Source organism: Nyctibius grandis, chromosome 4, assembly GCF_013368605.1.
Source record: "Nyctibius grandis isolate bNycGra1 chromosome 4, bNycGra1.pri, whole genome shotgun sequence".
Classification (NCBI taxonomy): domain Eukaryota; kingdom Metazoa; phylum Chordata; class Aves; order Nyctibiiformes; family Nyctibiidae; genus Nyctibius; species Nyctibius grandis.
In genome coordinates, this window is record NC_090661.1 from 91,802,308 (window position 1) to 91,946,486 (window position 144,179).

Consider the following 144,179-nt stretch of genomic DNA (forward strand, 5'->3'; position numbering starts at 1 on the left):
GAAGCTCATTGGCACATAAAGCCTTCACACAGCCAGGCAGTGGCTTGCCTAAGGTCAAGCGATGGCTGGAGAGCACCCTCTGCATGGGGACTTTAACAGCTGGCTGAAATCCTCTTGCATACACATCATAAAAACCAAGGGGTGAGTATGCCTCGAGAGGCTTGCCCCAGAACTGCCACTGGAAAAGACTTTTCTCCGTTGCCACATTTGTGCAGTGACAGCCATGCCACAGGCTGGAGAGGAAATGGGATGGAGCTCTGAAAGTGGTCCCTCAGGTGAGACCTGACTCGTCAGACATGCTCAGCCCCTTGGCATTGGAGCAAAGGCAAAGTTCCAGCTCCTCACCAGCACAAATGCAGCCCTCTAAGCCGAAAAACTGGTGCTGAGCTCTGCAAACCAGCACTTGCTGTGCCTGCATCTCTGCAGTAACTGTCTCCGCACCACCTGCGCTATCCGGGTCCCTGCACAAGTGGCCTTGAAGCAAAATAATCTGCACAGACTATTGCAAGACCATACAAAAATAGCCATCACACTGTTTGCTGACTGTAGTCAACCCTGAAGATGACTATTGCCTGCAGTGCACACTAGTACAAGCAGATTTGCTTAGTGGTATTTTATGTGGCATGGGGGCACAGCTTGGATCTACCTTCAGCTTCTGCCTTGAACACCTCCTCGTCACCTGGGAGCACCACAGAGCTCATCTGTTGTTTGTGTGGGCCAACTTGGGACAGCCGCTGCCCTGTAGCAGTGTGTGCTCTCCTCCTTCCCACCAGCCACCCTGCCGTAGGGGATTTCCCTGCATGAGCAGCAAAGTCCTTCGTAGAGAAGATGATGCTCAAAGCCGTAACAATGTCCTGTCCCTTCCAGCTAAAACATGCTCAATTTCTGATGTCCCCAAGCCTTCCTCACACCCTCTTCCACAGCAGCTTCAGACCCTTTTGCCTCCTGCTCAGTCTGGCCTAGGAAAAGAGAGAGATTTAAACGGCAGCTTGCAACTTGCCTCTGTAGGCTGCTCAGGTGCTCTGAGCCCAGATAACCCTCCATCTTCTTTGAAGACAAGGGAGATATTTCCCTTTCATTAATGGTCCCTTTCTTTCCTCAAGAGTTCCTCATACAGTTATATTTTTTCCACCTTTTTATTCCCTTAAATTTTGAATCATGGGAAGCAAAACACGCTCTGGCTGGTGTTCAGCAATAAACCAGATAGGAGTGAGCTGAAGCTTTGATCCTTAAATTAGAAAAACCCAAGTCAAGCCACTGAATGCAGTTCACTAATGCACTGGAATACGCCAAGACATCATTTACGACACACTCGATTGCTTCCTGCGATTTGGCTGACACAAAAGGCAGTCAATAGGTGGCTGCTGCATTATGTTTTGCTTTGGTAGGCTGCAAGAAAAGAGGCAATTCGAAGAGATGATAGAAACTACAGCTGGTTGCGAGCTTTTTTCATTGAAAGCTGACAAGTTTTTGAAACCAGAACTTCCATGGGAACAAATACGACTTTTGAGACACTTTTTGGGAAGGTCCTTGACGTCTGAAAAGGACTCCGCTGCTTGTTTTGACTGGAGAGATTAATAGCCCAAAACAGCCACTAACCTGTATTTTGGACTTCCTTACTGGGAAGATGTGAATCTGAAGCCAAGGGGTTTCAGGCCTAGCCCAGGCGTACTCCCTCAAGGCTGAGCTTCTGGGAGCTCCACAATTCCTCCCCTTGCTGCAACAGAAAACAAATTGCCTTTTGGTCTTTGAGTGTATAATCTGAAAATGCTTCTGCTGCATTTATGAAGACCTAATCAAGACAAAAATTTGCTGAAAGCCCTTTGTAACGCACTATGTCAACGGTTGGACTCGATGATCCCTGAGGTCTCTTCCAACCTGGTTGATTCTGTGATATGTCCTTCTCCAATTTGCAAATACCGTTGCCACCTCTGCAGGTATTCAGAAGTATGCCTGGCTGCAGCAGAAAGAAATGACGTTTACTCTTACTGGGGACTACAAGCTCTGAATTGTAAGAAACACGCACAATGAAAGAGAAATCGGAATTGCAAAGATGCATGTCAGTATTATTGTTCCTCCCAAAAATTTGGAAAGATGCACTTTATTTAGTCAATCCCATACCATGGTGCTGTTTTTCCACCATCTCCCCATCAACGTTTACAGAGCAATCGAAAGGCCTTTGCTGGCTCTGAACAGATGGTGAGGACGGTTTTCCTTCCAGCTGCTACATGTAAAGCCTCAGAAATAGACACGTGCTGGATGGATGTTCACAGAAAAAGACAAAGGTATCTTTAGAGAGAGCAATAACCTGGTGAAGATATCAGACTGGTCTCTGTCATTAGTTGCTGGGAATTTGTTGTTCAAATTTTGTCTCTTTTGCACTGAAAAGAATGAGGAAATTCTCAGGTTTTAATTTTATATGCACATATTTAAAAAACAGAGCACACATCTATGACCTTATAGTCTGATCACTTACTTGGGATGACAGAAATTTCTGTTGAAGCCTGTCCTCCAAATTCAGGAGGGAGTTAACAGTAATCTAAGCTTTGGTCTCCTTCCTGGCCCCTGAGGTTGCTGCCCTCATCACTTGGCTGCTTTCAGGTCAATGCTCTGCTCTCCAGGTTTGACCTGGGCTTTCACAGGACTTGAGGAATTGATTTTGGCAGGACTCCACTCAAACCTGTCTTGTTCTTGAGACCATTTTTACTGAAGAAGTATTTTCTGGGGTGGGCAGGGGAGAAGTCCCATTTTGGTGAAGAATTTCAGATCAGAAGCCAGTGAGGTTTCCTCCCAGGTCAGCACCGCATTCGTTGGGGCCTGCGGGTTATGCAGCACCCCAGTGTGATGGACACTGCCAGCTAAGCCAGCTCCTAGGAGACATCATGCCAAAGCACTGCATCTCACAACATGAGTTTCCGTGTTCACCTGAGTCAGCAAGGTGGGGTTGTGGCATCAGGTGGGGCTGGCGAGGCGCTGGACCCTTGGGGGGACTGGAAGGCCCTTATAGTCGAGGTGAACGCTCAGACCCCACATGCTGAAACACACCCCAGGGTGACTAAGGATTTATTGCACCAGTCTACCCTTACCACCCCACTGCGTACGCATTAGCACATGTGACCCTGCCCAGCTTTCACCTGGCACAGGCAGCAAGACCCCAGACACTCAGATGAGGACCCTCAGCTGCTTTCTACCCTCCAGGACAAAGACCCCACCACTACAGTGAGAACATGTCCCCAGACCCATAGAGAGCCATGAAGACCCCCCACTTCCCACTCCACCATTAGCTCTGGCAGTGCCCAGCACAGTCCACCCAGAGGTCATGCAGCACGGGGCAGCCAGGATAGGCTTCTGCTCTCCCATCTCTTGAGCACACAGTCAGCTGCAGCACACACAGCCCAGACAGGAAAATTAGGAGCCACAAAAACGCAATACAGAGCCTGGGAGGCACCAACTTGTGCTGTTCTTTCATCCCCTGTGAATGAAGCTTGCGTGCAGGACGTTGGTGTGATGAGCTACGGACTGCGACAGAACAGTGCCAGCCACAGCAGCTATAGCTCATGCTCTGACTTGTCTTTTTGAGCATTAAATTAGTGCTACAGACAAAGCACCAAATTCCAGTTGCCAACACAATCGCAGTTGGTTCAGCACAGACTGGTGGGATCGGACTCTGTCTTTCGCTCTCCACCAAAGCCACCAGTGGAAACGACTAAATGTACCAATGCATGAGGTGCAGAGGCCTGGACGTTGAGTGGTACCACAACCATGTTTAAAACCAGAACAAGCCAGCTGGCCTGCTCAGGACTACAAAAGACAGGTACAGCAGAGCAACTGCCTTCCAAAACATGCCTGGAAGCCCCACCCCAGGTTAGCTGCTTGGCCACATGGCAGCAGCTGGACAAGGCCACTTGCCTGATAACTATTGTTTTGCTGTTTGATTGAGAACGCATTAGCCTTTTGTAACATCCATGGACATCCTGTCCTGAGCCTGCTGCAGTGCCAACAGGGTCAGTCGCACAGCCCGAGTCGGACATCCTGCCCAACAGATCTGCTGTGGACTTTCGGAAGCAATATTTTCCTCCTGGGGTCAGCAGATCAGGTATTTCCAAGGAAATGCTGATGCTCATCCTGTGTACAGGATCCCTCCCTTCCCACAGACAGGCAGATTCGGGGTGGATAAGCACGTGAGTGGCACTGACATTGCTCTGGAGGCAGACACTACCGTGCAGCCCCAGATCCAAGCGAGGAGTGATTTTGCCAGCATCTCTCCAAGCAGAGGAGTGCTTGACTTGCCCTGGGAAGGACAGGGAGTCTCTCTCATGTCTTCCAGTCATTCACTACCTTTGCTATTAGGAAGTTTTTTCTCATGCCTCATTAACTCTCCCTTGCTGCAGTTTGAACCCCTAACTTTCCAGTGACCACTGTGGGTAAAAGTAGGACAGTTTGTTTCTTTTATTCTTGCAGTAGTACTCAAGATGTTCAGAGGTCCTCCCCTCCTGCCTCAGCTTTTGCTGCACATAGATGCATTTGCAAGATGTTGCCATAAAATCCCACGGCCCCCCCTTCCCCCAAAGCCTAGACAGTACAAAGATTTTCCTGGCTCAAAAGGAGTTATTTGCCTTCTAGGGCTCTTTTCCAAAACCCAAAGAGATCTGGCACCTGTTAGATTTTCAGTTTCATCAGCAGGTGGGGAATTTATCTGGATATTTCTATGTCACTAGTTCTCAGTGCATACAGGTATCATGCCACTGACCAGAACATGATTCTGGCCCCTTCTTCCTGCCCCAGAAGCCATCAGCCACCATCAAGGACAGCTATAATAACTGCTAAATAAACGCAGAACCACGTTATGCCCCCAAAGCACTCACTGTTTACTCACTGTAGGGCTGGACCCAAGAGGGGGTGCCCATGGAGACCAAGAGACAAAGCTAACAGTGTGAGGAGCATGTTACTCAGCATCCTGCCCACTGCCTGAAGGTGTTTTTTTGCTTTTTGACTGTGTGAGCCAGATCAGCTCTTGTCAGCAAGCAGCACGTGGGCATTCTGTGCAGCACCTCCGGTTCCCCCTGCTATGGCCAACAAGGGGTTTTACAAATTGGAACATAGTGCTGGCTGCGAGGGAGGCAGGAGGGGAAAAGTATGAAGTGTGCATGTGGCTCCCACCCACGTACTGAGCTGTTGTGGTAGGATCCTGGCCAGGAACAGCTTGGCTTTTTAAGCCAAATAATTTTTGTATGTTACCTGTGAGGAAAACGACTGGAGTAGACCAAACTTCTGTTTGGTGGTTTTTTTTTTTTTAGGAGGAGAAAAGACATACGTTAAAAAACAAAAAAACAAAAAAACCCCAGAAGTTTGGCTTACCAACCTTGACAGTTTGCTCCCCCTCAAACCCAATGTGATGAGAGCCTGGGCAATGGCTGATCGTTCCCTTGCACAATCTTTCGTCAGCACAGATGGACACAACCCCCCTGCTGCTTTACCAAAAGCCTGGTAGTGTCAGCTGCAATGTATGGAGCAACGTCACCGCACAGATGCTCTCTGGCCTCCACCTGATGCTCACACTGGGACCCACTCTGGCTGTCACCCCCTCAGCCACACGACCTCCCCTTGCATGTGCAGGCAGCCATGGCTCATTGATCCGATCTGGCAGTCACCTCAGGGCAAGGTGGCAAGAATACAAAAAGGGTTCAATTGCCAAGGTGTTTGTTTAAATCTACCATCATTTTCCCTACTTAATTCTCAACAAGGTGGAGAAAAATCACACCAGTGTTGTTAAATCAGGCAGTGGTTACTCTGACTCCTCATCCTAAGGTAAGCGTATGCCCTACATTGCTACACATTCAACTTAACTGTATATTGTACATCCATTGAAATTAATGCTTTGGTATTAAAAGGGTTGGTGGAAAAGTTATTAGAAAGTTGATTTCCCAGCAGGGATACACCACTCCAGCACATCTGAGAAGAGCACATATGGATATTGGCACAGGTCAGACATGACTCACAGAATGATTATATTTTTCATGTGAAACTATGAGTCCCGTTTCAGTCATGTAACAATGAGCACTTATATATTACAGACAGTAGAAAGCACCGTAATTGCTAGTCACTTCCACACTGAGATGCTGAACAAAATCACAATAAAGAGAAATTGTCATTGCAGGCTGGGAATTTGGTTGATCTGAGATCTTCTACTCCACAGTCTTGACTCAGTGACAAAGTCACACTTGAAGGTCAGGAGACGCGTGCAACCCAAGTATCTGCTTAAACAGGACTCAAAAACACTGAGTGGGACTGGAGGTTTGTGTGATATTGGACTATTGTTTTGCTAATTAGTTACAGCTGTTTGTATTCAAACTGGGGAGGAACAGTATTTAAAAGCTTGCTATTGTAGCCAAAATGTCACCACAGCAATGAAAAGCAATGCTTTATTCCATTGCCTGAAATCCCAGCTTTTTTATAAGACACAATATAGTTCTTCAAATAGAGTAAAAAACAAACAGACTGTGAAAGACCCTGCAGGGATGGGTAGAGGGTGTGGAAGGAGGAGAGAGCAAGAAAGAGCACTTTTACTGCAATGCCCCGTTTCCTTGACTCTCACTAGGATGACTCCCTGAACTAAGCAGAGGCACTCTGCATTGCATGCCAGTGTCTGCAGGAAGAATCAGGCTCTAGGAAAGAACAGGAGAATCACTACAAATGCTTTGGGAAGTGGTAAGCTCAGCCTTGGCTCGCTAGTCATAAACCTAAAAACTGCCAAGAGACAGGCATGCACACAAATATGTTGGCTGCAGACTACTGCTGGCTAACCCTGCTTTTCAAAATGAGTTTGAATAAATAAAAATTGGAAGAAAAAAGCAAAGCCATACAAGAAAACAAACTGCCCCACTTCCGTACAATATTTCCATGAAGCTCATCCTTTCAGCACCCATGGCCACCAACTCAGAGCCATTTTCATGCAAGGGAATGACTCAGAGACCAGCCTATTGCCACATGTACCCATATTTAATAATTTTCATGTGCTCTTTGCTCAGTCCCCTCTGCTTACCAACAAAAGAAAACATCTTTAAGCTCTTTCTTTCCCTGAAGAATTTGTAAACTGAATGCTGGGAAGAAAAACTCCGAAAAGACTCAATGGGATAAGAGTGATGTAACACGCACTGCTGTTAGCAAAAGTACCAAACACACGTTAAAGCTGTGAAGCCACGTGTTTCTTTCATTTGGGATCTGTAGGGTGAACACATACACGTTCTTTCTTTATAACATAAGCACAACAAAGGAAGGTTTTGTTTGAAAGCCAAGGGACAGCCTCTCTACACACTTAAAGGCTAAGTTACGTCATGGGAACTGTGAGTCATAGCTGTGGGGCCCCTGCTCATAGGTACAAAAATCCCCTCTGCTGCAGCAGGCAAGGACCTTAGCTTAGCAAGGAGTAAAGTCAGCTTCCAGGTCCGCATGGGAGACTGAAAGTGGCCAGGACTAGCAGCAAACACAAGGCTGAGCTGAGAGCACGTGTTGTGAATGACTTACGACACAAACACGTCCCTTTCAGTTGACATTTCTTCCTGTAACTCCTTCAGAGCTTGAGATCATAACCCTGCACTCGTTCCAAGATCACTAAGCAGCTATGGCTCAACAGGGAGGTGGGATGGATGTCAGCCAAGCACCTTCAGGCCATCTTTTGACTTTGGCTGCAGAAGAGCCTGGCCATGATACGTAGTCTGAGCATAGCTAGCTTGCTAGGTAGGACCGCAGTAGAGCTCTACATCCTTAAGTTACCTAGTGTGCCAGATAATTTATGTCACTGTGTGTTAACAGTAGGGGAGGGTCAGCTGGTGGATTCTAGCTACCCAAAATACAGACATCCATCTCATTCTGGCCTCTACTAGCCTGGGAGAAAAAGATAAGGGTCTTCTTCAATTATCATGAATGGGCTGCAATCTGCAGTGCAGAAGTGGCTGTGCTGCAGAAAATCCAAGTGTTTTCTCTCACATTTCCAACAGCCCCAAGGTATTTGGTTGCTAAATCTCCAGAGGCCTTTAGAAATCAAACTCTCATCTGAAAGCAGTGGCAGTCAGGTACCTGAACATCCAGGAGAAAACAGCTTAGGATCTAAGCATTTTGGGTGCATATACACACACAAGCACAAGGCTCTCTGGGAAGCACTATACTGTGCTGATGTGAACATCAAGTGTCACAGTTCAAGCTTGAGAACATCTTCTTAGCTCCATCTCTGATATGTATTAACATTTTACAAGAGCTTAAAAAATAGGGAAAAAAGAGGTCTGAAAAGCAATACTGTCTCCCCTCTCTGCCTATACGCATGGCCTACACGGCGCCTGCATGGTTTCTGGCAAGTCTTTGTCTACTTTGTTCTGAAAAGCTTCCAGCAAATCTCCATCTCTGCCTCCCAAGGCAGTCTAGACTACTGCTTAACTGTCTCTACCTGTAGGAAAGTCTCCTTATCATTGCATGTCCTTTCTCCAAAACAAGCTGTAAGCCCTGCTGGGATTCTGGCCCATGCAGGCAGTATCCTGTCTTAGGGAGCTACTTCCCTCCCTGCGGGCAGCGTGGGAACCGTTTGCTCCCATTCCTCATTAGGTGCTCCCTGAGCATCACCAAATCCTCTGCAACTTGGAAGAAGTGAAAGCAAGGCACTCTGAAGCTGATTTTCATTGTTCTCATTTGGGTTTGGCTGCAAATTATATCTTTTCAAATGATGGTGCCGACCATCCCTTGAGGCAACCCAAAGAAAGATGCAGTTGGTTATGCAGGTGGCTCAGCTGATGCCTTATAGCTAATGTCACTTTTCTGCCAAGGTGTAAGAACCTTCTCTACGTGCTCTTCCATCTGGTTTTGAAAGCGAAGGAACAGTACGTTTTCCTTTGCCAGGCAACTGAAATAACCATATGAATCAGAGACTGTGCCTAACAGGGTTAAATTCTGCAACAGTTGGCGTCAATGGTCCTCATCCTTGCCAACGCCATGCTTGGTTTTTCCAAGCCACATGCATGGCAGTGGGGTGCATCAAATGTTTTCCCTATAAATGCTGAAAAAGCATCTCTGCCTTGAGGCAAATATCACTGATATAAATAATGTGCTAGATCAGCCGGAAAAACCTGCCTCTGGAAGAGGGATAATAATGAAAGACGGTGGGGGGAAAGGAAAAGAGAAAGCGCTTCATTTACACACAGGAGGATGGCAATGGGCCAGCTCTCACAGCTTTGATCAGGGCTGGCTGGAGGAGCGTGCCAGGGAATGCTGTGAGCTGAGCTTTGCTAGAGCAGAGCAGCCGTTTGAACTGATTGGGCTGGGAAGAAAGGGACAGACACCACCCAACACAGACACAGATCCAGAATAAATAAGAAAAAGATCACATGGAGTACATGAAGTAACAGGTACTCAGAGCTGTAGCAGGACATTGTGGCAGCCAGGACTGCTGCTCTGGCAGCTCCCTCTGCCATCAGCTCCAGTTCTTCCCTTCCCACCACTGGTACCCGCAGCGCCTCCTGTCACACGCTCGCAGAGCGGCACTGCCAGACATCTCAGTTTCACCTGGCAGTTCTGCTTTCAGCGGGTTTTTCTGGGGTTTTTATACGAACATGAAAACTCTACACATTGCTGGCTTGTAAAAGCCTGTACTTCCCTTCAGTCCAGCTGCCCCTGCTGTCACCCCTGATCATCAGGAGGTTGTCCAGGCACTTCCAGGCCTTTGTTCTCCCTCTAACACGTGGAAGAGGGGGCAACTAGTGCTTTCCCAATCTGGGTAAGGTACCTCTGGCAAGTTCTCCTGCACAGCAGCAAATGCAGCAGTAGCTGCTGTCAGCAAAGCCTGGACCTGTATGTTCCCTTCTACCATCACTCTCTGACTAGATCCCAACTGTACCAAGCAGTCAGATAAAAGCAACTTTATGCTGAATGCCAAAAGAGAGAGGCTTTTAACACTGACCTTCTAAACTGAAGCCATTTCCAAATTAAACCTTCACAATATTGCTACTTCTGCTTTGCAAGTGCCGTCTGACCCTCGCTGCTGGGAACGTTTACTAAAATACGAGCCACACCACTTTCCTTCCGGCATTTCTGCTGCAAGGCTCAAAATCTCCTCGTGAGAGCCCATCAAAAAGCTTTTTTAAATCACATCAAATCTGGAAGGGAGAATGACTCCCGGAGCACTTACCTGCTACACGACTTTGCAGGTGTTCATTAAACTTCACATTACTACTATCACCGTGATGCAGAGAAGACTATACTCAGCCACCCACTGCTGAAGCACAGCCAGGAAGTCTGAAAAACACAGAGAACGAATGAGGAAGTTCAGGCAGAAGACGGGTACATAATGCAGTTATCTAAATTAGGGATCAATTAAAAGAGAGATTAACTCACCCCCTTACCTAATAAAATGATCATAAAAGCTCAAGAGACCAGAAATAATCAGCTTTGAAGTGATCGGGGAAGAGTAAAAACGCTGCTTCTCCCATGGGAAAACGTGGAAATCATACCACGGGTCTGTCAGCGTTGCAGACATATCGACAAGTAAGGATGTCCCTCCTCTGACTTCATCCTCACCCACCAGCCCTCTTCTTTTAAAATGGTTTAGGATCAAATTAGCAGCTGCGTAAGTGCAAGGTCTGGGACAGTTTTGTCTGGGGTTAGTTTGTCTCAGAAAAGGCATCTAGCTGCAGTAAGCAGCCTGCGAGGCAGAAATACTTGCTTGGGGAGCTGGGTTTAGTGAGCTAATGTGAGAAACAGAAAACGCAGGAGAAGAGGCAGGAAATAAGTCTAAGAGCATACAGGAAGATGTGAAACACAGAACTGCAAAAGATAAACTACCACATTTTAGCAGAGAGAAGTTAAGAAATTTTAGGTGAAACAGGAAACAACGCAAAGTCCTCCGAGCAGATGCAGGAGTGGATGGGCCCGACTAGCCGGTTGCAGGCAGATAAAGGAGACATTACCCAGCTGCGCACAAGCGGGCTGGGGAACAGGAATCCACCGCCCTCGTTACCAGCCGCGATCACCACTTCAAACCCTCTGTCTTGATCCAAAAGACGATGAAATCATGAATAGCCCTTCCGTGGGCTGAGCTGGGCTTTGGATCTGTGTCCTTTAAGGGCTCGGTATTAGGTTGACGCGTCCTTGCTCTCCTGAACCCCTTTGGTTTGGCAGCCGTTGGGGAGGGGATGGCTCAACCCTCCCTCCTCCCACATACCTGCTCTGACCAGATCATGTGTACAGTTTCACTTCTCCATTTTCATGTTCACCTGCAAGGCCACATTGGGCAAAGGGGCTGCTTGTGCCTGCTCAACCAGCGCCATGATGCTACCAGCAGCAGCACAGACTGCCGAGCAACAGGAGCAAGACACCTCAATCCCAAAAGAGCTGGCTCCATGCTGTAATATCCCAGTGGATGTTTGCTAGCCCTCACGGCCTGCGATGCCCGGTCTCATGGTGGCTCAGGGCCAGTCAGGTACAGCAGGCGCTTCGGCTTGGAGGAAAGGAGCTAAGAAGTGCTGTGCAGGAACTGCTGCTACAGGATTTACATGCTCTCACTTGTTAAAATAATTTTTATATCTCAAAAGAGAGAGTTTAAGCCAAGGTCTCTCTTTACTATATGTGTACAGATGTTGGAGAGACCTTGACTGAACCTTAGGGAATGGTCTAAGGTCAGTACAAGAAGGTCCCTCTCAGAAGTGGGTGCGCCTGCACTGCACCCTCACACGCTGGCACAAGCCTCCTCTCGTTCCCTCGGAGGCAGTCCGAGCAACACAGCACAGTGTTTGTTGTGGGTCAGCCCTATACAAGAACCTCCTCTCAACGCCAGAAGTCAAACCCACCCCTGCTCCCGTGAATCTCAGCAGCTACTCTGGCCTTCAGGTCATGGCAGCAAAACCTGTTTGTTTTGCTGAACCACTGGCCAGAAGAGCACAGCTCCGAGGTGGGCTTGTGTGCAGCAGAGTCAAGGTTGGGTCTGCCAGCTTTGCATGGCCCACGTGCATGTATAAATCAAAATAAGTTAAAAAAAAGAGCCCTGTTGCATCTGCACCCGTGGGACAGCTCTCTGTGCCTTGAGCTGCTTGAAGCTTGGCTACGCCTCCCTTCCTATTGCCCACACTGAGGGGTGAATGGGCAGAAGGTTTTGCTTACACAGCTGAGCCCACATACCTGCAAAACCTGGAATTAATGGTCAGGCACATGGCAATGCCACCCAGTGCACACCCTGGCCACACTTCCTCTCTCCCTCCAGCCTGAAAACCAGAGTCTTTACCTCTCTCCACCACCCAGCAATTACATGTGCTGACGGAAAGTATGTCACCTGGCAGCAATCCTGCTTTTTCCCCAGTAAAAATGGATTATAATAACACTTGGGAGAGAAAGAGCTGGCCCACCCAACAGCCCATTTTAAAGGGGATCCGAGGGAACAAGCCAGGAGCTTTTTTCAGCTCCCTTCTCCATTGCACCATTGCTATGGATTGCAATTGCCATCTGCAGAGCAGAGCGTGCAGGACAGGACAGCAGAGGACAGCAGGGAGACTCATGCAGATTCTTCATGGAGTTCATATACTTTATCAGTGCTCCCCAGAACAACAGCTTCTTAATGTTCACCTTGTTGACAGAGGCTGAATTTAGGCTAAGTTTTGCAAGGACAGTTGTTTTAGAGGGGATGCAGATGTGGCAGGAGAAAGTAATACAACTAGAAAAATAACTCACTCCTTTTGCTGTATAGCAGTTACACTCAGGGAACTGATTTAAGCTGGGGGGGGCGGGGAGTACGCCACAATACAATCCACTCAGTGTGTTTCCTTGTATCACACTATCTGCATTAATTTATTTGGAGGCAAGCTCCAAGATACTGAAACAACAGTCAGCAGGTAGACAGTCGCAAAGCCAGCCTAAAATTGTCCTTATGAAAACCATACAGTTTCTGCTTAAAAAACAAACACAGAAATTAGTTTGTTCAGCTCATGGAACACCAGTGTTAGGTTACTGTGGGTCAGATTCCCTCCCCTTGTTACTCACTGTCACTTAAGGAGGATCACAAGCACTGGCATCCCTCTGGGACTGCCGTGCAGCAGAGGCACACAGGAGCCCTTCTTGCCATGGAGAGAACCAACAAAAACCAAAAGGGGAGCAGGACATGCAGCTTTGGTGGCCCTAGTCAGATGGCCCGAAACAATCACTCATGAAACCTAAAGTCCTCCAGTCCCCAACCAGGGCTATTTAGTTTGGCTTGTAGAGGAGGGGGGAAGAAAAAGAAAAAAAAAAAGTCTTTTCTTAGTATATTGTAATGCTGCAAGCAACAAAAAGAGGAGGACAGTTAGGTGGGGAGGGGCCACCGCCCGAGCTCTTGATAAACAGGTACAACACCTTTGGCGTGCACAGGTCTCTTCTCCCTTGCAGATGCTGCTGGTGCAAACACAGACCACTGCGTTCTGCACGCCCCCGTCATGCAAAAAAAAAGTGTCACCTACCAGCTGGGAGCCAAGCAACGCTCAGGGCTGATCCCGGTACTGACATAGGCTCTCTGACCCTTGGCAAATCAATTCATCTTTCTCCATGTCTGTGGCAATCAGACTTAATATGTGTATTTCCCAGGCGGGAGCAGTGTGATGCAGTCTATTGTGCTGAAAACAAGAGAAGACTTCAAGATTCCATTCCTAATTTCCATCCTCTGCTTTTCCTCAAGGACTGAAGGAACCACTTTCATGTATATTATGGAAAACTGGGACCAGCAGGTTTTAAAAGCGAATGTCTATGAAGGTAGACAGAATGACTTTAGGCAGAGCTGAAGAAGAGCATTATCATCATCACCAAAGCAAACTCAAAAACCTCACAAAACAAACCACACTACGCTACAGCTGCTCTCCTGTCCAAGTGCTGCTCGCTTGGCAGCTCAGGTCCTTGCTTGGCAGCTCACACCAAGCACTCATGCCTGAAGGAGATGTGCTGAGTATGGTTTAGGCCTATGGCACTCATTAAATACATGTTAATAGTAACGTTTGCTTAGAGACACTGCTGGAGCTCATCTTGCCTGACCACATAACAGACATCAATAGCATCATGTCCTATTTTCCTGAAGGATTTTAATATGGCAGTTCCCAAGAGAACTGCTTCAGTGGGAGATTGCCAAGTTGAAGATGCAAAGGCCACTAAGGCTCTGGTTCTGCGTGCCAGTTTTACAGCCCATGACTTCCAGCATCCCAGCCCTGACTCACTCTGATCCGAGCTACAAATACCTACTGGCCATCTTCAGAAAGATGCCCAGGCACATGAACAGCAGCTCTACCAAAAACACCGCTCCTTCTCTCTATACTCATTAGAGAGACATCTTGTACCTCAGAAGAATGGCAAAAAAGTTTTGTAACCAGCTAAGCCCAAGCCACGTAATACTGAACACGCAGCAAAGCTCAGTGATGCATTTTGAGTGGACTGTAACGCCTGAGCCCACCACCGACGTACGGACCCCCCCCCGTGCTGCCGGCACCAGCAGAAAGAGGTGCCTGCGGGCTCTCCGCTCAGCATGACCCGATCCCGCCGAGGTTCCCCATGCGCTCCCATGAAGGGGGCTGCAGCCGGTCCTCCTGCAGCTCACGGGGCCCCTGCAAGCAGGCGGCCTTCTGCTCCCTGCGCTTGGCTCCCGGGAGAGGAAAGACAAAAGATCTGTAGGAACTTCGGTGGGCGCAGTAATCTGCCTCGGGGGCCTGATCCGGCCCGGTGCCCGAATACCCACTGCAACGAGCAACTTAGGCATGGAGAGAGCACAAAACGCAAAAGTTACTTCGCAAAGAGAAACCGGGGAAAGTCACAGCGACGAGACCTGTTGCAGGCAGACACCGGCACCGCCGCACCCAGTCCCGCCGCTCTACGCTCCAGCACCGCCGCGGCCACCCCGGGCCGAGTCCTTCCCACGGTGGCAGCGCGGGGGAGCGGGACCAATCCCCCTCCCCCGAGTGCTCAGGGTCTCCGCAGTCCCGGACGAGACTTACCGGGCCTGGCCGGGCTCCGCCGGGGCCGTCGCTCCGCTGGGACGTGGGCGCAGACCCGCGGCTGTGGCGGCGGCGGGGCGTCCCACGGCGCGGCGGCTCCGCTCGGCGGGGACAGGCGAGTCCGCCCCGCCTGCCCGGAGCCGCTTTCCTTTTCTCTTTGTTTTTTAGTTTCTCTCCTCCCTCAAACCTCCCCCGCCAGCCCTAGAAGCCGAGGCATCCTCCGGCGGGCTGCAGTTTGCTCTCTGAGCTCCCTCCCGTCTCCCCCATTAGCTTCCCAGATGGTTGTTGTGCTGGGGGCACGGGGGACGGAGAGGAAATGCGCTCATTCTGCTTCTCGGATGTATCTGACCTCCTGGTGGTCGTGCCTGAGAGCCAGGAAAGCAACAGAGCCACGTAACCTCGCTTGTAGTTTTATCGAAGCAACGTAGCAGATCCCAAGGACGCTGAACCGTTTTCCTGCTCAGAGCTGGCACAAGTAGAAAGACACTTGTGAATCTGCCCAACATCCTTTCGAGGTGGAGAAGTGGTACCCGTTTCCTTGCAACAATGGGGGACCTGAAGCACAGCAGAGTTAACTTAACCAATGATAAAGGCCAGTGTAAGGGATTTAAAAAGTATTTTCCAACACTGCCCTTATTCTAGTTAAAGGGCATCTTCTTCCAGATCTAGCAGAGAAGTAAGTTTGCTCAACAACTATCACTTCCACGAAGAAGCTTAAGGGCACCAGGTTTGAGCAACAGCATAGTAACATCTGATTTAGGGCAACTATAAATCCCTTTATTGCACGCTTCCTGTTTGCACAGCATTGCAACTACTGTCTTATATTAAGACTGTTATGGCATGTTGCACCGTTCTCCAGCACTGGCTAGCTTTGATTTTTTTTTTAAGCTCAGATGGTGGAATGTGCTGCAGTGGGAGGCAATCTGCGTGTTATACTGCACTAAAATTTTGCGATACCAAGAGGGCACCAGGCAAACGTGGTGGCGCAGCCTTGCATTGAAGCTGTCTGGCTGTGAGTAATAACTGGGACAGTTAAGTCAGACCATTCTTTGAATTTCCTGAAGTGCTTATGGAATTAAGTAACAGTTTTAATGTTATTTAAAGGGTTTGTGTTTGTAAATGTGTGTGTATGAGCATTGTTTCCTTAGTGTCTGAATCAAGTTTATTCAGTTTTATTGGCAACATGGGTGTTTTTAGTACATTCCTTTCTCATTATGCCATAATCTATGAAGATCTTCCTTAGCAAGAGCAGTACTGGAATCTCCCTGCTTCTGCACTGCAGGACTCAGCCTGTCTTGGTGTGTTATTTATTTCTGCTGGGAACTTCACAGCAGCAGCAGGAGAGAAAAGAAATCCTTCTCCAAGATCACAGATATTCATCACCTAAGTCAAAGGAAAATGTCTATTAACTATCACCTGCATAAAGCCTGACAAGGTAGTAATTACTGATTCTGACTGTGTGTGTGTGTATATATATGTGTACACATTGGACAATACAAATAGCTATAGGTTACAGTGACTGTGATTTACATTCACCTGCAAAATCTCTTTGGGATACAGCTAGATGAACAAGGAAAAGGCCTGAACATTTTTCAAAGGAAGGCTCCCATCCCAACAGATTATATTACATATCCACCATCCCATTCAGGATCCACTTTCTGTGCCATGTAAGATGGTATAAAATTATGATAACAATACGATACATGTAAATGGAAAAGTCAAACCAAGACACATTCATTTGATTTGTATTAGGTTTTTTGACGCAATTCAGCAGTTTGAAAGAGGGGGGAAAGCGAGAAGCACATACCCTGACAACTCCGGCACGATTCATTGTTTGAGTACTGCTGCACTGCAGAAGGCTTAAGATCATTATCTATCTTGCCAAAGGTAACAATTTGTTTGATAATGAGCCGAGGTCCACTAACCTTACTCAGATGTTGGGCAGGACCTGAAGCTGTGAGCAGTGCAGTAACAGTACCACAGTTCCTCGCACACTGGGACATAGTCTGTGGCTCTGTGACATGGCTGCTACTGCAGCAGAATTAGATATAATAATATTATTTCTAAAATGGACTCTAAGTTCCCATCAGCAGGAGCAGGACAAGAGCAAGATTTGGCCTGAGAGTTAAATTCTAGATATATTTCTCAGCTGCTTTCAGACATCTTGGAGGACTGAGGAATTATTTTATTCTTTCCACTAGTATTTCTAATACATTACAAAACTAGCAATATTTCCTTAAACTATTACAAGCAGCAAATAAAAAGAAAATAATCTTGCAAGATCTACAAAAAGAGAATAGGGATACAAAAGAGAGGCCATGGGTAGGCAGCAGTGAAACAGGTTTTAGCACAGCTTCTAGCTGTCACCTTCACGGGGAACTCAGCTGATGGCTGCCAACCTGGAGCACACAGAGGGATCACATTAACACAGAGAAAGCAGGAGTGACAGTCTTGCTGGGGCCCTACCTTTTATACTGCAAGTGGCTGTGTAAGCCTAAGGGAGACTGCAGCAGGACAGCATTTTAACAGGCACAGCTCAGCATGACCCAGCAGAGCAGGAGCATGAGCAGACCAAGGGGAGAAGGGAGTGGGGGACTCCCTTCCACCCATGGATATTTCACACCTCCTAGCTACCATACAGGGAAATGTGCAGGGAGACGAGGTCACCTCCTCACAGCTCACCATATGCTGTCCTCATCTACCCCCTTCACCTGACCTTATAAACATCTTAAATCTCTGTGATTTCTACAACCTTCCCTGTGTATTAAGAGAGGAGGGATTTTTTTTTAATAGCCTCTTCCTCTCAGAGGACTCAAGTGTCAAGTAGTGAAAGATGCTAGAGATGTTTTCAGTTAGAGGGAGATTTGGTGGTTGAGAATTAAAAGGCTGAAGAATAAAATATGAATGAGGGGAACAGGATTCAGAGATTAGGGCGTGGATTCTGCTGCTGGAACAGAAAGGCTGTTGGAAAGCATAGAGGGAAGTTGTTTCTGCTAATGAACACTTGATGACTCTAGACATATTTGAAACTCATTTTTCAATACACCCAAATGTTCATGATGGGGAAGACAGCGATGGATCAGAACTGGTAAGCAGGTAATGGACAGTATTGATTGGAGAAACCTGAGTGCTGTGCAAGGCCAAGTGTGTTTATGCTACCTTGTAGGCTTTCCTTCACAGCCTCTCTAGGGATTAATGATGCTGAGCAGCCAGGATGGGAGGGGGTCACTTCTACCAAACTGTTCCTCCAAATACATAGGAGGAAGAGTGCCTCCCATGTCACTCTCCAAAGCTGTAAGTCAGATTGGTAGCATAAACCGTAATACTGGTGGTGGTAAGGGCCTGCAGTGGGCAATGATGGTGACGGGGATCAGCAAAGCATTGCTTTCCTCCAGCAGTCTTGGAGAATCTCTGGGTTTGTCTCAGAGAAGGATGGGAGAGAGGAATTTTCTAAAAGCATGGCAGGCCATCGTAATCCTAGTTGCAGAACTGGGAGGAAAAAACTAGGACAGGAGACTCTTCTGCAGTTTCAAACCATGCTAGGGAATGGCAAGTTCAATTTAGTTCCAGGATTATTGACTTAATTTGAGTTGCTTTCCATAATTGTCATCTATTTTATTTTTTATGTAGAGCATGTAATTGTACATTATACACAGACTGCTTGTCAGCTTTAGCTTCTGTCTCAGAACTAACTGAGCTCTTTATTTGGGTGTTTCTATTAATCAAACATTTCCATGATTTAACTTCTTATGAAAATGGTAATGAGATATGGTATATTTCTTCCTTTTGAGATCATTGGCTCAACTCTAGTGCCAAACATCATCAAAGGTTGCTGTTATTTGAGGTCTGTTGCGTGATCTTTATGAACAAAGTAGATAGCCTCAATCCAATTTAAACTGAACAACTGTTCCCATTATAAAACTATCATTTAGTTTGAAAATAACAGGAGGAGAGGACATTCAAAAAGAATAGAGTAAAAATATCGGTTAGATAATTAAGTAATCGAGGACCGCATAACATTTCCTTGTCACTGGAGAAAAAGAAGTATTTTTAGTAAGCTCTTGTTCCTTTTAATACTGAAAAACTGATGTAACCCTGAGAAGGCAAACTGGCTTCCAGGGTACAACCCAGGATGTCAGCCCACTGGCAGCATCTGTAGCGTCACTGGTGTTTGAGGCCATACGGTTGTGATGGATTTCCATATCGCTGGGGAAATTACAAGACTTACAGTCAGGTAAGTAATATTTATGTAACATATTTGTAATACATATAAAGCAATATTTTAATATTAGCGAATTGTTAGGCAAATTTTGCTTTCCTTAGTGGTAATCTCCCATTGATGATGTTACCTGAGTAAATTGAGAAAATCGTGTGCAAATACAGGACCTCATCCATGAACATATGTTCACCCAACCATTATGTCTCCATGTATTAATTAATATTTGTAACACGTTTCTAAACCAGAAATCTTGTCAGGGCTGAAAAAAGCTATTATTTAGGGGAGGGCAGTTTATCAAACCAGTGTGGTGGTGGAGTGCCACCTAGTGTTGGTCTTCCTTACAGCAGTGTGGGGTGAAAGGAAACCCATTTCACACACCCCCCCTCCCCCCCCCAAGGCTTTCCTTTATCAATTCTTCTTATCGGTACCTTCCAGTGTCTAGAAGGTTCATTTTACTCTTCCCAGAAGACATATACTGTCATGGCCCCTGCCCCAAATTGCTTACATTCTCCTGGGTGATGTTATGATGAGATTTTACTCTATTTATTTATATCTCTGCAGTAGCCCATAAATCCTTCCAGTCAAGAAGAAATGGCTTATCATTTTCATGCTGCTACAGTTTAAAACGTACATTAGATTAACTGCCTGAGGGTTGTGACCTCAAATAAATCAGTGAGCAAATATTTCTTCTCTAGTAACCCTTTCTGCATGCACACAAACACACCCCAGTGATGCAGACCTCTCTTTTATGTGGCTGGTGAAACAGGTGATCCTGCTTATTTACCATAAAGTACGGGTGTCTCTTGAACAAAGTCAGATATTCAGGGAAATAAATAATCTTTTCAATGAACTGGAACTTTCTGGGTCTGTCTTGTCCCTTCTGTTAATGGAGGTTTATTTATTTATTTATTCTTCTGTGGCTGAAAGGTTTTCCCAGAATGGAGAACATAGGCTCAGCTTAAAAGGGGGCATTAAAAAGTGATCCCACTTCGAGAGCTCCACCTTGTCTAGAGGTTCACTCTATGACATGAGCACATCATTTATGGCCATGACAGTCACAACACTACTGCAGGATAGCAGATGTGGTTATTTCCACTTTACTGATGAATATAAAGCACAGGGAATTTTAAGTGGCTGGTCCCAAGCTACAGGAAATTCTTGCTAAGGTCAGAAACCCAGATGTCCTCTTGAGTGTCAGTCCAGCTCCTCAGTCATAAACGTGTTGAGGCATTCTGAAGGTTTGTTGCAGGATTAATTCAAAGTAAATGTTTGAGTCTTGTCACAGGTTTGTGTCCTGTTTGTTTGCACTTATAACTATGTGTTATGAGTTGTGGCGTTCTAAAGCATGGTCACTGGCTTATCAAAAATGGACAGTAGCATGAGTTATCATGGACTCCTAACAGAAGTAGAGGTAGAGGTGCAGCTACCATGACTGTGAACTCATTGAATTTGAATGAATTTAGCTCAAATAGCACTTATCTTGAAGACCAGCCTGTACAGTCAACCTTAGAGGGTCTCACAGGACACAAAGCACCAGGAGTTTGAAAAACAGAAGCTCATGGGAATGCCTCAATAAAGGGGTATAATTTTTGGACACATTTATGCTGTTACCTACAAGTGCAAACATGAACTTTGCACTCCTGTTTTGTTGTTAAAGCCATAAGAAAGAGTATAATAAATACCAATGTTATACATTTAAGATGTAAATTTGAAGATTTTTTTGTTGTATCATATATATTTTTTAATTCTGAGCATATCCCCTTCCTCCAGCAGTATTTTGCTAACAAAACTAAAATAATGTCTTTTGATATTTCTTTACACGTGCAGCTGTTGTGTTTTAAAGGTCTAAAAGTTTGGTCCTCTTGAGAATCTGAAATCCTAGAATCAAGGAATTTATCATGATCATCTTCCTGGTAATTTTATTACATAAGAAACTTCAGTACAAAAGAAAATGAGGAAAAAGAAGAGTGCAAAGCTTAGAAAAGGAACTGTGTTGATTTTTTATTAGAAGTGTGCTTTGAAATGATTGAAACTATGTTTCAGCATGTAGGATATTTTGTAAATTGTCATACATACAGAGAACACATTATAAAATGTGTAGTATTCTCCAGTTCTAATGTAAAATCAGACCATTTGAAAGCATCCATTTGAAATTGCCTATTTTGCCATGTAATCAGTAAAATAAAGCACTACAATTCAGGCTTCATTAAATCAGGAAGAGAAAAAGTTTTCCACCATTATTAGTTTCAAGTGGTACTTTAAGGTCATAACCAACAGCCATTCTGCTAGGGAGTGTACACATGGTACAATACATTCCCTGCCCTCAAAAGCTATCAGATGAAACAATTTGTGACCCCATAGAGATGATGAAACTACTATTTCAGGGGTTAGCTGGGAGTGGAGCAAGCAGCAGGCGCTGGTACTTCAGCAGAGCTCTCCAAGCGCAGAGCCACTGCCCTGCGTTCCCTTGCTCTGCGCCCCTGTTTGTGCAGTACCATTGACACGCACAGACAAGCTAGTGTGAACAGTCAGGTGCGATGAAATGCAGAAGCCAGGCTCCACACGTCATTTGTGCCCCAAACCCGCACAAATCCCATTTTATCACCTTCCACAGGACCCTGCCTCCCTCCCTGCCTTGAGGGGACATTTGACTCTCCCTGCTGAGCTGCTGCACCTCGCCGACCCCGCTGCTCTCCTCACGCTCCTGCCCTTTCATTTCGGAGGGGAAATATTCCGCCGTGTCGTTGGTTAAAATCCCTGACGGCTGAATTTCAGCAGCCAGACGGACAGCTGTGGAAGGGAACGCCGAGGCCGAAGGGACGGGCGGGTGACCAGGGTCTTGTGCAGGGCCGCGACGGGCCTCTCCGAACAGCCTCTGGGCCGCGGGCCCACACAGCCGTGCGGAGCACACGGAGCCCGCAGGGCCCCGCCGCCAAACCCGCCCTCCACGCCCCATGGGCCGCCACCGCGGCCCCAACGGCCCGCCCCGCCCCGCCGCCCGCCGCTGTTGCTACGATACGGCGGGGCGGCCTCTGCAGGGCCGCGGCCTAGGGCCGCCACAGCACCGGCACCGGCACCGGCACCGGCACCGACCCGCGACCCGGCCCCTGCCGCCCCCAGCCCGCCGGCAGCATGGCTGAGGTGAGCCCCCCCCCGCTCCATTCCCTGCCTGGTTTTTGGACAGGATGAATGCTATACCTCAGAAATAAGCCCAACGAGATCATCTATACATAATCTCTATCTATATACCGTATTTATGTGACGAGTTACTTTTGTGAGCAGAGCTCAATTAGATCCTGTGTTGAGAGCAGGAGCAATTAAGCTACTTGTACATAGGCAATAATAACACTTAAATTGTAGGAACACCTGCTACTTGTAAGATTGTGGATGTGATTCCCCCACCCCCGGCCTGTATGCTGTTACTGCTCTTCTTTTAACTCTATTTATGATTGCAAAAGTAAACGAGATCAAAACTGAGGGGTTGATGTTGGAGAGGAGGATGAAATAAGAAACCCCAAGTCATTGCTGTGAGTGCCAGGGCAGGTTTGAAGGGGTTACACACCAAACTTCGGCCATGCTGTGCATGAGCGTGGGTTTTAATACTCATGTTATCTTTGCTGTTTTCCCATTGAAGTTTCTGACACAGAAAAAAAACACTCAAATCAGAACCTTGCCAAGGAGGGAGGATTTGGAGCCGGTACCTCTGCCTCGGTGCGTCGTGTGGCCTGAGCTTTCTTTCAGGTCGTAAGGGTCTGTTTTTACCCTTTCAGCTTCAGGTTTTCCAGGTAGCATGAACTCATGTACTCCCCCCCCCCCAAAAAAAAAACCCAATGAAACAAATGAAATGTGTCGGTTTGTTCTCAGAATTATTTTATTTTAGAATTTTGAAAATTCTTGCCTTTAAACTGTTTATGTTCAAACGGTGAGTAGGGGCCTGAACCATTTTTGAAATAACAATCCATTGGTTTGGGGGGGCGAGATATGAGGGCAGATTTTTTAGGTTGTGGGAGCTGTGCAGCACATCTTTGCCTCTCCTCTGTGAGGGGGGTTTGCCATACATCCATGGCCAGCGCTAACAGGAGAGCTGTTTTTCTATCCATGTGAGTCCACCTCTGAGATGCGATTATAAGGACATACCTAGACTTCAGATTGCAGTGTAGAGACGTTGCAGTAAGTTTTGAGCAAGCTTGAGTAATGGCAACGATATATCTGTGACAGCACGAAGCATCCTGTGGGCTGATTTATCTTGCTGCTTAGCAGGTCAAGCTAACTTCTGAGAAGTGGCCATGTTGCCTCCACTTGGTATGATTGCGTTCTGCTGAAGGCTGTAAAGGAGGCTTATTTGAAGCTGTTTTGAAAAATATTGGTGGAATTTGGTGTCCAGCAACTGAGCTGGCAAAATCTGGCATCAGAACTGAGCTACAGCAGAAATATCCCCTGTGAAAATAGCATTTCCTACAGAGGAAGGATTGGCTTGCATTGGCATTACTGGAACTTTCAGAGATGCTTCTCTGCAAGTGATTTGCTGGCACTATCTGCATAGAAAGCATAACCTAATCAGACTTCAGAGTGTAGAGAACTGGGAAGAATTGAGGCTAAAATACTGGGCTTCCTGAATAGTTGATGTGTTATTTAAACACTACCACAATGATGATATTTTATAGACCTATCTTTAAAGTAGTTGTGGTACTCAATTACAGGAACTCTGACTGTTAAAGCACAAATTATTTCAGTAAAATTGGGGGAGATCTGTTTGAAAAATAGCCTGCAATGTGCACATCATATGCTAGGAAGAGAATTGTTATTTCAGAAAATTTTGTCATTATTTCTTAGTAGCTGTTACACACTCAGTATATTGCTTTTTTATATTCTGGGGTAATAAGCGAGATGTTGAATTCCTCCTGTTTGTTGATTATCTATCTCATTTCATTCAGGAAAAGTCTGGCAAACCATATCTGGAAGAAAGTGCATTTGAAGCACTGGAAAAAGACTTCCAAGAAGTGATCAATCTACTTAAGGAAGATAAAACTCTGGAAAAATTCCGAATCGAATATGAGAAGCTCCATGATGTTATGAAGAAGTCTCATGAAAATGAAAGGCATCTTATGGAGAAGTGCAGGGAGCTGAATGCTGAGCTTGTGGTGAATTCATCTAAAGTAGCTGTACTCACAAAGCTCTCTAAAGATGATCAGGAAACTATATCATCAATGAAGACGGTAAAATTTTGTTTAGAATTAAGTATGATCTGCAAATTATTAATGAAAACCACGGTAATAAGAAAAGCACCTACAAGAACACTTTATTTTATGTAGAGAACTAGCTGGAGGACTAACTATTGAGCTGGCATCTCCAGTTCTTTAACCTCTGCTTTGCTACCAATCAGTTTGTTTCTTTAGCCTGATATTTTTACTAGTCCCAGTCAAATTCGGTGTTTATTTGCACTAAATGAACTCCATCAGCTTTCAAGTACTCACTAATAGTTTTTGTTTAAGCTTTCCCTCTGTAAAATGGCACATTTCCAACAATATACAGTTTTTGAGACTGGATTCATTAATATTTTTTAAGTGCTGCTTGAATGTTAACTATTGCCAGAACTTCAAAAATCTACTTACTTGCTGAAATATGTATTGTACACCAGGGAAGTGGCATCAACTAATAAGAATAAATGTTTCACAGTGTTTTTGAAAAGGAATCCTATATAGCCTTTCAATGTGATTTGACCAATTTACTCTGATGTGTTCTTTGTTATTATTGATTTGAACTCTGTCAAATCAAAGTGCTTGACTCGCTAAAAACAGTCAATTTTTTAGACTTACAGAGAGGTTTGACTACCAGAAACCTAAAGCTGCCAAATGATCAGAAGTCTGTATTTTGAACTTTTTTCCTTCTGATGGTTTAAAAACTTATGCTGTGATACCTAGACAGGCTTTCATTTAGCGTTTAGTTGAGAAGCCTCCATGCCTTACAATAAAGTGTTTTGTTCCAGTAAAATAAATTCAGTGTAACAACCCAGAGTGATCTATGAGCACTACAGCAATAGAAGTCCTTTGAAACGGAGTTTCTTGCCCTTAGAATTATGAAGAAAATACACTCAGAGTAAATATAAATAGCAGTGCTGTCATCCTATGGCTGCAGCTTGCAAGCCCATGGTACTGCTCAAAGCATCCTCAAGGAGGAGGAAAACTGCGTAGAAAATCTTGTTGGTTTTCACTGCTGATGATCAAAACCTGGTAGGCAGGTCTCAGGAACAGCCATGATCCTTAGCGTTACATGGCAATACTCTGAGTGTGAACAGTAGTAGAGGCAATCCCTCAAGATGTTCCCAAGCTGAGGAGACATTGTCTTAGTAATGTTATAAAACTGAGGAGTGGGAGAGTAGGAAAAATAAGCGCCTTTCCAATTTCAGCAGCTAATTTGAAGCTCAGGCAAGGTATGGCTTAACAATACTACATACTATTGAACCAGCTAAGAGATTTTGTAGTGAAAAAGCTGCTTGACAACACGATCCTATTAGAACTGACGTGCAATGCCCAACACGTGACATTTCAATTCTAGTGGTGTGCTGTGGGCCAAGTGAATAGCACCGATACTTTTTCAGTTTGATTATGAGAACTAGTCTTTCCCTTAAATGTTCAGGAATTATTTGGGTGTTGTTTGAAATGTTCATGTCACGTTTTGGGGTTTTGTTTGGTGTACCGTTCATATTTCATGTTTTCTCCTTTCTGAAGGTAAGTTCCATTACAGCTGTATTATTTCACTACAAGTTTACTAACATTCAAAAAATGTTTTTCAAGTGCCTAAGGCAAGTGTTGAGGAAAGTTCAAGCGCTGAAATAGCAATGATATTCTTCAGCGCTAAATTAAAGAAACAATCTGTTCCACTGTTTCATTATTTATAAAAAACAGGAGAATCCTGGTGGGGCTGTTCCTTTAAAAATGGTGTAGTTGCTTCAAATTAAGGCCCTAAATCTTGGTGACTTGATGGGTCATCAGGGTAACAGGTGTACAGCCTTCCTTTTCTAGGTCATTGTTTCATATACAAATAAAAGTGCAGAAGCAATTTTTTTCTTCATGTGAAGTCTGGTTGTAATCAGTAGGATTTGTTTAGGGGCAGGGGTTAACTACACAGATCAGTGGCTGGTAGGACCCAGGTCAATAATAATCAATAGCTATTAACTGTCTGATGGTTGTTCAGTGCTCTGTTTTGTAGTTTTAATAAACTGGACGTAATAGTCCGCTGTTTACAGTCATATCAAAGGAGCAAAGGGCCAAGCTGAACACCAAGGGATTACAATTCTCTTTTTCATTGATAGAGATACTGATCCACAAGGCTGCACTGGAAGAATGCTAGAAGGGGAATTTATAGGAGCTTGTACTGCCCTGCTTGGAATTACCAAGTTTTCAATTTCCAGGGGTATCAATCCAATATACAAAGAAAGCATTTCAGTAATTCTCAGTTTCTGGGCAGTGAAACTGATGTGTTCTTTTGGGTTATTTAATGAAAATAAAGTAAGGCAGTTACACTTTATGAATTCTGCTTCACAACTTCCAGAGTTCCAGTACTTCTCCAAAAATTTTTGAATTATTCTAACTGCAAACATCCAGTGTGCTTCCATCTTTAATTATACAACAGACTGCAATGCATGTTACCTACCTAACCATGTACTGCAATTACCCAGTGATGCTGACACAGTGTATTCTTTCAGTTCCCCTCTCCACTGAGTAATAATGTGAATATTTTTTAAATGAGGGCTTCCACTATCACAAATTTCTTCCTCTTTACTTCTGAAGTTAAAGGAAGCAGTCTGTTGATCTTCTATTCAGAGTAAAAGACACAACCAAGAAACACTGCAATGAAGCCCAGTTTTGCTGATGCTGAAGTCTGTAGCAAATTCTTATTTAGATTTTGCTTACTAATGGGGCCATCATCTGTGCCTGCTAACTTTATTGGTAAAAATTGGTTTTATCAATACAAATTCAATGCGCTTGTTTTTATACATCAAAAGCAAGATAAAGTTCAAAAAGCACAGCTTAGGGTGACCTGAAATCACTGCTTATCTGAATGGCCTCATTGTCTTCAAGGGATCACTTTTGCCAGTGCTCACCAGAACAAAATACTCACTGAAGTCAGTAAGACCTCTCAGAGAGAGTATTGATTTTATTCACCAGTTCTGTCCCCCAAAAACTCCAATCATAATGATTTAATTCACCAATTTTATTCACAGTCTAATCAGCCATCAGGAAGCTTTGATTTAAGTAATCAGCTTTAACCTTAATTTCCATTTGCATTTTTCTAGAGAAAGGTTGGTTGCCTCTTATGGGTTGACAAATCTGAAACATGTTTATTTACAGCTATATTTTATGCTTTTCTGCCAGTCAAGATGATACACTATGTCTTCATACCTTTTTTTCAGTCTAGTGTGCATTTATTTAAATTTTATAATTCAACATTTTTATGTAAGATAATAACGAATGAAAAAATTATCATTTACTAGATGATACTTAATACTTTATCTGTGATCATTGCTGCATTTGAATGGAAATAGGAACTCAAAATGTATAAAAGGTGAAAACTGACTTTAATATTTAAAACTGTTTAAGTATGCTTGATACGGATGTGAAAAGCATATTTTTCAGACTAAATTTTGAATTAAGTAATTTATTAAGTAATGAAAATACTGTTTGTAAGTAGTGAATTTAATTGACTATAATCTCCTTCAGAATTTCTGAACAAGTAAAGCCCACTGTTTAACTCTTTGGTAATAGATTGGGAAAAAGAATAGAAGAGCACACATTCCTGATCTTTAAGTTCCAGATGGTTTCTCAAATTTGGATATGCTGAACTAGTTGAATAAATAAAATGAAAATGTATTCCCTCTCCAGTTTGAAGAAGTTACAGATGTGATATTTTGAGTTCTCTTTTCAGCAAATTCTGGTAGCCTGTTACTTCTGCTAGTTCAATAGCTTGAATTTTTAATTTAGGCAGTAAACAGCTAAATACTACATTTATTTAATTTAAAAGAGTTCAATAAATATATTAACAATGTACCATAATATAGGTGTCATCATTTTGAGTTTATTATTAAGTAGGTATTTTTAGAACCAGAGATGTTAGTTTCAATAAAGAACCACTGTAAACACTTTGATATAAATTAAATTATTTGATATCTTTCATTGTGGAGATGTTTTAAAATTTTTTCCCTGCCCTATTTTCCTATAATGCAAGTAGAAGTTGAAAGGAATATTTTGGCTTGATGTAATGATGCTTCTATCTGGCTTTCCTTGAGGAGACCCTAGAGCTAATGTAGAGCTGCACGCCACACTTGGAGTCTAAATCTGTACAAGTCCATCAAGTCCAGAACTCCACCAGGAGCCAGCTGAGAAAAGAGCATGAGAGAGAGGACATCATGCTGTGATTTGCAGCTCAGGGACTTCTAGTGTCAAAAGTAGTGTCTTCATTATTTACTGAGTCTTCGGGAACTTTTCTTCCAGTCCAGTCACTTTCTGAATGTATGCATTTTCTTAGCACAGGATTCCAGAACTGGTAGGAGCTTGTTTGAACCTGCTAAGGAATAAGCCTGCTATGTGATTCTTGAGGATCTGATTCAAGGGAGAGAGATGCAGAGGAAGTAAAAAAAGTCCAGTGAACCCTCCTCCCCTGTCCTGTTTGTGGATATCAAACCCTGGGCTTGTGAGAGGCACACGAGTCTGTCATTCAAGTAATTCCATGTGCTGAAATTTGGCATGAGAATTGTGGCTTTTCTAAATATATTGTTAAAAACAAAATATACTAGGTCCTCACAGATGAAAATGAAAAAAGAGAGAGAAAAGCCCAGAGTAACATCTTTTTCTCATCCAAATCAAATCGGGTGTTCATTGTCATAACAGCTAATACGACATAAGTGAGCTATTTAAGTAGATGGTACCTTTGTGGGCACTGAATTTTTGGTAAATTTTTAGATATTAGTAGGACTCACACGACCAAAACCTCATAGTGAGATTTGATAATGTTCAGATCTATGTGTTAAAGAAAATGTACTAGAGCTTTTGTAGTGTAAATTGACATAGCCTGAATGGCTCAAAATGTTTGCTATGCCCTCGTCCAAAAGAAAAGACAACTGGTATAGAAAACTGTTGTGAATCTAAGCATGAAAAGGTATTAAAATCTATTTTCTTAATTAACCAAAATGCAAGGCAATTAATTTTTAATATGTTGTTCATTTTCAACCCAATTTAATTTATGTGATTGTTTTCCATTTTGTTCCTAGGAGATTGAAAAGGCCTGGAAAATGATGGATACAGCCTATGAAAAGGAACAGAAAGCAAAGGAAACTATTAATTCACTGCAAGAGGAAATTGCACACCTAACTAATTTAGTGGAGCAAGGAGCTGTACTATCTCTGGGAAAGGAGTACAAGTAGGTTTTTCCCAGAGATGGGGAAAGCCTGATCTGATTTTCTATCATTCTACACCTTGTTTAGCCATTTAGACACTACAAAGACACTGGAAAACAGAAAGAGATCTTTTCTGCCTTTTACTTTTCTCATGAGTGCACATTTATTGGTCTATGTGTTTGTGCAGTAAGTAAGTACAGAATCAGGGTCTGAGTGAGTTGAATTAAGCTGAGAGATCAAATAAAAATCAATATTGTGCACTTTCTCAGTATCTGTCATATTGTTTTATCTGACTACCATTTCAACATACTCTGTCTTTGAGAATAGGATCCTGTCAACATTCTTACATGGGATGGCAGAAGGGTCAAGTAGATAAGTCAAGGAAGCAGGAGACTTGATTTCTTTGCTGTTCCCAGCTTTGTTAGAAGGCATTATCACTGTGTGTATTCCTGTTTGTATTTTATATTCATACGTTTTCAAGACTATGGGGTTTTTTTACTGAACACTTAATGCATAGAGGGACCTAGTGTCAGATGGAGCCTCTAGCTGCTACAGTCTGCAAATAATAATGATCCTCAGGACCTGCTCAAAAGCCCTCCAAAAGCTAGTGTTTGTAGTATCAGGTCCTCATATTGTGCTTATGCTGTAAGATTAAGTGTAAACTCAAAGATGAGATTAAGTATATTGACCCTATGACCTGTGCCCTTTCTATTGAGATTGCTGATGGTTGGCCCAGCTGGTTCTGGCTTGAAATTTTCACACTGTGTAAGGTATTTATTTATACCATGCATTCAGGATATGTTTGGGGCATGCTCTTCTCCCCATGCACTGTGTATCCAGGCTGCATAAGCAAGACTTGTGTCTGTGAGCAAGGCCTTTAATGTCCTCAAACGTTTCCCCTCCTACGAATGTGCCAGCACATAAACCACCTGGATGCATGAGAAATCCACTCCTTCACCTTTTGTCCTGAAATGTTCTGGACCTGTGTAACAGGTTTCCTTGAATCTCAAATCTTGGTCATTAAGCCTTCCCCTAGTATAACTCTTCCTAAAGACAGATGTCTGTGGCTGCTTTTTTTTCGCATTTTCCTGCAAGAGCCAGGAGATGTTACTTTGCCCAGACCTCACTCCTGCAGTTTCCAGCTGCTGCCCAGGCTGCTGAGACCTGCATACTTTCAATTTCTTCTTAAAGTTCCTTCTGTGTTGCTGTCCAGTTCCATGCTTAAATACTTCGTCTAGTAACAAGGCCATATGACTAGACAACTCCTTTGCAGGGCTGAAAACTCTATAGTCTTTTAGAACTATAAGGCTGGTTTTTAAGGTTGAGCTTGGGCCCACACTGCTTGGACTTTCTTTCAGATTGTAAATGTGTCCAAACAGGGAGTCTGTTTTATTCTTACTTTAGGTGACTGTAACATATAACCCAGCTAGGTGCCCAGTCAGGTAAGCTGCAGAGAGACTGCTTACAACAATGTAAACGTTTTTGGTCCTTGAGTAATTTTGCAATGGGCAGAGAAGAAGGAATTTTGTTTCCTGTTACCATTTTTGGAAACTGAAGGTTTCTTCAGACCCATGAGAACGTGATATAACAAGAAAGAGTGATTTATTGGACTAGGTTAGCTTTTAAGGCTGCCTATGTTGACGGTGACCATGATCACAGTAGATAGAGCACATAATTCAATTGACCAGCAGAGCCTTAATCCAAGAGGAGTTTAAAATGAAGCAAATTACTTTAAACTCCTGTTTTTCACAAAATATCTTGCTCTGGCATAGGAGGAAGAACAGAAAGGGCCTGTGACACTGCTTAACTATTATTTCCTTGCTTCCAGTATCCAGGATTTGCTAAAACTTAAAGAAGAGGTAACAAAGGAGCGAGACCAACTGTTGTCAGAGGTCGTGGAGTTACGTCAAAGTCTAACTCAAGCCACAGAGAAGCAGCAGGATGCAGAGAAGGCAAAAAACGAGGCAGATCAATCCATTATGCAGGTCTGTACAGATCACCGGGTGGTGATTTCAGGCTTTGTCCTGAACCATTCTCCACTCTTGCAATTGATCTCCATTGACTAGTATGTTACTACTTGTTCTTTCACATCTCAAACATTTTCATGAGTGCTCAGAAAGGAGTCTGTTGTGAATGTTTTTTGTATTTTTCTCTACTTCTAGGCTATGTCCTTTGCAAAATGTATTGTCACATACCAGCTGCTTCCATAGCTTCCCAATACCCTGAATGAGGCCAAGATTCCTCTGCCTGAATCATCTTTCATACTGGAGATGTGGGGTTTTTCTGTGTTGTAAATCCTTATGCCTCCAAAGAACCATTTAGAACATACACTTGGGATGGAGATCATAGGTCCCTGGCTGTTGACAGTGGTTGTCATATGATGCCATACCATCATTTTTAAGAATGTATCAAGTTCTGACTTAAAAGATAATGAGGCTATTTTCTCCCCTACTGCTTATGGGAAGCTTTTCCAGAACCTCACTTTTCTAATGGTTAGAGACCTCTTACTTCCTTCTTCACACTGATTCCTGCCTACTGTTTTTCAGCTTAAATAATTTTTCATCTTGCGAGTGTCTGTAGAGAGCAGTCATATTCCATCTCAGCTTTGCTTTTTTGCCTCCTCTTTAAGTTAGATTCCCTGTTTTTCTGACCATCTGAGTAGACAGTTCTTCTTTACTGCTCAATATGTGTAGCTTCCTTTAAATGTTTATTGCACTAAGAGATACAGAAGACTGAGGATCAATAGGATACCCACTGAATGGAGAGAAAGTAGAAAAAGATGGAAGATGATAGGATATAGAACTCTGATATATCAAAATATAAAAACATAGTTATGAGAAATAAAATAATTTAAAGCAGAATATAAATAGTGGCTGGAGCAAAACAACAGGACAGAAGAAAATCAGAAAAGAACACATAAAGAACAGAGAAGAGATGGAAGCAGCATTTAGCTTACTTTTTTTTTATTAATCACAAATAGGAAAGTAATGATCAGCCTAAGTTTCACACACAGAACTCGTTTCTGTTTCTAAAGCAGGTGGTTGGGAATGTATTACAAAAGAATATAAAACTTTGCTTTTCTGACAGCATTGTGGACATGGGAGAAAAGAGAGAGGATTGAAACTCCCGTCAAAACTTGTTGAATCTTGCCAGGCTTAATCTTCTCATACTCACTCCATCAGCCCTTAAATTTATGGGATTGTTAGAGTGTTTCTAACCACCTCCCATTCTCCCAGTATGAAATTATTCTTATCTTCTGACTGCTTAAATGACAATGTCTTTTTGAAGATCCTGTTGAAGACCCTGTCAGTTCTGGCAACTTTTCATCTGTGGGCTCAGAGGGAGAAGAATCTTTAAGAGAAGAACATCTTTCAATTGCTGGTCCCTGGCTGAACTGAATATTTCCATGTGGATCAACCCCCTGTGTCTCCTCTCTGCTGACTCTGCTCCATCACATTTTTGGGGAGGGAGAGAGCAGAAGTCATGAGGCAATCTATTAAATATGAGAGAAAGCTCCTCTTTCAAAGTTCCTGCAGAGGAACTTTGAGAGCAGAAAGATTGAGAGCAGTTGTGAAAATGAACACCAGTCTGACATTTCTCTCTTTCCTTTACCATCAATGTAATAAGTGTTTCTGCTGGTGAGATAGAAAAGCAAAACAAATATCCTTGCAATACAACATCATGCCCAAATTAGTTTTAATGCCGCATTCAGAAAGTACTACTTTACAAATAACTTACAACTGAAAATACATTTGTACCACTGCATATCCAGAGGAATGCTTTTGTGTCGGAACCGTGTCAGACCCTTCTGTGTGGGTGAACTGACTGGTGCTTAACAAATTCTTGTCATCAATAAATAGATTCCCTCATACAGGATTTTTTGTTCAGCGACTAGAGAACACATTTACTTCTGAGAAGATCTGACATATTCCATGTGGTAGTGAGTACAGTAGTATAGAAGCTCTTGTTTTCAAAATCAAGCATAGTAGAAGGAGAGGTGAGAGGCCTTGTTTTCCTGATCAAAAGGCAGCAGAACTTAAACTTTTGTCTTCTCTATTGTTATAGCTTCAGCAAGAAATCCAGCTGCATCAGAACGAGACATCACGAGAGACTCGAAAGAAGGAAAAAATTGAGAAGGAGCTGAAAAATCTTCTAGCTGAAATGGATAACAAGCAAGCTGAGATCAAGAATTTACAGCAACATATACAGAGAAACAAAGAGGAACAACTGAAAATGGAACAGCATCTAAAAGAGCAGAAGGTAGGGTACATGGCACACTGTATTCATCAGCTCTAAGATTAGGGTCAGATGTCAAAATAAGAAAATGGATTTTCCTGAAGGGAGAGGTTAGGGGGATTATTTTAAGTCAATAAACTTTAATAAATATTTCTTTTAATATAAATATTACTTTACAAGTGAATGTTTAAAGCTTGCTAACAGATTTCAGATAGAATTCCTCACATAAATCAGTGGTGGATCACAATGATATTGTTAGAGGTCATCTTGAAAAGATCCCAGCTAATGAGATAAAGTCAGTGAAGAGCATGGATGATCTAATGACAGCAACAGGAGACTGCCACGTTGAACTTCTGATGTTTATTGCCAGTTTTGCCACTGATTGACTATAGCGACATTGGTAAAGTCATTTTACCTCCAACTCCTTTCTTCTCTGTGACAATAATTTTTATCTACCTCTTAAGCTTGTGAAATAGTTTCTGTCAAAGGGCAGAGAACTGCCTTCGTAAACCTTTTTGATTGATTTTCCCCATTCTGTTTCCAAAAACTTTATCTGGAAATATCCTAACATAATGTTCTGCAAGTGTTTGAATTTTCAGGTTTTCAGTCCATTTCCCCTGAATTTGAGAAACTCTGAGAGAAGCAATTTCAGTAAATGGCAGGGGAGATCTCCTCACTGTAAAGCAGTCCTACCTCAAGGGAAACTTCCTTGAGAGTTGTGCGTATCTTGTAAATTTATGACTTCTCTGGCTTTTTCTTCCCTTCAGGTCCCTGAATTCATGAAGGTAGAGGTTTGTAACAATTTTGTGCCAACATAGAGTCTTTGTAAAATGCTTCACATAAAGGGATACAGGGAAGACTGGACTTTTTCTCTGAATGTCACTGATTTGATGCAGTTTTTGAGGGCAGCTCCATGATCTGCCAAGACAATCACATTGTTTTTAAATAGGATATCTACAATTCCTGGTTCTGTTCCACTCTTCCTCCTCCTTTCTATAGTCCCTTTCAGGCTTTCTAAGTGCAGATTTTAGGGGCATTCAATTGTCCAAACTATCCTGGAAACCAGTAGATCACATAAAGTGCAGTGCCTAGGCTAATTAACCAGGCTACTGCACTGTCTTTGTTGCCTATGCTGGCTTGAAGGTGTCTGTGGAGGTCCTGCATTGTCTTTTGCAAAAAGTTTGTCCAAAACACAGGCTGTCCAACTGTGCAAGATTCAGGGTAGAGATCTGCAGGAGAAGGTGACTGACCTGTTGCAATAAAGAATCGCCTGAAACACAGTGTTGTCCTCACGTTTGCAACACAAGAAACAGTATTCCTCGTTTTTATGTTGTCTTTGCTTCTGCATGCATTCAGAAGAGGGAGATTCGACTTCTTTTTATGTTTGTTAAGGGCATAGTACATATTGACTTTATCAGTTTATCACACATTAATGCTTGAAGTGAAAAATATGATGATTGTTCTTTCCTCACTTATGGAGTAATATCTGTGAGGGGAAGTCCCATCAAGCAGAAGAAACGACTGGCAGCTCCAGTATTGAACTGTATGTTTTCCATAGAAACCATGAAACTGCTGTTCTGGGCTTTTGACTGAAGACAAATTAGAGAGGAAAATGGTTGTGTCCTGGTCTCAGCAAACCATGTACCCAGAGAAATATTATCAGCATTTTAATGTAGGATTTGCTTGCTAAGGAACAGAGCTTCCCTGCCCTCTGCTGATTGAAGTAATTTGAATCTCATATTCATTTTCAGTAATTATATGTAGCAAGTTGCTGTGTTACATGATGCTTGCCAAATGCCTAACAAGTAGTAAAATATTTATCTACCACCTGCAAAAGAGACCTGCAAGAGAGACGTGCTAAGCTCCCAGAAAAAAATGTAACTGGCTATATGTTATTCATTAGAAATTATAATTTCCCCTAATCAATCTGAGCATGTATCATATTTCACATTAGTAATTTCATTAGCAATGAAGAGTAGTTTTTAAGCAGACAACAATCTGTAGCAGCTTTTATCTCCTGGGGAAATGGAAGGTTCTGTCTTCATATATATGTAGATATTGTAATGAGATTAAAAAGAATTAATAGGATTGTTCTTTAATCTAACAGATCTTGAATGAGAGAGCTAGTACGGAACTTGAGCAACTTCAGATGAGAAATAATAAGCTCATGCAGGACAGTGAGAAGCACAGTGTGATGTTTGAAGAGGTGATGCAGGACATCCAGCAGAAGACAGCAGAACTGAAAGTAAGTACAAGAAGGTGCATGCATCCTATCAGCCATATCACTCTGACTGCTGTCTTACCACTTGGGACAGGGGTTACATCAGTTCTTGTACTGATAACTCCCTATGGGTAGTTTTGGGGGAAATCTGAGGAGTTTTTAGGAATAGAACTGGCTGTCATTCGATGCAATTCTTTCTGCAGCAGTACCATGATGCAATCTCCAACCCTATCACCTGACAGTTTAGCACGTGTCCTGCTGGAGGAGCTGTGTTTCATAAAACACATAAACCAAAATGCTCAACACGCTGTGTTCATCAAGATTGCATGGTACTTTTGAAAAGCATAAGGTCTTTTTTCGATTGTGAGACCTTCAGATAAGAGCAACAACTTACTTTCTTACAGTGATTAACATCATCTGAATGTTGCCAAAACCCATTAAAATGGTAATAAATTATAATGACAGTGTCCTGGATAGCTTCAACTGAAAGGAGTTGCTTCCAACACTGAAATTTTCCCCCCACAGCATCAGCTGAGGAAGTTAAATATAAATAACGAAGATGGTGTTTACTTTCTGATATAAATGGTTTTCTTGCCTGACTTTACATTGTTTAACAGTTGTTTTGTACTACTCAGAAGAAGGTGAGTTTCAGCTGCGGAAGGATTAAATGTTTCCTGCATATACTCTTTAGGGTACTTTGAGAGCATTTGTGATAAAGGGTGATGTATAAATGTTAGATGTTATTACTCTGTCTACCATATCTTGCATTTTGTCTCATCATTGGGGTTAAAACACTAAACATTAGACAATCCAGGTAGAAAATCATTATCTTATCAAGGTTTAGTCAAGCATAACCAATTTACCTAAATAAAAAGGTTGTTTGCCCATAGAGAGCTTTTATTTTTTTTCAAATGGGACCTGTTAGTCAGAATGCTAAAAACTAACCACTGACAGGTTAAAAGCTCAGCTCATAACTAATAGGACACAGATGATTCTGATTTGAATCCTTAATGGGCTGTATGGTAGGAGCTTGTTTTCTGTTGTATTTTGTTAGGCAGACTGGAGGACATTTTTCTTACCTAACTGAGAAACAAACTACTGTCTCTTCCGGGTTATCTGGTTTTATCAATACCATAATTGTTTAAAACTTTATAAACAATGTGTTCAAATGTGACTTACATTTGGGGCTTTAGAATGTCAAAAGGAGATTTTTGATTCTATGATCTTATCCTAACTTCAAGAAAGTTGATGGAACTTGTAGAGTCATGCACACAGACTTCTGTGAACAAAAAAAGAGAAGATACTGCCCAGTTAGTAGTTAAGCCAATTGCTAAAGCTTCTCAGAGCTCCAGTCATGATCTGAGATGCCCTTTTTTGTAGGCTCTGTGCTTGCAGTTTAATCCTACAGTGTGCTGAGTGCCTCCACTATGGTCTTGAGCAACCCGAACTGTGAAAGTATTCGTAAATCTCTTGAAGATTATTGTCAGCAAGAATTGAGGAGATTCACATCCTCCCAGAGGGTACTCACATAGCAGTATTCACCATCTTACAGAATCAGTATCTGAGGCACTGTAGTCTGCGATGGCTGGAAAAACTATCAAACAGTGGCACTGAATTATACGAGGGAGTTATATTTACCTCTTAAAAGGAAAGACAAATTTCATTTGTTTTCAGTTGTGTTTCCTGGTATCTAGTTCCTTAATTTTTATGCAGTGTTTTGATTGATTATTTTCTCCTCTTTCTTTGTTGCTGTTCTGTAGTCCAGAGATGATGAAATGACTCAGATGCGTCTTGAAATTTCAAAGCTGAACAAAATAAGAGATGTTCTCCAGAACAAGCTGCGTGTTGCAGAGGAACAAAAAGTTGATGCAGAACATGAGAGAAACACCCTAAAAAATCAAATATCTGGACTGGAGAAAGGTAGGTGCCCAACAGATGGGTGTATCTGTCTTCTGATTCGTAATTTATTCATTCAGGGTACATCTTCCTGTTAGGATCATTCTCCTTTAGTGTGTAATATGAGACTGTATAAATGACAGCTGGAATCTACAGCAGCATTTTAAAAACCTTGTAGGCTTACCGAATTTTCAGAACGTAGCATGTGTGGGGTGAAAATACAACAGACATAACTGAGCTTTGTGGTGTGCCGATTTGTTCCGTGTCTCATAGAGAGTTGTCCCAGTGCACCTTCATTGCTCCTGCACTGGCCTGTGAGAGAGAAGCAATCTCAGAGCTTACTGAAATCAGACATGGTTAGGATATGCTTTTTTTCCTGCTTTGATTCTGCTGAATAGTTACAGCCTGGAAATGAACATGTGCAAGCGAGCTGATAATCTTAGTCCTGTTATGTTTAGGACTTCAGCTGGTCAGCATGGATACTAGAGCTGTCCAAGTAGTCACTTTGACTTGCTAGCAGATCTGGAAAACTTTAAGAAGGAGCTTTCAACATTTTTGCCAAATGGAAAACTTGGAAGAAAATGCCTTGGGTCCAACAAAATATTTTGTTTAACTTTAAAAAAACAACTTTTTGGGTATTTTTTAGCATTCAAAACCACTTTCTTTTTTTTTAACTTTAAAATGCAAATAAATTTCCAAATCAAATATGCTTTGAAATAAAAACACACTTTTAAAGCGATTTTCAGAAAAAAACAGTTTCATGATTTTTTTTTCCTGAAATAATATTATGAAATTGTCAAAATATTTGGTTGATGAGACTTTACTTTTTTGGGCAGAAAAAACCCCTTTGCTATAAACTTCATCTATTTCAAGTTTATATATACTGGCATAAGTGCCTCTCCCTGCTCTTGCTTGTTTCTAGCTCGTGTCCTGAAGAGACTGCGTGTACGAGATATGAATCGTTCCATATAACTTTATTTATGGAAAGTCGTGTCTGTTTTTCATGCATCTCTGTGAGGGTGGAAGAGCTTTCCCACAAGCATTTTGCTAGTACTGCTTAAGGTCATGCTCTGTACTTGATAGAAGAGAGGAACATAGTAAGTTCAAATCTGTACTGGAATGCCTGAGAATGGCTACTAATAACATGTCTTTTTGCAATATTTGACACATCTTAGCACTCCCATGTACTGCATTTCCTGAGTTGTAATGTTAGTGTAGCAGGTTTTAATTAATTTTAAAATATAGTGAAAAAGCGTCTCCAATTTTTAACATCTTTTTAATAGTAAAATTCCAGTGTTAATCTTGAGTAGTTTTAATTCCAGTGAAGCAAGTAGAATCTCACTGCTTCAAAGCAGAACTGGATTTCACGTAGAGAGATTAGAATAATTCTGAAAGTCCTTGTTTTTGAAAGTGCCTCAATTTTTGGGTGCTCACATTGAAGCTTCTTAAAAGGCTCTGATCTTCAGTGTCCTCCATGATCTCTGAAAATACAGCTTCTTTGTGGTATCTTGTTTTGAACACCCAAATATAATAAGTCCTTATACCATTAACTCCTGTGCCTCAGTTCTTCTAAGTGCCCAAATAAGTATTAATGTCATTAGCTGATACCTGAGGTTGCAAAACCTGGTCACAGCTAATTGAACTGTTCATGTAATGTTAAGGGTTTTTAAAAAGTCCACTAAGTTGTTTCTGCATTTTTAACAGCTGTACAGTTTGAATCCAGGATTTATTCTCTTTCCTCCTTTTCTCTAGAGTTGGAGGCTGCCAAAAAGCAGGCGGAGATTGACAAGAAAGCTATACATGAGCTTGTGAGGGAGAAGGATATGCTAAGCAAGGTGAGCTTGCATTGGTAATACTGATAAACAAATCTCACTGCTTGAGAATCAAATATCTATGGTTTAAACACTCACAGCGACACAGAAATGTTATAGAATAAACAGCGTTAAGTAAAGCATTCAGGTTTCCTTAAGCAGATGCTCACACTTCTTTTATGTGCATTGAAATAGCATTAGTACCTGTAAACACACAAAAGATTTCTAAGTTTTAACATATAAACTGGCAGGGAGTTAAAAAATCCTACATGTTCACCTTTATTGCAAACCCATTGTTTGATACCCAAAGAGTTCATTACATCTGTGCTTTTACACTCTGTAGCATATGAAGTTTAATACTAATCTAGGCACACCAAGTCTTTACTAGTAAAAGAAGAAACCAAAGTGTTGAAGCACCATGTAGCAGCTTGGCAGGCTGGGTTAGTACTAATCCTTGCTTTTAGGTCCATTTCTCATACTGATTGTTTTCCATCAGCCCAAGGTTCTTGTACTGCAGGATATCATCTCATGTTTATGGGCATTGCTGAGGTGTAATCTAGTAAATTCAATGCTAAAAGATGATTTCTGAGGTGCTTTACCTGGTATAGATTTACTGTCCTATGTCTTGACTTTATCAAAGGCTCAGATTTGGTGGGTAACAAATACCTGTTTTGTATAAGGAAAGAAATTTCGAAGTGGGACCAGAAGGCTGATTTTGTAAAGATGATATCTTGGTGTTTTCTCTTTAATCCTTATGCGTAATGTTAAACCAAGATTGGTTAATTTCCGGTTTGAACTTGCTATTTAGGACATGAGAAGGAAGGGTGTTTGGCTTTATTATTTTACTGGCTATTGGCATGCTTTACAATCTAAATGCCTTAAAGCTGGTAAGGTTTTTCCAGTCATTAGTAATATCCACTTGTAAACAATCCTATCCATTTTTTTTTTGTAATGCAGACACTAGTGTTTTAACTTCAAATCAGAAAAAGCACTATTTACCAGCTCTGTTAGAGATTTTTTTAAATCAGATTTGAGGCTCAAGTATTTCAACTGAACAAATTAGATAAGGGGTAATAACACTGGGAAATCCATAATCCATTTAGACAATGGCATGTTTTTGTCATAGTGGTGGCAGTGTTGCCTTTTCAGCTCAAGAGTCATTATTTTGTGTTCCCTGTAGAACTTGGTCAGGGCTACCAGTGCCACTCAGAAGCAGATAAATTTGGTGAAGCTCCATGAACAGTCGAAGAAGAACTTGGAAGGAGAAATACAGAATTATAAGAATGAAGCTCAGAAACAAAGGAAGATTATTTTCCAATTGGAGAAGGAGAGAGATTGTTTCATCAATGAAACCAGTGAGCTCAAACAGAAGGTAGGAACAACTTTTTGTGCAAGTGGTTCTTTCCTGTCTTACTCTCAAAACTGTCAAGATGATATATTCATTTCCTAACATGCCAGTGGGAGGAAGCTTAGATCAGTGGTCTTTACACAGTTTATAAAGATTTCTTCTTGTCCGTGCATATTACCTGCTACTGTTTCAGGTCTCACTGGGGGAACTTCATCAAGGGGTGTGTATTCTATGAGAGACTTGGAGTACAGCCATGTATTTCTCTCATTCAACAATCATTTGGGAAGTGAAACTAGGGCTGGAGTTCCAACCAAGGCCTCTGACTTCTTATACCTGAGTCCCACAATTGAAACTCTCGTATGCAGTTGGAAATTATTCTTTGATTGTTCTGTCTTATCTGCAAAGGACCTTATCTTACATACTACTGGTGTCCTCAAATTGAGGCAAGTGAGAGCTGATGGTGCTTGACATCTTTGTAAGAGACTTAGCATTTTGAAGGATTACTCCCAATATGTGAAAAAATCTGAACATGTTCAAGCTCGTCTGCAAACTAGATGCTTTCCAGGAACAGCTGCAGAGAAACAGTGCATAAAATTTGTGTTGCCTGCTGCCCATTATTAGGTAAAACTTTATTTCTGAAGGTATACTCAGGAACATGGTTGCAACATGTTCCATTAATTGCTCAAGATCACATTGAAGGGCCCTCCAAGAAGCTCATTGATTTACTGGGATTAACTTTCAAGCTGTTTCAGCTCACAAGTTATTTGTTATCTTTTCACTTTAAAATTATCCTTTCCAACTTCATGTGTCCAGAGGCTTTTAAATAATGTTTTGAATATATACTCCTTTATCTGGAACACCTCCTTGGAATAATATTCCATGAAAGTGAGATTTTTCTTTGTTGCAAAGCCATATTTTGCATCTTTCCCTCATAGTGCATTTCTAACAGTATAGATATGAGTCAAAAACATTGTAAACTAGGGCCAGAGAGAAATTCATAGTGCTCAGAACTACACGGCTCTTGCTTTCAATTCTGATTAGGGTTGCTCACAATATTTTGAGGGTGAAAATGACAGATGTTTTCTTGTTTACTTTTTCTTTTTTTCCCTTGCCACTTTGTGTGCAAATTTTCTGTCACTTCTTATAAGGCAGAGCCTCAGTAAATCGGTTTTAACACTTGAGCTGTTTGCATAATGATGCCTGCATTGTGATTGCAAGTTTCCAAAGGACTTGCATGCTTCTGTGGTTCACTAATGGGGCAATTCCTGACTCAGCTTGCAGGTGAAGCAGCAGGAGCAGTTCTGAGCACAGGAGTATGTGAGACAATAGTCTTGTCCCTGCAGAGGTTCCCTACATGAGATTACTCATTGTTTGGAAGGATAAGACAGGGCAAAACACAGGGTAGAAGGAGGACATAGGTTTGGGATTATTATACCACTAGGTAATACTTAGGTTCACTGTTTGACCTGTGCAGGTGGGTAACTTGAGAAACTGTGGCAAAACTACAGGAGCCATTTCACAACTGTCAGGGAGCGAGCTGCTGATGGGCAGTAATCATATGGCCAGTCAATGCTCTTCTGTCACCTTTCACCATCAAGCCAGCTCTGAAGGAGCTCACTGCACACCTTCTGAATTGCGTAAGAGCTGGTAAAAGCCAAAACACATCTAAGTCCAAAGACTTCTTGGAGCTCCTGCAAGGCAGACGGAGCCATGCTGGCTCTGAAAGCTGTCTGGTTATTTACAGCAGGACAAAATCTATAGAGCTGCAGAATTCCTCTTTCAAAATCGCAATTTACTACTGAGTAACTGATAAACAGAGTCAGCAAAGTTATACCCACAACAGTAAAAGATTTTAGTGGTGAGAATTCATGCTAGACTTGCTCTTCTGATTATTGGCCTGGACGACTGCTCATTTCTACCATTTTTAAGCCAGTGTCACTTGTTGAATAGTCTTACTTCTATATTAGCCAGCACAAATGAGAAAAAAATCTGTCTCTTTGCTCTTTGTTGTGTAGCCTGTATTACTGAGATAGAAACGTTAGTAGAATATTTCTTGTTTGAATTGAAATTCTTATATTATGAAATCTTAGTTTCCCTGTGGAAGGTGTAGGCTGCTGAAAAGGAGGCAGTGAACTATACCCTTCAGTTTCACCTGAAGTGTTCCCTGACTGCCCCTTATGAGAGGTCACAAAACCAGTCTCTAATATGTCATGGTATTTTTTTTTCCAAAAGAAGCCATGTGCAATGTTAAGTTTACAGTTCAACAACATATCCAGGAAAACAAAAAAATGTATTTCCTTTTTAAAGTTAGGATAATCTTTTGGAAAACCTAATGCTAAACAGGCATATCATTAAGTATCTGGCAGCACTTCTTGGAGTGGTTAAACAAAGGTAAGCAAATAAGGACAGCACCATTACTGAGATCTTGAGTAGGTTCACTGAACTAAACAGGTAACCAATAGTAGTTGATAGTTAAGCGTACAGATAAAAAAACCTGTGAGGGTGCAGAGGAAAACTATATCTAATACTTTCTGCTTAGCTTTGGCCTTTCATTGCCCAATCAGAGAGATGTAGTGTGCTGTCAACTAAATCAGAATTGAGGATGCTCAGCCTCCCACAGGACTCTGTTGGGAAACATTGCATGTATCTTTTCAGTGTTTATAAGGAAGAATTATTTGGGTTTAATCACTCCTGAAAAAGCAGAGTCAGCATCCAGTCTATGAGCACAACTCAGAAAACTTAGTCCGCAAGCTTATTGCACTTATATTGTATCAAAACCAAGTAAAAGACTTACAAATGCAGTGACCTACTTTCAAATCTTGCTCCAGACTATGATCACCATAGTGCAGATTGAAAACATGCTTTATTGATTTCTTGTCCCTACTATTACTATTGGCAGGGTGTTTTAACAGAAAAGGAAAAGGCACGAGTAGGTTACAAACTGGGACTGTGTTTTTGTATTGCACTGTAAGCAGTTCCTGGGATCGTCTGCAGTCAGCTACAAATGTGCTGGAATTGTATTCCTGCTGCTGTAATAAAATTTTCTATATTTAGCTATCCACTGTCTTCAAAGTTTGTTGGAGGTACCTGATAGAATTATCAATTAATTAAGTTCCTGCCCTGTAGTTAGACCTCACAGGGCTTTACTGCTAAGCAAGGGACAACTTTTTGTCGACTGCAAACTTTGCAGTTATTGACTATTTGATATAAACATTTTTTTTTATTCGTCTCCTTTGACATATGAACATAAATCTTAGCTCAAACTGCTACCTTCAGAAACAGAGTCAGGAGAACTGAGTGTGAAATGCAGTTGTATATGGACTTGTCTCTTGGATTTTGTCCATGAGATTCCTCTGCTTTTTCTGCAATGCTTTATCTTTTACCCAGCTTTAAGGGTGGCATTGTTTTCTCCTTTGGGCAGTGAACCTGAAAAATTATGCTCCTGATGCTTGCACTTCTTTCTTTGTAATGCTGAGTTCCATTTGAACAGTGCTTGTTTGTGCTCCTTAGTTTTCAACTTTGTACAGCAGGAGGAAGGTTTATACATTTTAAAAAAATAATTAGAAAGCCCATCATAATGATTAACAACTATTTATAGTTTTGCTCCTTTAACATAATAATTCTTTTGTATTGTTATGCTGGTAACTGTTTAATAAGGCTGTCTATAAAATTTTCTATTTTCGTTTATTGATACTGCATGTGACCAACCTCTCTCTACAGTCTAGAGTACTCCATTCTCTTCAGGTAATCTTCACATCATTATTTCTAATCCTTCATAGAAGCAACTAATGGTGATTACCTGCTTATTTAGATCAAGTGTAAGTTACATTAACTGACTTACTTAGTATTGTAATTATATATCAACAGTTTGTGATCATGCATTCATTAGAAAAAAGTTGGGTTAGAATTTAAGAGTACATGCAGGGCTTCTTGGAAAATCATATGTGTTTTTATTCATCTTATCATACAGCTGACATCCAAAACAACATACAAATTCTAGCTTTGCTCTATAAATAACCTAAGGCTACTCTTGATGAAAGCTGTTTTTATTGAACCTGCTCAGTGCCAATATTTTCAGTAGCTTGTTTTTAAATTAAATGTGTGCACATCTATAAGTTTTAGCCTTGAACAAAACCTGGGTATCAGATTAAAATAAGATGTTCTCCCACATAAACAATCCAGAAAGGTTAAACTTGTACTTGGACGGAAGTGATTTTTAGCTGTAGCTAAAATTTCTTATCATAAGGATTTGAACTTGTCACCTTAGAAGAAAATCACAAACTCAGCCCCATCCTTATAACCTTGTGATGATGGTTTAATCATGTTCACTTCCTTCTTTGTCCTCCAGGTCCTACAGCACCTGAAAGATATTGAAATACGGGAAATGCAGATCTGTGACTATGAGAAGAAAATAGAAGAGTCTGCGATTAAATTAAAACAGCAACAAAACCACTGTGAAGCTGTGAGAACAGAGAGGAACCTGTGCAGTAAAAATTTGATTGAAGCTAAGGTAGAAGGATACATTTTTCCTTGTACTTCTCTCTCTGCTCTTGTTTATTTCTGATCTAATTTTAATTTGTTAAAAGGAAAGCTCAATGGGTAAATAGCAGAAGTAGTTTCTGCATTCCTGTGTGCTTTGAGGAAATTAATGTTTTAGGTCCCTGACAGTTTATCTGGATAGTTTGTATGTGGACTGGAAATAGGAGCTCACAGTCATCATGTGGCAATATCCTGACTTCAAACCACACATAAAATAATGGTATACTGGAGCTATGGAATCATAAAACCGTATCAGAGAAGAAACTTTTTCTTTTCCATCCTGGCTCCACTCTGTTTTATCCCTTTGGGAGTTGTCTGCATGTATGGGAAATAGGGTATAATGGGAATAAGATTGCCTCCTTAGCCCTGAATGCATATGCACGTTACTGTGAATCATGATTTAGAAAGCAGAGGGAACACTTTCCCAGCTGAAGTGGAATTTTCTGACAGAACTCAGTGCTTCCACCTCACTTGTTCCTTTCAAGGAGTGCCATTTCCCTCAGATAATGATTCTCTCCATTCATATCTCTTCCTTGGGGATCTCACTAACAATACTAGAGGAAGAGAACAGATCACTTAAGGATACATTCTGTTATTCTGATGTAAAGATCTAAAATACTACACAAATCCTATCGCAATTGGCAGAGATTGGGACCTTGGATAGCTGTGATTTACAGCGTTTTTATGTGAGAAGATGGCTGACCCCAAAAGATCTTTTGGTAATATTATGTGTAGTAGTTAAAAAATAGCCATTCATACTTCAGAAACAGGTCAGCCAGCCATGAAAAAAAAAATAAAAGAGGCTTGTGTTAAAAATCATGGTAAATTCTTTTTCCTTTTGGGAAGTAAAGCAAATTTGCACAAGCTTGTTTAGATAAAGCTAGACGTAAGTATTTTTGGATGGTTTAATGTGGAAAGGTCCCCTGTTGCCCACCTTGCTAGTGGTCTCCAGAGTATGATAATCTTCAGCTCAGTAAAATCTCTTGGAAAAGACATGCTGGCAGGCTGTTAATATGAGATAAATATCTGATGCTTTCATCCTTGGGGCTTCTTTTGGTGTTAGGAGCTCATTTGTTTAAGCAAGTTGTTCAGGAAACCTGTTTGCAAAAATTGTGTGTTCGTACTGTTCTTCATTAAATACAGAATTAGGACTGTATTTGAGTATATGTCTGGGCACCAGATTTTAAATTTCTCTCATCTTTTACAATATTGAAGATATTTATAGGCTATTTAGCAAAGACAGCTTTTCATATGACTTTTGAATTCACAGGAGTGACTGAATATGCAAACAGATAGGCTTAGTGGCATATTGCTGCATTTATTTCTAGTTCATTGAATTTGCTGTATATGGGCAAAATAACTGTGGAATCCATGAATTTTGTCTTTGAGGGCTGTCAGACCACTAATCAGTGCTTTCTCAGTACTGTTTGTGAAGACTAACATGACTCAAGATCTTGCTTAACTATGTTAAGCATTTCATGCAAGAAATGTCAAGTAAATCCACACCTATGGTGGACAGTACTGAACGAGCTCTAAGCTGCCCTGGTTGTGTACTGAAACAGAATGTACTCACATGAAAGGTTATGATGTCTTCTCTATGAGGTGACAGCCTCTGGCAGAGGAGTAATAGCTTCTAAAGCTACTTACATTAGATCCAGAAGAGTATGTCTGTCTAAGCATTGAATTTATTAGCTTCCATTTCGTGTCACAACATGTGCCGTCACTGTAATGAGTTGAAACAGTATCTTAATTTTGTACAGGCAGTCACCTCTGTGCTGTGAGTAGAAATAGTCCGAGTGACCTGACTTCTCTGCAGTGCTACCAGGCTTTTTGCTCTGTATTTTGAGCTTAAAATATATGCTAAATGTTCTTGTACCAGAGACCTCTCAATCTCTGAGCACACTCTTTTCCCCCTTGCACCTATGTGCAAGCTAGCACAGAAGCAAAATGGAGATAACTACTTCCTGTAGTCCCTTGCAGGCATATAGGTATCTTACCCATGGGTATGTTCATTTGCACAAAAACAGCTTCTTTCCAAATATTTGTGCCTAACTGCATACAACCTTATTAAAAAATACATTGCTAGAAGCATGAAAGCAGATGGATAGGATTAGAATCTGATTAATTTGGATTGACTGCTAGTTCTTATTGTGTGTCCAGCACTTTAAATTAAATGGCTTATTATAATTGATGATCATTTAAAGGCTTTTTGCTGCAATGTCATGCTAGCATAAACAAAAAATTGTCATTTAATGGGACTGGTTTGTTCTGTTGGATTAAAAAGTAATGTCTTGTGGTAGCACAACAGATCTCCTCTCAAGCACTGTGGTTACATTCTCCAACATCAGAATAGCCTGAACTCCCAAGCACAAACTTACTCTTTTTTGATCCCTCTCTGTGATCACACTTCCTATCTTATTAGGATGAGATAGCAGAAATGAAGAAGAAACTGAAAACAGTGACACATCAGGTGGATCAGCTGAGAGATGAGATCACAGACAAAGAAGCAGCCCTTGTGAAAGAACATCTAGAACATCAGCGAACAGAGAAGGAGAAGGAATCACTTAAAGTAAGAGCTTTTACACAAACACCTTCTTACAAAGGATGGTTTCCATGATTTCACAGATTGCATCATGTTCCTCATCTGTGGTAGTTGTTTTGCTGCATTTTAATAAACTGTTTTGTAATTGAAGCACAAGATCTCAGTACCCTTTAGAGGTATTAGTTACACAAATCATTCATGTATCTGACAAATTTAATCTCTGCCTATAATTATAATCAGAAAGGTCCTGGATTGTCTGTTGAAAGCTTTAAATCTCTTGATAACTGAACTTTTTTACTAAAAAGTTCCATTTTGCTTCCAGAAATGTGGATTTTGGGGATAGCCTGACTCTAGCAAACTTTTTAATATAGAGCCTTATAATTATTTTTAAAAACTTTTTTCTCTCTGGGGTTTTTAAGTGCAAAGTCCATTATATTATGCTTCACAATCTTGTATTTCTGTGTGACTAGCAAGCATTAGTCTTCTGTGAGTTAGACAGTGCCTTTTAGTAGGTCCCCCTGCACAGAAAGTTATTTTAATATTGTGGTATAAAGCAGCAAGAATCTGTTTTAAATCAAAGGAAATCTGAGCTTGAAGGTCTGGTTCTTCTTCTCTGGACTGGCTGCAGCCTATTCTTAAATAAGCTATTAGATTTACGGTGATGTATCAACCCAATTTGCTGCACTCTCAAAAGATTTAAGGAGTTAGTGTCCACAGCAGCTTATTTTTTCTCTTCACTAAGCACTGGAAAAACCCCAAACCAGGAAACAAACAACAGCCCCCAAAAAACAAAAGTCCCCCACCACTTTCCACAATGTTTTTTTTTGTCAGTCTATTGTTACGCTGCAATGACTCCTTGAGTTTTCAGCCCCTCTCAGCACAATACAGTTATGACAAGACATCAATAGAGCTTTGTAAAAAAGAGATGAATTTGTGTTCTTGTACCTGATCTGTCTCAGAGTTGTTCTACCAGTGATGGAGAAGTCAAACAGCATCTCATTTCCTGTGTGCAGCTTTCTGCCTTAACTAGTCCCCAGTTCTGTCTCATCACCTCAGAACTGTCTGCCATCCATTTGACAAACATATGATTGCTACGTGGTTTACCCACTCAATTATTCACTAGCAAGTATGTCCATATACTGACATCACATTACTGCCTAGCTTCAGGGCATTGTGGCCTTCTACCTGAGCGTCTCTGCTGAATACTAAAGCAGAGGAGAATTCAAAGAGGGGGCTGATTGACACAGGCACAAAAGAACCCAATTATTTGTGTAGCAAGCTGGCTTCAATTTGTCCTGTTTGTGCTGATGTGAAGGAAGCAAGCTGTTCCTGGGAAATCAATTTAAGGAATGCGCTAAAGCATGGAGGACTGAGATTCGTAGGAATGAGATTATACAGACATTGGATTCATGCTTGCCTCATCTGGCATAAAGGTCTTAAAAATGTGTAATCATGGTAAATGAAACAGAGGACACCAGATCCAAGCTCCATTAAAGCCAGTACAAAGCCATCTTTTGGTTTCAGTTGGCCTTCATGCAGGCTTGTGGATCAGACTGGTTTGAGAAAGCATCCAAATGTTGAAAAATATATATCTGGAAGCTGTAAGAACTATGGCCCTCCAGTTTTGAGCTGCTGTCAAGTGCTTTTGTATATTTTTGAAGATGTTCATGCATGTCTTTTTTTTTTTTTTAGCTTTTTCTAGAAATCTGGGTGTAAAACCTCTGACTTCTTGTTATTTCAGCATTCTATCTCCAGCCCCAGTTATAACTTTCATAAAATTCATATTTTCTTCCCACCTCTAGAACAAATAAAAAAACCTCTTCACTTACCCTAATATTTCCGAATCTAAACAAGAATTTGATTTGAATTTCGTTTGAGATGTTGGCATAGGTCCCATATAAATTCTTCTTTCTTGCTGACTGTTATTCAGTTCTTACCAACTCTCTGAACTAATTTCAAATGAGCTATGCTGATTTACAGCAGTTTCAGATCTGACCATTTATCTGCTTGCACAGTGACTGTGTTTATTCATTTCCCTTTCTCTTGCCTAATGTACACAGACTCTCATACTGTAGTTTTTAGCATATTTAATCTCACTGAAAGTCCTGTTATCTTGTGTGGGACCTTTGTGTGGCTTAAAGTATTTATGTTCTTTACTGTACAAGTCAGTTCAGATTTATTTTGACTTAGTGCATTTCAGTGAGGAGATTTGTTTATATGAATGTTTGCTGCCAACATCTAATACCACTTCTTGTTTACAACTCATATTTTTTCTGACATAAGGAGAACATAGAATTTTGATATATTAAAAAAATATTATCCAGCAATGCCAAACGCATGAGCAGTTTTACATTTGTAGACAGCTTTTGCACAGTGTTGATTGCATTTCAATATGAAGCGGCTTGCATTTTTATTTGGCTGATGGATTCTGATGAACATCCAACACTGAGTAAGAGAGATATGAGTGTTGCACATATGGGAAAATGAGAATTTTATTAAAGAAAATAAGAATGGAACAAGCTAATTTATTATGATGATGGAACTCTTTCTGTCTTAAATCAATGTTTTTGCAGGTGCAGCCTTCATCACAGCCTCATTCTTTCAGCATTGGATGATGCTCTTTCTGAAAAGGCGGCTTGAACATCATCCTTTATAAGGATCAGAGTTGTGGCAAAGTTTTTGAGTCAAAAGGCTTCAAAGTTTTCATATCTATGAAAATGGACTGTAGTCAGCTAGTTCTGTCTTGGCTCTAACTAATTGCCTAGCAATGATAGAAATTTCTAATAATCCAAGAAGACCCTATTAGTTTTTATCTACATGCATGCCTTGAGTTAGAGTTCTTGACAACAGGACAGAATTATTGGGCAGATTCCACTGTAGTTTATATTAGTGGTGTGCTATCACTGTAACAATGCATTACTTCCCCTGCACTTAGGGACAGCCCCTCTTTTCCCAGTCTTCCTCATCTACACATCCCCTAAAAACGTGCCAAAGCTCTTTAATTTCACAGAATCACAGAATCACAGGATGTTAGGGATTGGAAGGGACCTCGAAAGATCATCTAGTCCAATCCTCCTGCCGGAGCAGGATTGTCTAGACCATATCACACACGAACGCGTCCAGGCGCGTTTTGAATGTCTCCAGAGAAGGAGACTCCACAACCTCTCTGGGCAGCCTGTTCCAGTGTTCGGTCACCCTCACCGTAAAGAAGTTTTTCCTCATATTTATGCGGAACCTCCTGTGTTCCAGCTTGCACCCATTGCCCCTTGTCCTGTCAAGGGATGTCACTGAGAAGAGCCTGGCTCCATCCTCATGACACTTGCCCTTTACATATTTAAAACCATTAATGAGGTCACCCTCAATTTTGCTCTTCCATGCCTGGTTGCCATCTTTTCCGCAAATTCTGGCTGTTCTGAGTTGATGCTTATTTGTATTACGTAGCATAGATTGTTGCCCTTTCCAGCAAGGTGAGCTATGCTTTCTCATATCCAAGCCTGGCTTTGAACTTATGTCTGCTAGATTTTCATAACATAACAACTCCACTGAAAAGCTTTCCAAATATGACCTATTTATTTTTTTTTCAAATTTTTATTAAATGAGGTGCCTCTGAATTACAATTTGAACCATTGTCATAGATAAAAATCCATCCAAATTTCTGTTGTGCATCACACAACAATATCAAAATACTCTTTAAAACAGTTCTTTGTGGTTTTCATGCTTTCTTGTCTTAGTGATTTGTTCTCAAAAACTAACAAAATATGTACCTCTCAAGAAACTAAAAGAATGTTTGAGATTTTATTAAAATCCTAACTCTTAGTCCCAGGTTTATGAAATGGGAAGTTGTTACTAAGCACAATTTACCTGTATTCTTTGACTCTATCAGGCTGAACGGCTTAAGATGAAAAAACAGGCTCTGGAGACGAAACACTTTATAGAAAATCAGGAGGCAGAAGAGAGAAAACTCCTAGAAATCATTGCTGAAGCTGATGCTGACAGGCTGAAGCAGAAGCAGCAATTTGACCAGGTAGGAATCTCTAATTTGGCTTTTCAAGCACACTGCATTCTGTTACCTTATTTGTCCAGTGTGTTTTTAAGATCAAGATCCTCAGCTACTGTAAATGTGGTACTACTAAAGCTTCATAGTGCCGTTGAAACAAAAATGTTAAGATCCTGAAGTGAACAGAGTACATAGTTTATACTATTAAGGTGACTGAACCCTTACAGGGGAAAGTATTAAGCCCTTGCCATATTTCTTTCACTAATAACAGTGAAACCTCTTAATGCACATAATTTTGACTGCTGCAAATGTAGTCACAGTACTTTGGGATTGTATTGAGGAACTGTAACAGATTATTACTTTGCCCTGCATCCTTAGGTTATCAAAGAGAGAGATACCCTAGGGTCCCAGCTTGTTCGACGCAATGATGAAGTGGCTCTGCTCTATGAAAAGATAAAAATCCAACAGTCTATTTTAAACAAGGGTGAAACCCAATACCGACAGAGAATGGAAGACATCCGGCTTCTCAAGCTGGAGATCAAAAAGCTTCGACGTGAGAAGGGGATACTTGGCAAGAGTGTGGCTAATGCGGAGGAGCTCAGGTAGAAAAACTGAATACATTTTCGTAGTGACTGCATCCATGATTCTGTGTTTGAGACAGAAAATATGTTTTAGGCATGGTATAGATTTGTATCAACAAACATCACACCTTGGAGAAGGGGATTGTTTGGTTTGACCTCAAACACAGACTGGATTAAATTCACAAAACAACTTATCAGCAATTAAGAAAATTATAAGGAGGAAAGGAGGAAAAAAGACATCTTGGATAAAGTTGAAATAGTTTCCATATTTCCCCTTGTACCATGAATTACTGCCTACAGAATAAACTTGACAGACATCAGCAGAAAAGGTGTTCATAGTTAGTAACCTACTTAGTGGTACCCAAGGCCCAAATTAGTGGAACTGCTTTTTATTATGCAATCCACAGAGGATCGGGAACGCTTGACATATTTATGACAGATCCCTGCACATTTTCAGAGCTCTCTCCTTCCAGATTTATATGTAGACTTGCTCTCTGAGAAAGATTTAGTTAAATTTTCATTGAAGGTTGTGTTTCTTGAAAACAGAAGTTTAATAGCCCCAGCCTGATTTATCTCCTCCTTCTCTGGCTTAATGCTTCCCCTCATTTTTTAATCCTCCTGTATTTGAGGTGTATTCGTTGCTGGTGGGAAACTATTGTCATTTCCTATAGAATCAGTCTTGGTTTGTAAGGAAAGGCAGCTATGTTTTAGCATATAACCATCATACTAATTCTATGTAGCTACCACAGTTTTGGGTGAGATCTTTAGCTTAACTGTATCAGTATAATTCCATGACTTTCATGGCAGCAAATTAACTTCAATCCATGGTCAGTCCCATTGACTCCAGTGGAATTATGCCAGTTTGTTTTGGGGTAACAGAAAAGAGAACTGGGCACAAAACATTAGCAATTGCAGTTTTCATCGACTGACTGCAGACAGGAATAGGATTTGAACTTGCTGCCTAAATGGACTTAGCTGAAAGTCTGTTACTGTATTGAAACTCGGTGACGGTTTTGAAGTATAGTGCGATGCATGCCATGATGGGTGGATCAATTCTTGCTAACTGCAGCAGCAATCACATACTTTAATGAAGTCCAAAACCATCATGAAAACTGTCTGTTAAAAGACTCCATTTATCACTTGTGCTGCTAATTAGCTTTCTTGATTTCCCAATTGGAGATGTGGGGTTTTTTCCTCTTCTATAACCTTGTCTAACCTCACAGTTAGAAAAAGGCCTTTTCCTCTCTAGTGAGCTAAATGCAACTCTGAGCTTAGCAGGAAATGATTCAGTAGGGGAGTAAGCACATGGTGATCTTTCACCCCCTCTCCCCTTGGAAAACTTACAGGATCAAGCCACCAAAGTGATAAGGGTTGGACCATTGCAGAAGGTGCCTTTTTTTTCCTGCCCCTCAACCCCCTCATCCCCACCATAGGAGTGTAGTGGGCCCCTCAGTTCAAGAAGGACAGGGAACTGCTAGAGAGAGTCCAGCGCAGAGCCGCGAAGATGATTAAGGGAGTGGAACATCTCCCTTATGAGGAGAGGCTGAGGGAGCTGGGTCTCTTTAGCTTGGAGAAGAGGAGACTGAGGGGTGACCTCATTAATGTTTATAAATATGTAAAGGGCAAGTGTCATGAGGATGGAGCCAGGCTCTTCTCAGTGACATCCCTTGACAGGACAAGGGGCAATGGGTGCAAGCTGGAACACAGGAGGTTCCACTTAAATATGAAGAAAAACTTCTTTACGGTGAGGGTGACCGAACACTGGAACAGGCTGCCCAGAGAGGTTGTGGAGTCTCCTTCTCTGGAGACATTCAAAACGTGCCTGGACGCGTTCCTGTGTGATATGGTCTAGGCAATCCTGCTCCGGCAGGAGGATTGGACTAGATGATCTTTCGAGGTCCCTTCCAATCCCTAACATTCTGTGATTCTGTGATTCTGTGATTCTGTAGTTGTCGAAGCATCTTGGGAGTTCTCAATTAATTTTAAATTCAGCAACAAATCATCCCTGAAATTCCTTGAGGAGAGGTATTAGAAGTAAAATAAATCAAACTTGGGTTCTCTAAAGAACAATGTCCATCATACTTAGGTCCTAGAATATGTTTTACTTACTGGATTATGTGAGCCATATAGATTTAAAACCTTCTTTCAAACACAAGCTGTCAGATTCAATACAGGGGTAACTGCGTATTACTCCATAACTGATTTGTATATTACTCTAGATGAATTATCTGTCCTTCTGGCCTTAATGTGCATGGGAAGATGTGGACAGTAAGATCCAGTAGGCTGTGAAGTAATTCCCCAGGAACTGATGAAAAATCCCCTTTTCGAGCCATTCTTACTAAAGTGAGTGGTCTAAGTGTGTTATCTTATGGTTCCATCTGTGTAGTGGTGTTGACGTCGGCTATTAATCACAAGAGTCACTTTGCCAGTAGTGTACTGCATGGGAGAATGGTACGTTAATGTGTATTAGTGCCTTGGTCACATTGATGTGGTTTAGATGTGTTTTTTTCTTTTTGTTTTATGCTGCTCTTAAGACAGGAGGTTCATTACATGCGGAAGGAACTATTAAGGGAACAGACTCGGTGCAAAGTTTTGGAAGAAGAACTGGAGAATCCCTTGAATGTTCACAGATGGAGAAAATTAGAGGTGATGTCTCAGCATTTCAAGTTCCCAAAGCCCATATTACCAAATCAGTGACACAGCACAAAGCCTATTTAGTTTACTGTTATGCAAATTATGTGGAGGTGCAGGCAGTCCAAAATTTCCATAGTACGAGTGGAATGGTTAACTGCTGAATGATTTCCTTGCACAATGCAATCAGTGTTATTTTTGTGTCACTTTCCCAATAAAAGATTTCAGAGGGATTTATAAAGAGCCAGTCAAATACTAAAGGGAATAAGAATGCATAAGGTGAATGTAGAAGGAGGTGATTCCTTAACATGGATTATGAGAAAGAGGATGACAGGGGAAAGATACAATCCTACATTCACCAATTAGGGAGATGTATATAGGAAGAAAGCCAGAATTAGAAAGGGTTGTGGAACAGGTAGACTGGGGAACGGACAGACATGAAGTCAGAAGGTAAATTACATCTGTGAGAAAAGGAACAAGCGTCCACATAAACAGTGGTGGGCTCCCGAAGATAACCATTCTAGGTAATCTAAGTTCAACTGTTATGTAAACAACAAATCTAAATTTTCACACTATTTGAACCCGCCAAATGAAGGGGAAAAATAAAAAATCTGTCAAGCACAGACTAAATGTATGAACATCAATTGACATCACTGGATATTTTTGAAGTAAGTCAGAGCCAGCTGAGATTTCTCTTTTGCATGGGTCTCTGATCTGATGCCAGCCTAGGTCGCTTAGCTGCTCCAATAATGAGTGCTAACGTGCTAGTCCTTACAGAAGCAGAGCTGAATATTTTGGCTGTGCTTACTAGCATGATAGTTCATTTCTGATCTTTCCATGCTGAGCTTAAAGCTGAATGGTGTGCTTAGCTTTTCTCATGGAAGGGAGTTAAAATGCGGGATACTGAACTAGGTTAAAGACATCTAGGTACAATCCCCAGAAGCGCCTTGTAACAAAGGAAAATCACGCCAGTCAAAACATCCAGTGCTGGGAAAATGAATGTACCAATAGACTGATAATGGAAAATGACGTATTTCCGTTCTAGGTCACTGGTTTGTATTTGGAACACAGAAAGGCCAGCAGATGGCAAGATCCATATGAAATAGTCCTGATGGGGTTTTGGTTCAATTCCTAATGAACAAACACCCTCATATCACTACAGTCATCACAAATTGGCACCATGTTTGGGCAGCGCTATAAAAAAATCAAGGACTGAGAGGGTCATGGGGACTGAACTACTTTTTAGCCTGGTTTCTCAGGAAATGTGTTGTGAGAGCTGCATGAGTATCTGTGCTAGTGTCCCAGTTACACTTGAATTGATTAGTCAATTTAGATAAAATCAGACAAAAGATTAAGAGCCATGAGATACCAAGTTCCTTATAAGCTCAAGCAAATATACAGAGAGTGAGACTTTATTGGAGTCTTTACTGCAGTGTGAATTTAAACCTTATGAGACACCACATGACAGAGGAGAAACCATGTGAGAGAGAGGTATTGTGAATCCCTGAGTGGGGAAAAGCTTCAGTCAGATTTTGCTCTTTGTTAAAGGATCCAACAAGAAGATACAAAGTGGTGGTAAAGTAAGCTTTGCTGGCTGCTCCTCACAGAATTATTTGTTTGCTCCTTAGAGCTTCCTCCAGATGCAATCTGTGACAAAAGAATGAAAAGGGAAGGAGAGAGAGACATCTGCTAGCTCCTGGTCTTTACAGGCTATGTAGACAGAGGGCAGCAGTATAGTGCCTACAGTCTGTCACCTTTTTAAGCACTTAATTCCATTGAAGAATGAGATGCCACACGTATGGACACTTTAAAGCCTCATAATAATTCATCAACGTACTCCCATAATTTGTTCCTTTTACCTTCTCAACCTGTTTCAAAAGACTATATTGCAGTTACTCTTTCTTTTGTTCAAGAGAAAAATCTTCCTTTCCTTAAAACTCAGTTGGCACTGTTTGAAGTTCTTCAAACTGTGGGAAGTACTTGTGCAGCTCTTCATATGTCAGTGGGCAGCTTCAGTTTCTGCTAAAAATTATATACTAACCTTCATTTCCTCCCCTGCCATGTGGTTCTCCCAATCTTTGTTGGTTTGGGGATTAAGCTCTGAAGGACTCATATTTATATTAGTTGTTTTGAGGAGGGTTCATGAGGGTAATAGTGTTAAACATGAGCATGTTCCAGGGCAGAGATTTCAGTTTCAGGACTGCTTTTATACATGCCATTTAAAAAAACCTCAACACTCCCTCCCCCGCTCCATTTTATATTTGTAACTTTTGAACACTTACATATTATGGGTTTCATTTCCAAGCCAGAAACGCTAACTTGTTATAATGTATCATTTTTGAGACTGCTTTGCTTTTGTCTAGGCCAGTGACCCAAGTACCTATGAGCTGATTCAGAAAATACAGAGACTACAGAAGCAGCTTATCAGCAAGACAGGTGAAGTGATAGAGAAAGAATTGCTCCTTCAGGTACTGCAGCATCATTATTTTGTTGTATCTTATTAAGATATTTGACTTACCTTGCGTTCTCTGTCTACTCACATGTGCTTCCTGAATGTTATTTAGATGCACAACATTGAATTTCTTTTGCATGCCCCTTAGATAGCTTTAGATGGCAGCACTGACTCACTGAAAGAGAACAAACAGCCTCTGATTAGTTGATTTTTATATTCTGGTTGCTGATACCTGGACAACTATGGAAAATAAAATTAAAGGTTTGCTTTAGTTTATTCATGTCATAGATTAGTCTTCAAGTCAGTGTTAGACTTTTGGAAAGGTCTGTTTGTCCTTTTAAACATGCCTGTTATGACCAGGACATGAAGGAAAATCTTTGTTTGATTCCATTTGTGCTTAGCTTGTCTTTTGGCAGAAGAAATCCTACGGAGTCTGTGTGATTTAGATATGTTGCTGTCTGGGCCATGTTTGACTTCAAGGTTTTTGTGCTAAACTGCCAAAAAAGTAATTTTTGTGGTAGCTTATCTTTTTTAAACTGTATCAGATATCCCTTAACCCCAGTGATACCAACAAGATTTATGTTGCAGAATCAAAGAGAGACTATATTCCTATAGTGCAAAAATTTCTATCAAATATAACAAAACAGGACTTTGGGCTTCAACCATAAGTGTAAAACTGGGAAATTTGTCTCCTTCTCTCTGGTGACTGTAGAGATAGCTACAGTTTGCCACCTCTAGGTATGATTTTAACATCTTGGTCTTAAATACCCTAGTAGTCTTGATACCTATGTTGGCTATCTCTCAGTGGAGAATAGAATGTGACCTGAAGCTCCTCCTGTCTTGAGAAGAAGCTTGGCAGATGTTATCAAGGCAGCATTTGTCTCTCTTATTGTTTTGTAGAAAAAAAATAGAACTGCAATTTCATTTGAAGGTAATGTATGGTATATTATGCCTTTTCTTGGAAAAATGTAATCTTTGTTGCATAGCACTGAAACGCTGTCAGTGAAGTAGTTTGCTAGCTTAAACAAAATGCAGCAAAAATAGCTTCAAATTTGCTGTGCTTTACCTGTGCACAAACCCGATTCTGTTTTGACATAGTCTCTATTGTGCATCTTGCCTTACTCTTAGTGTGCTCCCATTTAGCTATTACCCTTATTTAGAAGTGAAGAACTGAGATATAGAGGTACTAAATTGCCCATCTAAGAAAATCTGTGAAATAATAGGTATTTGAGCCTATGTTACTATACTAGCCATAGGCACAATCTTTCTATCTATGCAGCAGTCCTTCTGTGGCAACAGTACATTTAAAAAATTATTTTCCTAGATTTAAGTCAGAGTTTGGCTATATGAAATTTAATCATTATATGTAGAACTGTTAATGAGATCCTTTGTGTCCTTAATTCAGGCACCAATTTCCTGTGCAACAATGCTGAAGCGAAGGTGTCCCTCAGTGAGATTGATGGTAAAGGCCAACACTCCACATTCTGTTCAGGTCTTCACCATCAACATTTCTGAGCTCTTTTCTGGTTGGCCACAGTGTTTTTGAGTCCTCCACAATGACTGAAATAGGACTCTTTCATAGCAGGGAGTGGGTAAGGAGAGGTAACCAGAGATGGATGACATCCCCCAGCTCATTTCCTCAAAGGGCCGTATGTCCTACTGGATAGGTCATTGGGGTAGGGCTCTCAAGCTAAGTGTACTAGCTGAGCTTCATCTGCTGAGTATCTGGATAACCTTGTACAAGTAATTTTACTGTTCTTTGGACTGGGTTTCCTACATACATGTCGCATGGTATGATGATATCTGTTTTGTGAAGTGCTCTGATATTCACTAAAGCAAAATTCTTGCGAAATAACTTACGAAACTGATGCTATCATGTTCCAAACTCCTCTGGTGAAAGAGCAAGCCTGAGGAACACCTCCAGCAGAAGAAAATGAACAGAGAACAGAGGGAGATGAGCTGAGCTGTATGCACCAGGAGGGTTGCTTCACCAGGCCCCCTTATGGGCAGTGTATCTTTATTCAACAGAGAGTGTAGGGTTTGATCCTGACTGAAGTTTAACATTACGAGAAACAGCAGCAATTCAGCTCCCATTTCTGGAATTTTTAACTTTTGTCCCCTCAATATAATTTGTCTTGCTCAGTGAGTTTGCTGTCTGGTCAATATAACAGCCAGTGTATAAGGCACTGCTCCCCCATAACATCTGATCATTCCTTTTTTCTTTTTTCATGGGTCTCTCCTGGAAGTCAGGTCAGTTTAGTTCAGTTAGTCTCTGCTCATTTGGAGGATTGGGGGAATTGCAGACGACTTGGCCTGTGCCTAGTTGGTGTAACATCCCCTGTATTCAGAGTCAGAGACTGCAGGATCTGAGGGATAAAAACTTATTAGTTTTCCCCATGTTGTGTTGGGGCCAGACTCTTCTCAGTGGTGCCCAGAAACAGGACAAAGGGCAATGGGCACAAACTGAAACACAGGAAGTTCCAACTGAATATGAGGAAAAACTGCTTTACCTTGAGAGTGACAAAGCACTGGAACAGGCTGCCCAGAGAGGTTGTGGAGTCTCCTTCTCTGGAGACATTCAAAACGTGCCTGGGCGCGTTCCTGTGTGACATGATCTGGGTAATCCTGCTCCGGCAGGGGGATTGGACTAGATGATCTTTCGAGGCCCCTTCCAATCCCTAACATTCTGTGATTCTGGGATTGCAGCCGTTCCCTGCACAGAACATCCTTGAAGTGCCACTCCGAGCCTCATCCAGCTCTAGGGAATCCTTAGGAAACAGGAGGACCAGAGTGGCAGGGGCAGGACCTGCCATGGGCAGGGATGCAGGCTGCAAACCACCTCACCCTCTGTGGGGCAGGGATGCAGGGATGCAGGGATGCAGAAATGCAGGCTGCAAACCTCGTTGCCCTCTGTCAAGCAAGGATGCAAGATTGCAAGGATGCAGGGAGGCAGGGCACAGGCTGCAAATCACCTCGCCTTCTGTGGGGCAGGGCTGCAGGGGTGCAAGGATGCAGGGATGCAAACCACCTTGCCCTCTGCAGACCAATAATTGCAGGGATGCAGGGAAACAAGGATGCAGGGATGCAAGGATGCAGGGTTGCAGGCCGCAAACCACCTCACCCTCTGTGGGGCAGGGATGCAGGGGTGAAAGGATGCAGGGATGCAGAAATGCAGGCTGCAAAGCACCTTGCCTTCCGCAGAGCAGGGGCTGAGGCCCGGCCAGGGTCCCTGTTTCGGGAGGCGATGGGGTTTGCTCGGGGCTTTGGGAAGGGGCCAGACCTCCACCCCCCGCCCGCCCCGGCGCCGCTCACCGTGATTCTGTGTTTGCTTGCATAAGTCACACCTCCTCACTCCCAGTCATCCTCATCCACATCTTGCCCTACGACAAGGGCATAGCCATTGTGTGTATCTGCTTTAAAACAATCTTAATCTCTTGCTTGCCATACATACTGTTTTTATGTGTGTGGCCATCATGCTGGCAAATAGGATATTTGTTGAATGTGAAGCTTGCAAGTGTCTGTGTCTATGATTTCTGTGTGCGCGTATTATGTAACTTAAATTCCCTCACATAAAAGTGTAGTAATAAAATGGAGTGCAAAAAACTATGTGGATTGAATATTGAGTGTTAAAAACACCTTTGGAATTTAGAAATAACCCATGTCTGGATATGGTTGAGCCCAGTGTCAGCAACCTGCAGTTTGATTTGTAAGGTATTCACCTTGCTGTATCTTCTTGCAGAGCTGTAATGTTTGTATAAGGAAAAAATAATTCCATTTGTATTGTATACACTGAAGTTCTGTCTTCTGATTGTTAACTTTTTTTTTTGCAAATGGTCTTTTAAATAAAAGCTGGTGTTTATGCAGGGAACAATGTTTCAGGATGAGCTGGATATGTAAATGGAAATTTTTGCTAAGTAAGGATCACAGTATATGATTCATGTAGAAAAGCGTCTGCTTACTGTATCTACTCCTGATATATATTTGATCATATCCTTTTTATTAGCTTTTTCACTGTTTCTCACCTGTTAGTTCTTTAAAAAGGATGCAGCTGTAAAAGCATGCTACAATCCATACTATGTGATTAAAAGAATGATTCTCTAAGTTTCAGTGACAAAATTTTGATTGCTGACAGCCCAGGAAGAACCCAGCTTGACTCTAAAATCCCATACAAAAATATCTTTCTTAACCTGTCAGCAGGGCACATTTTTTGTATCAGCCATTTACTGAGAGGTATTGAGTATGCAACATGATGAATGTTGGTTTTTTTAGAATGACTTTTCAGAGTTGAACACTTTAATGAAGGTGTAGAAAGATGTCCCATGTTATAGAAATTATTAAACTATTCTATTGTTTCTGATTTATCTGTGCCCTGTAGCCACAGCATCTTGGGTTATAACCTATTAGTTCTCACACACCAAGTAACAGTGGACATCCTGAGACTTTGAAGAGTAGCTGCAAAGCAGGTGGTCATACTTTAACTCAGGCATTCTCACAGTTGTGAGCTTCTGTGCTGATGAAAAAGGCTGTCTTAAAAATCAGATCCAAAACCAAGGTCTTGAATACTTATGGTCAATAAAAATCCAATGGCGTTTTTGCCAAACAGGAAATGTTACTTCAGGCTTAGCCAGCTTCCATGTTTGAGGCATTACCTTCCTTCTAAATTTGTGCAGTTGAAAGATAAAGCATTTTTTGGTTCTTTTCTAAACCATTGAGTAATACTGCAGGGCTTTGTGGAGAAACACACTGTGTGTTAACCAAGGGATTTCAATGATGGGTGAAGGTCTTTGTGAACACATGTGGTACGAGAAAAATGTGTTGTATAGCCGTAAGGTATAATTATTAATAAACTGAAGTGCTCTGCTGAACAAATCCTGACTGCAAAAAAAATACTTGCTTACTTTGTATGTGGTGCAAATCCCTCACGTGACTGAAGCTCTACTGCTCTACTGCATACTGAACAGTGATGTGATAAACGCACAATGTAATGTATTACCTTGTCAGGATTATGATTAGTGTGGTTTTAGGAATGTATCCCATTAAAAGTGAATTATGCACGGCTTTATTTGTTTCAAATTTAGTTCTTTCTCTTCAGAGTGAACTCCTCTAATTTGATTTTATGTCTGACTGAGCGGAATTTTATTCAGCTGCACGTCTTGGGATGGATAACAGTGGGAAGATTCGTATTATATGTCAGTTACCTCCGTTGTCAGTCATCTCAGAAGATTGTTCATAAATGTAAAAGAGAGATGTGCAACCAAGATTATTTGTGGAGGGAAGCAGAGGCAAACGTGTCTCATTTAAGCCTTGCATATAGTAGTGAAAGTATTGTTCTTCTGTACATATATATTTTTAATCACTATTGTTTTAAGTTGTCAACAGTCTAAGACCAGGACTGGGCAGTCACAATGTGATGCTTTCAGGCTGTTAGCATCTTGAGCTCATAGCTTCAAAGAGTGCAAGGGCAAAAGGCGTGATTAGCTCATGGATCTGACTCAGAGATTAGAGTCAGATAACACCCACATGTCCTTGTATTGAGCCAAGTTTTGAGCTAAGTTTCAATCCCCCCAAACAACTGATGGTCCCACTGACAGAGAGTAGGAGGGGCAGAGGGGATGCTGCTGTTCCCAGTATAAATCAGCAGAGTTTCTTTGTAAGATACAGGGAGGAGAAAGCGAAAGGGGCTTTCTCTGTGACCTTGGGCAAGTTACTTATCTTTTGCATGCCTCACATCAAGTAAAAAGGGAATAAAATAATTTTCACTCTTATAGTGGAGTGTGGCAGAATATATTAGGGACATGACTCAATTCAGTAGTAACGATAGCTAGCTAAACACTCAGAATAGGCAGATGTTTTATTTAATTTGTGCTAACTTGGTAGTAGAGCTGTTCTATCCAGTTTGAGGTTCTTGTTGCTATAGTGCCTGAACATATACATAACCATCTTTATTTCTCAGAGATGGTACTATAGTTTCATAAAGAAATCTGCTTTAGAACAGTGTGTTACCATGTGGGTTTATGCAGGCTGGCAGCTACTGAAATCAAAGTTTTCTCCAGGCTAATGGAGGAGCTTTGGGATTTGCTTCTATGTATTTGTTATACTAAAAATTTCTGCCCATTTATTATCTAAAATACTGTTCTTTTCAATCTTGTATCATTTTTTTCAGCCCTGTTCATGAGAGCCTAGTCTTCTTGAAAATAATTTCTTTCCCTATCTTGGTAGTTTCATGAAGCATGTGTCTGCTACGTTCTTCATTGCTTTCACAGTGCTCAGGTAGCTTCCATCATATAGCACATAATGCAGAAGTGCGCTCAAATGACGAGTAAGAGATTTTCTCATCGGACAGCCTGCTGGGGAAAATAGGAGAATACACTCCTTTCACCTGCCTTTATTTTGGTATTCTTAAGGCCCAGATCACTTTTATTTAGGTATTATCTATACGTCTTCAAAATGGCTGAGATATACTTTACCTTCTCAAATTCGGCATTTATATATTTTCAGTGCCGAGTATAGATTCTGCTTGGATTTGAGAGTATAACCTACTTAGATGTTACATGTAGGGTAGATAGTCTGAGTTGGGGATTTTTTTGGCTGAATTGTCTATTTCATAAAAATAACTGAAATTCACTTCAGGAAACTAATGACTTTAGAATCACTAAGAGTCTCTTTTGACCTGCCCGTTATTGTTTCTCTGTCATCTTGCTTTTAGAGAGATTTTAGCAGAGGTAGTTTGGGAGAATTCTTTGTGTGCACTGAAACTTGCAGGTGAACTGCAAAATCCACTGCCAAAATACAATCCTTTCTTTACTGCTCCTTTATCATGTATATATAAAGTCAGCCTTTTGAAGGGATTTTTCCATCTGAAAATGAAAAAGGAACATTTCTTTTTGGCTTTTTATACTTTACTAGGACTCTTTTCTATCTCTGTTTCCCGGAGGATTTGACTTCCTCTGGAAGCACTGGATTAATGCTCTATCTTGTGGCTAAAGCTAGCAGTTCTCTCAGCTCTCAATTAAAGGGGTGAGTATATTGAGCTTTAGGCCTTTTCTATGCTTAAAAGTACCATTCCTACTGGCAAAAAAGTCACTTTTCTGATTTAGCTTATACCAGCTCTTGAATGGCAGAAAATTTTCTTGCCAGTATAATTGTATCTAATTGCATAGCCAGTAGCTGACATAGCCACGTCAGCACAGAGAAATTGCACCACTAACTGAGAAAGCTAAGCTGGCAAAACATCTAACCATTGATCAACTGGATCCTGACATGGAAAAAAAAAGCAGCAAAATGCTTTTTCAGTCCTTATAAAAACCAAAGTGTTGTTATGTATCTTAAGGAAGAGTAGAGAGAGAAAACAGTACCTGGTGAAGTGTGGTCTTTGAGTTTATGACTCCAGTTCTAAGTTGGTGGCCAGAAGTTAAAGGGATTTATATTGGAATACAGAAATGAGAAATACAGTAAGTACTCGGGCCCAATATTTACTTTTTGGCTTTCAGATGGGTATGAATCATAAAAAAAAAGTTTACTTCCCCAGTGCCATGCAAAATTAGGCACTGGTGTGTCAAAGGCACACTGTAAGAATTGCCTTGATTTAGAATTGGACTCCGAAGAGAATCTCTGTTCTCTTTTCAAATGAAAAAAGAATGTATTCCCGTGAGCTCTGGCTGTAACCCAGTTCTAACTAGTGATGAATGAAAAATATCTAATTATCAGCAAAATATTTTGATGCACAACAGTCTACTGAATTAGTGCCATCAACTTAATTTCGGTCCAGTGCCTTGAGTCTGATTTGAACTAAAGTCTCCAATGCAGTATGAAGTGACATATGGAGGTACTTAATGCGTTGAGTCACCCTTCAGGACTGCTTTTTCAAGTTCTTTCCTTCTTGCGCCGTCCTTTTATTTTCATTTTCTTGTGCTTGAAATGTTCACTGCTGAACTAGGGCTTTGATTGGGGATTTTAACTTTGACTGTAAGTGGAAATGTTTTGTATTTTAGTATTGGTGTTAAGTTGAAGGATTAGTGTCTTTTAGTGATTCTATGCCTGGCATCATGAATTCTCCATACAATTAGAATTTCTCTAGTGCCTTTTGTTCTGACACTGATATTATTTTTTTCAATTAATTTAATTATTTATTTTTTTTTAAACTGATTGTGTATCCAGTAGGGTTCTGTGAGTAGGGTAGAACCACTCACACTGAGTAGCTTGTAGGATCATTGTGTTAATTCTTGGTGTAACTTACCTGGGCTTGTATGCAATCCTTTGATGATGTAATAAGTAATCACATCTCACAAACAGGAAAGAGTCACCTGTGTGAAGGCCTATTGAGGGTCTACATATCTACCTGTAACTTTTGTGTAAGCCTTAAGAATTCAACAGAGATTTGAGGGATGTTCAGTTCTTGTCCTAGCTCTGCTCAGAAAGGAGTTGATTTCTATTTTTGTGTATTTTGCATATGCTTCTTGGCACATTAGTCTATTTTAGCCCTTCTAATCTCAGTCCATCTAGAATTAGAAGATGTTCTATGCTATAGAAACTTACAGCATGATAAACTGCTCTTAAAAACACATTGACATTTGCATTCTTTCCCTCCTCCCACACATGTTGCAATTTAAGTGGAAGAGAATAAAGTCTTACCAGAAAAATAGCCTTTTTGTTTTTTTTTGTTTAGGGTATGTTTGTTTAAACAGGGTTTTGAAAATCCAGGTAGGAAAGGTGCTTATCACTTTAACGTCATCAGGTGAAGATAATTGGCTGCTCTTTAGACTAAGAAAATAATTTTCCAATAAAAATAGTGCAAATATTTCTGGCACTGGGAAATGGGAAGCAAAGCAGATTACTTAGCGATCAAACAAAACATTTTTGGTGAAGAATTTTCTTAGTGGAAGAGTTTAATTTTTACCGAATCTTTGTGGAACTACATTGCCCTCATAAACAAAACAGATTTCCCATGATAAATGGTTTTGGACAGAAGCAAGGTGCAAATTTATTTGAGAAATTAGAAGAAAACAGATCAAAATAACTTCTGGGGATCTGCACTATTTTTAGCTTTGTGTCCAGACCCTTTTGTAGAATAAGAAGAGGATCACTGCCCTGGCTGGAAGCAGTACTTCGCCATAAGTATGTTAAAGATTTAACAGCATTCAGACAGTGAAAGGAGGAGGCCATATAAGTACCCAAGGTACGTAACTGTTATCTGTAGTCTGCATCAGAAAAGCAGGAACAGTGATCACCAAAGTATTTTATCAAATGGCTTGCAACTGGTTTGAACCCAGAAATCCTGAGTATGGCTACCTTGTGTCATTAAACTTAAAGTATTTTGTAAAATGACCCATTCCTACAGTTCTTAGACAAAATTGTCTTTAACTTCAATGATAGTTCACTAGAATAAAGCCTGAGTAAAAAGTTCAGGAATTGTTTCTGTAAATAACAAATAACTGAAAACAAACTTGTTTACTCCTCATTCCCGTATTCAGCATGTATCTGGGAAGGAAATAAATCTGCTGCGCACCCCAGGGTAAAGTATATTAATCAACCAGTTATCTTGTTAAAGGAAAGTAGATGACTCGCTGTGCTGACTGAATACATTGCCACGCACAAACTTTGCAGTGCTATTAGCAAGCCAATACTGACTGTCAGCCATCCAGAAGCTGCTAGAGAAGTTAAAATACTGGAGGAGTGCAACAGCAGTGTAGCAATACATTCACAAGTCCATATTATATAGCGTGGCCCAGAGCCAGTTGCAAATATTTATTATTCAGGTGCACGCTTTGACAGGAGTTCTTCCATTGAGGCAAGGGTATTCTGCTCCTCCCTCAGCAAGCAAGGTATGGACAAGCTACAGCATCCCATTCAGTGATGGTCAATTATTTTCTATGACAGTTGCAACAACAACAACAACAAAAACCCAACAAAAAAGACATTCCACAGGGACAGACTAGATTTCATCTATTTCAGATCACTTATTTTTATTTATATAGGAGTGTGAATGGTGCTGCTGTTGAGAAAACACATGCAGAAAGATGCAGCAGTGCTAAGGCTGTTTTGGGGCTGTGAGGGGCAGGCAGTTAGAGTCACTGCCATGGTGGTTTTTTTTTAAAAAAAGGTAGCTTAAAATTGGACACATGAGGACACAAACAGGTGTAGAAAGAATGTCGTTCCTCATTCTTCACTCTGAGACAGCCAGACACAAGCTGCCAAGTGCATGGGAGCCATGAACCCCCGCATAGGGAGACTCTCTGCCAAGCAGGGTGTGTCAGTCAGCCATCTGGTCCACATCCTCTGGGCTCAGAGCTCACATCTTCCCGTGCCTGTCTTAGTAGATGTAGCCGTAATCTTAAACAGAGGATGGCACACGGGCACAGCAGTTGTTTTTACATGAACATTAGGATTTGCTCTCTTTCCCCTTCCTTTAGTCCTGTTTCTGGTTTTTTGAATTTTAAGAAGCATGCAGGGGGAGCTGAAACAGAACTCCTCCAATGATAGCAGAGGGTCAGCTCTAATTACAGTGAATCTAAAGGAAGCCGTATATTAAAACATTCATGATTTCAGAATTGCCAGGTGTGTTTCTTAGATGCACTGTTATTTCTTAATAGGTTCCAGACTGTAACAGGAGACTACTCTTTCTTCCCTGAAACACTTGACATATGCAGGGAAACTCTGCTATCCTGTCAGAAAGACTTATATAGGCTTTACTGCCTTGTTAGACAGGTATTTGTAGGTTTAAGTGGTGGCTTGACTTTGAGACAGCTGTTCAGAGGTTGCAATTCCAGAACACCAAAGGACTTGAAGCTAAGTGCCCCCATCTTTCAGGGAAATCTAAGGATCTCAGTCAAGCAGGTGATTAAAGAGATGTAGGTGTCTAACTTATAGATAGGTATTTCTAGAAGCATCTCTGCAGTTTCTCTGACCCTTCGAGGTCATCTGTCAGATCAGTCAGAAGTGAGAGCAGAAGCTGGGTCTTCTGGGAGTCCCCATCCCAAGCCTCCACCTGCAGAAACAGCTAATCATTAACAGCAGAGCTGTGATAATTCTCCTTTGATTCATCTGATATTTTTAAAATCTAAATGGCTATTGAATAACTAAAATACATGTTGTTACACTGACATTAAAATACAGAGATTTTAAGTCGAATAGCCTACATTTGGAGAAGATACTTTTTTGTTTTGTCTTGAAACTCTGTATATAGTAATTATTAGCCAGTAAAAGGTTCCCCATTGTTTGCTTTGCAGACTAACTCACTTAGAATATTTAGATTCCTTGTTGATAAGATTTGTATCAACCTCTGAATCTCCTCCAGAACACTTTAAGGCAAGCTGCTACTAGAATGTGAAACAAAGGTTTGTTTAGAGCTTTCTTCAGTCCAACTGTCAAGCTGCAGGCACTATGGAAATATCTGGAATATTTACATCAGTCCACGCCTTGTCAAGGGTAATTCTCACCTTCAAGGAACAGCTCACTTTCCTTTTGTGTGTATATATGTGCATGCGTGTTCCTGTTTGCACATATAGAAGAACAGGATAATTAATTGATTATCTTCTGCGATGTAAAGTATAAACACTGTGATTAAATGAGCTACTCATGAGTTTAATGATTTTATAAACTCTTGCGTAATGTCAATAGTAAAAACGGAATTGCAGCTGTTATTTCAGCAAGAGGCATCTATGCTATTTTCCTCTGATAGATTGTTATCCTTGTGTCTTGAGTTCAGAAGCTGAAAGGAGAGGAGGATATGTAACCTATTTGTTTGTGCATTGGAAAAAAACCATTGTCCCCCACACTTCCTAAGAAAGGTGCAATAGTACCAGTACCCAGCAAAAATAACAAAAATAATAATAAGTTGCAATTGCACTTTAGCTGGAAATGTTTGTACTTTGTTGATCCTGGAAGGTGATAATAATGCAGCATTCAGCACTAACTGTTACAAAAAAAGAGTCAAGGGTGAAGACCTTAGAAGATGCTCCAAGGTGTTTTTTCCTCTCTTATTAAGCTGTTTTGAAAATGCCAGTCAATTTGGTGCAGTCTGCTCTGTGCCAAAGGAAACAGATTTGCTCTTGAGAAACGTTACTATCAACTGGAGGGATAAGTCATAAGGCAGGTTTAACTCCATCTAGAGTGGTGCGAATTTCACCAAAGACAGGGAAATGATCCCAGCCTTTCCTTCAAGTTGGTGGCAGTGTTTTAACAAGAAAACCCCAAGCGTCTCATGCAGTATTAGTGTTGCCACATTGTGAAAGGACTTCGGTGCCCTGTTTCAAACTTGAATTAGTTTGCCCAATAAAAAACCTCACATTGGACAGTTAAAGGAGGGTCTAGATGATGATGAAAATACAAGCTGTTCTAGGGAACTGCATGCTTGCAAAGGTGTTTGCTGATGGATGTGGAATAGACAAGAAAGAGCAGGAGCTTTTGAAAAGTGTTTATTGAGAAAGTTTATACTGCACATTTCTCACAGTGCTGGAGGCGACTTTCTTATATTGTTATAAAATTCGTGAAGGTTACTGTATGCTAATTTTTTCTACACCTCATAAAACTTTTAATCATAGATGTCCTGAGACGACAGCTACACTAATAGGTATACGCATACACACAAATAACTGCAGATTATACAGATAAAATGGCTATGACTGGATGTGTATATCTATGTATGTATTTAATTCAGGTTTCAATGTCCTGTTTAACACTTCTGAAAAGGGATCACAGCCCCTTAAGGATGCTCTGCAGCTGCATGGCATCATAAACAAAATGGCTCTGGAGTTCAGCATATTGCTGACATTTTGGTTATAATGCCAATAAAAAAGAAAACCCCTGTGGCATGTTGACTGACTTGTTTTCCTCACCAAAGCTAGGAGGAACTGTAGTGTGCTTAGAGTTACTGTGTTGCTTTCTCCACCCTAGTAATTAAAACAAGGATTTTTAGCTAGGTTAAATGTTTTGGAGTTTGCCACCATACACTACATTGCACACTTCTGCACTACATCTTTATCTTGTTGGGTTTTTCTCTTTAGCTCAATTGCTGGAGACAGGAGCTAACATAAATGAAATTTACTCTGAGTCAAAGAGTTTGGGATTTTTTTTGTGTAGTTTTTTTTAATAATTTGTGTGATAGAAAGCTTTTGGTGCACAATAGGATTTTTGTGGATCTGGTGGAGAAGGCTGTTGGTGTGCTGCTATGCCAGGTAAATTTGTTGAATTATCTACTTGGAAAGACAAGCTGATAAAAATGAGGAAGCTGAGTCTTCATGGCCTATTTCTGCTGAGAATACATCTTAATTAAATGTACGGTCATCCATCGTGTCTGGCTCAGAGTGATACCCTGGGCTAACTAACAAGGTGAGTCATTTCAGGAGTTTCCTAGTGTCATGGTGAGGGAGAAGATGATATAAAATGAAGCTTCATTTCTTTAGAGCTAATACCAGGTGCATTGGTCTACCCCAGCATTGCTGACTGCCTCCCACTTCTTGTCAAAGCAGTGAAATGCCTTGATGTCATTTTGGGAATGTGTCTGATGGGGCTGATGGTCCCTCTGGCAGGGAACAACGAGCAAATTGAGCTGTGCTGGTCAGCAGCAGTAGCTTCTTTTGAAATAGGATTGTGCTGGCAAAAGTGATTCTTCTTGCTGTAGACTCAGCCAACTCGTGACCACCTAGTCCTGAAATTTGCCAAACATCCACCAGTCCTCTGCAGAAGAAAATTATTTTTTCTCAGTTTGCTGTAGAGCAAGCAGGCCAGGAGAAATCCAGATTCTGGCTGAGACAACAACTAGTTAAATTTAGGGGAAAGCAATAATCCCCCCAATCTGAATTAACAGGCGAGAGACTTAGGGATGCAGAAACATATTGTCATGGCCGAGCCTAAAGGCAGATCTGTGTGCTCCTCAGAGCTCCCCTGGAAAACAAATCTAAAACAGGAAGGGTTGTTCTAAAAATAATGTAGAGGTTTATTTACGTGATTTTTACAGCAGGTATTCACAGAGGCACTGAAATTCTCTTTGGAACACCTGAAATTTGACTCTAACCCTCCATCTGAGTCTCTCAGTGTGCCCTACATACAAAAAATGAATGCGCCCTCATCTCTCCACCATGGCTTGGCTTAGTTTACGCCATAAACCAATGAAGCTGGTTGACATTATGGGCTCAGTCCTACAGTCAAACACCTGCTGAATTCCATGGAATTTTGCCATGGAGAAGATCACACAAAAAGCTTTGGTACTGGGCTAGACCTGATCTGAAGACATGGACATTACATTTATGGGTGAAGGCTTAACAACATGGAGTTACAGAGAGATCTGATGGATCTTTCTTCACCTCCTCAAGAATAGTGCCTCGCAGCATGTTTGTGACTTTAAGTTCTTTTCAACTCAAGGATGCTTAACTCTGGCAAGATGTATGTTGTGATTGCAGCCTGGCACGAGGACGGAGGGGAGCGTGAGGGGAGGCAGTTTGGGACAAGCCAAAGAAACTCGTTTTGCTATAATGGATTGATTTATTCCTGCCCAACGGGTGTAGGATTTCAGGTAGCTTTTTCTCCAACATCATCTGTGAAGCCACCAACAGAAATAAATGGAGTTTACTGACTTCTGCTTTGGACAAAATAGTGTTGCCTGACTTCCAATAGGCACCAAACCGATCAGCTTACACTCTTGTTTTTAAATTACTGTTACACTGCTGATCATCATTGCTGACATGATTTTCTTGTCAGTGTCAGGATACCTTCTCTCCATCTGGCCCCATTGGGTTCTCAGACATTTTAAGGAATGCACATGCATTTTACTTGTTTCCAAAACAAAAAAGCAACATAGATCCACCTTCTGGAGGTATTAATTTATGCACTGCAACTGAAAGCTACTTTGAATACAACTCACGCATCAGACAACCCTACAGGTCTCTCTACATGTTCTATGCTGTATCTGATAGCTGGCTATTTATAAGATATCTGCATGTAGTACATATTGCACAGCTTGTCTGTCCTTTGAATATAGCTATTGTAGAAGCCAAAATTTTTCTTTTTGCGCTGTTTTTTTTTCCCCTGGGCATTCCTGATTTCTTGTGTGTGGGGATAAAAGTACCTGCTGCAAGCAATGCATTTTTGATGGCAATATCACGTGTACCTTGTGACTGACTTACTTAGATTTACTCTGGTGGTTGCTGTTTTAAAATTAATTGAAATTAATTGTTTTTTTTGGTTTTTTTGTGTCCTGGGGTAAAATGTCAGAAACTATAGAAATGCCAACCTGTGAATATAAACTTTTGCTGATGTGGAAAGAAGTATCCAGGATTTTCTTGTAACATTTTGCTGACATAAGGTTCTTCTAACCCAGTGACAAATAAATTGACTAGATGTAAAAGAGATGGACAGTGCTTAGCAAGGAAGGACAGGATATGCATTACAAGACAGCTGGTTCTGCCTCTGTTGGATTATGGAGACAATATACATCGGACAGCTAACGAGTCTCTGTTGCATAAGATAGATTCTCCTTATAACAGAATTGCATGCTTTGTCTCTAAATGGAGTTATTATACACACCATTGCACAATGTTTGAAGAGCTTGTTTGGCCCTTGTAGAGGGTTAGGAGAGAAATAAATTGGAAAACAATTGCAAGTAAGACCTTCAATCCATCAATTGCTCCATATTTATCCAAATTACTGTTACACTCTTCTAAAATACAAATCTCTGATACACTCAGGGGTGGAATGTTAATACTGACTGGCCAGATTTTGACAAGGCAGATTTTTCTTTTGCTGCTGTTTTTAACTTGCAGTAAAATCTTGCTTCCTCAGGAAGAAAACGTGGTAGTGGAAACCACTTGTAGTGACATAACAACTCTATACTGAGAATGAATTCTCAATTTAATTTTTGCCGCTATGCGAACTTCAGTCGGAGTCTCAGGAGGTTTTGTTTTTTTCCAGAGATAAACTGTGAACAATTTCATTTATAAGGAACTCTTCCTCAGTAATATTCAGAGTTTAAGGGCAATGCTTGCAAAAGTAATTTATGATTTGAAGTGCTTCCATTTTTAGGTCCCAACTTGTGACCATTAGAGTGCGTGGTTTTCAGAAAATGCTGAGGTCTAAAAACACCGGACTCCTTATGCTCTTGAAGACTGGACACCTAGAATTCTACATCTTCAAAATAACAAGCCACTTTTGAAAATCTTGGCTCAACCACTGAGCAAGGCCAAATGTAGCAATTCTAGGTGATGTGATGGCACTGTTTCCCACATTGATGGAAGAATTCTGTGGTAAGAGTTGTAGACAGAGCTTATAAAAAAGACAGCAAAAAGGGGTTTGTCAAAGCCAGTGTAAATAATCACCTATCCTACCTCCAACTTGGCATTTTTGTCTTCTTCAATTAAATCTTTTGTCTGCTAGTCCGACTTCCAGTCAAACAACCCTCCTTTTTAATTCCAGCTCCTCAGGTACCAGACAAGGATGGGATCTTGCTAAATAATGTTAAATAATAGCCATCTTAGTCTGACAGAGTAGATACTAAAAATATTGTGATGTGCAAAGCTTTGAAGGTGGCTTTGTTCAGTGCTTTGTTCCTCAGACTAAAACCAAGTACATCCTCAAAACACAGCAGAAAGCAACCTTCCAGTACAGAAAGCTGTAAGTGGGTCTGTGGTGTGGTTTCTCTTCGGGCATGGCTATACCCAGTTCCGACAAGTATACTGTTCCAACATGAAGGAAGAGGACACACGTGACAAAGAGAAATTGCTTGGTGGTAATTGTGCTAGTCATAGTTGTCGCTGCTTATACTTTCTTTCCCTTTCCCAGTGCCCCTGCAATTAAACTGAAAGGTTAAGTGTGTGTGTGTGTGTGTGTGTGTGTCTGTACACATGTGCTTTGCAGGATTTTCTTTGGACGAATAAGTTATTCTTTTGTACAGTCCTTCCCTGTCATTTCTATAGCCTGCTCACATCCTGTTGGGTGAAGCTATGATCCTTAATGTAAGGCAATGTGGCTCGTAAGAAGAAAGATCGCAATAAGCACAGTTACTAGGAATTAATTTCCCATGCCTGGATACTTTTCCAGTGACTTTTTTATGTTCTCTGTGGTAGAGCATGCTCACTGATGACAGTGTTTAAGAGTATTTCATTTGTGGTTCGAAGTAGCTGGTTGTTTCTCTTAATGAGCTCTCCCGCTGCTATCACAACAACTTTAAATACCTTATGGCTAGTGAGGAAAGACTGACACACAGGCAGATTTGTTTCTGTAAATATCTTCCTGATTGAGTTGCATTTTTCAGTGAGATTGATCTCATCACAGGTTGTGCTGCTGCTATATTAGTATTATAAGAGCTCTTCCTCTTGTCTTTTTCTTAGGAAAAGGAGAAACTCTATGTGGAATTAAGGCATGTCTTGGCCCGGCAGCCTGGGCCTGAAGCCGCAGAACAGTTGCAGCTCTACCGGCACACTCTCCAGGAGAAGACTAAACAGCTGAAAGTAAGAGATGCCCTTTATCTCTGGCTGAGGGGCTGCCAGGATTGCAGAATGACTTCACCAGGGACCCCAGGGAGCGACGCTTCAGGATGATTTTTGATGATCAGCATGCATGCCTTAGTATATTAGATCAGGAAAAGAAGATTAATACTGCATCTCCCCAAAGGAGAACCAATAGCAGTAGAAGAGCTGCTTTTTTTTTTCACTTTATGCTTGTTTATTTCCTTGAAATAGAGGAAAAGTTTTATTAGAATATGAGTGTGCAGCACAATGCTGTAAATGCTTTTTTGTGCGTGGGCATTCTGGGACACCATCAGTTTTCATCAAGCTTATTCTCCTTCCCTTTTCTGGAACTGTTAAGGTCTTTAATAAGCAAATCAAAGCCATTTCATTTTCTTTTTAATAATCTAGTGGGAATATATTGAGAATCCAGTCTTAAATTCTTGTTATTTCTCTTGCAATGCAAACACGTATATTAGAATTGCAACTTTTATACGCATGACAGGAGTAACCTGTCCTAACCCCTTGTCACTAGAAGGGAGGATTTCCTGGTTCTGAAGGAATCTTGTGGGAAACTTTGAAAGCATGATATTAAAAAGTGATTCTTTGATAGAATAAGCTGATCTTCCCTTTTTCTTGCCTGCATGAAAGATCAGTCTCCCCAGGAGTTCATCTACTTCTACAGCTCCTTTCTCTGTCGAAGTCATCATCTCCTGTTCACTGCATCATAATCATGTCTATACTAACCATGAGGAAAAATATGCAGGAGCAGATGGGCCCTTAGGAAACAAAGAGGCTCTTATGCAAATCTTAGCTTTCCACGGAGAAGAAAAACAATGCAGAAAATGTAAAATAGAAGCCAAAGTTTAGCTAAATTGAATGTGATTTGAAGTTTTCCATACAGTTCCCATTTGTCCTTAATGCAGTCAATTGCTACTGTGTATTTCAGGCACAGTATGCTGTAGTATAGTGGCTTGCATGACATTTTGTGGTGCCAGGTCAAGCTATTCTCCTTCTTAAAGGAGGAAAACACACTATGCATGCTCCTACTTTTTTTAAAGTGTACTGATTCACATGAAAGCAGCACTGTATTCATATTTACACTGCCTGGTACTTCTTTGCCTGTGTGGATTTAATTACTTCATGTAACAAAGTCCGTCCCTCCGAGTAAAAGCCATTATTATTGAATAAATCCCTGCTTTATTATTTTTTAAGACCTTCATTTTGGGTTTTCACCCAGATTTGTGTCCCAGAACATTAAGAGCTAATGTATGTATTAATACCATTCCCATAATGCTTGGGGGCATATTTTACATGTTTCATTGTGGTTAAATGGCATAGCCTTAATTTTATAAATTGTCCTTAGGTGAGCAGAGGTGATCAAATGAAACATCATGATAGAAAATGAGATGTGGTGGAAAATGATGATGGTCAAATGTGAAAGGAAAAAGTGATTGTAAAAGCACTAACTTATGTGTAAGTGAAACTAACATCTCCTGTTTCTGCTTTTTGCCTTTTGTTTGTTAGGTTTTGTCCTCAGAATTAAATATGTATGAATCACAGAGCCAAGAATACAAATATGAAATTGAAAGACTTGCCAACGAGCTTCTGAACGTGAAAAAGAAATATCTAGCTCAGAAACGCAAGGAACAACAGGCCAAGTATGGAAAAACAACAGTTCTGTCTACACAACTTTCTGCATAAACAAGATTTTTTTTTAGACCCTGCTTTAGCCTTTTGATCAGAATGTGACCAAATTTGACTGAGGTGATATAATATTGTTGCCTAATTTTCCTGAATGTTATCTTTCATATTAGTTCAGTCTGGTCTAGATTTACCATGATCTATGGCCAGGACAAGAACATCCAGCAGAGATGTTGCTGACATGTTCTGCAGTCCAGTTAAATTATTCATACCAATGAGATGGTGCCCAGAGGACAGATTAGTGTCTCGTCTCTCATGCGGAATGAGAGATCCTCAAGCATTATGAGGACCTCAATGCATTTTACAGGTTATAATTATAATGAAACAGCATCTTACATGGGGGACAACCTTTCTTCAGGTGGCAACTACATAATCCTGGTGTAAGAACAATGTTGCTGTTGTTTCCAAAATGTGGAAACAACTATCTATCCCCTACTGGCAGCAGATATCATTGACGATGATTGCAGAGAAGAGTATTCCCCACCTGCTTTTTGTTCCCTTCCTACATCCAGATGAAGGAAAGTGAGCAATGCTCAGAGTCTGGCTTTGATAGATGTCTTACCCTTTTGACGTTAAAGCCTAAGAACTTTCCTGTAGGTAGTTGTTGTCTCTCCTTAAACATTAGCAGTTTAGTGACACCTTCCTGCTACTCTCAGTCCACAACTGAGCATTCAGCTACTCCTCTTGTGAAAAGAAAATGACTAGGATCTTAGTTGCCCAATTTTGGGCCCATTACAGTGACCTAATTTGCAGAGGCTGAGATGAGACTATTCTGATAACGAATTTCCAAGCTGCGACACCAAAACTATTAGTCATTTCTGAAAACGGAGTTATTGGACTTTCCTTTTAAAGAGAATCACAGAATCACAGAATCACAGAATGTTAGGGATTGGAAGGGACCTCGAAAGATCATCTAGTCCAATCCCCCTGCCGGGGCAGGATTGCCTAGACCATATCACACAGGAACGTGTCCAGGCGGGTTTTGAATGTCTCCAGAGAAGGAGACTCCACAACCTCTCTGGGCAGCCTGTTCCAGTGTTCGGTCACCCTCACCGTAGCAGTTCCCTGTCCTTCTTGAACTGAGGGGCCCAGAACTGGACACAATACTCCAGATGCGGCCTCACCAGGGCAGAGTAGAGGGGGAGGAGAACCTCTCTCGACCTGCTGACCACACCCCTTCTAATACACCCCAGGATGCCATTGGCCTTCTTGGCCACAAGGGCACACTGCTGGCTCATGGTCATCCTGCTGTCCACTAGGACCCCCAGGTCCCTTTCCCCTACGCTGGTCTCCAACAGCTCTGTCCCCAACTTGTACTGGTACATGGGGTTGTTCTTGCCCAGATGCAGGACTCTACACTTGCCTTTGTTATATTTCATTAAATTTCTCCCCGCCCAACTCTCCAGCCTGTCCAGGTCTCTCTGAATGGCTGCGCAGCCTTCCGGCATCTCAGCCACTCCTCCCAGTTTTGTGTCATCAGCGAACTTGCTGACAGCGCACTCTAATCCCTCATCCAAGTCATTAATGAATATATTGAATAGAACTGGTCCCAGAACCGACCCTTGCGGAACTCCGCTAGACACAGACCTCCAACTGGACTCTGTCCCGCTGACCACTACTCTCTGGCTTCTTTCCTTCAGCCAGTTCACAATCCACCTCACTACCCGATCATCCAGACCACACTTCCTCAGTTTAGCTGCGAGGATGCTGTGGGAGACCGTGTCAAACGCTTTACTGAAATCGAGATAGACCACATCCACAGCTTTACCATCATCTATCCACCGGGTAACATCCTCATAAAAGGCTATCAAGTTGGTTGGGCAAGACTTCCCGTTGGTGAAGCCATGCTGAGTGCCCCTAATGATCCCCCTATCCTTGATGTGCCTAGAGACAGCACCAAGGACAAGTTGCTCCATCACCTTTCCAGGGATGGAGGTGAGGCTGACTGGTCTATAGTTACCCGGGTCCTCCTTCCTGCCCTTTTTGAAGACTGGAGTGACATTCGCTTTCCTCCAGTCCTCAGGCACCTCTCCCGTTGCCCACGACTTAGCAAAGATGATGGAGAGTGGCCTAGCAATGACTTCCGCCAGCTCCCTCAGCACCCGCGGGTGCATCCCATCAGGGCCCATGGATTTATGGACGTCCAGGTTGCTTAATTGGTCCCTGACCCAGCCCTCATCAACCAAGACAGATTCCTCCTCTATCCTGACTTCTTCTGAGGCCGCAGGGGTCCAGGGCTCCTCAGGACAGCCTCCAACAGTATAGACAGAGGCAAAGAAGGCATTCAGTAACTCCGCCTTCTTTTTATCCTCTGTCTCCAGGACCCCCACCTCATTCATCAGTGGGCCTACATTGCCTCTAGTGTTGGCTTTACCTGCAATGTATTTGAAGAAGCCCTTTCTGTTGTCCTTGACCTCTCTTGCAAGGTTTAATTCCAAGGAGGCCTTAGCTTTCCTAGTTGCCTCCCTACATCCTCTGACAACAGACTTATATTCCTCCCAAGTGGCCAGCCCCTCCTTCCACGATCTGTACACCTTCTTCTTCCACTTGAGTTTGCCCAGCAGTTCCCTGTTCAACCATGCAGGTCTCCTGGTAGCCTTCCTTGACTTCCTACCTGTTGGGATGCTCTGATCTTGAGCTCGGAAGAAGCAGTCCTTGAATGCTAACCAACTATCTTGGGCCCCCTTACCTTCTAGTACCCTGTCCCATGGGATTTCCCCTAGCAATTGCTTGAAAATGCCAAAGTTGGCCCTCCTGAAGTTCAGGGTTGTGATTCTGCTAGCTATTCTGTTCCTGCCACATGAGATCCTGAACTCTACCATCTCATGGTCGCTACAACCAAGGCTGCCCTCAACCTTCACCTCTTCAACCAGACCCTCCTTGTTAGTGAGGATCAGATCCAGCAGCGCTCCTCTCCTAGTTGGCTCTTCCACCATTCGCATCAGAAAGTTATCATCAATGCACTGGAGGAATCTCCTGGACTGAGGATGGCTGGCTGAGTAGGCCTCCCAGCAAATATCAGGGTAGTTGAAATCCCCCACAACAACCAGGCCCTGTAATTGAGAGACTGCTCTCAGCTGCCTGTAGAAGGCCTCATCACCCTCCTCATCCTGATCCAGTGGCCTGTAATAGACACCCACAACAGTATCACCCCTGCCAGCCTGCCCCTTAATTCGCACCCACAAACTCTCAACTCGCTCCTGATCTGCCTCTGGACAGAACTCAATACATTCTAGCTGCTCACTCACATAAAGAGCAACTCCACCACCTCTCCTTAGCGGCCTGTCTTTCCTGAACAGGACATAGCCATCCATGACCACATTCCAGTCATGCGAGGTGTCCCACCAAGTCTCTGTAATTGCCACTAGATCATAGCCCCCCGACCGAACACGGATTTCTAACTCCTCCTGCTTATTCCCCATGCTGCGTGCATTGGTGTACAGGCATTTCAGGGAGCGAGCTGGGCACACCGATTTCATCCCAGATTCACCCCCTGATTTCACCCCAGGGGGATGGGGGGCCTCCTGGTCTACCTCAACACTAGAGCATTGCCCCAAGTTTCTTAGATTTCTGCAGTTAGATGGCATGATCTGTTACCAAGTTTTTCTGTGTATGCCTTTTGTCTTTCCACCCCTTTCCATCCTCAGCTGGTCCCTTCCTCACACACCAAAGCCAACAATTCTCTACATTGCTGAACATAATTCAAAGCTGCCTGTATATATTTCTTCCTTAATCATATTTCAGCCAACAAACTGTTTTGATGACTAAATTAGCAAAATAGTCAGTGATAAACAGTGACTTTCGTCCATCTGCAAATTGCATAATGTTACCTTAATGTTTGGAATTAGCAACAATTGTGCAGTGCTAATGGCCTTCCTGGAGCTTTAGAATCAATATGTGAGGCTACCATAATGCCTGATAATCCATTTCCAGCAGCTAAGTATCCTCTTCACAATAGTTTTAATGTTTCCATTTTGGACCCTGGCATCACGTTTCTTTCTGTTCATCAGATGAGAAGAAAGTCACTCATGTTTTGTTGTTACATCGTACCGAGAATTAATTCCTGTCATAACTATTGAAAAAATCCAACTTGTTAGGGGCATAACTGCTTTAAAGAAAAACAAAAATATTGTGCGAGGTGATGGTAACTTAACTTGGGTTTGTTAATCATATACAGTGAATGGAATTTCGTGGTGCAGGTCAATTAGTGCCGGACTCATTACATTGTTTATAGGTTCAGGATAGATATCTGTCTTTAGTGCAGTTTGTCAGGTTGTTGTTCATATGGGCAAGCATGACTGTAGTCCGATGAGCATGGTGTCTTTGTGACATCTGTGTTTTGGAAGTACGTTCAGATGCTGTTAGTGGTGCTTCTGCAGGGCGATAGCATCTCATTGCTCCTCAGGCTCAGAAGCTACCAGCACTGTGCTGCCAGCCTTGACTTGTGCTTTTCTGGTCTTTGTGGCAGCCAAGAGATGGCCAGGTGCTGGGCTTTGCTCTCCTCTGTCCCTCATCGTTTTGTTCCTCAGTCAAACCTGTTGGACTGTGTCCTGCTTTGAAGGATATGCACACCCCAAAACATAACTGGGCATATCAGTCCCAGATAAGTGCAGCTTCTGTAACCTTTAGACTGCACTTTGCATTGCCCAGCAGCAGTGCAAAGGAAACAACCTAGTTGTGCAGCCTTCATTCTCCAAACTGCCAGTTGTGCATGACGTCTTTTGCTTTCTGCCATGGAGAGAACCTGTTGTGCAGCCAGATCCTTCCCCAGGGAGTCCTTCACCTGTGACATACAGGCATTCCACACTCAGACTGAGCTGGACAAGCACTGTCTGGTGTGTAGATGTTAGCCAAAGAGCCAGGGCCATTTGATTCATACAATCTCAGGTTGCTCTAAATCCCAGCTGACACAAAACCACTGATTTGATCCATATCATGCTGGCTACTGTTAACAGCATGTCTGAAATAAATGTGGCTGGTTTTGCTAATAAAAAGAGGATCCTGTAAGGATAATAGCATAAATAGCATTATTGACTACCCTGGTATGAAAGAGAATTAATACTCTCAGATAACCTCACACAAAGGTATCATCTAAAGCTTTTATTGATTTGCACAAGACAGTTCTAATTCGTGATTTAAAGTCTTGATACTGAACTAATGCAGCTTTCCATGGGATGCTGAAAGAATATAATGAATGACAACAGGAATTTAGCTTTGTTTTGTGATCAAGCTGAAAAACCAGTGTTTAAGATTTTGGTTGTGAATTTGAAATCCTCTTTTTCTGCTCTCAGATTCTGAATGTTGTCTTTCCCAGATGTCTTAGGCTTTCTTTTTCTCACTCTTCCCATTCTCTCCTCCTGCTTACTTGCACCTTTTCTGCTTCACTAATTTTCCTAGTTGCTTCTAGCACCAGGGTTCCAGTTTGATCTTGATAATGGTGGGTGAGAAAATATGAAGCTTAAATCCACACCAGAGACCTGTTCCTGCAGTCCTATCATGTAAATAACTGCACTGAGGGATGTCAGTAGTAACTGGGAGCTTTTGCACGTGGTTGCTTGCACATTAATTCTGCATAATACATTACAGTATTCAGCTGCACAGAATTTTCCATACTGATGAGTACATCTGTTGGATGTCTCCATGGGAGCATGAAGAAAGAATGAGCATGGACTCTGGATCATTTTCTTTCCCCAAAGTTGAAAGCCCAATAGTGAGATAGGATGAGACATCTAAATGTAGCATGTAAGCTTTTAGTGCTGTCAGCTGGCACATCCATCAGTGTTAAACTGATATACTTAAAAATATTTATAAATGGTTTTCATGATGAAGTTAATCATCTCTGCCATCTTTTGCCTATTCTCCCACCTCCATATGGGTTAAATTTGGAAAAGGAAGCATAACCAGTCATCCTACAGGGTTTCTCTGAACTTCCTCCTCTCCCAACACAGATATTCAGGGACAAAGAGAAAAGCACTAATTCCAGGAAATGTTTTCTTTTCCCTTCCTGGGGACTGAGAAAGGGTGCTAATGTGACAAGGCTAGATTTTGCAAAAGCCTGGTTGCACTCATGTTTGTGTCTCAGTCTCAGTGACTGTAAAATAAAAGTAGTGGCACTGACCTTTGTAAAGCCTTGAGACCTCTGCTGTAATGACAAACTAGTACTTCATAAAGCTCCACTTGGTTAATTTTAAATATCTCAGGACCTTTCTCTGAAACCTCCAGGTATATCACAGCGAGTTTGAAATACTGCCCGTTGTATTTGTTCTGCTGTGCTTACCTCCCCAACCTCATAAGGGTGGAATCAGTTAACCCTTGTTCCCTCCTCTTAACGCCATCAAATTCAAGCCCTCCTGGATCCTCAGATGGAGCAACTTCCTGGGGCTATCAGTGCACCCACAGCACACTGTTAATTTTCTGCAAGTGTCACAGGCAGGGTCATTATCACTATAACTTTGTTAAAACGTGAAGACAGATAACACTATTTATTCATTAAAATTCAACAAAGAAAAAATATCTCCCCATTGCGCCTTTGATGAATGTAGCTGTTTGTTTGAAAACAGGCATATACTTGCTAGCATGGGATGGTGATTAGAAATCTGAAGTCACGGAGCTTGTATACAAACTTGCTCTAATGAGGTGCTCTGACCATTTTGGGGAGTAGCACAAAGAGAGCTCATTTATTTCTATTTTTTAATAATTCCAAAAACCATCAGTAGGCTTGTAATTAGATCCAAACAGACACCTAGTCTTGGCAGTTTAGCCTAACAGGCTTTAATCAACAATTTTTTAATGATCTCTTGATACGTGGTTGCATCAAAGAAACTTTGGAGGACACAGATTTCTTTAGTTTGTAAATATCACTGGGCTGCAGAATGAAATATGTATTTTCCTTTTCTTTGTTTCTATTTAAAGGGAGAAGGAGCGATCCTTGACTGACATGGAGCCTGAGTTTCCACGCTACAGGTCTGATGTTCCTCCCTTCACCGGAGGGGCCTTTGCTCTCAGCAGACCCCTTCCCAAAGTTACAGCTTAGGAATGGACTCATCACATTCCTGTTCCCAGTTTCTTGCCAAACTCTATTTGTGCTGGGTTGAGAAACTGTAATTTTGAAAGAAATTCAGAATCAACTTCCCCCCCTGAAATCACTGTATTGCCTTCAGGAAAAGGCATTTTATAGTAGAATTAATGTAGTTTTGGTTTAAAAACTGTGGACAAAATCCGCCCATATGATGCCAGCAGAAGCTTACACTGGTGTAAATGAACAGCGGAGACCACACAGATACTTCTTCTTCAATACTGTGTCTCTATTTAGCACTGTAACACCACAAAATGCCTTAATATGTAGTTATTTCCCCTTTATCTACCTCTGTTGTAAGTACTCACTCCATTTATCTTCTGACTCAAAGCACCTGAAAGAAATGAGAAAACAGAAAAGAAGAAAAATTAATAGGCTGCTGTTTCAAGTCCTACTGAGCAATTGCAAAATTAACAAAGTCTTTACTTAGATGTACACATGTAGCAGTTCTTTCTGCAGGTAGTATATAACAGGGTTTAATGCAGTGTTCGCTACAATTGTTAGTAAGATCAAGGAAGTTTGTGGCCCCAATGTACATTATTAAGAATACGGATCTGTTTACTCTGGTAGACACAAAATGACATAATTATGTCTGTTCAGCTGGGGAGACTGTACACACTGACTGGGACATGCTGTTCTCCCACATAAATCCTTCCAAGTGATTCAAACTTGGACTCAAAACATGGCAAACTTTGCTCTTTATTTTCTAGACACTTGAGCATTTTTGTAACTTTCAGAAATTGTTTTTGTAATACAGCAGGAGTCCTCCAACCTTTTCAGCCAAAAGAGATTTAATTACCATTCATTAACAAGTGAAATAACAAAGTCACTGCATGAGGTGCTGAAGTATAGAAAACTTTCAAGCTGTAAAATAAAATGTTTTGAAACTGATTTGTACATGGAAGCTTTTTCCCAGCCTGGGGGATAAAAATACTTGTCCAAAGAGATACGCTGATAAATATTTCACATGCACAAAAAAACGCTTTGCAAAGATTTTGTTCTTTCCTTTGGTGGAATACATAATTAAATATTAAAGCTACTGTGGGAATCCTTTAATGGAAGTGTTTAATTCAAAGGAATCAAGTTAAATACGACAGGGATCTACTTTGCTTTTACATTGGGGATCAGAACACTTAGTCATCAGATTCATTGTATTTTTCTTTTGTTCCCAAAATAGCTATTATTGCTTTTTCTTTGTCAAGTGCATTATGCTACAGTTGTCATTTTAGGGCAGTCATGCTGTCTGAATCGTGTCTTTTGTGTACCTGACATCTCCTTATAGTTAGAATAACTGAGAATAAGTGACATGGGAACTTGAGTTTGATGGGATCCCAAGTAGGTTTTAGTGAAGCTTTTAAAAGCTGGTATTTGTTAAGGTCCTGAGCGTCCAGCCTGAGGCTGGACTCTACTATGCTTACTGATAGTGGGGAGTAATTTGTACTGAAATAAATAATCAGTCACATTTATTAATTCACATGAATGAGAGAGGCATAGTTAGACTCCCAGAATACCATCACACGGTAGAGAAGCCACTTATTTGTTTGTTACACTCTGAACTATACAGTGTACTCCCTAACTTATCCAGAGGTAATCCAAGTCTGTGTACCTCTTTCCCTCTGTTTGTTATCAGTTTAGGAGACAAGGTGTTACAGTGATCGGAGCAAAGGAAGGGGAGACAAGCAGATGGAATCTGTTCCCTAGTTACGTCTATTTTTATGAATACACTAATAAAACAAATTCTTTTCCATCTTTAGATGTACTTAATAGAGCCTTGCATTGCACAGATTGGAATATTTTTAGGTAAGAAGCTCCATCCCTAAGTGAGTCTTGACCTGAGTTTTCCAGTCTCAAAAATGAGCAGGGTAGTTATTTGTCTGATGACTTGCAAAGCTGAAGTCACTTATGTCTAAAAAGTGATTAGTCTTCTAGATTAAAAAATACATAGAGGAGTGCAAAAAATTGTGATTTTCTCATACAATATGTTCTTCCAGTCTGAAGGGCTGGGAAGTGACTGCAGTAAATTCCACCTACAAAGTACGGGAGCTTTTACTGTGTTCATCCACAGTTTCAAGCATCCAGATGTGAATGTGTTGGCTACTATCTCCAGTTTCATTGCATTATTTACTTACTATCAGGGAAACTAAATTCACAGGTTCATTTGGAAAAGAAGACAAAGAGCAAGAAAATGTAGTCATCAAATTATGGCCAGTAACTTTCAGCATAATCAGAAATAGAATAACTGCGGCCAGCTTAATTTATAGTGCCAGAGAGTCAAAACCATTTCTGAGTTCATATAATAAAATGGATTAAAGCACACTAAATCCCTTCCCCCCCAGTCTATAAAAGTCAGGGAGCTTGAAAAATCACTCTGGGTGCCTGTGAACATAGCTGATGCTGAGGTGCTTTTAGCGTTCAAGGATTGGGCTTGCACAGCAGGGAAAGGCAGAGCGTTAATGAGAGTATCATTTGTTCATTCGCTTCTGCGTTGTGAGCAGCAGCTCTGAAGTGCTTTTCCAGGTTTGGTTGCAGAATAATGTTAATCGAATTCCAGTCTGTGCAATATGTAAGCCTAGAACTAGCAAGCATATCTTTAACGTCTTGTTCCTGTAAAGATATGTGAAAAGATGGAGGTGAAGGGCTATGATCCATGGCACTTAAGTTGGAAAAAAATTTTCTTCACTTTAATTGGTTCGGCTTGGAGCTGTAGTAGCTTGCACAGTAAATCTATCCTGGAGTCTTTTTTAGTGTGCAAAGTATGTAATATTGTTAATTTTCAGAGCACTTGCAATATGTAGATAATATTTTAAGTAACTTCCCATCTAACTTAAGCTCTGATCTTGTGTGGCAGGTCTGTATTCAGTGTATTGTACAAGCAGGACACAAAGGCGACACTGTACTCTGAACTATAAAGTTCAAAGGCAGGAGGATGACCCTTCTGGGATCACCTGTCAGCTACCAAAGACATGGCACAAGAATCCAGTCCTTAATTTACACTTGCTTTGTGAATTCAGAGCAGCAGGAGCACATACTACACACTCAGTAACGTGTCCTGCTGCTGTAAATCTGGGAGCCCTTTGAGTCACCAGCAGTGAAAAACAGGTCACAGCTCAGGCTTTGTTGTGTTGAGAGCTACAGGCTCTCAAAAACAGGGCAGGCTGGGGAGGCAGAAGGGCAGGGTGAGCACTTGGCGCCCACAGACGAGAGCTTTTACCAGAGCCACAGAGCAGAGGCTTTGCTGTGAGGGGAGCAGCAGGTGCTGGGCCCCGGGGCACTAACGGGCCTTAACAGCCCTAATCAGCCCCCCCGGGACCCAGGGCCACCATTTAACAAGCTCAGCCCCGCAGGGGAGTTCCCTGTGGTCTGTCCTTGAGGGAGCAGCTGGCTCTGGCTGCACCCTGACAGCAGGCCAAAAGAACAGCTTTAGTATCAACTTCTAAGTACTTTCAAGGAGCTAGCTGCTACAGGACAGAGAGGAATGGATTATACAGGGAAGGGGCTCCGGGTGTTGAAAGCCCAGGTGTAGAAGAAGAAAGGTTTCCCTCACAGGTCCTGCAGGTGAGGAGCCACTATGGAGGTGCTCAGCAGCACATCCCAGAGCACTGTCTGCAGGTGGGCTGCCAGTAACTGTGGGAGGCCACAGTGTTGTTACCGAAAAAGAGACCTAAGAACAAAAGTTTGCCCCTTATATACTCTGAGGCCTGCTCTTCCTAAACTGTTGCTAACTCTGAGGCCTACTCTTGCTAAACTGTTGCTAACTTGAACCGTCTGGTATCAGTGTCAGGTCTTAGGCTGCTGTTTCATGTCCTTGTGTTAGGGTGAAACTGTTGTGCCCTAAATAAGTTGCAAGAAAAAGCAGAGAGAAATATAGATCCTTGATTTATTCTCTGCCCCCCACGTGAAGTTACCAGAGGGTAAAGTCAGCAGGAGAGTCAGAAAGAGAAGGCAGGCAGCAAACCAGCGCTTGCCCTCTCTGAAGTGTTAATGATGACTCCTGAAAGCTGGCCCATCCCAACTATCTTTACCCAAATTAGATTCTCTAAATCATGTACATTGGTATTTAGGCACTTTAGCAATTGAGTATTATTTTCCTAGCAGGTGGTTTAGCTGTTGTGCCATCTCCTCTAGCAGAGTGTATTTTTAGTGAGTTTCTAAAAGCAGGAGCTTGATTTTGATGCTCCTTCTTTTCCCTGCTTGGGCACTTTTTAAGCAGCCCCACATGGATCAGCTACTTATGCTGTTCAGCGTACAGGAAGATGTCAGGATCTCATCCCATGGGCTTGCTTGAGGAGCCTCATTTTCCAAGGGGAAGGCGAAGCTGTGCCCATGGCACATGCGAGTGTGAGGGAGCAGGGCAGGATCCATAGGATGTGCTGCAGGTGGCTGGAGTCTCTGCTCCTCTGCTCAGCCTTAACCTTCAGCTTGCCTTCTCCCTGAACTGGAGCACCTATGTAAGTTTATTGAACCCATGTACTTTTTAATCCCTCTGCTGACCTCAGTGGGTTTATATACCTCATCGCAAGTACATAGAGCCACCCAGACAAGTCAGTATGAGTAAGGCTGTGGGAATGTAGCTCTGGGGCTGGAACAGGCTCCAAACATGCTGAGATCCTCCTTTGCTGCCTCTCTGCTGGATAGTGCAAGGTGCTGAGCTTTCTCCCAGGGCCTGCTCTGTCTTCAGCAACTGGGTCTGTGCAGGCAGCTGCAGCAGCATGGCTGGTCAGGGCTTTCTCCTAACAGTGAATTTCCTGGTTGCACATCCTATGCTGGCTTTGGGGCAGTCTTGCTCCCTTTCTGTGAATCCCAGACCAGCCATTTTCTTAATTTTTACTATTCTTTGTTATTTTGCAGATATTGTCAGTATTTTCTCTCTCTTTTTTTTTGAACTCTTCAGCTTACCTAGCATCCAGAGAGAAAAAAGGGTGCAAAAGTTCTTTTGAAGGATGTTATTTTTGCAGGCTGGATCTTGGCAGATCTGAGTTTCCCTCCAAGGCTCTGGGAGCCTCCCTTTCTGATGGTGGGCACTTTAATCTGCCCAGGTGTGAAGTGAGTATAACAACTATGCTTTCAGCCAGTCTTGACTATTTAAACTTCGCAGTTCTTCACAGCAAGAACCCTTTCTCAGGGCTTTTTCTTGGCAGAAGACTAAGCAGTAATTTAAAGCCATTTTAATCTGAAATGAGAATCTCTCCATGGGGTTTGAATGCACTTCAAGTGAAGTATGTATTGCCACTTTTGTTGATCCCTCTTAATTTTCTGAGTGTCCCTGTAGAAACAAGGTATGTTTGTGTAGTGGCAAAACACACTGATAGCTCAACCTCATTGAGAGCTGTAGGGTGATAAAAGCAAAAATAGTAAGGGAGTGGTGTATTTGGGATCAGCACTGGAATGCAGGTGGTTAATCATCTCTTCAGAAAATATAAAGAAACTGGTCAACATGTGCTCCTGTCTCCTCTCCCCAGGAACACCCTGAAATTTTATTGTGAGCACAGAATATTTCTGGAGGAAAAATACATGGTTTTTTTTTTAAAAAAAAAAAAAAGAGAGGGAGAGAAAAATTTCAAGTGCTGTGCCCAGCTCCTGTGGGAAAGCACAATTTTCTAGGACTGCTTTGACATCCATGCGATCACAAGTGATCATGCCAGAAGCTACCCTGTGGCAGCTGAGCTGCAGGAATTGACCACAGGTATGTTCTTAGGTGGCCCCGACTGCAGAGTAAAATGTGTTTGCTTAAACCATCTTTGTCACTTCAAATGAAAAGGTGCCTGAAGCAGCAGTTTCAGTAAGTTTGGCCTACTTTGCAATCAGGGCAGGCTATGAGCAAACACATGCTCAGTTACTGCATCTCACCTGAAGGGTGATAACTTGCAAATTTGTGAACATCCTCAGAATTGATCGATTTTGCTCTATGAAAGCTGTGCCTCTTTGCAGCCCCCTTTGATGAAGGGTGTGCAGGGGCACGTGGCGTGGTGTGGCTGAACAGCGGGGCAAACTCTGGGGGCTGGCTGGATAATAAATGTTCTCGCTTCCAAGTCCCTTTTTGAGCTACCTCATCCCCTGCAATTTCTGTGTTATCATTCAGATGTATTCCCTCTTGGCAGGTGAGAAAACTCATCACTGGAGTTTTATGTTAACTGAGTGTACACAAGTCTTCCAGAAATTACCAAGTCCCTTGCCGATTCAGATGCTGTAGAGCAAAAAGACAGGCAGACTTGAATTATCTCAGACCAGCCTTTTTTAACAGCCCTGCATTGCTTTATTTGCTTAGTGGTGAGCTCTCTGCTAAGTCCTGATGCTTGCACCAGTCTTGAATTTGGAGCAGTTTCAATAGTCAGCTTTACTTGCCAAAGTTACCTTCAAAATTCCTTAAAGCAAACTCTGTTGTGCTTTGGTTTTGGAGTGGATCCTGTTGTCCTTGTTGCAGAAATGCGTGTTTCAGTTGGTATGAGGCACAGCAGATGAGTTAGAACTGCGCGTATGAACTGGAAGAAGCGAGCAATTAAGTGAACTTTGGTTACACAAGTCAACAGATCTCTGCTTGAGTACATTAGCTGAGGGTTTATTGTATTTCCATTTGCATCTAATCAGGCGCAATTCCTTCTTTGCTTTTAATATGATGTATGCTTACTGGATCCAAGTCTGATTTTATTTTCTTTTGTTCTCTGACTTTTACCATTGATATTGAATTTTGATGGCACCCAAACCATTCCCAGGCCAATTGCTGTCCCACGCTCAGTAATACAGGATAAGCAACCTGATGCTCTGGATGGATACATTGGAGGTTGTCCTCAAATATTAGATGCTTCTATCTTACGAGAGCGTGGGGGCTCCAGCGTTTATGGGATTTCTGGTGGGTTTAGCTGTTGGTAGACCACACGGTGGATCCTGCAGTGGGGAGGTGTTAAGGGAGGATGGATGTCCAAGACACTACTTCGTTGGTACTGGGCCAATGTTTGAACACACGTTCCATTCCACCTCTGCAGCTCCCACCCAGCTCTCGTGGTGTGGGGAGGTGTCAGAAGGATGTGAGTAATCTAATATGGGGCAGATGATTGTCCTCACAAGGCACCAGATGGCCCCTGTGTGCCCAGCTCTGGGTGGGGTGTACGAGGGCTGGGTGGAGCAGGGGACGAGCTCTGTCCTCCTTCCCCAGATGTGCAGCCTTTCTCTGTGGCACCAGCCAGCAGCAGGGCCGGCGTGGGGATGCTCGTGCCTGGGGCTGTGTGCTCTGCTCCTTCAGCACGGGAACAGATGCCTGTGGTTTCCAGAGCTGTCAGTCATGCCGCCTTCGCAAGCACTAAAATTCAAATCAGGCGATATCAAGGGGAATTACACACCAGCATCGCTTGTCTGATCAAGAGCTTCACCTTGCACTCTTGAGGGATGCATCTTGTAATTTACTTCAGGCTGAAGGATAAGTGATTTTTTTTTTTCTCTATCTGCTTTAGTGCAAGCTGGCAGCAAACTACTCAAGCCCTCTGCCACCCGGCGTGTCTCTCCTGCCTGTTCCCTTTGCTGGCAGCGTGCAGATTCCTGCTGGGCTTTGATCAGCCTTTGCAGAGGGGCCCTGGCTGTCTTCACTCTCTTTTATTCCATGTGCTGGCAGCCCTGGTTTCCCCATCGCCATCCCGTGTCCCAGGACTGTACCTGCTTTGCCCTTGGTTGCCTCCAGTCGCTAAACTGATGCATCCAAACAGCCCAGGGTCTGCCTGGGGTAAAAATGGTGGTGCTCACTGCTGTACCACGGGGCCTGGCCTCTGCTGTCACCCAGGCACGTGCACTGCCTGGGTTGAAGCCGAATTTGAGGAAAGAAGAGAAGCGGGAGGTAGTGGCCATGTGCTGCCTTTGATGCTCTGCAGGCACCATGGGCAAGACAGGTCACGAGGTTTTTTTTCTGGGGTTGAGGATAGGAGCCTGAGACTTTTAGTGCCAAATCTTGAGCTAAAATTCACCTGTGCGTGGCACAGAGGAGTATCAGGCTCTGTGTTACAGCTCTGCCTCCTGGCATTAGACAACACAGCTTTCTCCTGCTCTCGTGATGCTGTAACCCACCCCATTCCCTCCCGCCACCTCCGCCCGGAGCCCGGTGTGTGCACGGACAAATCCCCCCAGGTGAGCCAGGCCGGGCTGCTGGCCCACTTTGCAGAGTGCCCCTCTCCTCCCCTCTTTCCCCAGCTCACCAGGAGGGGCCGGGTTCGTTGAGCAGCCGCTGGGTTTTGATTAAACACGCCATGAAGTGGAGAAAGGCTTCGCCCAGGGCCATGGCAGCACAGGCTGGCAGGCCTTGGGAACTGCCTTTGGCAGCCGCCTGATGGGAGAGCCAGTAAGCGCAGATCCCAGGGGGAAAGATCAACCCTTCCATGGGTTTTATTGGACTCTCGGAAAAGCAACAAGACTGGGTTTGCTGAACAATGTTTCCATTAGGAAATGCTGTCATTTAAAGCAGTCTGTGTAGCGATATGCTGTGGGCAAAATGTTGCTCAGGGAGCAGGCGAGTGTTGGGAGCAGATATCCTCAGGGTGGATGAGAGGCTGATGTCCCTAATTTGAGTGTGTGGTACCTTCATCCCTCTCCTCTCTGAGCACCTTCAAGGCAGAGAAAGGCAAAAGTGTGATACCATGCAAGGCTTCCAGACCATGGCTTGCATCTTCCCTGATCTGGCCCTGGGCTCATGCTGAGGCTGAAGGAGAAGGGAATCAGGAATTAATTGGGTTAATTGCCTGCTTGGGGAATGGCTCTTGCCTAGGATCAAAACATGCCATTGCTACCAACTAGTTCACCTGGCCCTTGTGAAGCACTTGAGCTCTGCTGAGCTTTATGTGCCCCTTGGGGTGGACAGAGAAACCTGCCCACCCCACTGTCCTCTGGTTCAGTGGTGCTGTGGTAGATGGTGGATTTCACAGAGCATGACTGGCTCCAGGCATGGTGAGGTCTGTAACAGTGTTTCACCTTTCTCTAGCACATTCCAGATGAAGTCTACAAGGAATGGGGCCAACGCTAACCGCATCATAACAACCCTGCTCAGGAGAGATACCTGCATCACATCTCAGACAGGCAGCTGGAAGCACAGGGTGATTTCTTCCCAGTCAAGTCCATGGCAGAGTCCCTCAGAGAAGTGTTTAAGGTGGGCAGGATCTTTGCGTCAGGATCCAAGCATCTCCTGATTTTTAACCATCGCCTGGCACAGCAGCGATGGGAACAGGCCTCCCAGCCCCAGCACACAAATGGGGCAGTGGAGCAGAGCTGGGGAGGGCAGCTAGGAGATGCTTCACAGCCAGGACCTGAGCCAGGTTCCCCATACCAAGCATCCTGGCCCAGGGCCTTTTTCATCTTTGATTTGCTCGTGGAAAGAACCCAGTTCCAACACTGAGCCTCAGGCAATACCTTGCTGGATTAGGATATTACAAGTGCAGCTGCAAATCTACCAAGAATTTTTTCAAGTTGCTACTTTCCCTGTGGAGTCAGCGCAGCAAAAGCCATGTCTAGGTGAGATGCTTCATCCCTTTTTTGAATTTTTTTCATCTAATACCCTTGTCAAAGACTTGCAGGCAGCTGCAGCTCAAATCATCCTGCATTTTTCTTGTGATTGCTTTGCCTGATATCGTGGTGAGTATTTGTATCAAGTTGGTTCATGATAGATGGTTAGATTTATGCTGTATATTGTGATCTGGGGGTATAAATGTATTTAAGTGACTTATTCAGCTTAAACACCAGCACTGTCTGCTGCTCCCTTGTCAGCGTTACAGGCAGAGAGAGATAAAATAGCAGTGGTAATTGTGGTGATGGAGTGTCACTGGCAAGTAATATGAGCACAAAGACCATTTCCAAAGACAGATAGAGTATAACTCCTCTGCAATTTTTCTTGAATTATTTTTAGAGTGGGACAGACTGAAAGCCCCTTGAGGAGAAGGGCAGCATGGAAGGTGTGAAGGGCTGGGAGCCTGAGCAAACACTAGGACTTCCTAAAAGTTTGACGCTTATTAAAAAAACAAAGGCAGAAAGAGAAGAAACCTAAGTGAGAGACCGGCGATTCCAGAAGTACGAGCCATTTTCCAGGGAAGCTGTTCCCAGAACTGGAGCACAGTTTAGTGAGAGCTGTGGTGATAAACGAAGCCGACTGGATCATGGGGTTGTAACCACAGCTCAGGGCTGGGGCTCTGCATAAATCACTGTGGTGCATTTATGACCCTTTCATGCCATTTTGCTCCTTTAATCTTATATTACTGTGTAGATCAGGTGCCAAAGCCCCTTTGCCCCTACATTCCCGGGCTTCCCTGTTCTGCTTGCAGAGTTTAGGGGTGGTAGAAGCTGCCCGTCCTCCAAAAGGACTTCACCCCAGTGCTCACCTTGCCTCCAGGGTGGTATGTCTGCTGGAGGGTTTTGACAGACTTCTACTGTGCAGAAGCAACAACGGAGAACAACTGGGGAAACTGGGGAAATTAAAATAATGAATGAGAAGCACAGGTATGGTCAGTCTTTCTGGCACAGAGAGTGAGCATGAGGGAGCAAATATGTTTCCTCTGTGATATGTGGTAGCTTTTGACCACAGGATGACATTTTGGCTTGCTTGGTGAGCAGGGGATAGAGGTAGACTAATGAGGAGTAGGAATAATTTGGGATGCAAAGCCAGGGACTCCTGGGAGATCCACAAGGAACATTTGCATAACCTTATCATCTTCCTTTGGCCCAAATCCCCAAAGTCTCCTTCCTGGGAACTTCACAAACTCTTCCTCTGAATGCTGCTGTAACAACACCCTCCTCTCCCCTCCTTGTATTTTCTTGTAATAGCTCTTACGGGGCTATCATTAAAGGTTTGGTGCAAGCTGCCAGTTCCCGAGGAATAGGTTAAGAGTGTTTCCAGTGCAAAACTGGGTTCCTCTTTTATAGCGCAACGTGTGGGTGTAATAATTGTATTGTGCACAGGAAAATTAATCAGCGAACTTTGTTGGGGGAGAAGAGGAAGGAGGAAAGGGTGTGCAGCAGGTCTAGTGCAAAGAGTGGAGCATCTTTCTTTTGTGCTGGGCTGCAAAGACTTATCCCATTTGTGATGTACTGGCCGAATGTACAGACGAGAGTTAGTCTCACTCCTGACGACCTTATGGTCTCAAAGATTTAAAATGACGCTCAGGAGAGCATGGACTAAAGAGAATAAACAAAAGGTCACGGACAGTCACTGAGCCACCATGTCACGGTTTAAAGCTGGGCTGGCTATTAAACCTGCGGCAGATGCCCTCTGTTATCCCCCTCCCCCCCGCAGAGGGAAAGGGAAAGGGAAAAGGGAGAGAGACTTCTGGGTTGGAAAATTAAAACAGTTTTAATAAACTATAATAATGAAAAAGAGTATAATAACAATAATAGAAATAATCAAATATATACAAATATATATACAAAACCAAGATTGAGCTCCCCTGAAGTCAGCCACGTCACCACCGGCATTGCAGGGCAGGCTCCGGGAAGGCCCAGGCTGGGCCTAGCGACAGTCGAGAGCTGGATTCAGGAACGCACGGATCGGGATCGGGGGCAGCAGGAAAACAGACGGAGTCCTCCTTGGACACCGGCCATAGCAGAAAGAGAGCGAGACCCTTGTGATCCCCCCGCTTTATACTGAGAATGACGTGTATGGGATGGAATACCCTCGTTGGTCAATTTTGGGTCACCTGCCCTGTCTGCTCCCCCCTGCAGCTGCGACCCCCCTTCGGCTCTTCACTCGTAAGCAGTGAGGAATTCAGCAGTGACCTTGGTTTCTCTCAAGAACAAGTACAGCAAGAGCCTTTCTGCACAACATCCCTACCGGTGCCTCAGCGATAACTACAAACTTCGAGCGTTATCAGTCCTGGAAGCAGACACTGTCTGCGAAAACATGCAGTTAGTTTCAGAAAGTGCAGTTACTTAGAGGAGACTTAGCTGAAAGTAAAAATCACTGAAAGGAAAATCGGCCTGGTTTAGGCCAAACGAGGACACACCAGAACAGACTTTCCCTGCCCACAAGCAAGTCTGAAGTGTCCAGATGAGCTGCAAGGACTCTGCTTTTTGAGTTGGATAAGAAGAGGATCATTGCCCTTCTCTCTGAGATCACCGGGCTCTGGTGAGGGCTCTGACTTGCAGGATTTCTGTGGGAATTGGATACCTTCATCCTATATGGCCCTTCGTCCCTGTGTCCTGGCTCCCTTTCTGTGCCAGGAGGCCTCTGGTCCCGCAGAGGAGCTGTGTGGGTGGTTGGACTTTGGGTTCTGAAGCATCCTCCTGGATCTGCTATCCCATCTCGGGGCAGTACTACAAAAGGATTCACTGCTTTGGAGGCCTCTGCAGGTAGGAACAAGTTGGTTTTTTAACACCACTTGTCTTTATTACTGATACACAAATGCTGTGATCCTCTCCTAGAGGGTCCTCTCCATCCTTCATTCCAGAGTGTCCCTACATGTAACCAGATATTATGGGATGGGAAATAACAGAGAAGTCAATCCTTGAAGCAAACAGCATCATTCTTTATCATTAGCGAAATAGTGTTAGTGAGAGTCCTAATTTGCCTCGCATGAAAGCTGCTGTGCCAGGGCAGGCTCTTCCCTAGCCCTGGGGCGCTCATCTCACTGGTTCTTATATGTGGGTGAGTGGTGGCAACTGGAGACTTCATGGCACCCAGGAGCACCATATGCTCTCAGATGAGAAATGACTGCACTGTGTTGCCACTGGCAGGACTCCTCCTCCCCAGCTGCTTGGGCAGGGGCACAGTGCATGCTTGCTCTGAATGTCATTTTTCTTAATTTAACCAAAAGTGGTGTTATGAACGCAAGGGAAATAGCGCAGCTGTGCCAATGTGCTGCTCCTCAGCCCTGCTGCATGTTCAGGATGGGAAAGCTGCTCTGACTTACAGGGCTGAAGGTATTATTGCCCTCCCTTCTTCCTAATTTTATTTTATTTTGTTACATTTTTGCAATTATCCCCTCCGGGGCTGTAATTTTTGTTTAATATATAATTCATTTTTAAAGGCAAAGTCATTACTGTTTTGGAACTATGGGTAGGTTTTATTTTTATTATTTTTTTAATACAGCAGCCATAGGCAATTTTAAAGCACTGCTTTACTATATAAAACAATCTTCCCTTATGTGTTGGCATTGATACTGCAGCTTGATTTATTTTGAAGGACTGCAGCAAATGGCATAAATGCTTAAAAGATAATTGTGTTGGTGATGGACGTATGGGTAGCGTACGTCCCGCACACATTTAAAAGACAGGATGACAAGGCTAGTACTGTTCTGCTGCCAAGATTTCCTGGTGTATACAGGGTATAGTGGTAACTCCTTCAGCCTCCAAGGGTCATGATCTTCCAGCCCTGATTTGGGTGCTTGACCCAGGGTCAGCGTGGCACTGGGTTTAGAGCAGGTGGGCAAAGTATTTGGAACCTGTCTCAGTAATGGTTTGTGTAGGTGGCTAGAAGGGTTTAGCCCAGGCCCAGATGTGGACGATTTAGGGGAAGAGATGGGAAGGACGGAGCTGGAGGAGCATGGAGGAGCAGCAGTAGACATTCAGGGCCTGTGGCAGGATCAGGGCTGCAGGAGCAACCATAAAACATGTACGGAGGGGTCCTGGGCTTGGTCCCCTGCATCCTCCTCCGTTGCCCCTCTTCCCCTCTGCCATCACTGTGCCACCTCCTGTGCAGCAAGGCTGTCTCAGGAATGCTGTATGCATGTGAGGGGTCCCCACCTGTTCCCAGACTATGTGTAGGAGCATGGGTGTTTTGTGCCAGGCTCTCTGCGAGGTGCCCATATTGAATGTGATGTATTTCAGCACTGGGAGCTCAGCGTGTTCCTTCTCTAATACGTAACTGGAATTTGACTCAGGGAGGAGAGTCTTTACCTAGGCGTCAAAACCAATGAGGACAGCCTAACAGGTAGTAGGAAGGCTTGCTGAAGCCCACCTAAAAGTGTTCAGTAATTAAATCCTGAAGTCCAAAAGGAAGCACTAGGTCTGGCCGGACAACAGTGGTGTGATGAATTTAGCAGGGAGTTAACCTCTTCTGCCCCAGCCCTAAGCATCCCCTGAATGGAAAATCTGTGCAAGGAATCAGACATGTCTCCTGCTGCTGACATAACCCTGGGCAAAATCTGTTTTATAGCCAAAGGGCACCTTTAAAACTATTCATGTATGTATTCAGGGCTTTTCCATTAGAAATAGGGAATTTGCTTAAGGCAGTAACAGGCACCTTCCTGTCTTTGTAGAGGATTTATTTATTTTTTTTGTAATGCTTGAGACTCTTACAATATGATAAGGGGTAGGACTATTGAAACAGAAGGACGAATTCTTGGCTGCCTCCCTGGGAGGTACTTCAGGTTCAGTACAATCCTTTTAAGTAATGGGACATCTCACACAGCTGCTTCATTTTCCCAACTCCCAGTGAGGTGAGACAGCGAATACCTCACCAACCACAGAGGCTGTGGCAGTCTAATGTGACATATCTAAAGATGATTAATCCAGAGAAATAGCCTGGCTGTTCAGCTAGCTCAGGTTCCAGTTGCTGTATTGGGTCGTCTGGGGTATGCAAAATGCAGTGCAATGGGACTGTAGGCAGGGCAGGATTCTCGGTGCTGGTGTCAGCACACTCTGCTGACTTGCACCCGTGTAAGCTCCAGAGCAGAAGGATGCTGGCCAAGGAGCAGGGAACGAGGGTGTAGCAGTGCAAGGGGTGGGCAATGTGCCCAATGTCCTTTCTGAGTCAGACTAAGTCCAAGCCTAGGAGCTGGGGCAAATAGTGGGGAGCAGACTTTGTACAGCCCCGGGGGGAGCTTTTCTCCATCCTCTATCAAACAGTGCCAAGGTGTGCCAGCACATCACTGTCCAGCTCTTCCAAATGCCTGATTTAGGGACTTATTTGACCCCTACCAGACAAGTAAAGCCTGTAGCTCTCCCTTCTGTCTTTTTTTTTTTTTCCCCTTTCTCCTGACTTGGTGCAGCTGGACTGTCCTTTCTCAAGTCCTGCCCTGTATGTCTCCCTGAAAGCAGCATTCAGACAGAGGTGATGGACAGCACTTTCTAAAGAAGGCATCCTGAGCCCAGGCAGATTGTGAGCTTTATCCTGAAGCTGCTGTGTGCATGCTGGGTGAACCGCTCACTGGAGCCCTGGCACAATCCCTATTTGCCCAGCATGTCAGAAAGGCTGTGACACAGGAGATGCTCAGCTCCTTGCTGTGGCCTCTGCAGAGGTGGCCCGTCAGGAGGGTGGCTCATGGAGGGTTACTGGAGCATCCCAAACCCTGGGGCTGCAGCAGGAGTGAGCAGCAGGCAGGCACAACTTGTGTTGTCCCAAGGTGCTCCAGGTTTTTTCCCTCCAGTGACACCGTGCACAAGCAGAGGGGACTGATGCCGCGGCAGATCTGCCTGTCTCCAGGCTCAAGGCAGGTGCTGGTCCTGCTGCTCTCGCAGGATCAGAGCCCACAGTGCTGCTTTTGATGTTAAAGATGTGACAAGACTCATCACGGGAAGCCTGGGTGCTGCAAGCATGGCAGGCGAGGAACGGCTGAGGAAGGCCACGTGCTGGGAGAGAAAATAGCTGCTCTCTGTGCAGCAGCTGCTTTTCCCTTCACCGTCTGGCTCAGGAGCTGCTCCCCGTTGCCACGCAGTGCAGCGGCCATGCTCTGAGCTCCCTTGTCTGTGCTTAGCCCTAAGTGTGTGGAGGGCTGAGCCCTTCTTGGTCTGGCTTGGGAGAGAGCAAACTCTGAGAGGGCTCCCATCTTCTTCTAACTTTATTTTCTTACGTGCCTTGTAGGGGAGCTGTTGGCAGATTAAGACTGAGCTCTAAAGCAGACAGTTTAATAAATTCTACAGGACCTTGCTCTTTACTTTGATTTCCTCCAACTGAAATGTTTGTCTGAGGAAAGGCTATTCAAGCTGTTTGAACCACTCTTTTGATCTGTTGTGCCTATGCCTCTGCTGATACCTGTTGTTTCTGTGATACAAGTGCAGAGAGAAAGCAGAACCGCTCCTCTGCTTCCCTCTGCAACCGACTGAAGGAAGCAAAATGCTTCTATCTTGCTAGAGATGAGTTTATTCTGGGTACTCGTGGGGAGCTTGTAAGCTTCTGGACAGTCCCCTAAATGTCTGTGCACTTGCAGAGACCAGGGAAGCTTAAAGTGAAACAGGAGCCAGGGAAAACGGAGTGTGAACCAGAGCAACCCACAAATGTGGGTAAACTCTGGAGAGGAGGCTCTGCCACTAAGCTGTGTGCTGGGGTATGAAGAAGGACAAAGCTGCTTTCTCTGAGCAACCTGACTGTGTTGCTTCATTACTGACTTCTCTGGAAGAGCAAACACAAGGCATTTGGGTACAGACGGGAGCTAATTGTGCTGTTTTTCTCCCCACCCTAACTAATCTTCTCCATTGATGTTTCTGCAGCCTTCCCCTTCTCTTTTAAAATTAAGGCTATTGTTTTCCCTGTTGAGGAGCTGCCACTAAAGAATGCAGTCTTGGAGACATATAAACTTTTCTCCATCACTTTCTAACTTAAAACTACAGACAGTCTTTATGAATGAAAAAGAAATTTCATAGAAACATTGAATGCTATTACAGCTGGCTGGGAGTTTTATAACTAAATGCTCTTTAGCAGAATATACCGACTTGTTGAACTGAAACTCTTCAAATACATGTACTTATTTTAGCAAAACTTGCAATGACAAAGTGCTCTTGGCTCCACGACAAAATTTCTGGCTAGAAATGGAGGAGAAGGAGTCGGGGCAGCTAATAACACCCTGGTGCTGGAGTGTTTGCTTGTGATGGGGGATGCTCCGGGCAGACCAACCACTGTAAACTGGGTGCCTAGAGAAACTGGTTTGGTGGTGGGTGAGGAAAGTCCCCTTCAGCTGCTATTGAGCCTCAGTCCTGTCTCATGACTTGTCTCTTCTGCACAGCATCCGTTGTAAGGTAATGCTGAACTGGGTTACATCAGTCCCTGGAGTCCATGTGGGTCTTGTGGAGGGAGCAATCAGTGGGTCACCTGGAGCTGCTTTACAAAGGGACAGTTTCTATAAAACAAAGATGCTTTTTAAGGCCAAACTAGATTGCCTTGTGAGGGAGGGATGGAAAGGAGGCAGGGGGCAGCCGCAGAGAGAATGCCACCAGAAAGGCTATTCTTTGGTTCGGTGTCAGAAGCAGATTTCGCTGTGTTTGTGCTATAAGCCCTGCTAAATGCATCTCTAGGCAGTCTGGAGCTCTGTGACAAGCACTAATTTTGAGAGATTGTTCTTTGCTGGTGGACAATTACACACTGATCACAGCAGGAATCTGAGCATGGCTAATCTAAATGGCCTGGCATTTTGCTATTCAGGAAGTAATGTTTTTTGATTTGTTAATGTTACAGAGTGTTTACCCTGTACAATAAAAGTTCAAATGGTCTTCTTGGGTTTACTCAGTAAAGGCAGGAATGAAATACATGGGTACCAACGTTGTTTACAATTAGCAGAAAATTGCCATTTTACTGTAGCTAACCACTCCTGTGCATGCCACCTATAGCACTTGGAAGCAGACAAGCTCTTATCTGAGACTTGTTCCTGATGGGTCTTGAATCGCTGAATCCCTGTGCTGAGCTCTGCTGGGTCCCACAGACCGAGAAGACCTGCTGATGGCTGGCAGCTCGAGGGACCTGCATCTCAAACAACAAGCTCTTTGGGAACGCAGTGTCCTTGGGACTGTGCGTTTATGATTGTCAGATGGAAACTGTAGGGTAGGCAGTAGAAAGAGAAATTAACATATACTGAGGCATATTTTTTTCCTGGTAATGTACCATAGGAATGAGAGGTTTTGGGCAAAGGTCTAACTGAGCTGTCTGGTATCTGTCTGTCACAGCTGAGAGCAGTTTTGACATTTGGAGGTTGCTCTGTGTGTGGGCAGTACTGCTTCTCTCCCTGAGCAGCATTGCTTAAAGGTCAGTGCCATCCCCCACGAGTACAAGACCTCATCCAACTTATGATGTCACTTCTTGGTGCTGTGAATTCAGCTACAAAGAGATCATTGGTATTTGGGAGGTATTTGACTGGACAGCTGCCTGGAAATCGGCCCCTCTTCTCTCCCTCTCTCCAGGGAATTAGTGCTTGGATCAAATGTCCGAGAGTTTGGTTTGAGTTGCTCCTGGCCCTGCTGAAGGCAATGATAACACTCGAAGGTGTCCCAGTGCAGAATTGGCACTGGATCCTCTGGTGACAAGTGCAGGAGAAATGTTGGAGGTGTCTAAGGGTGGCTGCTGCTGCGCTGTGCAGTATGGGGCCTTGTTCCTTCTGTTGCTGCATCCCGGTACTGGATGAACTGGGATCCAGCATCACCACGCATGCTGAAGCAGGCTAGTCAATAAATCCTTGGTTAGTGTAAAACAGCTGACTTCAAGGGAGTTGCACTTCCTTGCACCAAAGAATCCAGCCATGAGCATCCAAATTCATCTGAGAGCAGCTTGTTAGTAGCACCTAGATACTACAGTAAACGGTGAGCTATAAATATCAAAGGCAGACATAATATTAAGCAGGCTGTGTCATCAATTAGCTAATGACAGAAGCATAGAAATGTTGGCTAAAAATAACCTGTAACAGCACAATCCTTTCTTCTTACCTCCCTCCTGCTCTTCCTCACCCAGAAATGAGCAGCTCTGGGACACTTCATTTTTTACTATTAATAATTTAGGAGCTGTAACATTCTGTGATGAGCAGTGTCTGATCTGCAAAACATTCACTTTTTCAGATTGCTTTACACTTCCAATCATTTGCAAGAAGCAAAACTGATAAAAACAAGAGGATTTGATGCACAGGATTCTTTCAGGTAATGAGGTGGAGCATGTGGTGCAGCTTCTAAATTTTTTAGTTCAGTGACATTACTGTGATGGCAACAGCTGCCCATCATGCCTCAGTGTGGCACAACAAAGAGGGCACACAGGCACAGGGCATGCAGGACGCACCCAGAAAAGAGACTTGGTGTTATTTCCTGGGCTTGGATTTGAAGCTGTGGATCAGACCCCACAACTGCAGCTCAGAACAGTAAAAACCTGGACTAACCCTGTCAGAGACGACGCTGCATCAGTCTGCCTTGTGCTTTCACCACACATGATGCAGCAGAGCCTGATCCACCACTCGGTGTTGTGACTGGGCAAACACTGTTATGGGTGGAAAAATCCGGCTCCCTGCAGAGCACTGACAGTAGCCCCCGTGTTTCTCCCAGCTCGTGCTCATGCCCCTAGGCAGAGGATGAGGCTCTGATCTCCACGTGACCCCTGAGCAGCCCCATGGCAGTTTCTTGGTCCATAGACATGCAGAGGGGCTGAGAGGACCAACCCACCCATCACTAAGGAACAAAGTCCCTTTCCCTCTGGAAGGGACCTCTTGTACCGAGCACAGGCTTTGTTTGACATGGATAACAGCAGTCATGACTACATGGCTCTGGTAAGGGCAGAGAGCAGATTTCCTTCATTAGTTTTGTTCAAAAGGCTTAAAAGGTTATGGAGGAGGAGGATACAAAGAAAGGGGGGTGAAGACAGACTGACCCACAGACAGTGTGAGCATGCAAACCCCATTCCTGAAGTTTATCAGCCCAAGAAAACTCCTTGGCAGGTTTCCAGAAAAAAATGGAAACAGAGAGCTCTCCTGGGTCCACGTCCCAGCCATTAACCCTCTTACCAAGATTTTTGGCAAGGAAGTGCTGTCGATGTGAGAGACTGAGCTAAGAGCTGGAGTCTGGGAACCCTTTTTCCCCCTCTGACTTCCTTTCTGTGATTTAATAATAGCTAAGGATCCTTCATATAAAACAGCAAGACAAATGAGCCCTGACTTTCTATTGGTTTTTAAGTGACTGCCAGTGGCTGACTGGCAGGTTGCTGGGTTGCTCCCTGTCTCTGAAAGCCTTGGTGCTGCTGTGTGCCCGTGCCACTGCTGAGCTTGTCCCTGAACTTCAGATGCTGCCCAGCAGCACTGGGCTCTCCCTTCCCCTGGTCTCCTGGGAAGGGAGTGCAGGCGTGCATGCTCTCGGGGGGCATGTAGAGCTGCTTTTAACGATGTTTTAACTCAGATGATGTGAAGCATTGCAATGAAAGGGGCTGTAAATCGGTTCCTGCTACTTTCTGCTCTGTCCCAGCTATTTTTGGTTTGTTTGCTTGTCAGTGCTTGTGGCAACAGTCTAAGATTTGGGCTATGTGGATTAGGCTCCGAAGAAGACTTTGTGTGATGCTGGGGACAGGGATTCACAAAGGCAAACTTTCCACTAATCTTTCCAGTTCCTTTTGTAGTCAGAGAGCAGCCATCTCCTCTGCAGGGTGATTCAGAGAGGCTAAATTAAGCTCTTTCTCTGAATCAGCCTCCTGGGCAACTCACTTTGCAGCTCCCATCTCTACAACAGCCTTGAGCGGTACAGCTGGGCCAGAGCTCAGAGTCCAGAGCTGGCCAGAGACGGGTGCAAGAAACGGGGCTCTTGGGGTGCTCAGGCTCCCTGGGAAGGTCCGGGAGAAGGTCTCTCCACTGTTGGTGTCGTGTGCTGGTGATTTGGGGAATCTGGGATTCCCCGGGTAATCGGTGATTTGGGGAACCTCCTGATAATCCTGTTTTATATCTGAGAGTAGTTATGAGTTGGGAAACCCCTGCAGAGCCAGCTGCGTGGTCTGCACTCCCCCGAGCTTAGCAATTCAAGTGCCAGACGATGGCAAGAGGGAGAAATGCTGAACCTGATCTGAGAGCAGAGGAGGGAAACTTTCATGATGTAGCCCTCATCTCTGATGAAACTTCCCGCTGTTTTTTAACAAAGTCAAAACAATTTTGTTGCTATTTAAATAACAAAATTACATTGCAAATGTTGAAATTCAAGCATTTTGACTTTTCCTATTTTTTTCAGGTTCATTTTCTACCTTTTTCTTCACTTCATTTTCTCTCTTCCAGGATGTGAAGATTAGGATAGGGTTTGATGGGGATATCCTGAAATATCTCAGCTGTTGAAAATGGAAACAAAGTGGGTTTATTTTTTTGTTTGCTTGCTTGCTTCTTTGGGAATTTCTGTTAGTCTTTAGAAGAAAAAAAAAAAAAAAGAACTTCCAGATATTCCACACTAAATGCTTGGTTTCTTCTTTTTCCCTGGCTGTAACACATGTTGTGTGCAAGAAGCAATGCCTTTGTCTAGTTGTGGAGAGCTTGTACTTGCTGATGGGCAGGCTGGAAAAGCCTTTGAAGAAAGGCTCTGGCTAACTTGTGCTGTTGGGAGTACCCAGACTTGTACCAGATTAAACCAAGATGGTGAAAACAGCTGGGCATAAGTGAGAGAGAGGAGCTGTGATGGGCACAGACAGTGAGGATGAGGGGACAGAGCTGGTCTGGAGGGAAGGCTGGGACGGGAGCGAAGGTGCGAGGAGCCCACCGGGACTCACCTCTCCAACACTGTGGGAGCTGCAGCTCATTCCCAGGCAGTGACTCCTCTCTCTGCTCCTCCTGCCCACTTCTGGCTTTTGTGAAGCTCTAGAAATTGCAAGCGGGGGTGATTTAGCATGTCACTGCTGAACGCAGGAGGCTTTGTGGTAATTAGCTTACTGCTAATTAGGAATATCTTTGAGTGTTTCTTTGAAAGAAAACACTGATCCATTTATAACAAACCACCACTTGTAAGGCAGTTACCCAAAAATGTTTTACCTTTTCTATATAAAGAATTAACTTGTTCTAGTTTTTAAATCCAAGTATGTCAAAGATGCCTGTCAAGAACAATTGGTGTTTGTAATTTAAATGTTGCAAATGTATCTCGTGCACACACACTTCCACGTAATTACTATAATACTTGTGGATCTTTGCCTCATTCTTTTTTGCTGTTGACTCCCCTGACTGGCTGTATGTACAAGTGATGGAGGGGACTCTGGTCTCTTCCTTGCTTGGTTATGAGACAGGTTTAAAAGAGGAGCTGCTCAGGTGTGATACCTGCAACCTTTGGGTGCCCAGCTTGTTGCCTGCTATGAATGTTGGGCTGTTAAACTATGGATGTTTTATATGGAGCCAAAAGATGGAAATAGAGCTAGTGTCAAAACTATTGTATGTGCAGCGAGTATAAATGACTTTAGTGAACTCTTATGGTGAAGCAGAAAGCAACAGTTGAAGAGAGGGACCAAAACAGACTTTTAAGCAACAGAGCTTCATGGAAGAGATGAAAACTGATCTGAGGTGCTGCGTGCACAGTTTCTGAGCCTGATTTATTCTCAGATATCTCAGTTATATTACAAATGTCCTAATCACAGAGGTCTCTGCCCTGCAAGTCAGTGTGATGTGAGGGCAGCCACTGTGCTGTGACCACTACCAGTCCATGCTGCCTCCTTTTTTCTGTGCATCCCTAACCCATCTGCTTGTGGCAGCAGGTTACTATTTCTCATTTTGTTCGTGGGCTGCAGAGCCAGTTGGAGCAAGGACTGAGTCTTAGGTACAACTCCCACCCTCTGCAAGCTAAGCAGAGCAAGAGAGGATGAGGTTTTCTGGGGTCAGAGAGGTGCCTCATGTGCTTCAAGCTCTGCACTGGAAATACTGCTGCCTGTGACTTGAAGGGAGGAAGCTAATGCCATCTTGTTTTCCAAACTTTTCTAACAGTGATGATGGTGAGTTTGGCTGAATAAATTAAAAGACTTGAGAGCTTAAAGGGGGATGAAGTGTTACTTGTGTTTATTTTAAAAAATACATACCAATTTTTACAATATTTTCATGGCTCACTAAGTTCTCTTTTATTTTAATTTCCTTCGTAGAAACTGTATGATGTGCTACTCATTGCTCAAACTCAAAATGGGATTTTTATCATTGGTACTATCTGTTTAAAATATGTTTGACAGATAAATTCCTCTTATTTCCCGTTTTCTACCCACCCCAGGGCTTAAATAGCTCATAAACAACAACAACATCAACAAAAATTGTTTTGTTATTCAAATGAGACTTCTTTTCCCCACTGCAAATTCCTTCCTCCCTGCCAACTGTGGTTTTTTTTAACAATAACAACTGCCTAAAGCTCTCTGATTTTCTTCATAGGCAATCACTCTGGCCAAAACCAAACAAAATAGGGAGTCTATTAAGCTAGAACCTGTTTTGCATACACCTGCAATAATTATTTAGATATGCACATCAAAGTGAATAAGCTGTTGCACAACATAATTGGTTACTTTTTATTATGCAGGAGCATCATCTTGCTGCATTGATAAAGGAAGCTCTTGCTTGTAGCCTGGACAGTCACTGCTGATGCCACGCTGTCCACCCTGCTCTGGCCCCAGGTTGTCATCAGAAGCTGGGGTATGGCATCATGTGACCTGAGGTGTCCTCAGGTGGTAGTTGCTTGTGTTGGAGGTGGGGAATGCAAGATGCTGACATGAGTCTGCACAGGGATGTTGCTATGGGGAGGCTTGGTGCCACAGTGACAGGTAGCCACTGATTTCACCAGTACAATGATTTTCCCTGTATCTTTGTCTTCAGCCTCAATGGGTGTTATGAGCTGGAACATATGGAAAGCCTTTTCCCTGGACCCAAGGGGCATGTTTTGGCCTGGAAGAATGTAATGGCATTGCTGAAAGGATGGAGAAAGGGAAATCTTGCCCTAACTTGCCATACATATTGTCTCAGATGTGAGGGACATGAGGTAGTCCTGTTAGCCTGGGCTGCTCCATGAGAAGAAAGTCATGCTCTGTGCCTCTTTAATGTACTATTTTTGCCCTGGTTGGTGGTGGCACAGAGGAGAGGCCTGGTTAATGAGAGAGGAAGGCTTTATGATGGCAACCCAGAAGGCAACTGCTGACTCATGTCATCTTTTGTGTTTTGTTTATTAAAGCCACATGCGGCACTGGGGTGGACTGTGAGGAGGGTGAACATCTGGGAAGAAACTTTCCATCAGATGTTGCACCAGCTGCTCTTGAGTATGCACTACAGAATTTGGGAAACAAGAACTGGGAAAAGGAACTGAAATTCCCCAGTGTGCATGCTGACCCCTCAGTGTAAGCATCTATACACAGTGCTTTGAGATTTCCCCATTGACCACTAGCACGGCCCTGGACCTTGTTATCACTCTTTTTGAGCTGTTCTGTGTAAAGTACCTTGATCTATGGCTAAAAAGCACTATTGAAGAGCTAGGTATTAGCATGATGTGGTATTTTTTTATGTGCCCTAATCTTCTAGTCCTGAAGTGGAAGATTTGAAGTGTGACATGAGAAGTGGTGCTACAGGAATTACGCTCGACATGTCTGGATTTGCAGAAGAGAGCATATCTGGACAGCTGAGCCATGTGGGCTTCTCCAAGGGGGACTTTTAGGCTATCTGAGGTTTTCCCACCGCTCCCTTGCTGGAAGGTGAGACTTTTAGTGCAATTTCGATCATTGTGCTTCCCTGTGAGATTTGGGGCATGGGGTAAGACTCCAAAAACCTGCAGTAAAGGAGTTTGACAGGAGTCAGGCTCTGTGCTGGGAAAGCAGAGCTGGGTCTGAGGCAGAAGGGATCACGGATGTGCGATCCTTGGGCATTGCTCCTGGGAGTTAGATGGGTTTTGCAGTCTGACAGGGAGAAATGGTTGTTTTCTCTCTGCCTCAGCTGATCCTACCACTGACACTGTTGCAGGAGTTGTCCTTATGTTTCCTTGAAGGGGCTGGCTGTTCTCTCTAATAGGCACAGGAGGGAAATGGCACAGCCCATGACTGCTGAAAGAAAAGGTCTCAGCTCAGGCAGCAGAGTTGCGTGGCCTGGGAAATGGAGCTCTTCAGCTTTATCCCTGCCAGTTGGCATCTTTTCCACTGCTCCTTTTCTTTTTAGTGCCCCAAATGCACAAAGCAAGCCAGCCTGTCCATTGTCCCATAGCCTCTACTGACTGGTGTGCATGCTCAAACTGGTACATGTAGCCTGGTGTGACTTGAGGGTGTGAAGCCACATATGCACCGAAGGGCTTTGATGGAGCTGTCAGTCCAAAATGCCAAATTCTTGTCTGCTGCTTGGCGGCTCTCTAGATTGACTGTAGCATTCAAGGAGAGGGTGGTGAGAGGAGAAATAAGCCCGGTGTTTATTCCAGAATTGTACAGAGTAGGGCTGGAAGGGGCCTTGAGGGTCATCTGACTTTTCTTGTGCAAGATCAGTTTGACCTAAAGCACCAGCTATATCTGAACTGAAACCAAATCACGTTTTCACATAAAAGAGCTTGCTGAGAGCCAGAATTTCATTGTCTGAAAGTAGGCAGAGACCCAGATCTACTTTGCTGAAAAAGGCAAACTGTATTTAAAAAGATGTTCTTGAAAATGTAGGCAATTTTCTCAATGGTGTGCGATGTCTCGGTGTAACTTCAAAAATCAATTACTTCCTTTTACACTAAACAATGATTAAGCTGTTCAAACCACTTGGCAAACAAATGGCTGCAACATCCAGAGAATTAGAACTTCTGGAAAGGACCCTAGTGATGGCTTAGATACTTGCCTTTGATTAAATTAGAAATACAGATATTTATTTTCCCCTCCTCTCCTCCAGCTCTGAGATGAGTTATGCAGGAGGCTCTGAACTTGTATTTTACATTCTTGTGCCTACCTCTGAATCCATCTTGTAATAAATATTTGAAAGTTTGACTTAAACTGTTCCAAATAGTTTCTAGATTCCCAGATGAAATGCTAAATTGCCTAAAAGAGGAACCTGAAGATGAAACAAACTCTGCAGTAGCAAAGCAGACCTGAAGATTACATATTTCAGTAATTGATAAAAGTGCCACCTTTTCAGACTCTTCACAAAAGAAATAATCTGTGTATTAAAGCCCCAGATTATCTGGGCAGACTCTGTAGCCACAGAAATCAAAGGCAAACTGTCAGTTCTCCCTCTGTTTTCCTCTCCTTTCTAGGTGGGGAACTTCCCTTCAAAAGGAAAAATTTTTCTATGGGAACCTAGAAGGAAATCCTGGAAAACAGATAGAGGTTAGTATCCTTGATTTGCAATGGAAAAAGTAGGGGCAGAAAGCAAGATATTTAACTCATGCAAGCTTGTGTAGTCTGCAGGCAGCAAGGTGATGGTTTGCCCAGACATCAGGAAAGAAACTCTTAATTCCTCACCATTTGGGAGGGGACATGTGTCTCTTTTCCTCATGCAAGAAGCTTGACTCCCTGCTTAAAGCATCTCCATCCCTCTTTGTAATGGATCGTTTTTGTGAGTGCCATGGTTGTGTTCATTTTGATTCATACTGGGCTACAAGCTTGGGTTGAAAGTTTGGGTGAAGCAGCTGCACATATAGGAGGACCAACAGCATGTAAGAGTGAAGCTGCTGAGGGGCTGGGGCAAAGCCTAGGCTGTGCAGGGGATTTATCTGGAGTAACCAAAAGGGGATGTGTAAGTTAGCATTTGTCCCAGGACTTGTAATTTTTAACGTGTGTCCTGGTTTTGCAGGGATAAAATGTATAGAATCACTTTTCTGTTACATTTTGTTTCAGTTTGTGGCCAGCTGTGGTGTGGTGATCAAGGCCATCAGCAGTGAAAGCCAGGGCAGCTGCCCCAGGCTGGCCCACAGGTATATTCTATAACATTAATGTCACGTTCACTATAAATGGGAAAGCTGCTGGGGGGGGTGATGTTCTTTGCTCTGCTCTCCTGTGTCTTCTTCTCATCAATGGTTACTATCTCTGGAGGGACTTGCCACCAATCTATAAGGTAAGTATAATTTTGTGTCTTTTGTATCAATACTGATATTGGTTTTCTTATTTTATTAAATCTGTTTAAACTTCAATTCACAAGTCTCCCTCCTTTTCTCAATTCCCTTTTTCAGCTGGGGAGGGGTCTTGGATGACAGAACAACTGGTTATTGTTTAGCCCTGGGTGTGGGCTAAACGAAGACAACATGCAATATGGCCTCACCCACAGGTTTAATTCTTGCTAAGAGGCAGGGTCTGCTTTAGTCAAGGCATTTTGAAAGCCTGGTTGCTGCATACAGTCTTCCTACAGAAGTGTTTGGGAGTGGTTTTCTGTTGTTTTTATGATCTTGCTGGTCTCTAGCTGCATGGGATGCCCTGGCTGTGTGCAGCAGGGGTTGAATGCAGTGGGTCACGTAACGCTCTGCACCCAGAGGGGCCAGCATCCCTGTGGGGCTGGCTGCTTGGGACAGCTAGATACCTATCCTTTGCACAGGACAACCCACCTGGTCTCTATGCTCAGACCATTTGTGGTTTCAGGATACCTTTCTGCCTTCTCTGCCCTGGGGTGGGCTGGAGGGCTGTCTGCCCTTCTGTGCAATTCAGAGCAACCTTGACAGCAGAGCACAGCCGTGGTAGGAAACCTGGCCACTGTAGGAGACCCAGACCCTGTACTGCAGCTCAGCAGAGGGGTGCCTGATACCTGTGAAAGGCAAACATGGTCTGCTCGTGTATCGTGTGATGGTGTATAGGCCCTGAAAGCTTATTCTTTTTGTCAGTTCTTTTTTCCTCTCTGGGTTTTAACTTTCTGTGTATAATAATAAATGGCAAAAAATATGTTCTTAGAAATTCATGCCTGAGGCTGGGGCTTTTTCTAAGTACTTTTGGCTCTTCAGAGGGAAGCTACTACTAAGCAAAAATTACCATAATTAACTATAGTAAACTGCCTGCCATTTGATGTCTGAGACTTAAAAGCTTCTGTTGGGATCCAGAAGGTTTTTGAAAACAAGGCCTCAATGGCCTAATTAAAAAAGAAAAAAGAGAGAGAGGGGGGAGCAGGAAAGACTGGTAATAAAACTAAACAAATCACAGTGAGCTGACAAGAGGAAAGGTAAATGCAGTCTTGCTTCTTCGTCCAAAAATATAGCCTGGGAAGTCAGGGTTTCGTCTTGCCCCAACATGATTTTCCTCTGAAGCGAATGGTCCCTGTTGCTCTGGATTTTGTACGAGAGTTCTTTGGTGGAAGGGAATTTTGGATCAGGGTGCAGTGTTTCTCTGAGCATGCAAAATAGTCACATCCCCTTTAAGTTTTCCAGTCTTGGGAAAATGCATCAGATTTTGAGTAAGTTCACCCAAAGGCAGCAGCAGCCTTGTGATGAATGTGGGCAACACAAATATTTGTATAGCAATTAAGTGCACAGTGCAATGATAATAACACAAATATGCTTTTAGTAAGATACTGCTCATAGCAGTTTAAATTGGAGCTGTAAATACATTGATGTCCTGGGAAGCAGGAGGATTTGCGTTAGCAGAAGTGCGTGCTCTGAGCTTGTAAGGTGTTATACTGCTGCTGCCTTGGTGGGGGGCAAGCAGGTTTCAAAGGGGCAGTGCTGATTGCACAGGAAGATCTGCAGCGCAGCAGAGGTCAGGCATATTGCACCAGGGAAGGGTCTTTCCTTGCTTTTCTGCATTCTTAGACTGCTTAGCTGCCTGATGAAATGTGAGGGGATGAGCCTGTTTTTCATCATCTTGTGCTGGAAGAAGCCTAGAAAAGCAGTTCATGTGGACAGGAACACCTAGAAGTGTGTGGTGGATTCCTGTTGCTTTCTAGATGCTTTCCAAGGGCTTGGAAATCAGTTTGTGTTCTGGTGTTGGAGAGGGTTTCTGTCCCAATGGAAACAGAGAAGCTTGCAGAGTGGTTCCGGAACTTGTCTCACAGCCCCACAAGGCAAGACCATCTGTGTCTGTTGATCCACCCTGGTATGTGGGCAACTTGCCTGCAGCTGGTGGGAGGCATCCCTCAAGGCCCTGAATTACATTTTGCACTGCCCACGAGAATGCGGCCAGCTTTCTAGCAACAGAGCCACTGGAAAAGCTTTGCTGCTGGGATATTTGGTGCTGAGGAGTTTCAGTGGTGCTGTACAGCTGGAGTATGGGTGAACGTCTGGCTGCTTTGCAGGCGAAGTGCATCACAGTGGCAGTTACCACCAAAAATAAGGGTGTTCCTTGGCTGGGGACCTCATGGTACCTGCTCATACTGCTGTGTGCAGAGGGAGCACATCTACAGACTCCAGCCTCAGGGGAAACAGCCTGTATCTAGCTCTACAGGTATACCAGCCTGAGCTGATGGTGGTGACCTTGCATGGACAAACAGAGCCATTCATCCATGTGAGGATGTCGTTCCCTCTCAACAACTGGCTACTGTTGAGAGGGAAGCACTACCCAAAGGGACAGCCAGGACATGGCTGCCCTTTTCAGCTGTTGCACCTTGTACCTGGTCACACAGCACATGCAGGGTTGTGCTGTGACTGTGTCATGTCACACTTGAGTTGCAGGCTGACACAGGTGAGCTGTGTCTCCCAGGCTGAGCTCTACCTTGAGCTCTTCTTGCAGCCTCCTTTTGTGCTGCTGCAAACAAAGATGCCAGGAGGCACATGCAGCCTCACAACTTCTGGCTGAAGCAAAATAAGGAGCAAAGAGAACTGCTTGAGGGAGTTTGCACTGCTAAAAGAATAATCAGACTTTGCTCTCCAGGAGGAAGTTCACTGGATTTCAACTGCCTGCCTGCTCTGATGATGGCTAGGTATTTCCCTAAGCCTTTTAATGAAAGTAATTTTGCTCACCTTTCTCAAAGCCCTGATGCAATGCTGGGTTTCCTGCCTGTCCCTTTTGGCATTTTGTGTGGTGGGAGAAGCAATTTCTTTTCCTTCAGACATTTACTTATCTCCAGTTGTGGCTCTGTGATGTACAAGTGAGCTTTTGATTTTGCTCCATGAATTCTACTCTTCTCCCTAAGTCCACAAATGGGGCTGTAACCATGGAAATTCTATTGCTGCTCTGACAAACCATCTATGTGGAAGATTCTCGGTCTGACATCCTTAGATGGAAAAGAAAAGCTTGCTTTGCTCTGAGAGCTCAAAGCAGAAGAGAAGGAAAGTGTCAAGAAAGGCTTCTGGCCACGGTTTGGCTGTGGCTGCAGTGTCTAGGCTAGACAAAAAGACAGCCCTGGTGGGTCAGAGCAGAGAACTGTGACAATGCTGTGCTGTCACCACCAGCAAACACCTGTCCCAGAACAGGATGAGCGAAGAGTGATCTGCTCTTCTCGCCTCTGTGCTGTGCTTGTGGTTATCTCAGAGGCTTCCAGAACCAGACATGGTGTCTCTGTGTGCAATAGCCCTACAATATGGGCTAAGTCCCATTCCAGCTACAGCCAGTTTGCAGAAGCTTGGAGAAAGGTTTCAAGCCTCCATTTACCTATATGCTAAAATCCTGGGACAGGTTACGGTTCCTTATGTCTGTGTAAATTCCGTGTGATTCTACTTACTAAAACAGGATCTCCTTGGCAGTCCTTTCCCATGCTGCTACCATTACAGATGTCATAGCGGCATCGTGTCAAACTTCCTCAGGGCAAACTCCCAAGCACAAATGAGAAAAAGCTACTTTTTTGGCCAGTAGAGCCAAGCTATCCAGCAACCAGAATAAACGAGACCAGTGAAAATATAATTTCTTATATCCTGTGGGCTACAGGACAGAAATTGCCTATTTGTCTAATACAAGGAAGTCTAAAATGAGATGCTCCATGTTTAACGGAGGGTGCAGTTCAGTAGTGCAGCTGAGCTGATCCAGTGTCTTCCTGATCCTGAACATTTTTGCTTTCCATTTGTGTGTCTTTGGTGGTACAGCTGTTGTCAGCTTTGATTTTTGTTTTGCTAGTCAGCTCCTGCTGAGATGATTAAACTCACTAAGTTGGCAGAAAAACAAACTTGGCCAAAAGTTTTTCCCCCAGGACAGAATAAAGGAAGCACTTTCTGTCAGATTAGTGAGCTGAACTGGCTCTATGAAGGGTCTGACTCAAGGACAAGAGAGAGAGTGGGACCATGTGGCTGATAATCAGGTTGGGGAAAGGGAGGAGGAGGGGTAGGAAGACTAAGACTGACTTTTCTGGTGGCAGAGAACTTTCAAATAATCTTGTGTGTGGCTGAAACATCCCATTAGCTGTGATACCTAGCATTATGAGAGCTTAATCCTGTCCACACATTTTCAGCCACAGTGACTGTGTCAGACGGTGTTAAATGCAGTGCAAAAGCCCAGTGTGAGGACAATGTCTCTGCTTTCTGGGGAATGGATGTGCTCGGAGTTATGAATGATTTTGTCTGAAATGTCTCCCAGAAAGTCTATACAATGTTGTTTACATGATTGTGCCTTCTTTCACCTAATTAATCAGCAGAAGCCCCACGTGGATCTGCAGCGTATGCTAGCAGAAGCAGAGGCACTGCTGGTAGACCTATTTTACCTCCCTAAATAGCATTAGACACAGCAAAGAAAGCAGCTGTCTATGCTACAGTTGTTACAAGCTGTTATTCCCGCCTCCTATCTACCCTTTGAGATGATAATGTTGTCTGCAAAACGCTGCAGTATATATACAGCATTTATGTTCTATAAATTGTAGCACTTACTGTGAAGTGCACTGTGGTGATGGAACTCCCTTTTCTCGTTCCCTGTCTGTCTGGGAGATGGATTGCATAGCTTGGTAGAAAGGCCCAGCAGCAGCTTACACCTGCAGCAGAAATTTCTCCCAGGCAGGCAGGCACAGCTCTAGCTTCGGTTACAAGTGACTTGGTAGCTGGAGAAAGTACTTTGGGGTGATGGTGGGAACCACTGAACCCTTGTGATGGCCCTGGATCTTGGAGATCACTTGTGTTTTTACTGGAGTGTGTCAACCCTCTGGAGCTGCCACTAGCACTGCATGAAAAATAATGTGGTCTTGTTGCATTCATGCTTCCCTGTGGTCCTGACAAGCTGGCTGGTCAAGAAGGCCCTTCCATGAATAGTAAAGTTAGTGCTTCCCATTCTGATCCCCCTTGATGGCTGCAGAAATGAAGGAATAAGGGGGCCTTGCAGTGTGATGCTATTGCCTGAGGAAGGATGAAGGGAGGGATATATGCTGGTAAAACAGCAGGCCAGGAAGTTGTACAGGCAGAAGAGGTTAAGTGTAGTTGTAGGTAACCCTGGGACGATTTGGGCATTTTTCCCTAATGAGGAAATGCTGTTGGAGGGAATTGGATATGGGAGTGAGCACAGCTTTTTCTTTCTCCTACCACCTTCTAGAGGCTGAATACATTTCTGTGGCTTTTAGTCTTGCATGCTAACAGCCTCAGGCTGACCAGCATGTGATGGGCAGTGTCATGGGCCCTGTGGGATGTCTGTGTGTGATCTTGCAGACTAGATGTTCTATGGGCCTGTCCATAAGACCCAAACAAGGCATCCAGAGGTGGAAAGGTGGTCACCACAGGCTCCATGCACAGGCAATGGTAGGAAAGGACTATACCTTAAGCACCTTGGTCATGCATTTGGACCTGAATAGCCAACATATGACTGCTCAGTATAGCAGTGTCAGGTGTTCCTGCAAATGCAGTGCTTACCCTGTGCCTTACTGTTATGTCCTGTCCACGCCTTGCATTGGAAGAGGACCTGTCTTGTTCTTCCTGCCAGCAAATGCCCAGTTACAGCACTAACACAACATAAACTGCAGGTTATTAATGTCAGCTGGCTTCAATTTCACCAAGCTTGAAACTTCAGGAGCCAGGTGCTGGGCTGCCTTCCCCATGTGTCTCTGCCAAAGCATCTGTTTCTGAGCACTATCTCTTCCCTTCCTGAGCACCTCATGCCAAAAGCTGTGCTGTCTGCAACCCCTGAGGCAGCTCCCTAAGGTGCAGACTGTGTGTGGATCTGTCCTGACACCTCCTCTTCTAGCTTTGTGCAACTACCTACCCTCATCTCCTCTCATGCTCCTGCTCCTCTTAGCAGCTGAAATAGCAGGAGTGGTTTGTGAACTCCAGCTGAACTGATGGGATCTCTTCATAACACTCCACATTTCTGCAATTAGTTGTGTTTTTTTTTTTAATTTAATTTTATTTATTTTTAACAGGCTCTGCTCCCAGATTTACTGAGCTGAATGCAATTGCTTAGCTTCATTATTCTGTTGCAATAGGTCTGCTGACAAGTTTATTAAGCAATAAGGGAAGAAAGGCAGCAAGTTTCTAGGTGGTTATAGTGTGTGTTGTGTAGTGTTGATAAGGCACAAGGTCGAAGGCTCACAGCTTTAATCACTAGAGAAAAATACCCTGGAGAAACAGGATCTTATTGGTATAATGACACGGAAGTGAGTCATAAAAAAGGAACTGCTATAAAAACTACCCATTCCTCTTTGCCTGGAGAAACTGATGTTTAGGAGAGATCATTTGTAGAACTGCTCTAATGTCACATCTATGCCTCTCTTCCCCTCCAGGATTATGGACTAGGAGTGAATTTGAAATGGAAATCCCCTGAACCAGCTCCTTTCTTTATCTGCTAGTCAGGGAGAGCTCTGGTTTTGTTGATGAAATTCATGCTGAGGGGCTTTCTACCTGTGCAGAAACCCTGGAGCTTTGTGTCTGCAGGGGACTTGTCAGATCTTGTGAAGTCTGGCAAGCTGCTGCTGGTGGCCCTGCCAGCGTGGTTGTGGCTTCACCCTGTGATGCTGCTGATTCTCACCCACCAGGATCCCATGGGTGTCCTACATGATTGTAAAGAAACAGCATCTTCCATGTGGCTGAAGCCACACCATTTGGTGCGTATGGACTCTTTTTTCCCTAAAGAAGCACGTCATGTACTGCTGTCTCTTTCTTATCCTTACTGACTGGTGTGAAATCAAACTTTAAAATCTCTGCTCATGTGTCTGTCACTGGTCATCACTGTGATGTTTAGCAAGTCAGGTCATTGCTACCAGACTCCTCGCCTTACACCCTGTAAATCTGGGCTAATAGTATATCCCAACACAATACAGTAATTTCAGGGTGAATTAGCACATTTTGAGGATTAGAGACATATCCTTAAGAAATGCGAAGTAATAATATTGTCTCCCTGTGGAGGCTATTAGAAATTGAAAGATGACATCTGAGGGAAAGATACCATTATAACAATGCAGAGAAGCCAGATGGGCAAGTGATCCACACAGCTGATGTCAAGAAAACAGGAAGCATCTGTCTCTGTGGGGAATGGAAGAAATAATGTATCCATGTACAGCCTGGGAGATTGATAGCTGTAATTTAGAAGTGGCTGTTCAGTGCATCTATCAGCAATGACAAAGTGGCCTGCAGTGTTACCTGTTTCTTAATCTATCTCTTGATTGCAGTATGGAAGGGGCTGGAGTTAGTCTCTGAAGAGAGAGATCTTATGAAGGGAAGCAGCAGTGACGTACGGCCATATGGGAGACCATATGTGAGGACAACATCTGCAGAGGGCTTCATCTTTTCTTTCTCTTTTTTTTTTCCACCCCTTCTCATCTTATTTAATTACAAAGCGTTATTGGATTGTTATGAAGATCAGCTCAACAGCCATAGCTGAAAGGCCCAGTACTGTGAATCAGATTCCTGTGGCAGGGAAACGTGAACAGCAAAGTCCTGTGATGCCAGAGAAGTAGCAGATTGCTGATTTAACGCCTCGATGTGCAAGGCCTGCCCCTGTTGTAGGGGATGGAGCCTGCAGCGGAGCTGTGCATTTCCTGGTCTCCAGGATTATGCTGAATGTTGTTGTGAGTCACCACTTCAGGTCAATGTAAACTGCTGGCATTACAGGGCACTGTAAAGTCAAAGTGCTTGTCCTCATTTTGTAGTTCTCTGTCAGCCATGTTTAGCAGCAATGCTCTGGTGGCTGGAACAGTATAAGTCTTTTGTAGGTGGAGTCATGTGACAAGGGCTAATGTGCTCATAAGCTTGTCTGTTCCTCCCACATTACATCCCAGATGATTTAATGTGAGACATTACCTCTGCCTGCTAGCGTTTCCCCATCTGTACAACACCTTGCAGCGCACCAAGCTGCCTGCAGCATGCTGCTTGCTCAGGAAGCAGAGCTCCCAGAAGTTTCCTCCTCCTGGGCTGTGGGAGGAAGCAGGATATGGCAGAGCTGGGTATCAGGAATAAGGAGTTGCAGGTCTGGTTTTGCCCTGGTTCCCTGTGGCAGAGACCTCAGGATGGGGCGGGGGGTTCTGGGGATGCAATGAAGAGAGGCAGAGCAGGAAGATGAGAGAGGGGTGGCCAGGAGGGAAGCACCCAATGACCCTGTCCCTGGACCTCAGCTGGGGATGTTTTTTCCACAGATATTCATTGGTATAAGTGCAAGGTGGTCCTGAAGGCTGATTGGTTAAGGCACAACCTAAAAGCCTTGCTGAGGAGTAGCTGTGGTACAAGTAAAGATGGAGCCCAGGCCTCTGAAATCCCATACCTGTGCTGCAGTCCTTGGGGCCAGTTTTGCATCTGGAGAAAGCACTCAAATGATTGGCTGAAGTGTCTGGGGAGAGCTGGACCCATCGATCCATGAGCCATGCTTCCTGATGCAGCAAGTGGGTTATATCTGACAGGTCTCGTCAGGTGACATCCTTTTTTTTTTTTGTGTAAGTCAGCAAACAGGAGGCCTTGCTTTTTACCTGACATGGCCCCCGGATTTGAAATCTGGTGTGGGAGATTTACTTTAAGGACAGAAAACTGTGTTTACTGTTTTATAAGTCTGATTTTATTTATAGTCCTTTCTTGCTCTGTTCAACTTACTGAAACAGATTTTCATCTGGAGTAAAAAAGGTAACTGTTCCCTTCAGTGGAACTGCGATGATTCACACCAGCTTGGGTTTGGTTCCACTAACCTTAACTCCTCAATGTAATTAACATAATTGCCCTCTCATACCCATGTTTCACATCTTTGAGAGTACTGCAACGATTTTATATAACCTGTGGTAAATTTAACCCTGATAAAACTTCTTGAAGGTCACTATGCTTCTGTTAGGGATGGAGATGCTCCTTTGATCCTCATGATTTGTCAAGTATCATTTTAATATGACTGAAATTGGCTGAGTGCATAAAGTTTTTAGTAGCACAGTGGCATGTCTTTACATTAGGAGCTCTGATGCCACCAGTGGTTCAGTGTGGTGCCTAGGCTTTAGCACTGTTACTCCAATGAGAACACACAGGGAGGACCACGGTGATGGGTTTCTTGCTGAGCTGTACTGGTGACAGCTAGATAGAAGGCGGTTTGGAAACAGCCTCAGCACCTGCATCTTTTCCTTGAGGGTAACACTTTGCTGGTGTAGTTAAACTGCGGGGATTTCTGGGGCAGGGATTACACAGAAATATGGCCATTTACCCTGCACCGATCATAGTAAGATAGCTGGAGCTAACACAGGGTAATGGGGAAACAATATTTTCTGGATGCAGCTTGAACAGCAGCTGAACTTCATCGATCAGTTCACTTTTTAGTGTCCTGAGTCACCAGACAGGAAGGGGTGTGAAAGAAAGAGGGAGTGAATTGAGATTATTGCAATAGGTACTTTATTACACCAGCATCTGGTTCTTGCATCCTCCACAAGGTCTGGTTGTTCATCACACAGCCCTTTAACCAAAAGCTTGTTCCTGTCACATCCTAGCATGATGGCTTTGTTGTACAGTGAGGATGTACAATGATGTTGCATGGCTGCTGCAGTGGCCAAGGACCCATGCCTGCCTTTTCATCCCCAGAAAACATTAGAGTGAGCCAGGGAGAGCCAATGAGCTCCAGTAAATTGAGCCTCTGACGCACTACAGAGCTCTCTCCTCTGAACATCCTCCCTTCATTGAGGAAGGCAAAGTGGTTCGGTGATGGATTTCATGGAATGGGACACCTGAGAGCAACAGCTATTTGAGTGTAGAGGTGTGCTTTATGGAGAGATTATGTCTTTGTTTAAGCTTGCTTGGATGTCGAGATGACAGCTGTGTAGAGACTGTGTGGACCCATTAAGTGAGAGCTAATGCTCAGCAAAAGGGATGCAAGCTTCCCAGGGAGTGTGGATTTGCAGTACAACACAAAATCAGATTTTAGAGATCAGCCATGCTGAAAAGATTTCAACTGAAGATGAAATGCAAGTACTTACCTGCTCATTTTCTGCAGTGCTTTATTGCTCACTTTTGTTTAGTTTTGCACTAAGTAAAGGGATCTTTGTCTTCTCTTTCAGCCAGAGCTACCCTTTGCAGGCCCACAGAGCTCATCACTCTTTCCTCTTATAGGAAAGCCTGAAATACAAAGGAGAAGGCAAAGGCTTCATTTTCTGAGTACACCAACAAACAAAAATTTTCATGATTTGGCCATATCTGCTGTGGACTGATGTGATCCCCTTCACCTATTGAGGATTTTTGGCCTCATTTCCCATTATGGGGTGAGGGAAGAAATTAGGACAAGGAAATGACATGACCAAGTGCTACCAGCTATACTGTCTCTGGCAGTGTAGGGGGATCATCTGGTCCCTCACCCACAGTTCTGACCATAGGCAGGCGCTGTAAAGGGAGCAGTGTGGGTGCAAGCTGTTCTGCACCATGGAGGTCCTAAATGTTTAAGTTGGTTTAAATGAACATCCAAAGGTCAGGAATTCTCTGGAGGGCCCCAGGATGATCTGCTGAGGAACCTTTCCTATGCCATGAGTGACCATAAGCATGTGGAGACTGAGTGTGGCTGTTAGCCATGGACCACCCAGCTGGTAAAGGCTGGACTGCTGGAGACCCAGGAACCAAGGGAGATGGATCGACAGAGGGACCGGGGAATTTGGGCTTTCAGGTTTTTAGCCCCTCATTAATACTCAGGTGGGTGAAAACCAGAAAGTTGTTGAGATCTTCCCTGTTCCTATGACAATTTCTCTGAAAATAGAGAAAAAGAACTGTCTGGTTGTGTTGAGCGGATAGATCTTGCTGCCCTATGCTGCTGGATCTCATGCATTCAGGAGCAAAAGCCACTGTGGTTTAAAGCCTTTCTGTGACCTATGTGGTCCCAGTTCAACTCCTTGTGATGAAGGTCTCCTTTCCAAACACTCTTGGGGTTGAATAGATGTGGAAATTGAAGTTGTCCCCATCGGTCAGGGTGGATGGACAGCATGGACTAAGGTTGTCCTGTACCCTTGTTTTGAGGACAGAGATTGATTTCTCGTGCTTTCAGCAGGCACTTTCCACTGCCAATAAACTCCCTTCATAAAACAGTGGGGAAACGCAGGCTGGTTGCCACTTCCTACAGACTGTGAAATCAAACGGACTGTTCTGTAAAGGAAAGCAAAGATATGGGCACAGGTGTTCAGGTGGCTGCAACATGCTCCCTGCCTCTTCTGAGGCCTCTAGGTAAAAAATGCAGCAGAGGAGGGCAGAAATCCAGAGCTGCTGAAGCAGCTACAAAGGAAATTGTGTGTCTGTGTGTGTGTGCGTTTATCTCTCTGCATGTCCGTTTCCAAGGATTTGTCCTTGTCTTTCTGTGTTCAGAGCTGGTTGACTAACTTACAAAAAAAGTGCATAAATGTGTTGCCAATCAAAAATTACAAATTATTTATCTAGAGAGTGTTATTTATCTCTTTGTGGAGCTAGCCAAATTGCTGGAAAATGGATTTCCCATGAAACTAGTGACCTGTCAATGGTCTAAATGCCTGGGGTACACTACCTGTGAGTGCCAACAGGCAAACTGTTGTGCACTGCTGGTGAAAGGAGGGTAAGAGCAAAGTAAAAAAAACAGGTGAGGGGGTGTATGATGATGTGCTTAATAATCGAGTCTCTCAGTATTGTTTCCTGATATTTTTAATGACTTCTTTGTTTATTTAGCATATAATCCTAAGGTACCAGATATATATAAATGAATACTTGGGAAAACAATATTAAGCTTCAGGGATCTGCCTACAGAAACCGGGGAGAAGTTGCATCTATAACAAAATCCAGTATGTTGGGCAGAACTCTGCCTGCTAGAAGTGTGTGGCATGCATGGCCAGAGTGTCACATAAATATGGCTGTTTCTAGTAATGTAATAGCTTGTACTGTACAAGGGACCTGTAAATCCCAATATGCCTTGGACAGTGAGATCTACTGGTAGCATTCCCACTTGGGGATGGCGAAGTGGTGGCTGAGACTAGTAGCAGCAACATCCTGCCATTGGTGGTAAAGCTGAGGAGTGGCTCTAGGTCTTTTTCCCTTTTCCCTGGACTACTTTGCTCTCCTTCCTCAGGCACCAAAAATGTGTTCATAAGGACTATATCACAGGGCACAGTCCTGCTTTGTGCAGGGAGGGAAGTCTCTATGGCTGTCTGGACCATGAGATCTCTCACATCAGGGTTGCTTCACGGTAAGAGCTATGAGGTGTTCTGGGTATCCTAGAAGACTGGTCATCCTCTACGTGCTTATCTGAGAAGTGCAAGATCCTGCCTATGTTTCTGCATTTGTTGGTTTCCTTTAAATCTCACCGGAGCTGACAGGAGGGAAGAGTCATGACTCTATTTCCCTTGAAGCTGAAGGAAGGTTCCTGCTGACCCAGGTAATCGTGGATCAGGTACTTCTTTGTTTTGTCAGTGCAATCAGGGCTTCCATCTGCTTTTCCATAAATAAAAAGCACCAACCACCTCAGAAACCCCTGTCCCCACTCTTGACAGCTGGGGTCATGCAGAACTCTTTAAAGAAAGTAAATAAAGGATGTGGGCAGGCTTGGCAGCGACAGCTTTCTTGTGGTGCCAGCAGGCCCTCTGCCAGGTAAAGCCAAATTCCCAGTGAGAGCTTCTCAGAGCGCCTTTGGGATGTGTACAGAAGAGTTCTGTGGTGAGATGAAATATTTAAAACCGCTTTGAGTTGAGGCGAGGTGGGGGAGCAGCAGCCTCTTTAATCTGTGTGCAGTTTTAAGACTGTGTGTGAATCATTGATGAGGAGGGCAGAGTGTTTCTAAAGCTCTGGCAGGTCATTAAACCTGGTGATGGACTCATTAAACAGGGAGCTGCATGGAAAGCCCTGGACAAAAGTACTGGAGTATTTCACATGCATTGCCCTGTGGAGCGCCAGCTTTTTACCTGTGACTTTCAGGTTATTGTTGCAGTATTTATTAATAAAGGAAAATGTCTTAGGCCAGTGGATCATGTTGCATAAGAGGAAATGTGTGAAAGAAGCTCTTTGATCTGTCAGGCAAAAGCATAAGAAGATAGACAGTTGGAATTCAGGACTCGGGGTGTTTCTAACCATCTGATTGTGTTGCACATGGGGGTTGGGTAAATCACCTCTACCAACTCTTTTAACTGGGGCAGGGAAGGGTGGGGAGTGTTGCCGTGTTAGTGTTCCCATGGCTTCAGTGGAAGAAAAGTAGAAAATACCACTTTGCCAAGGAGTGTCCTCAAACCCACGTGTGTTCACAGCTTCTATTGCCTCAGTGCCCACACCATAGTGCTATTTGACCTCTACTGTACCTGCTGCTCTGTGCCTTAGGCTTTTTCTGACCCACCTGCAAAGACTGTACATGCTGTTCAATGGGCTGGATAATTTTCCAGCCATTGCAATCACAAATGCGGTGTCAGATGATCCCTTCAACTGGTTTGAATTTTGTTTTCTTGTGAGAGAATTCTGCTTTTCAGTAAAACTATGCTTAAGTGCTGGCCATAGACCTGAGTAAACCTGGCCTTATTTCTTACAGTCCCCGTGCTTCATCTCTAATTGTTAATTACACAGACCTAGACACTTGGATGGTGTAAACTGGCATTACCCTCTTGCCTTCAGATGCGTTTACAGGATTTGAACAATATCCTCTGATTGTCTTACATTTACATAGCTGTGTTCCAAAGCACTGTGCAAATGTCATGCAGAGGAGATTATATCTGCCTTCCTCGGGAGGCTGGACATTGTCTCTCAGCTGGCAAGCAAGCAGCAAATGCCCTTTTCTGCAGAAAGGCCACAGCTGTCTGCCCTTGCTTCCCTGGCCCTCAGGAGAGAGTGGAAACAGCTGCAAAGGAAAAGATCCTTCATGTTTGCAATGTGGAGGAGGAGCAAGGGGTTAGCAATGTGGTGGATGCTTCTGGCTTGAGAGCTCTGAGTTTCTTTTCCCTCTGCCTCTCGGTTGGTCTGAGAACGAAAGAAGCTGGCAGCATCTTGGGGGAAAGGCTTGTCTGGCATGGCAGAGGTGTGGGAATTTCTCACTTGGATGCTGGGCTTATGGCTCAGGTAAGTCCATGCATTGCTTGAAGTCGTAGGTGGTGATGAGGTGGGAAACAGCTCTATCCCCCTTGCTGGGCATGGTAGCTGTGTCTTGATGTTTATATTTTCTACTTAAACTTTTGTTGGGACAGCTTACTTCTAAAATGCAATTGCTTCAGGCAGAGTAGAGAGCTGATTACTACTTACTGTTGCTTAGGAATCCAGAAGAGAAAGCAAAGAAAAATTAAATAGGAAATTTTCCTTCTGCTGCACACAAAAGTATCCAAGATGCTCTAGTTTTATCCTCAAGTAAACAGTAATTGAGTTGTTCCTTTTGCTTGCTTTGGTTTATTGCTTGAAACAAATAAGCTTTCCCTTGAATGATCCATTTCCAGGCGTCTTGTAAGCAGTGTGCTCAGTGGAGGTGGGAAGAGGAGTCTATGTGAGTGCTTGGGAATGCACAACTGAGAACAGGAAGTGCAGTGGGAAAGAACAAATGAATTCTGACACTGTAAGTGAAGATTAAGCTGTGAAGAGAGTGAGGCTTCAGCTGGCAGTCATTGCATTAACAGCTTGGATATTTCAATAATGAGTTAAAGTTGAGTTTATTAGGCATGCAAAGTTCAGCTCTTCAAGGTGTGTGGTTGTAGCTCAAAACCATTGAAAGTCAAGATAGATTATAGTGGTGTGGTATAAAAATGCGTTAATGAGATCTCTTCCATCTGTTCAAGGAAGAGACAGAGCTGGTGTAGTCAGGAGCAGATTTCTGTTGCTCATGATCCCAAAGTCCTGTCCAACTAGGAGCAAAGAAGGAGACAGCTGTTATTTACCCTCTGTAGAATGCTCAGTCACTACCTGAGGCTGAACTACCGCTGGACTTCCCTAGTAGCCTGTGGCTCTCCAGTCACATGAAATGTGCCTCTGTATTCTTTTTTTCCTTCAGTTGAACAAAATGGCCTGCAGTGGACAGACACAGCAGCATGAGACCGTTATCCTTCTCATCCTTGCCCAGACATGCTCTGACTTGTGCACGCCAGTCCCTCTGAAGTCAGTGGGGCTGTGGGAATGACCTGTGTGACTGTGCTCTCCTGTCCAGCCCTTCATCAGATATAAATGCGCACAAGCTTCTGGCTTCAGTGAGGCTGGAGTGATTTGTAATGTGTTTTGCAGTAATTCACAGTGTTTCTACTTAGCAAATCAGCAGGCAATTGCCTGAGAAGAACTGGCTACTGTAGGAACCTCTGCCTGGGGATATTCAGCAACTGTGCCATGCTGTGCTGTGGTGCTCCTCTGCCTGTAATTACAGGTGGCAACTCCGTTAGATGCCACACTAAGAAATTACTCTTTATATTCCATTTAAGCAAGAAAATCTTGTAAGAAGTGTTTATTCCATCTTGGGGCTCCGGGGTGTGTGATCCCTCTCATCTTCAGTTCCTCTCTGATTTCCAGCCCTGAGGTTGGAAGGGGCTCTGTCTTCATTGATTCCTCCTGTATGTAGCCAGTCTTTGGCTATGCTTTTCAGCATCTAGCAAAGGGCAGCCCAGGTCCTGACTGCCATCAGCTGTCCCACAAGCGATTACTGTAGCTGCTCTCCATTTCAGCACAAGGGGAGGCTGAGACTTGACCCAGAGACAGGAGTGGTGCTTTAAGAGCCAAACCTCTGCTGTGGGTGGATGTAGTAATGGTGTCAATAGAGAACGTGCTTTTCTGTGCTCATGCTTGTGTTTTTTCTTAGTACCAGAGGCTAGCCTGATCCTTGTGCTAGGCAGGTAAATGTGCATTCGAAGGACAGCCCTTCTCGATAGAGGAGGGAACAGCCAGCCGATCTCCCATCCCACTGCTTCGCCAGAGAAGAAAAAGGTCTGTGTTATATTTTCCCCTCTGGAAGGAATTTGGTGCAATTGATATTATTCCATAGTCTGCTGTGTCTTTTTGTTCTATTTCTTTCAGCAGATCAGTGTGCCAGCCTGAGCTTTTCAAATACAACAGGATGGCAGAACAGAGAGACAAGTGGGAGAGAAGTTTGGGGAAAAAAAACATCGCAAAAGCAGCTATCCCTTTTCTCCAAATCTAAAAGGCTGGAAGAAGATGTATTTGGAAAGAATGAAAACGCTGAATGTAGTTTACATGGCTAGAGGATAAGGAAGGATGCATGTGCACACGCAGAATGCGTGCTGGGGAATGGCCTACAAAACAGGCCACAAAAGGCTGCTGAGATCAGTAACATAAAATTAAGAAAAGGGGAAACTGTAGGCTGGAAAGAATTGAAATTGTCCTGGTGAGAGATCTTTAACGAGCTGTGGGTAATTTTCTCAAGGGAAGTGATAGACTCTCCATTGCTGGGGTTGTTTAAAAAGTAAATTGGATGAAACAGTAAGAAATATGCTCTAAGGACTAATCTTCTGTCAACTTGATGGATTAATGACCTAACTGGTCCTTTGGTTTCCTTCCATCTCTTATGCCTACTGTTCTGTGAGCGGCAGCTTCTAGCCTTTAGGAATAAGACTAGGTGAAAGGACTAGTGTTACTGGAAATACTCATTTACTTTAAGTGATTTGGTCGTCTTCTAGACCTCTTGGCCTTGAGAAACCTTTGGTGCTGTAGGAGATGGAATGGGTGTGTGGCTCAGAGGGTCCCAAACTGAAACTTTCTTTCTGCTTTCCCTATAATGCTTTGAGTTGTTTCTGTGTCTCAGCCAGGATACTCTTCTGAGACCTGTCCCAAAGCAAGCTATTCTTGCAAAGCTATGGTAATTCATCGTCACTGCTACATCCACTGGCTGGGTTGTGCCAACCTACTCTTTCTGCATGCTCCTTGAGGATTTTTCAAGGCACAAATATGCACACAGATTGTTTTCACATCAGATCCTCATGGTTTTGGGCTATCTGGTGATGCAAAACAGATGGGAAGCTTTGTGAACATCCTTCTCCCTTCCTCACATATTTTCCACCTACCAAGTTTCCTGTACTGCTTAACTTCCCAAATGTCCTACCCAGGATTTGGGCACATGATCAGGGAAAGAGGACGGGCATGATGGCTGTGTTTTGATATTCTTGGTGCCTGAAAAATACTTTCCATGCACTGGAGGAAACTTTAGGATGCTCAAGATACTCAAGAGACCAGAACCTACCCTGCACTGAGAGAACATCAGGATGGTTGGAGGTAAACACAGCAAGACACAAATATACCTGTCTCATTTCATCCCAGTAATGATGAAGGGCATCCTTTTTTATTCCCATTCTTCTTGACTGTTTACCATCCCCTTTGCCTCTTTCTGTACCATTTAGTGTATGTGGATCATTGCTACGTCTACTGTGCTGCTATACTCAGGATTTCAAGTGCTGAGAAAACTGTCTTGCTGTAGTTTCCTTGTCATCCCTTTCCCTTTGTACATCTGCTGGTAAAGCAGCCTGGCAATAGACAAGAAACTTTAAATACATGAGACATACATTTACATTTGAAGAAGGAAATAAAATATACATGATTCATCCTACTTCAGACTCGCAGACTGTTTCTAGATTACCTTTCTGCAATCAGAATTTGACTTTTTAGAACAATTTTAATTGCTCTAGGGTTTTTTTTTCAGGTTTAAATGGTGGAGTTCCCAGGGCATTCAATGAAAACTTCCTCAGTTGATAGAGGTGATTTCTGGATTTTATGATTTCTTTTCAGAGTCTGCAGATCTAGTCCCTGTGAACTTCTGAGCATCATCAGGCCCTCCAGCCTTGGGTGGGGTTACACAGGCTTGAGCCTTGGTTGGAATTGGTCCCAGCATTTTCTGTGTGCCTGAACTCAGTTCAGCCCTTTTTTTTTTTTTTTTTTTTCTTATTTTCAATGGCTTCTCTTACTTTCAGTGGCTTCTCTTCTCAAACTTCTCACAGGTGTCTGTTCCCTTGGAGCTTCTTAACAGATTGATTTACTGCTTTTAACTTGGCCAGCACAACCTTGGCAAATGCCACTTGAAGCTGCAGCTCCTATGACTCCCCTTATGTTTTAACTTTCATTATTTCAGTGCTTGTGTGTTCTGTTCATTATTACGCAGTTGTAAAATTACCAGAAGGAAATGGCAGTGGAGTAGGAACACTGATCTTCTGTCTATAGTTCAGGCTATGTGACAGACAGAGTTTGTATGCCTTAAACAACTTGTTTGACAACTCTGGCTGGAGGAGGGTATGTGTACTACAGAGACCTGCAAGTCTGGCAAGAGATAAGGGTCTTGGGAACAGAACAATACCCCTGCTGTGCCTTAATTGTTGTGATTTACAACTCTGGCTGAAGGAAGAGATAAGTCCTGCGGAGGCGGGACGGTATCTTTTCCTTGGGGCCAGCCTACATGTGCAACAACTTTGCAAGGCCTCAGCCACGCTTGTGCAGAAGCGGGGTCATACAGCAGACACCACAACTAGGGGATCACGACCACCAGACACCCCTTGGGGGACCACCGACTCATTTTGAGAACAATCTAAGACTACAAAGCGCAGGCGTCCCAATTAGCATGGGAAGCGAGCAGAGGGGGGAGACAAGAGGGACGTTACCACCCTCTCCTATCTCGCATGCAAATGACCTAAAGTATTTAGACCTTCTCACTTGGGATGCTGGTGCGCGCTCCCGCCCACCACCTGAGGACCGATCCTGCAAGCCACTTTACCAGAGGAGCAACTCTGCAAGCAACTTACCAACTCTACAGACAACGTACATCGCTGGATCCAAGGGTGGTGATCTCTCTTTCTCTCTCTCATAGTCTTTCTCTTTTCCCTTTTCCTTTTCTCTCTTTTCTCAATGCCTTTAGAAACCCAAGACACTTACAACCATGCAACTTTCCCTGTATTAATAAATTGTTCTTAATTTCATACCAGTTATTTGGTGTCGTTTCACCTTAATTTACTCCAAGGGATTTATGAACTAGTTGCGACCAGGTCGTAACAGGCTAAACTTAAGTTTATGGGCATACGGAGCACAAACCTTATGCTGAAAGGAGATTTCTCCAGACTGCATACCTAGCTTGTTCAGTGCAACAGAGGATTTATGAATATATGGGAAGGGATGTGATTGCACATGTGAAGACTAATGCAGGTCTTGCAGTCCTTTGAGAGAAGTAGTAGTGGGGTTTTTAGCCAGTGAAGACCAGTGATGGAAGGAGATGAAACTGGTGAATGAGTGATCTGTTAATATCAAATGCTAGAAGATTAGAACAATAACAATGTCTTCTGAAAAAGATGGACTAGAGTCACTTGGAGGGGAATGGTACGTAGTCCTGGCTGTAGGCAGCAATCCCAGTCTTTGTTATCTTGTTATCTCTTTGTTATTTCCAAGTAACTGGAAAGGAAATTGAGGAAAGAGGTCCTGGTGAGGAATGAAAAAATTTACTTTAATAAATCTGGGAAGGTTCTGAACACCCAGTTATTCAATGTCCATATGCAGCCCTTTCTCCAGCTGCTAAAACCAAAGAGAAAAGTAGGAAGGCTTTCAACAGATATTAATTCTCAATTAGAAGGGAAATATCCACTGTGCTGTGTCTGTTTCCCTTGGCCACTTCCATTTAATGAATGCCCTTAGAATAGCAGTTCTGCTATTGAGCCAAAGCAAATTCTGTACCATGTTGGTTAGTTATGTGTGCCCTGCGGACAGAGAACAAAAGTCCTAATGCATGATTTATGTAACAAACCAGCACAGTAACATTAACTACTAAGCTGCGCAACATGCCCGTTGAATAGAGACTGCATCTCCGTAGGCTAAAGTGCTTCTTGCTCTGACCCATCTGCTTTACTGAGGTTGTTCTAGCTGTTCCTCCCCCTGCCTTTGGAGGTGAAAGCATCCTCTGTGCTGCTGCTGTGATGCTCAAGCACAGGGAGGAAAATGCTCTGTGCTCAGCCACAGTACAACAACTAGGATGCGACGTTATTAATCGTGGGTGTCACTGAGCTGAATGTACCTGCTGAACTGGGGGATGCAGGGAGGTAACAGAAAGCATCTCTCTAGGCAGGTTCCTCAGTGAGGTGAATATATCAATTTTGGGTTTAATATTTTGTTTTAGAACCTCATAGCAGGTTTGTGGTTCTCCCTGCTGGATTCTGCTAAGGCCTGACTGAGCAGGAATGGGAAAAGGGGAAGTGTAAAGAGACTAAATCGGAACTGTAAGCCTAAGAGGAGTGGGACAATTTGATTCAGAAATTGGATCATTTTCCATGTCCTAGCTTTTGTATTTTGATGCTCTCAGCAGCAGTCAAAGGCTGATCTTTGTGTGTTGGAGGTGGACTCTGTCTACAGCTCCCGGGTCTGTGTGTATGTGCTGCCTCTTGGAAATGTTTCTGCAGCATGGCCAGATATAGGCTGTGTCTTCAAGCTGTGTAGGTTTGTGGTGCAAGGGCAATAGTACATGAGATGCAAGTAAATGGTATGAGTACCATATGGATAACGGCTATTTATTAATAATACCTATTCTCTGGCTGCCATTTGGCAAACGCAACAGCCTAACTGCCCTATAAAGAAATTCAAATGACTTCTAGGAATGGAGACATTCACTTGCTCTGTGAACTTTTTGTAGAAGGCACATTACCTGCAAGGGTATGCCATTTTCCACAGATCTTTACCTCTTACATTTTTATTTCTGTTGTTGATTCATAATGTGAAGCTTAAGAAAGCCATGTGTAACCCAGCAGGTGGTTGTCACCTTTATCTTACTGGCGAGGTGCTGCAACAGGATAAAAGTCAGGAATGAACTTCTCTATTGTTTTAACATAACCTCAGTTCAGCAGAGAGCACAGTTAAATGCAGATATACAGCTCTTCCTGGCTGTGTGGTCCTACCACCCCTTAACACGGGTGACAGTGAATAGGAAAATCAATCCCAGCTGTCAGGATGCTGCTTCTTTTGAACCTGTGCCATTGTGCTGTTAAAATGGCACTTTTAAAAGTGCGAAGGCTGTTCTTTAGTGTCTCTGGTACTGTGTTAGCTCAGTTGGAAATCCTGGCTTTGGGAGTTAGTACACCTGTAAATGGAGAGATTGCAAGAGAAGGGAACAGCTACAAAATGTCTTCCTCTTTTTGTGGTATGAGAATGTTCTCTGATGTGCTCATGCAGGGTGAGCAGAGGGTTAAGTGGTAGGCTTGTTCCCAGCTGAGCTGAAATGGGACAGCATTGCGTAGATCTTCTTGATCAAGTAGATCTTGGTATCACTCAGTGTAGGGATGTTATGTTTTGAAGCTTCTCAGTTTTATTTCCTAATGCCCTTACAGTGGCTGTCCCTGCAACAGAGCTGTGATATGTTTGAAACTGGCACGGTGCTTTTCATGATCTTAAGTGTGCCTATTAAAACAAAAAAAGGCCATATTGAAAATCAATTTTCTCCTTGCAGGTCTTGAGCAATTTTGTAAGATATAATAAGATGAGCAATCTGGTTCTGGCAGTGAAAAGAACAGATGCCAAGCTATAATTTCCCTTACCAGAAAATGCTGCAGAGTCACTTTGTGTTGCAGAAAGAAGAATCTGTGTTATTAATAGGGGACAGTTAAAACTTGGAGTCCTGAGTGCACACACGTCATCTGGTCTGTGCCAGATAGAGGATGGCAGGCAGGGACACATCCTGGTCAGCCAAGAGAGAGACGACAAGATCTTGGAGCATAAGAGGTTATCTGTACCTCAACTGAGCAGTGGAAACTGTTGGGTAACACATCCCATAACACCAAACAGGTCGTGTTTCTGACTGTTGGAACTCTTGTTTGTATTTTTTTGCAGGGCCAGCCTCCATGGGAAAGCAAAGCTGGCATTGCCCATTTGCACAAGGCTGGTAGCTGTGGGGCCTTAACCTGGGTCCTTTGCATACTTCTCAGCTGAACATATTCAAGGAATTGGCCAAAAAGAGAAAAGAAATTGTCTCTTAGAGAGTGATGAAAGTTGCCTGTGTGAATATATTCCTTTTCTTATCTCTAGAAATATCCTGGGTCTGTCACTACCACCTCCTTGTCAATGTCAGACACCAACCTGCCCACTTATTCTGTGGATACAGATGTGTATCACTTTTAAAGCAGGTGCTGTCTGATGCAGGGTCACAGGGGTAAATTCACACCTGAATTTACTGCATTTTTATATCCATGGGTAAGCAAGCCCTAACTCATCTGAACAGTCTTCAACTTGTTCCCTATTCTGGCCAGCTCTCATCTCCTTATTAGAATTAATTGTGTTAAGTATTGGGTCACAAGTAACCTTTTTTTCTGGAGGCTGTGGCAGAGATAATATTGCATTCTCAGCATCATCAGATTTGTTCTTCTCCATTAACTGATGGGCTTATGCTTTCCTTTGCTCTTGTCTTACTTTTAATGTATTTATAGAGCCATCTTTGTTGCCTTTATGTCCTTGTTAGTTGTAATTCATCTTATGCCTTAGCCTTTCTGATTTATCCCTGCATGCTTATGCTATTCATTTATACTCTTTCTTAGTTGCCTGTCCTTGTTCCCACTTTCTATACAGTTGCTTTTTTATTATTCGGTCTTTAAAGTGCTCCTAATGTAACCATATTGGTTTCAAGCTACGTTCACTATCTTTGTACTGGGATAGACTGCTGTCGTGCTTTTGTTACAGTCCCTTTCAGCACTACCAGGTTGCCTGCATTCCTCTCTACCTTAGATTACCTTCCTAAGAGAACATGCCTCACAGTTCTGAATGTGTTGAAGTCTGCTGCTTTTTTTTTTTCCTTCTTTTTTTTGAAGTCCATTGTCCTCATTCTCCTGGTCTCCTTTCCCTTCCCCTGCTGTCTTATGATCACCTCCACCTGTGTTGCCTTCCACCTTTCAGACCTTAACAGTTTCTCCTTATTGCAATCAAATCTAAATGCCCACCTACTTCCTTTGGTTTTCTTCACCTTTTAAAACAAAGACTTGTCAACATCACAAAGAACTTTGACCTACTCTACTGTTTTGAGTAGGATCGAAATCCTCCAGGAAAGGTGATATTTCTGCTACTTACCCAGAGAACTCTCATCCACTTGCTTCTCTTTGGATCATCCTCTACTCCCCACTTTCTCTAGAGTAAGAGATCTGGAATACGGCCTGGCATTTTTCCTGTTTCTGAGCTTCAAGCAAGCACTGCAGCCATGAAGTGCAGCACCTCTTCCCTTTTCCTATGTTGTTATTCCCTTGAATATGTGTATATGTAGTTTTCCCTATATTTTTTTCTGTGTGGCCTTATTTCTGATAACATCATTTTAAATATGGAAAAGCCTCAAAGTTACAGACCAAGTAAATGAAAGCAGAATAGGATCCTTTATAATCTATTCCATAAATTGCTTTTTCCTTCACAGTGAGCTTTGAGCTACTGTCAAACATCTCTACTCATTATTGGGATCCAGTACAAAAGCTGGTAATCTAATGCTGGCCTATTACAGCTTTGCTTTTAATGCTGTCTTCCCCTCTCCTTAACATGCTATATCAAAGGATGCATTTACTATGCAATTTGAGGCCTCTGATACTACTAACAAGTGATAGGATGAGAGGAAACAGTCTCAAGTTGTGCCAGGGGAGGTTTAGATTGGATATTAGGAAAAACTTCTTCACTGAAAGGGTAATCAAGCACTGGAACAGGCTACCCAGGGAAATGCTTGCGTCACCATCCCTGCAGGTATTTGAGACATGTAGACGTGGCACTTAGAGACATGGTTTAGTGGTGGACTTGGCAGTGTTAGGTTTACGGTTGGACTCGACGGTCTTAAAGGTCTTTTCTGACCTAAATGATTCTACTTGTTTCTCCAGAGCAGAGCTACCTGGTCAGATAACTCTGGGAATCAAGAGACTACATCAATTCTTGTTTGTCTCTTCCTTTCACAGTGTTTACAGTTGGGCCTCTCCTGGCTTTCTGTGAAAATAGTCAGTCTCTTTCTCAAAGAAGGTGTATTTGCAAGCTTGGCTGGTCTCAGGTGAAGACTGGTGCCACTGGTTTAGCAGCAGGAACAGATAAATGTGGATGTGAAAGGAGGCGAGCATTTTCAGTAGAACTGATGCATGGTTAAATGAAGGAAACAATATAGATGCAGAACAATAATTTCCATTGGACCTACAACCCCCTGCACTACTTGATATATCCGTAAGTGCCATCCACCAGCACAGGACCTATTAGCTAGGTATTTGTATGTATAAGACCCAAAAGTGTTCATGTAACATCTGGAATTTTTACCACTACAGCAGAAACATCTGCTGTTCCCTTCTTTGGTAGCAACAATAAGTGATTATTCTGGACCAGTAACAAAAGCTGGCATGATGCACACCTTACTAATGAGGGCAAATATATTAAAATAGGAGAGAGGAGATGATTAAAAGCTTCCTATCACCTTGTGCTTAGGGCTGAATGCTGGTGGTGTACTTCATTTCTCAGTGAGTCAAATAATTTTCCAAATGTTTCTAGTGGTAAGAAGGGATTCGCAACACAGTGCAGACTTGGGTCTGGAAAGTTTACATTCAGAGTTTCCTTTTTTCTTGTTCCCCTCCAGAGCTGCTTCAATTTGTAAGTCATTTGCCAGAAAGTTGCCGGGGGGAGGAGCTTTCCCAGTCTCTGCTCCAAATAACAGAATTTACAGATCTGCTCCTACAGTAAAAAGATTATATTTCTAGGTATTTAAAAATTTTGTATATTTCATAATCGTAACCATAATGTAAAGCCGTAAACACACATTGTTCCAGTGCTCTTTATTACAGTGCCTTTAAAACAGCATAACATTTAATTCAGTGTTTTGCTCATTTTGGACAATTTCAAAAAGAATCCTCTTTCATAGGTCATGTGCTATGGTTTCTTACTATCTAATTGTGAGTCATAAAGCACCTGGAATGGGTTGCTTATATAAGTGTTTTGGCCTTTGTTTCATTTGGCAAAAATAAAAAAAAATCAGAGCTGCACAGAGAAGCTTGAAATTAGGGATTCAAACAGGTTCAAAAGTCAGAGTAACCAGAAAGTTGGGGTGTATTACGTATTTTTGATCCCATTACTTTGAAAGCCACTTTTTTTTTTTTGGATTCTTAAGCTGTAAGTATTAACTCATTATATTAGATGTTGCTGCAGTCTTGCTGACTTAGGTTGGTTTCCGAAAGGTTGTTTGTCTCAAGTCAGAAAGAAATGCTTCCATCATAAAAAGCTTAGCAGATCATTTGCTATTCATGCAGGTTGATTGATTCAGCTAGCACAGATCACAGATGGGCAAATGGTTTGACTACCAGCTGGGATAAGAGTGGTAGGTTCAAGTTTTTTCTGCTCTAGAGTTAATCTATTACCAAAATCGGAGGTAGTGTAACTCTTAAGGGAGGTTAGAGATATAAGTGTTTCATTTGGATATCGCAGTCTCTGAAGTTCCCACTTGTTAAAGGTGAATGTAAATACCTCTTTCTAGTGTTTGGAGGCCAGACACTTTAAAGGTGCTTTAGTAATAAATCTTGGGACAGAGCTTGTCTACAGAAGACAGCTCAGGGGAGTTACAGGGTATCAACTAATAGAATAAATTAGCCTCCTAAACTCACATGGATGCCCTCATTTGGAAATAAAGTAGCCGTGGATTAGAGGAATGAGTGGCAGGGCCTGAAAAACTTCCGTAACAATGATGTCCATTTGGGAGTTTAAAGAACCTGAATTTATGTGTGCTGCCTCCACACCACTTGCTGATTCACCTCATCTTTTCTGAGCATTCCCATGACGAAATGGGCCACAGTTAAGTCTCATACTCAACTATCTGAGCATAATCCTAAGACTTAGGTTTCCTTTGCAAACACTGATGGCAACAAATTCAAAACCTGTTCTCCACAACTGTAACTGTTGTCAATATTTCCCCTCTCTGGCAGCATTCCTGCCTGATGTCTCATTCCCTCCAGCTATGCTATTCAAGCATCTGTGCCAAGTTAAGAATAATTCTTTGCATCTCACTACATCCATAGGTCTCTGCCACATTGATGCATTTCGAGCCTCACACCCTGTCTCACAGGGACATCCCAGTGGTGCTGAGAACTGCAGCAGCAGGTTGAATAGATGTTGAACTGAAATGCAAGGCTGACGTATTGGGCTGTTCCCAGGGAAAAATTAACCATGAATTTGGTCTTTGTATTGCCTTTTGCACACCTGGTAATTTTTAACCTAGACATGAAAACAAGAGCTGCTTTCACACACACTCTGAACAAACCAAGGTCAGCATGCAGCTCTGAAGGAAATAATTTGTAGCATTAACAGAGAATTATTAGGGAGGCCTATATCATCACATGAAGTATAAGCCTGCCTTCTGTGTGCAACAAGGTAACAACCAGCCGTCCAGGGATCTTTAACCTCTAGAGTTGACAGCATGAGGATGAAAACAAAAAAGCCTTCCTGTCAGAGCAGAGGGATCAGAGGAGGGCTGTGTAATTACTAGCCATTAAATAAAGTATGCACTTACATCTTCAAATGCCAAGACACACGTATAATTAGCTGATAAACTGAAAATGAATAATTATCCAGCAGCAAAAGCCAGTGGAGCAGAGGGATGCTGTTCACCTTCTCTCCCTCTTCTTGCAGGGAAGAGTGCTATGTAAATTGCTTATTTTAGTGAAAAGTTGATTCCTCCATGTTAAATGGTACAATGACTGTTTGAACTGGGAGACAGCATTTCACAGCTGGCCCCAGCATTTGCTGTTTTATGATCCGCTGGTGAGATTTATGTAGCTTGGAGATGAATGGTGGTTGTAACTTCAGTTATTTCACGTGGGCTGTGTTTGCACACAGACGGTCTGAGAGGTCTGAAGCAGAAGCTGCTGCTGAGGTACCTGGCAGTTGCTCTGCCCGAGGGGGTTAGCAGCCCTGAGGTGTTTGTAGGACTGGAGATCAGGTCCATCTGCAGGATGGAGGTTGGATTTTCAGCTGCCTTTTGCTGTTGCAGGGCTGATGATGTGCAGATTGCTTCAACACGCTGATTTACACCATCCGTGAAGTGGCTGTGAGGTACGGATCCTCACCCAGGTTACTGTGCTGAGTTACTGCACATCAGCTGAGCTGCAGTAACTGTCCCTGACTGCTGAGTCAAAAGAAAAAAAATGCGATTCATTTTAATCTCCCTTCATTGCAGTCTAAACTGTGCTAGATAATCTTACCCTTTCTGTGATGTAAGAGTGTTTCCATAGGTGTTTACGGTACCTCAGATATGTCCTCAACTAGATGCCTGTATGAGCCTCTCCTATCTTCATAATTACTGAATCTCTAAAAATAGTTTCCCTCTAGACATGTCAATGTTTCTAGATTTGGCAAAAATGTGAATGAAACAAATAGACACAAGGAACAGAAATCAGACTTTCTTCCAAGTAGCTCCCAAATTTGGGAATTTTCAAATCAAAGAATATAGATAGAAAGGTATTGATTGTCCTGAGTACTTCCAAACCTCAACAGGTTTAGTAACTCTGCCTAATAATCCGAAGCACATTTAGTGTTTTGTGTTCAAGGAGTGTGGGCTATTGAATGGAATGGTGTGTTTGCTTGCAGTATGTTACTCAGCCTTTGGATGTCTTCTGCTGCTGAAAAGAATTTGGAAAGGGCGCTCCATGATTAACAAGAAAAAGAAAGTTAGAGTGTAAGCTTTGCTGAAGCCTCTTTCTGTTGCCTTTAATGGGTGGCTTTAAATGTTGTCTTTTTTTGAGAAAATCTCTAATTCCATATACCATGGCAGCTAACAAGGGTGGGTAGTGGTGCTTGTAGTTCCCAAATCAGTTCACCCATTTCTTCCTAAAGCAGCTTTTTTGAATTTTGAAGCTTACAATTAAGTCTAAATATAACACTTGAAGTAAAGTATATATGTATTTTTAAAGCTTGAACACATAGAAAGTGATTTGTGATCATAGAATAGCAAAGATGTTTTTTAACATTAGATTAATTTATGCTCTGGAAGAAATAGCCTTGACATGCTGGAAGTGACTTTAGAATTTGCCTCTTTAATAAGTATGTACATAAAAATTATTTCGTATGGATAAGTTTTCCTCTCAAATAATCCCACAGCATTTTGCAGATAGATGCACAAAGTAGAGCCAGTGAAAAATAGGACATTAAAATGCAACCTTAGAAGTGCTAAGTTTTAGAAGAATTTGCAAATTTTGAAGAAACTGAAGGATTGCTCCAGCAATTGTTTTAAAATGAAGTGGTTTTTATTTTCCTGTGTCTCTGTTTGCATAAAACTATTCACACCAAAAATATGGGGTTTTTTTTCTACAAAATTTTTTTGAGAATCTGTTGTGGTTGATTTCCCCTGCCCCATGAAATACACCCAACGAACTAATGTAGATCTGATAGTGTTGAATATGGCAGCAGCTAAACAGTGAGTAACACCACCACACAGATTTAACTCTGGGAGTCAAGGCTATGAAATAACAAGTCAAAATTGGAGGAAACTTAGGAGAGCTGTGGTTGAGGGTTAAAATCTGGCAGAGGAAGGCTTATGCCCTGCTTCTTTCAATCAGTGCACTGCTGTTTTGATTATCAGGATTAACGACCTTTACTTTTAGCTCTCAATCAAAAGGCAATGTCTCCAGTGCAATTCATTTCTCCTACCAAATAGTTGGTTTAGAAGCCACTAAATTACCTTCAGAATCTCCAGTGTGGCTAGAAGGAGCTATGATTGAAGTTGGTGGATAGTTTCTGGTTGGAGGTGATTAGGTAGTTTCTTCATCTCACTATGTTTTTAGAAAATTCAAAAGCTTTCTGTTTTGAGAACTTTCTGGATATATTGGTGACAGAATGACTAGCGCAACCTGGTGGAAGAAGGTGCGTGTAATGGGCAGGCAAGAAAGTTTCCCCCCTGCAAATCATTGCAGACTGTGTGACCAGAGCCTGTGAGGCTTCAGGTCAAAGGCTTCAGCTGCCACAAGGATCTCAGCTTCAGTGTCCCCCATATATGATGTGCTTGTGAGGACATAGTTTCCATGTCTCTGCTTCTCAGGCTCTTGTGTGAAGAATTAGGCAATCCCTATACTGATTCCAATTCCCTCACTGAAGTATTTACCTGCAACAAAGATGACAAAGGTCCAGGTCTGAAACCAACACAGAAGAGACCTCAGCACAGATTTCCCATGTGTTCCCCCACTGGTAGGCTATGAGGTGTGTTGGGTTGCATGCACATCCATGTCTAACCAGAAATCCCAGCCTTGTCAAGATAAGTTTCTTCTGAAAAGAAAAAAAGTTTGAAATGAGAATTTCTTGTGAAATACAGGTTTTGACTCAAAAACTCCTGCCCCACTTTAGTTTTAACCCTGCTTAGCTTGTGAGATCAGTTTCGATCAAAGTACATACCGACATGGCTGCAACCACAATATGCTCTGTGGCAAACCTTAAAGGGCACAAAAGAAAGGGAAATTAAATTCACTTTCTTCTCAGTAGGCTTCCTGGAACACTTTAGTATGCAAAACACAACATTGTTCATAGTCATTTCTTACCCTCAGGGTGCCAGCTCCTAAATTCTGGAGGCCTTCAGAGTCAAGGTACAGCAGTGTTTGGTGAGAGACACCTCCTTACAATTTTAGCCTGGGCTCCTCCTACCTCTCATTTCCCATTATCAAGTAAAATAAAAGGAAGGGGGGAAATCCGAGCACTGAATTCACTGGGACCAGAGAGGACGGACGTAATAGGAGAAAGTTTTGTTGTGAAGCCTTCTGCAACTTTTTTAACTGTGCCTGATTAGGATGGAGAACACTTGGTCTTACTCAAAAGTAGCTAAATTAATTTTCCCTCTATGCTAGCATTCAGTATGGAAGGAGCTATTTGCCTCCCAGAGACTAAGGAGAATAGAAATAAGACTGTAGTACACTGAATCATTTTACAAATTAAGGATTCTGTTGTTGGATGGTACAAAATGGCATTGTCTGCTTTGTATCCACAGCACTGCAGTGAGAATTGGCTGTGTGTTACTTTACTGTTATTCTTAGGCATTCGTTCAGTGCCAAATGTCTCGGTTTATATGGGGAAGTTAGGGATGGTACAAGGGAAGTTTCTAATGAACCTCGCTGAAAAAACAAGAAGAAATGTTTGTCATGAATGGAGGAATCATTCACACTCACACTCTTTCGCATGAAGTTTCTAATATCGGTTGAACCTCTGAGTCTTTATGAACCACTGAAACTATTCTATAAAAGAAAAAGTGGAGTAAGGGACTTCTCAAAGGTTATGAACAGAATGCACTAAATTCTGACTCTTAGCTGTGAAGAAAGCTCTTATTTCAAGATGCCAATCTTCACTAGAAGTATAAAATGTTGGAAATATTACAGGAGGGACAGTTTTTTTTAAAGGGCTCTGATTTAACTTTTCATTTCCAAAAGCTTTGAAAGAAGACCTGTTTCTAAACAATTTGAAGGATGTGATTTTTAACACCCTCAAGAAAAAATAAAATCTATTGAGATTGGTTTAGACCGAAGTGGTCATTCCTGAGGGTACAGAAGTAGATTAGACAAGGTCTTTTGCTAGCTGTATTTTCTGTAATTCTTTGATTACCTCTCATTTCATACTGTATCCTGGGATGTGAAAATATTGGAATATTTGTATCTTAGTGATTTTTTTTGCTCACTTGTGTTATGGCAAGGTTAGTACTAAGAGGCATGTTGCTGGAATGTGTTACACTGCGATGTTAATCAGCTGATCTCTACAGAAGGCATGATACACGTTACTCACGTTACACTGTTGAAGTTATGCCTTACTTTCAATTTGTCTGATATATTAAGTCTTAATTTTAGAGCCATCTAAAGAGATATGAAATGCTAATTTTTAATTACACAAGCAGAGATGAAAGTGCTTAAGTATTTAAAGAGTAGCTGGGTTAACTCATCATACTTCTCATGGCAGTTTGATCTTTTCTGTCAGCTAGTACTGTCTTCCTAGCAGCTTTGACTATACTGGAAAACTACTGCTGATTCAATTCCCGAGTCTTTTCTTATTGAGAAGAGCTTTGCACGGTTCTGAAATATACATGTAGAGAGAGGAAAGACTTAATGCTTAGAAAAGTTCCACTTAAGAAAATCACATAGTTTGATTCACCCTTGCCTTAAAGACTTCTAGGCCAGCATTCTCAGCCCAAGGCTCCTAAGATCACGGAGTGTATGAGATTTTCTGATGTTAGTCATAGTCACAAGAAGTTAGAGAGTTAAAATTGAAGTTGGGGCTGTATTATTCTCTGAAGTCATAAAAATGAAAAGCTTAAGGGGCCTTTTAGGATTTCACTCTGAGATCATGACACCAAATCATTGCACAAACTAAGTGGCAGGACAACCAGGATATCATGAGATGCATCAGGTCAACAGAATTGTTTCTTCTTTGGTGTCATGCAGAAGTGAGAATAAATATAAACGGTTTTGCTACTGGTTTTCTGTGTGATGCTTGACTAGGCATTTAAGTTTTCTGTTTGATCTCCTAGTATGTGGAGAATTTAAATTGCCCTTTTTGTCTCAGATCTTTGGCTAGACAAGAGAGGTTCGGGTTCAGATCTTGACCACATTCATGAATGTTCCATACTGCTTCTTATGTAATTCTCTTGAAGCAAAGAGGTTTCATTGGTTGTTAGATTACCTTCCTCCTTCAAAATAGTGGACAGAAAATTACCACAAAACAAGCTCTGTCAGTTCTGGTCTCTTCAGGATCAAATTTAATTCAGGACAATAACAAACTTTGTTGCCTTCAGCTACAGAGTCATACTCTAGCTGAATTGTAGCAAGCGATAGGACTGCCTGGGCAGTAAAGAGAGAAGGATGTGGGAGTTTTGGTGTTACCTGGGTGTATTGAGTAATGCGTTGATTCTGTCCTTAAGAAGAAGCACTTCAGAGTTTGACTTAGGGGAAGGCATAAATAATTGCAAGAGGATGATGTCTGTCCTGAACAGATTCAAGAATGCTTGGCAGCCACAGGCAATCTGAATGGGAGTACCAACTGCTTATAGACAAGTGTCAGGGCACTAATGGGTATTATATGTGCAGAGATGCCAACAACAGAACTCTAGAAATTGATGGGGGCAAAGTCTCTTCTTTTGTAGGTAATGCTCTACAGGTTTTTGTAGATCAAGTAATACTTAAATCAGCAGTGAGGGCAGGACTGGGCTCTAAACATCTGACCTCCGATCAACCCCAAATTATGAAGTGTGAGAGGAAGAGAAGGCTTAATCCTGGTTTTATCTCACTCTAGCTTTGTGCCACAGCTAGGTCCCCTGGCTTCCGTAGTGTATCTTTGTTGGTTTGGTCATACACTGCTTCACAGGCTTCAGGTCTCTTAATCTCAGTTTCTGACTGGAAGAAAATGCCATATTATTATTTTGTTCTTCACTCCCTTATCTGTCTAGCTGTAGGCCCAGTCAGGTAAGCCCTAGTAGAGCTCAGCCTATGGTTGTTATAATTTGCCTTAAGACTGCTTTCCCTTTCAATCCCAGCCTGGGGATCTCAGAGCTGGCAGTAAGCAAAAGATCACAGGTGAGGATGAAAGTTCTTGGAAGACTGAAATGGCTTCTTGTCAGTCCATGCTAGACTGCCTTTAAAAATCGGGTTGCATGAGGAAAGCAGGCTGAGACCTCTTAATCTAAGCCAGCGTCAGGTTTAGGGAATGTGAATCTCTGTAAATAGTTCTACTGGGGGCTGAGAAACTAGTTGCAGATCACATAATGCGTCATACATGCACTCTGCTGTTTGTTAACACAGCAGTTCACAGGGATGGCCCTTCACTGCCTGACTTCCAGGGAGGCACAAACAGGACAGAAAAGCACTGCACCCAGAGCTACTCAACAGAGCCTCAAAGCTCCAGCTGCTGGAGGAGATTGCTCATCTTTACATTGCAGCAGAGTGAGATTTGCATTAGAAGAAAAGCTCTGGGAAAGAGAAAGTCTCAGTGGCTTCAAGAGCTGTGCTTCCCTGGAGCTTTTTACAGTGTTTTCAAAGTAAGTTGTCTTAGGCTATTTCACGGGTACTCATCAGCCCAGAGAAAGGTTCTGGAGAAAGATTTCTGCCTAAATTGCTGCCTTTGTTAGTCCTTTGGCTGAAAAAGTCTTGTAAGAATCTCTTTGGAAGGCTTTTCTGGAGACAAAGGAGGCTTTAAAATCTCCAAGAAAATGTAGGAATTTGTAAATGAAAAAATTACCAAAGACTTCAGATGGCTCATGTGATTGGACCCTATAAATACACTTTTTAATAAGCCCCTATTACAACAACAGTCCATCACGTACTTCTCTTCGTGAATTTCTGAGGCTGTCTCTGAAGCTTGGTGGGAACCCATCTGGTGGTTGAATCCCTTCTGAGAGACTGCAGTGACTCGTTTTGTGTTCACAGGCTTTTTGACTGCTACTAATGGTCAGACAGCAGGGAGTTAAGAGCAGAATGGTGAGGAGGGT

At 42.9% G+C, this 144,179-nt stretch overlaps 2 protein-coding genes across 2 annotated transcripts in view; one reads left to right on the forward strand and one right to left on the reverse strand.

Moving 5' to 3' along the window:
* The window catches only part of ITPRIP (inositol 1,4,5-trisphosphate receptor interacting protein), a 20,786-nt gene extending 10,535 nt beyond the window's left edge, over positions 1-10,251 (reverse strand). The window contains exon 1 of the mRNA XM_068398537.1: positions 10,172-10,251. The gene's annotated coding sequence lies outside the window, so the exon portion shown is untranslated. The remainder of the gene's footprint in view (positions 1-10,171) is intronic.
* Positions 10,252-14,741: 4,490 nt separating this feature from the next.
* CFAP58 (cilia and flagella associated protein 58) lies at positions 14,742-84,016 on the forward strand. Its single transcript, XM_068397453.1, has 19 exons — positions 14,742-15,093; positions 22,832-22,908; positions 24,132-24,413; positions 29,465-29,613; positions 31,419-31,575; positions 33,656-33,850; positions 35,934-36,071; positions 37,808-37,967; positions 39,696-39,778; positions 40,935-41,126; positions 45,451-45,612; positions 48,064-48,210; positions 52,067-52,207; positions 52,559-52,782; positions 55,296-55,407; positions 57,756-57,860; positions 75,163-75,282; positions 76,807-76,940; positions 83,896-84,016. The coding sequence occupies exons 1-19, from the start codon at positions 14,742-14,744 to the stop codon at positions 84,014-84,016; spliced, it is 3,051 nt and encodes a 1,016-aa protein (XP_068253554.1).
* Positions 84,017-144,179: the final 60,163 nt, after the last annotated feature.

What these genes read in the sequence shown, in the direction of transcription:
- CFAP58 (XM_068397453.1), top strand. Translation starts at nt 14,742, where the DNA reads ATGGAGAGAGCACAAAACGCAAAAGTTACTTCGCAAAGAGAAACCGGG. An exon ending in CTATATCATCAATGAAGACG is followed by an intron (nt 24,414 to 29,464) that starts GTAAAATTTTGT and finishes TTTTGTTCCTAG; the next exon opens with GAGATTGAAAAGGCCTGGAA. An exon ending in CCAGTGAGCTCAAACAGAAG is followed by an intron (nt 41,127 to 45,450) that starts GTAGGAACAACT and finishes TTTGTCCTCCAG; the next exon opens with GTCCTACAGCACCTGAAAGA.